General features: G+C 38.1%; 1 protein-coding gene across 1 annotated transcript; it reads left to right on the top strand.

The window, feature by feature from the left end:
* The first annotated feature begins 75,322 nt into the window (after window positions 1–75,322).
* Window positions 75,323–135,999, top strand: IL7 (interleukin 7). The gene is made up of 6 exons (XM_055546337.1): window positions 75,323–75,645; window positions 81,912–82,045; window positions 126,427–126,507; window positions 127,548–127,679; window positions 131,189–131,242; window positions 134,974–135,999. Exons 1-6 carry the CDS (start codon window positions 75,636–75,638, stop codon window positions 135,091–135,093), a joined length of 531 nt encoding a protein of 176 aa, XP_055402312.1. The 5' UTR covers window positions 75,323–75,635; the 3' UTR covers window positions 135,094–135,999.
* Window positions 136,000–144,179: the final 8,180 nt, after the last annotated feature.

Genomic DNA, 144,179 nt, shown 5'->3' with positions numbered 1-144,179 from the left:
AAGGCAAATAATACTACAATCATAGTGCATGTCTCTTCAATAAGAGTAGGCTTTTTTCAATACTGGCTTTTAGAATATGTGATTGAATGAGCTATCAAAAATGAGTTAAATTTTTATTACTAAATCTAATCCCTGATTGGGACCAAGATCTGCTTCATTTTGTCAATTGATGGCCTGAATGTTAGGTACAGGTCAAATGTCCATGATCATTCTGTAGGTCATTCAACTACCTACAGCCACAGTGAGTCATACAGCTTGACAGAACAGATGGAGATATGTTATGGTGATTCTGCTTCTGTAGCCAGATGAAACTATCAGAGAGATTTTTCAGCCAGACATCTGTAATCATTACCCTAAGTCTGAATAAATCAATAAATCTCTGTTCAGTGCTAGTAAATAATATAGATGATAAAGTAGAAGATGAAGAAGAGCAAAGAATAACTGCCATTTCAATTTTTAAATGCATTTTGAGGACTGATCATACAAGAATGGTTGTTGAAGATACAGAGATAACTGGCATACCAGACAAATGGTTTTAATAAACTTTAGAAATATAATGCAATTGAGCCCTGTTCCCACATCCATTGAATTCTGGTCCTCAGGATAATCACTTTGAACATGTTTACAATATTCTCCTCCATTGCTCTCTTTCAAAACTGTTCTGAAATATCTCTTTTGGTAGAGATATTTCAGAACAGTTTTGAAATATCTCTTTTGGTAGAGATATGTATTTTCCGTATGACAGAATGACTTGCTTGTGATGGGTCCCAATTTTTTCATTGTCTTTGGTAAATGGATTATTAGCATATACAAATACTAGCAAAATGGTTAAGAGAGTTGAATCTGAATTAAAAATGCTTGGAGTTAAATCCCAGTCCAACCAATTTCTACCTGTAAGATCTTGAACAAGTTACTTAACCCATCTATACATAGATTTCCTTTTCTCTAACTCTACACATAATTTATTGAGAGGTTGTGAAGATTAAATGATTGAACATATATGTCTGGATATATGTATATATCATAGGTATGTATATATGACAGACTAAGTAGTTGCTATTATTATTATATAATTAGAGAATATCCTTCTTTTGATTTTTTTGGTAAGAAGTTTTCTTTGAAATTATTTATCTTTCACTTTGTAAATAATGCCTTTAACCATGCCAAGTATATTTTCAAAATACTCTAAGATTTATTAGAAATAAACTTGATATAACCATTACAACAACAATTTTGACATAGTAATCTCAGTATGATGAATAGTATTATGTGTTAATTTTTCCAAAATTTTTAGAATAATTTTGAAATGGCTTTAATCTTTATATAAATTTAGGAGAAAATATTTATATGATATTTAATCTTTCTACACATGTTCATAGCCTGTATCTCCATTTTCAAGCCTTCTTTTAAATGATACTCACCAGTATTTTGTCAGAGAAGGCAATGGTACCCCACTCCAGTACTCTTGCCTGGAAAATCCCATGGATGGAGGAGCCTGGTAGGCTGCAGTCCATGGGGTTGCTAAGAGTCAGACATGACTGAGCGACTTTACTTTCACTTTTCACTTTCATGCATTGGAGAAGGAAATAGCAACCCACTCCAGTGTTCTTGCCTGGAGAATCCCAGGGACGGGGGAGCCTGGTGGGCTGCCATCTATGGGGTCACACAGAGTCAGACATGACTGAGGTGATTTAGCAGCAGCAGTATTTTGTACTTTAATTCATATTGTTACTTTTAGGCATTTTACATTTTTGATTTGATTTACTATGAATGGAATTATATTTTTCCATTATATTTTCCAACAGGTAATTGCTGATATCTTAGGTTTGTTTTCCCCAAAGCAGATGCTAAGTCAAGGATTCACATGCAATTAACTTTTTGAGTGTTTCCATGGAAAATTAGCAAGATAGTGAAAGGAAGGAGGCTAGGGAAAGGGTAAAAGCCCAGCAAAGATACAGTCTCAGATCAAATTCTGCATAAAGCAAGTTCAAGTTGATCCCACAGGGAGCAGTGATGTGTAAACTAAAACCCAAGGCACAGAAGCTAATGGCTTTCATATGCCCAAACATGTCAGTGTACGGTTACTGGGCACACGCAAGGAAATATAAATTCCCTGACATTCCTTGATGTTCATTCAAGCAATGTAAGGCACAAATAGCCTTAAGGCAGTTACACAAAAATAAGGACCATAACTGCTGGTTTTTGGAAACAAAAGAGCATAAGACTATGGCACATAGAACAGTAAAAAGTGATCTGGAAAGATCTTGGCAAAGCACCAAATGGTTTGCTTTGATCCCAGCATTACACTTCTCTGATCTACTCCCACCACACAATTCAGTTCAGTCCATCCTATAATAGATTCTTCAAAATGATGGCTGGTCACAATTTCTGAGTAAAAAGAACTTAGGGAAAAAATCCGTATCTGGAACAGTAGCTATAATCGCAGTTATGCCTGATTAAGCTAAAATAATGCAGTCATTTCCAAAGACCCATCACCTCCTGTACAAGCCAACAGGAAGAGATAAATGGGAGTGTGAACATATCAACACCCTGCATCTTTGAAACATTTCATGGTGGCACTCATGTCTGCAATTCTCTGCAGGGATGCAGTGTTGCTTTCAGTTAAATATCCTGGTGGGGAGGCAAAGTTCAGAAGCTTCCATTTGCCCTTCCTGCCCTAACAGCCTTCACTTCCTGGATCAGAAGACCACTGCAGAGATCCTGTCAAATGCCAAGTGTGTCTGCCAGAGGTCAATTACACATTTAGGAACTGGAGAAATAACTGCAGGATGAGGCCATGGACCTTTGGGGCACTTAGTGATTCAAACTTGGAACATAACTTCAATTATTACCTGATTATCATAAGTTCCATACGAAATATCTAAACTCTTGGGGATTCAGAGTTTAAATATTTCATTATTTCCAGTGCACAATTACTCTAGTAATTGGCCTCACATCTCTTTTGACAAGACTGAAGGAAAGATAAATGGTAGATCCCAATGGCAGGGTTTCAGTGGACCCCAAAGACTCCTTCAATCTTGGTCTGTGAACTACCTTCAGTCAGGAATTAAGAAAGAAGACATGATTTTCCTTTGCAGTTACTCAAATCATGAATTTGGCACACTGCTTGACATGTTTCCCTGAAAGATCCCCTGATTAATGGAATGGCAAACCGCTCCAATATTCTTGCCTGGAGAATTCCATGCCCCTGGTGCACTACAGTCCATGGAGTAGCAGAGTCGGATATGACAGAGCGACTAACACTTTCACTTCGGAATTTTTATTGTTCTACATCAAGTAATGTTTTGCTAGTCTGCACATTTACCTTATTTTTAGAAGATGAGATTTATTATCACCTACAAAATATTTCTGTGGATTAAAACTTCGGTTTAAAAGTACACTTAGTCTCTCGCAGTTAAATATTGCATTATTCTCATGAGGAACTCAGATCAATGACAGCATCTTCCAACATTATACCTGGTCCATCAAAGATATTCCTGTATTTTAAAGATATAAATGTTCCTCTCACCAATGTAATTTCTCAGTAATCTAGTGAAGGGAGTGCCCTTTCAGAAAAAGCAATATGGGAAGGACCAGTTAGTTGCACATGATAAATCCATTCCAACTTGCCTATTTCCTTAAGCCCTTGGATTCTTTCCTCTATACCAAGGAAGTTCTGATATCTCAACCTCATTGAGTAACCACTGAGTGACCACTGAGTCAAAATTTTTACTCAACCAACCAGGTAAAATGCTAGAGACCTTTCCACCTGCCGCAACCAACACATTACATTCAGATTCACTGGTAGATGCAGCCATATCAATAAATTTGATTTTGTCCATGCACAAGCATTTTGCGATTCATTTTGACATATGAGATATTTTCTCCCAGGTTACTGTGAGCATAACTGCTTGGAGCATGCTAAGAACTGACCGTAGTTACAATATACTTGAGGCAAATCTTAAGGAGAAAAGATGTATTTCTTATAAGATAACTGTACCAGGAAAAGTAATTAAAGAACCTTAATAAAAGAAGACTAATCAAAAACATAGAAGGGAAGGCTTCTTCCAAGGCATTATTTACAGAAGTTCAGAAAAGGAACTTCAGAGTGTTCAGATATTCAACATTCTTAACATTATCCAAGTCTTCCCAAATGTTCTATTCCAAATCTCAGCAACTTTTCCTTCCCAAGTGATGCCTTGACTTTATATAAGAGATTTGATGAGGCTCTAAATTTATTTTATGTAACCCATACAATTAAGTTTTGTTTCTGATTTTCCAGAGAGATTATCATAGAACTTTAGGAATGAGAGATGTTGTTTAGAACCATCATAGAAGTTCCGTGACTCTCTGAATATGAGTTGGCTGAGAGTCATATAATTCAAGCGAGTTTAAGGATCTGAGATATAATTTTCATTCTGAAAGTCTCATTGCCCCCTGAGGAGCAGTCATCTCACTCCACATATTTTTGGTCATCATCAGAGTCATAACAGTTAGATGTGGCTACTTCCATTTTCCAAACATGTACTTTCTCTTTTACTAAAGTATAGTTGATGTACAATATTATATGTTACAGGTATACAATATAATGATTCACAATTTTTAAAGAGTGTACTCTATAGTTCCTATCAAATACTGACTATATTCCCATGTTCTACAATATATCCTTACAGCTTATTTTCTAGGTAATAAGTTTGTACGTTGCAATTCCCTACCCCAATACTGTACCTCCTTCCTTCCCTGTCCACAATGGTATCACTAGTTTTTTCTCTATGTCTGTCAGTTTGCTTCATTTTTGTTTTATTCTCTTTTTGCTATTGTTGTTGTCTAGTTGCTATGTCATGTCTGACTCTTTTGCATCTCCATGGACTGTAGCCTGCCAGACTCCTCTGTCCATGGAATTTTCTAGGTAAGAATACTGGAGTGGATTGCCAATTTCCTTCTCCAGGGGAATCTTCCCAATCCAGCAATCAAACCCATGTCTCCTGTATTGGCAGGCAGATTATTTACCACTGAGCCACCAGGGAATCTAAAAAATACAACAAGCTAGTGACTCATATATTCACTAGGTAATTTTTAAGATTCCACATATGAGCTATATCATACACTATTTGTCTTTCTTTGTTTGACTTATATCACTTACCATATCCTCCAAGTGAGGTATCCTCACTTACCATAATAATATCCTCCAAGTCCATCCATGTTGTAAAGGGCAAAATTTATTATTTGTAGCTGAGTAGTATTCCTGTGTGTGTGTGTGTGTGTGTGTGTGTGTGTGTATGCCACATCTCCATCTATTCATCTGTCGATGTACACTTAGATTGCTTCCATATCTTGGCAATTGTAAACAATGCTGCTAAGAACATTCAGATCAGATCAGATCAGTCACTCAGTCGTGTCCGACTCTTTGCAACCCCATGAATCGCAGCACACCAGGCCTCCCTGTCCATCACCAACTCCCGGAGTTCACACAAACTCACGTCCATCAAGTCAGTGATGCCATCCAGTCATCTCATCCACTGTCGTCCCCTTCTCCTCCTGCCCCCAATCCCTCCCAGCATCAGAGTCTTTTCCGATGAGTCAGCTCTTTGCATGAGGTGGCCAAAGTACTGGAATTTCAGCTTTAACATCATTCCTTCCAAAGAAATCCCAGGGCTGATCTCCTTCAGAATGGATTGGTTGGATCTCCTTGCAGTCCAAGGGACTCTCAAGAGTCTTCTCCAACACCACAGTTCAAAAGCATCAATTCTTCGGCGCTCAGCCTTCTTCACAGTCCAACTCTCACATCCATATATGACCACAGGAAAAACCATAGCCTTGACTAGACGAAACTTTCTTGGCAAAGGAATGACTCTGCTTTTGAATATGCTTTCTAGGTTAGTCATAACTTTCCTGCCAAGGAGTGAGCGTCTTTTAATTTCATGGCTGTGGTCACCATCTGTAGTGATTTTGGAGCCCAGAAAAATAAAGTCTGACACTGTTTTTGCTGTTTCCCCATCTATTTCCCATGAAGTGATGGGATGGGATACCATGATCTTCGTTTTCTGGATGTTGAGCTTTAAGCCCACTTTTTCACTCTCCACTTTCACTTTCATCAAGAGGCTTTTGAGTTCCTCTTCACTTTCTGCCTTAAGGGTGGTGTCATCTGCATATCTGAGGTTATTGATATTTCTCCTGGCAATCTTGATTCCAGCTTGTGTTTCTTCCAGTCCAGCGTTTCTCATGATGTACTCTGCATATAAATTAAATAAACAGAGTGACAATATACAGCCTTGACAAACTCCTTTTCCTATTTGGAACCAGTCTGTTGTTCCATGTCCAGTTCTAACTGTTGCTTCCTGACCCGCATACAAATTTCTCAAGAGGCAGGTCAGGTGGTCTGGTATTCCCATCTCTTTCAGAATTTTCCACAGTTTATTGGGATCCACACAGTCAAAGGCTTTGGCATAGTCAATAAAGCAGAAATAGATGTTTTTCTGGAACTCTCTTGCTGTTTCCATGATCCAGCGGATGTTGGCAATTTGATCTCTGGTTCCTCTGCCTTTTCTAAAACCAGCTTCAACATCAGGAAGTTCACAGTTCACATATTGCTGAAGCCTGGCTTGGAGAATTTTGAGCATTACTTTACTAAGCGTGTGAGATGAGTGCAATTGTATGGTAGTTTGAGCATTCTTTGGCATTGCCTTTCTTTGGGATTGGAATGAAACTGACCTTTTCCAGTCCTGTGGCCACTGCTGAGTGTTCCAAATTTGCTGGCATGCAGCATGCTGGCATGCAAATTTGCTGAGTGCAGCACTTTCACAGCATCATCTTTCAGGATTTGGAATAGCTCAACTGGAATTCCATCACCTCCACTAGCTTTGTTCGTAGTGATGCTTTCTAAGGCCCACTTGACTTCACATTCCAGGATGCCTGGCTCTAGGTCAGTGATCACACCATCGTGATAATCGGGGTTGTGAAGCTCTTTTTTGTACAGTTCTTCTGTGTATTCTTGCCACCTCTTCTTAATATCTTTTGCTTCTGTTAGGTCCATACCATTTCTGTCCTTTATCGAGCCCATCTTTGCATGAATTGTTCCTTTGGTATCTCTGATTTTCTTAAAGAGCTCTCTAGTCTTTCCCTTTCTGTTGTTTTCCTCTATTTCTTTGCATTGATGGCTGAAGAAGGCTTTCTTATCTCTTCTTGCTATTCTTTGGAACTCTGCATTCAGATGTTTATATCTTTCCTTTTCTCCTTTGCTTTTCACTTCTCTTCTTTTCACAGCTATTTGTAAGGCCTCCCCAGACAGCCATTTTGCTTTTTTGCATTTCTTTTCCATGGGGATGGTCTTGATCCCTGTCTCCTGTACAATGTCACGAACCTCATTAGGATGCATTTATTTTCCCTTTTCTCCACTTCCTCACCAACACTTATTATCTGTGTTCTTTATGATGACAGGCATTCTGACAGGTGTGAAGTGATATTTTATTATGGTTTTTATTTGAATTTTGCTAATGATTGACAATATTGAACATCTTTTCATGTGCCTGGTAGCCATCTGCATTTCCACTTTGCAAAAATGTCTATTTTGCTCTTCTGCCTGTTTTTTAATTGGGTTGTTTATTTTTTTATGTTGATTGCTATCAGCTATTTATATATGTTTGCTATTAACCCTTTATTGGTCACATCATTTGCAAATATTTTCTCCCGTTCAGTAAGTTGTCCATTTATTTGTAAAGATCCCTTTACCTTTGGTGATCTCTTAAGAAACTGATGCATTTAAGTATTGATATCATTTTCCTTTTACCTGCCTAAGATTCAGGTTTGCTTCTTGAATATAGAGATTCGTGTAGTCAATTACAGAAAATCTTAAGCTTTATCTCTTTAAATAGATTTTTTTCCTTCATTGGTTCAATTCTCTTCTAAAATTCCTAATAGTGTGAGTAAACATTTCATGACAAGTATGTTCAATTATATTTTTCATTGCAAATTTTTTGTGTCCTTCTAAAATGTTTATTCTTTTTATTATTTGTGCTTCTTTCTCATATTTTCTATGTTGCAGTTGTTCTCATTCACTCTGCCTAATTTCCTTGTGTACTACTTTTAATTGCAAATTTATATTCAGTGGACTTTTTCTGTGGAATTTTCATCTTGCCTGGGATAAGTCATCCCTCTTTGGAAGACACGTATCTTTTCTCACAGCATATGTAAACTATCTTATTTCATGCTGTTTATTTTTTCCATTTTTATGTTTTATTTGGGTTTCCCAAGTGACTCAGCTGGTAAAGAACCCACTTGCCAATGAAAGCGGGAGACACAAAAGATATGAGTTCGATCCCTGGATCAGGAAGATGCCCTGGAGAAGGAAATAGCAACCCACTCCAGCATTCTTGCCTGGAAAATTCCATGGACAGAGAAGCCTGGTGAGTTACATTCCATGGGGTCGCAAAAAGTTGGACATGACTGAGCATGCATACATGTTTATTATTTGTCTTTCACTATGCACATTATGTTTTGCTGCTTTTCAATCAACTTAAATTCAATTCTCAGCTTGTGGTTCCCTTAGACACATGAGAAGTGTAAATTTAAACTCCAAACTAATGTGGCTGCCCATTTGCAATGGAGACCTTTTGTTCATGGTTTGTCTTCTTTCTTTGTTCATGAGACATGTTTCTAGATTGTTGTTTTTATTTTTTTCATCTAATCTTTTACTAATAATTACTTTAGCCCTTTTGATTCTCAGCTTTCTTCAGGAGCTTCACTTCCAAACTCCTTCTCCATACGTAGGTCCAAGTCCTGGTCTCCTGGGAGAGCTTCTAGCTTTTCTGGAACTCTTCTGCAGGAAAGTTGTAGATTTCAGTTTTATTTTCTAATCACTTTTCTCTCTCTCTTTTTTTTTTTAACCTCAAGGGATTCACTTCCATTACAGTGAATACATTAAAAAATGATTTGCTATATTTTATCCACATAGTAATGCATGTTTCTAGTGAAACTTTTCAGGGTATGTATTATGCATTATTGCCAAAATTACAAATCCTGAAATTTTCATTTTAAAACTTCATCTTTGATCTGAGACCTCCTTAAAAATAATTTTTAATTTCCACATATTTGTGAATATTTTTGCTTAATTTTGAGATTTATTGAAGGGTTATTCTGAAATATGACCCAACTGAGGAATTTACTGATGTTTCCTGTGTGGTCTAGTATATCCTTGATTTGATAAATGTAAGGGAAATGAAAATGTTGAAATATTTTTAAAGGAAGAAAAGTCAATTATCAATTTAATAATTAAATCCACTAAATAGGCTGTTTAATGTCTTTACTTTATGTCTTATCACTTGTCAAAAATTGAAAGTAGTCATGTTCAAAACCATTGCACTGTCTTATTTCCTTCCCATTTCCTCTAGCAGTTTCTACTCTGTATATGTTAATATACTGTTATTTTCTGCATAGATTTTGATTCTTCTGTATTTCAGTGTGAATAGTAGCCTTTATCTTCCTTCCATTTACTGGTTTTGTTTTGTAATTATGCCTCAGTGGATATTCATAATCTCATGCCTAATAAATAATAGAATTTGTTTGCTGAATATGCCTTTGTCTATCTTTTTATTGTTTATTTTCTCATACTTTGTTTTGGGTTTTTTTTTGTATGTACATGTTTAGATATTTTGGAGTGTGTTTTAATGGTGAGCTTAACCTTTTTTTCATTTACGATTGTGTATAAAATATTTAGTCACATGAGTATCACTGTGATTCATGCTCTGTTTATTTTCTGCTTTCTTTCTGTTTCCTTTTCACTGGTCTTTCTACACATAGATATTTTCTTTGCTTAGTTTCTATAATAATTTATAAGCCACTCTTTTTATTTTTCTACTGATTACTTAAAATTTAACATTTGAAAAGTGTACTGTAATATATACATTTAAATTTTCTACATCAGTACAGAAGTGCCATTCACTGACTTCCTGTTATGAAAGATAAGAAACCTAGCAGGCTTTACTTCCATGCCTCTTGCCATCAACCTCATTCCACTGCCCAGTTTTAATAAAAGATAATCTGGATTCAGTGGTTTGATTTGTTATTAATGTTTGCTATGTATCTTCCCTTAATTTTTTAATATTTACTTGAAATTTTACAGCTGTTGATAAAAAGAAGCAATGTTCAAATAGTTTCAGTGCTTACTGGTTGACATTTTATACCACAACTTCCTCATTTTTGTGATCTCTGAATTAATCTCTTGTTTGACTGGTGAATTTCTTTCTTTTTTTCTTGAAGTGAATGTTGGCAGCCTATTTTCTGAGAGTTTGCATACGAGAAAAGAACTTTCTGTTGCCAAAGCACATGACCAATAATCTGGCTGAGTACAGGATTTTTCATTGCAAACACTACCCCTCAAAAAAAACTATTACTCCATTTTTTCCCTAGGCATTTAGCAATGGAGGACTAATTCTTATATCCTGATGTGTGTGCTTTTTTTTTTTTTTCTCTCTCTTTTAAAAATATATATTAGGTCAGAGATCCAGTTGTCCTTGGAGAAAAAGTGAGGTTATCAACTCTCTGCATAAGTCAAACAGGGCCTCTGCCTCTCAACAGTTTTTCCCTGTTGCCTTTGCCTGACAGGATACAACTTATCATTTGCCCACCTTCTCACACCAGACAGATGGCTTGGCCACACTGAGGTCCTTCGATGTCAGGAACCAACCTCCATGTTGTAAACTCTCTGCTTGGTTGGAATTATTCATTCCAGGAACAAATCCTACAAATCTCTAATTCTACTGATGGATCCCAAAACCACATGTTTGAAAAAGAGAAAAGCAATTCAAGTATAACTGCTATGAGTGTACTTCACCTCCATCATTCACCTGCTGATTTAGCTAGTAAAAATTATTTTATTTCCTAGCCTCATTTTTTCATATTCATGTATATTTCTCAATCCAATCGTTGCTCTTCATAAGAAGATGTATATGGCCCAGCCTCTTAATTCTCAATATCAGCACAAAACAAAAACTCCTTGGCATAAAAGTAAATTGTACATATCCATGAAATACATAGTAAATGGCCCTGCTTTGACTTTTGCTGAGCTGAACTTGATTACCTATGCCTTCTGCTTTTGTGAAGGTTATTAAAGGAAATCATCTTGACATTTGGTGAAATAGTGTACATTACATGGTACAGTAAGGCTGTCATCTATAAGTTCAGCCTTAACCTAAGTTTTCCCTAAGAAGGGACATTTCTCATTTTGTTTTCAAGGTATATCCTCATCTCTAAACGTAGGCTATTGTCTTGTAGCTCAGTTTCAGTAACTGCGTTCTGCCCTAGTAAAGCTGTATCTTTTCTATTAAGTCTTTGTGCTGCCTTGACCTCATTGGTTTGCCTAGTTATTAAAGTGCTGCCCCAAGCTCCAGTCTTTGTGATTGAACAAGGTCTATCTGGCATTAGCTAAACTGCTCTGACATAGACTCTTCCTACACGAGAGTTCTCAGTCTAGTATTCTCTTTGCATTTCTTGGCCATTGCCACACCTTCTTCAGAACCTTCTAATTTCCTTCCAATCGCATACTTTAGAGGCTTTCCAAAAAAATCTCCACACCTCAGTGGGCCCATGTGACCCTAAGAACCTACGTTCCTAAATTCAATCTGTCCTACCATTCCACAAGCCCACAGTTCAGCACAATACTTCTTTTTCCTGGAAAATATTTTGGTGCTGAAATATTAAAACTAAATGAAAAGAAGAAAATTTGCACAGGAAGAAATTTTTTCAAAAATTCTATCCAAATATTTTTTTCTTTTAACCCCAAACAGCAGAAGCTACCATTTGTTAGGCACATAGTTAGTTCCGATTTTTTTCTTTTTCTTTTTAAGTTTATTTATTTATTTTAATTGGAGGGTAGTTTCTTCACAATATTGTGGTGGGTTTTGCCATACATCCACCTTACCTACCTCCTGAGAAATTTGTATGCAGGTCAAGAAGCAACAGTTAGAATCCAACATGGAACAATGGACTGGTTCCAAATTGGGAAAGGAGTATATCGAGGTTGTATATTGTCACCTTGCTTATTTAACTTCTATGCATCATGCAAAATGCCAGGCTGGATGAAGCAAAAGCTAGAATCAAGACTGCCAGGAGAAATATCAACAAACTCAGATATGCAGATGACATCACTCTTATGGCAGAAAGTGAAGAAGAACCAAGGAGTCTCTTGATGAAAGTGAAAGAAGAGAGTGGAAAAGCTGGCTTGAAACTCAGTATTCAAAAAACCAAGATCATGGCATTCAGTCCCATCACTTCATGGCAAATAGATGGGGAAACAATGGAAACAGTGACAAACTTTATTTTCCTGGGCTCCAAGATCACTGTAGATGGTGACTGCAGCCATGAAATTAAAAGACTTTTGCTCCTTGGAAGAAAAGCTGTGAAAAACCTAGACAGTATATTAAAAAGCAGAGACATTACTTTACCGACAAAGGTCCATCTAATCAAAGCTGTGGTTTTTCCAGTAGTCATGTATGGATGTGAGAGTTGGACCATAAAGAAATATGAGTGCTGAAGAATTGATGCTTTTGAACTACGATGCTGGAGAAGATTCTGAGAGTCCCTTGGACTGCGAGGAGATCAAAGCAGTCCATCCTAAATGAAATCAGTCCTGAATATTCATTGGAAGGACTGATGCTGAAGCTGAAGCTCCAATCATTTGGCCACCTGATGCAAAGAACTGACTCCTTGGAAAAGACCCTGATGCTGGGAAAGACTGAAGGCAGGAGGAAAAGGGGACAACAGAGGATGAGATAGTTGGATGGCATCACTGACTCGGTGGACATGAGTTTGAGCAAGCTCCAGGAGTTGGTGATGGAAAGGGAAGCCTGGCAGTGCTGCAGTCCATTGGGTTGCAACGAGTTGGACACGACTGAGTGACTGAACTGAACTGAACTGACATGAATCACCCACTCTCTTTTGAAAATATAGAGTGAATAGTTCTAATTTGAATCAGATAAATCAAAGAACAAAACAATCTAAATATTTTAATAAATGAGTATTTCATTTCTGTGATACTCATTTTATCTCCTTGAATCTTTACGCAAGTTTTTGAGTTTTGCTGATGACTTTGCACACAGTTATTTTTATTTATCATGAGAATTTATTGCATGCCTATTATAGCCATAACTTTTCCCAAGCATTTCACATGTACTACCTCACTCCATCTCTTCTCAGATCTCTGAGACAAGATCATCATCACCATTCCATAGATGAGAAAACTGAAACACACAGCTCCCAAAGGCATCTTATGTCAAGTGAACTAATACAAACATTCTGGATGGAAAAGGAAAAGGAGACCAAATCATTAGTATAATAATGTTGACCTAGTGCATAGTGATGCTATGAAAAAATACATACGTGTTTTACTTAAACAAATGCAACTGCCAGACACTTTTCTATTATTAAATAAATATCCATAATTAACAAATATCAACTCAATTAACCCTCAGAACAATATGATAAGTACTGTTATTATCTCCATTTTATAGATGTAAAAACTGAGATAAAAAGAAATTATAGCATGTTTGAGATAACTCAGTAAGTGGCGAAGCAAAATTTCAGATCCTAGCAGTCAGGCTTCGCTGTTCCTGTACATCACCATTCTGCTGAAATTAAAGACAAGACAGCATAGGCAAGTCTGTACAGAGCAATAACCAGTAATGCAATACTTCATAATGCTTTCCATACATTTGAGATTTTTGACTTTGGCATATAGCTTATTTTATTGAAAATAACAATGCTTTATGTGTCTTTGCTCAGGTTTTTAGAAAGAAGAGGATGAAAACCAATGACTGGCAAGGGGAGTTAAAATAAATGTTCATGGGATTTCTCCCTTGGGAAAGATATTTTCTAAGAATGCATTATTCATTGGGGGAGATTATAACATCTGAGCAAAACATATTCATAGAATTATTAAATTTGAAATACAAGGTGTAAAAAGAATACTATCCAGAAGTATTTTTCTGCAGAAAAATTTTATCACCCTAGCTTCCAACCTTCATCTCATGCATATTTAGCATTAGTGAAGAGCTCTTCATTTTTAAAGAAGTAAAATAAACTCCATTTCATGTGATGCACTAGTAAGGTGGCACCAGAATATACATTTGGAAATTTATCCTTTTCATCTTTCTACATTTTTGTAACTCCTTGCTTCTCCTTGGGAATTTGTTTCTTTAAACACTTTATTGGTTGGTGTCTGCCCCCTGTGGTAAGCCAAGGAGGCAGCAGCCATAATACATGGGTTATGTGTATTTCAGTTCAGGTTGTGAAGTTGTGAAGTTGCTCAGTCATGTCCGACTCTTTGCGACCCCATAGACTGTAGCCTACCAGGCTCCTCTGTCCATGGGATTTTCCAGACAATAGTACTGGAATGGATTGCCATTTTCTTCTCCAGGGGATCAGTTCAGGTTACAGAATGTGTATCATTGGGGACCCCAGTATTTCAGCATAAAATCAATCCTGACACTTTGGGCTTTGTAAGGTGGGGCAAGGCCAGTGGAGGATGAGGGGAGGGGAACATAGCACTCAGGATGCCCCAAGCTTCTGAAGGAGCTAGAATATTGCAGGGTCTGACAGTGACAGATTTCCTAGGCTCCTGTGACTCTGGCTGTAGAAATGCTGGTTCAGCCTTATGGGATAATCACCATGGGCCTCAGAGCTTAGTACTTTCTTGGGTACTTGGGAGACCTTGTGTGTTTAATATTTCACTTGATTTTCACAAACAGTTTTCCAACTACATAGTTCAGCTGCAGAGCTACCCTGAAATCAAATACAATAAATTTTTTTGTCCAAAATGCTAACATTGAGGCAGTGCCTTTGTTAAATCTTGTTATTGATATAGTGATTGCATTTGCAAGCATCCTGGAGGAATCTGCCTGCAATGCAGGAGACCCTGGTTCGATTCCTTGGTCAGGAAGATCCACTGGAGAAGGGATAGGCTACCCATTTCAGTATTCTTGGACTTTCCTTGTGGCTCAGCTGGTAAGGAATCCACCTGCAATGTGGGAGACCTGGCTTAGATCCCTGGGTTGGGAAGATCCCCTGGAGAAGGGAAAGGCTACCTACTCCAATATTCTGGCCTGGAGAATTCTATGGACTGTATGTCCACGGGGTCACAAAGAATCGGACACGACTGAGTGACTTTCACTTCACTGGAGAGAGTAAGAGGTTAAAGGTGAGGAAGGAAGAATATATCAATGCTGAATCTGAATGAATATATTTCACCACTATTCTGGGTTTGTAATTTATTTTTTTAACTTTTTGTTTTATATTGAAGTATATTTGATTAGTAATGTTGTGTTAGTTTCAGTTGTACAGCAAAGTGATTCAGCTATACATGTATATGTATCTATTATTTTTCAAATTCTTTTCCCATTTATGTTGTTAGGTAATATTAGGTAATTAATTAGGTGATATGGAACAGAGTTCCATATGCTATACAGCAGGTCCTTGTTGGTTATCCATTTTAAATACAGCAGGAATTAATTTTTTATAGAGACAATATTCTAGTTATGGTGGTGAAATACCATTGACTTCCACTCAGAAATGTGAATTAAAATATTTGATTCTCAGGGAGAATAAGATGGCAGAGGAGTAGGTGGACATGGAGTACGTCTCTCTCCACGGACACATCAGGAAAACATCTTCAGATGCAGAGTGCATGCAGAACACCATCTGAGAGCAGACAGGAGTAACTGACCAGTGGAAAAGAATATATAGAACCACTCAAAACTCAGTAGAAGGAAGGAACTAGAGGGAAAAACAGAAGTTTTGGTAGGACTGGACCTGCCCTCAGCTAGTGGGGGAACTGAAGCAGGGGTCCAATCCCCACATCGGGGCAATGGTCTGAGTCAGAGGAAGAACATTTAAGGCTGAGAGTGAAACAACTGATCTGTGACAGCTAAATGGAATGAGAATCAGACAGTCCTTGCCACAGCCATACATACCCTAGGCAGGGACGCAGGTCCTCTGGAAGGCACAGCGGCTGGGAGCTGGAGTTTAGGGATTGTGGAGCAATCCCAGAGCGAGGGCTGCTGTTGACTCTGGAGAGACAGATCGAGGGGATGTGAGGGAGGAGATTGTGGTGGGAAATGCCTGTGAAGGAAAGCCAGGCAGCTATGGAAGCAAGGCGATACTGCTGAGTCACGCATGGGGGTGGAGCCATCACCAAAGCCTTCTTTCCACAGGCCAGCATCGGGAGCTAAACAATAGGCTGGCCCATCAAACCTCTGACGCACTGAACTACAGGGTAGAACCCCACCCAGGGTGCCCCTTTAAGGGCCTGACGCTCTGATCTACAGAGCAGCACCCCAACCAGGGGTCCCCTCTATGTGCCTAACATGTGGAACAACAGAGAAGGACCCAGGCAAGGGAGCCCTCTAAGTGCCTAAACAGGCAGAGCTACAGAGAAAGACTAACCAAAGAGGCCTTCTGAATGCCAGCTACAAGAGGTTTGAAAAAACACTCTGATAGGGCCATAACTCCTGCGGCAGAGACAGTCCATGTCCCTGCACATTTGGCACCGTCAGGGTCTCCACAAGCCAAGCAGCTGTGCCACCTACACACTCAAAACTCTCACTGGGGAAGAGCTGCCACAGGCGAAAAAAGTCTTGCGCCTATGAGCACAGGGTCGCTTTGGTCTTGTCTGACTCTTTGTGGCCCTGTAGACTGCAACCTGCCAGCCTTCTCTGTCAGGGACAGGGAATCTCCAAGCATGAATACTGGAGCATATTGGCCAATACTGGTTGCCATACCCTTCAGTTCAGTTCAGTCGCTCAGTCGTGTCCAACTCTTTGCAACCCCATGAATCACAGCACACCAGGCCTCCCTGTCCATCACCAACTCCCAGAGTTCACTGAGACTCACGTCCATCAAGTCAGTGATACCATCCAGCCATCTCATCCTCTGTCGTCCCCTTCTCCTCCTGCCCCCAATCCCTCCCAGCATCAGAGTCTTTTCCAATGAGTCAACTCTTCGCATGAGGTGGCCAAAGTACTGGAGTTTCAGCTTTAGCATCATTCCTTCCAAAGAAATCCCAGGGCTGATCTCCTTCAGAATGGACTGGTTGGATCTCCTTGCAGTCCAAGGGACTCTCAAGAGTCTTCTCCAACACCACAGTTCAAAAGCATCAATTCTTCGGCCCTCAGCCTTCTTCACAGTCCAACTCTCACATCCACTAGAGCACTATATTTCCTGCTGCCCTAGCCGCCAACTCCCCTGAGTACCTGGTGCGGCCAGAACCCCTGCAACCCAAGCAGCTGCACCACCTCCACACCTGGCCCTCACAGGGGCAAACCCAAGTCCTCCAAGGCAGCCTCAGGGGAAAACCCCAGTGGACAACCCACATACAGAGGTGGAAGTAAAACCACAATTGAAACCCAGGGGCAGTGTGGCTAAGGAAGAAGACCCAAAACTTTCCCACAAGCTGTACAAGCTGCAGATTAAATCCACACAATCAACTAGGCAGACTCTGTGTCTATGGAATATATAAAAGGTCGCTGAGAGCTTCCACAAAAGAAAAGGCACTAGTTCTGATAGCTGTGGACATTGGAAGCAAGAACACACAGGAGTAGGACCAGATTAGACTCTGAGCTGCCCCCACAGCAGGTCCAGAGATCAGCACAGTGTTGGAGGACATCCTAGGGAGGTGAGGTGGACTGTGACTCCAGTGAGAAAAAGGACTCTGACATCAGTGACTCAAGAAAAACATTTATTATTCTTATGTTTTGACTTGTTCTATAGATTTTTTCTTTCTCTCTCTCTCTCTTTTTTTTTTTTTTACTTTTCCCCCCTCTCTGCTGTAGTTGTCAATTTTACTGGCACTATGAAATCTAATTAAGCTTTTGAGCATTTTTTTCCCCTCAGTCACATTTTTTATTGTTGTTAAAAATCTCTGCCTTTACATTGGGCCTTTGCAGTTCTGTGGAGTTTTCCTTTTTTTTTTCTTTTTTCTTTCCTCTTTTTTTAATTTTAATTTTTTAAACCTATTAATACTTTTTCTACATTTATTCCTTTGTTTGCTTTTCCTACTGTTCTTTTCCCCTTGTAGTTAATCTTTAATGTATATACATCTTCTTTATCTAGTTCTATTTAACTTTCCATATCTATTCTTTATTTCTTTTCTTTCTTTCCTTTCCTCTTAACATATTTGTTAGTTTTATTTTCATTGTTTTATTTCCCAATTGGCACCTTGCTTTAGTTTTGTTTTCCTGTTTGTGCTTTAGTTAGTTTTGTTCTGGGAGATACAACTTTTGGCTTCCTTTGTTTGCCATGTCAATCTATTGTACTTTATTTTTGTTGGACTGCTTTGATTTTGCTTATGGGAGTATATGTATGTGTGTATTCAGTCACGCTTTTTTATTGTTGTTATAAAACTGCTACTACGTTGGGGTTTTGCAGTTCTGTGGAGTTTTCCTTCTTTTTTTTCCATTTTTCTTTCTTTTTCCATTTTTTTATTCTTTTCTTTTTTTTATAATTTTAATTTTTAACTTTTTAAGCATATTACATTTTTTCTACATTTATTCTTTGTTTGCCTTTCCTCCTGTTCTTTCCCCCTTGCAGTTAATCTTTAATGTATATAAATCTTCTTCATCTACCTCTATTTAATTTTCCATATCTATGCTTTCTTTCTTTTCCTCTTAACATATATGTTAGATTTGTTTTCATTACTTTATTCACCACTTAGCACCTTGCTTTAGTTTTGTTTTCCAGTTTGTGCTTTAGTTAGTTTTGTTCTTAACTGGTAAATATAATTTTTTATTTCCTTTGTTTGCCACATCAATATACTGTATTTTTGTTGGGTTGTTTTGACTTTGCTCATGGTTGTATATGTATATGTGTATATTCCATTATTTTAATTATTAATTGCCTGATTTTGTAACTGTCATTTGTCTGGAGTTCATCTTTGGTTTCTCATTTTTGGATATTTCTATTAATCTCACTTAATGCCATAACAAACCACTTGTGGAATCTTCATTCCTGACCAGAGATCAAGCCCTTAGCCTTTGGAGTGGGAGCACTGACTCCAAGACCCTAGAATACCAGAGAACTAACCCTAGGGAGTATCAAATAGTGAGAACTCACACAAAAGAAACCACTTAAATACAAGATGCGGCATCACCCAACCATCAGTAGCACCCTGTGCAGGACAACCCATCTAAACAGCAAGCAAAACAAACATACAAACCCAATCATCAGTAGACAGGATTACCATCCCACTCAGCCTTGCCAGTCAGAGGAAAAACAAACAAACAAAAACTCAGCACAAATCTCACCTTATATGAAGCTTACAGAAACCACTGGACCAAACTTAGGAGGGCAGAAATCAAAAGGAAAAAAAGAATTCAACCTTGAAGCCTGGAAAAAGGAGACCTCAAACACAATAAGTTAAAAAATAATAATAATGAAAAGGCAGAAATGCTACACAAATGAAGGAACAAACTAGAAACACAGAAGTCCAAATAAATGAAGAGGAAATAGGCAAATTACCTGAAAAAGAATTCAGAATAATGATAATAATGATCAAAAACCTTGAAAACAAAATGGAGAAAATGCAAAAATCAATTAACAAAGACCTGGGAGAAGGCAATGGCAACCCACTCCAGTACTCTTGCATGGAAAATCCCATGGGCTGAGGGCCCTGGTAGGCTGCAGTCCATGGGGTTGCTAAGAGTCAGACACGACTGAGAGACTTCACTTTCACTTTTCACTTTCATGCATTGGAGAAGGAAATGGCAACCCACTCCAGTGTTCTTGCCTGGAGAATCCCAGGGATGGGGGAGCCTGGTGGGCTGCCGTCTATGGGGTCACACAGAGTTGGACATGACTGAAGCGACTTAGCAGCAGCAGGAGAATTAAAGAACAAACTTACAGAGACAAACAACACAATTACTGAAATTAAAAATACTCTAGAAGGAATCAATAGCAGAATATCTGAAGCAGAATAATGAATCAGTGAGCTGGAAGATAAAATGGTGGAAATAACTTCTGAAGATCAAAATAAAGTAAAAAGAATGAAAAGAACTGAGGATAGTCTCAGAGACCTCTGGGACATTAGCAAACACACCAACATTCGAATTATAGGGGTCCCAGAAGAAGAAGAGAAAAACAAACGGTATGAGAAAATTTTTGACTAGATTATAGTTGAAAATTTCCCCAACATGGAAAAGGAAATAGTCAATCAAGTGCAAGAGGCACAAAGAGTCCCACACAGGATAAAACCAAGGAGAAACACACCGAGACACATACTAATCAAACTAACAAAGACTAAACACAAAGTAAGAATATTAAAAGCAGCAAGGGAGAAGCAACAAGTAGCATACAAGGGAAACCGCATATGTTTAACAGTTGATCTTTCAGCAGAAACTCCTCAGGCCAGAAGGGAATGGCAGGATATATTTAAAATACTGAAAGGGAAAAATCTACAGCCAAGATTGCTGTATGTGGCAAGGAAATCACTCAAAATTGATGGAGAAATCAAAAGCTTTTCAGACAAGCAAACGTTAAGAGAAGTCAGTACCACCAAACCAGCCTTACAACAAATGTTAAAGGGACTTATACAGGCAAGAAATACAAAAGATCTACAAAATCAACCCCAAACAATTAAGAAAATGGCAATAGGAACATATATATTAATACTTAAAGTGTAAATGGATTAAATGCTTCAACCAAAAGGCACAGACTGGCTGAATGGATACAAAAGCAAGACCCATATATATGCTGTTTACAAGAAACTCACTTCATACCTAAAGACACATATAGACTAAAAGTTAGAGGATGGTAAAATATATTCCCTGCAAATGGGAAGCAAAAGAAAGCTGGAGTAGCAATCCTCATATCAGATAAAGTAGACTTTAAAATAAAGAAGATTACAAGAGATAAGGAAGGACACCACATAACTACATTGATCAAGGGATCAATCCAAGAGGAAGACTTCACAATTGTAAATATCTATGAACCCAAGAAAGGAGCACCTCAATACATAAGACAAACACTAGCAGACATAAAAGGAGAAATTGACAATAACGCAATCATAGTAGGAGACTTTAACACCCCACTGACACCAATGGACAGATCATCAAAGGAGAAAATTAATAAAGAAACACAAGTCTTAAATGATGCATGAGATGAGATGGATCTCATTGATATCTTCAGGACATTCCATCCAAATGCAGAAGAGTACACCTTTTTCTCAAGTGCACATGGAACATTCTCCAGGATAGAAGCACATCTTGGGTCACAAATCAAGCCTCAGGAAATTTAAGAAAATTGAAATCTTATCAAGCATCTTCTCCAACAACAACACTATGAGACTAGATATCAATTAGGTGAAAAAAAACTGTAAGAAACACAAGCACATGGAGATTAAACAACAGATTTCTAAATAACCAACCAGTTACTGAAGAAATCAAAAGGGAAATAAAAAACTTTCTAGAAACAAATGACAATGAAAACACAACAAATCAAAACCTACGGGATGCAGCAAAAGCAGTTCTAAGAGGGAAGTTTACAGTAATACAATCCTACCTCAAGAAACAAGAAAAACATTGAATAGACAATCTAACTTTACACCTAAAACAACTGGAAAAAAGATGAACAAAGGAAAAAAAATTAGTAGAAGAAAAGAAATCATAAAGATTTGAGCAGAAATAAATGAAAAAGAAATGAAAGAAACAATAGTAAAGATTAATAAAACTAAAAGCTAGTTCTTTGAGAAGATAAACAAAATTGACAAACGTTTACCCAGACTCATCAAGAAAAAAAAAAGAGAGAGAGAAGAATCAAATCAACAAAATTAGAAATGAAAAAGGAAAGGTTACAACAGACAATGCAGAAATACAAAGGATTATAAGAGACTATTATGAACAACTATGGAAAGTAAGATCATGGCATCCGGTCCCATCACTTCATGGCAAACAGATGGGGAAACAGTGGAAACAGTGACTGACTGCATTTTTCTGGGCTCCAAAATCACTGCAGATGGCGATTGCAGCAATGAAATTAAAAGACGCTTACTCCTTGGAAGAAAAGTTATGACCAACCTAGACAGCATATTAAAAAGTAGAGACATTACTTTGCCAACAAAGGTCAGTCTAGTCAAAGCTATGGTTTTTCCAATGGTCATGTATGGATGTGAGAGTTGGACTATAGAGAAAGCTGAGCACCAAAGAACTGATGCTTTTGAACTGTAGTGTTGGAGAAGACTCTTGAGAGTCCCTTGGACTGCAAGGAGATCCAACCAGTCCATCCTAAAGTAGATCAGTCATGGGTATTCATTGGAATGACTGATGTTGAAGCTGAAACCAATAATCTGGCCACCTGATGGGAAGAGCTGACTCATTTGAAAAGACCCTGATGCTGGGAAGGATTGGGGGCAGGAGGAGAAGGGGACAACAGAGGATGAGATGGTTGGATGGCACCATCGACTTGATGGACATGGGTTTAAGTGGACTCTGGGAGTTGGTGTTGGACAAAGAGGCCTGGTGTGCTGCAGTTCCTGAGGTCTCAAAGAGTCAGACACGACTGAGTGACTGAACTGAACTGAACTGAACTGATGAACAACTATATGGCAATAAGATTGATACCCTGAAAGAAATGGACAGATTCCTAGAAAAGTTCAATCTTTCAAGACTGAGCCAGGAAGAAATAGAAATTATGAACAATCCAATTACAAGCAGTGAAATTGAAGCTGTGATCAAAAATCTCCCCAAAAAACAAAAACCCAGGACCAGATGGTTTCACAGGAGAATTCTGTCAAACGTTTAGAGAAAAGTTAATGTCCATCCTTCTAAAGCTCTTTCAAAAAATTGCAGAGGAAGGAACACTTCCCAACTCATTCTACGAGGCCACCATCACTCTGATACCAAGCCAGAGAAAGACAACACACACAAAAAAGAAAACTACAGGCCAATATCACTGATGAACATAGATGCAGAAATCCTCAATAAAATTTTAGCAAACAGAATTCAGCAACACATCAAAAAGCTCATACACCATGATCATGTTGGGTCTATTCAAGGGATGCAAGGATTCTTTAATATATGCAAATCAATCAATATGATACACCATATTAATAAATTGAAAGATAAAAAACATATGATCATCTCAATAGATGCAGAAAAAGCCTTTGACAAAATTCAGCACCCATTTATGATTAAAACTCTTCAAAAAGTGGGCATAGAAGGAACCTACCTCAACATAGTAAAGGCCATATATGATAAGCCTATAGCAAGCATTATTCTCAATGTTGAAAACCTAAAAGTATTCCCCCTAAGATCAGGAACAAGACCAGGGTGTCCCTTTTCACCACTATTATTCAACATAGTTCTGGAAGTCCTAGCTACAGAAATCAGAGAAGAAAAAGAAATAAAAGGAATCCAGATAGGAAAAGAAGGAGTAAAACTCTCACTGTTTGCAGATGACATGACACTGTACATAGAAAACCCTAAAGATAATATCAGAAAATTACTAGAGCTAATCAGTGAATTTAGCAAAGTTGAAGAATACAAAATCAATGCACAGAAGTCACTTGCATTTCTATATACTAACAATGAAAAATCAGAAAGAGAAATTAAGTAATCAATCCCATTCACCATTGCAACAAAAAGAATTAAATATCTAGAAATAAAGTTATCTAAGGAGACAAAAGAACTGTACACAGAAAATTATAAGACACTAATGAAAGAAATAAAAGATGACATAAACAGATGGAGAGCTAGTTCATGTTACTGTGTAGGAAGAATCAATACTGTGAAAATGACTCTACTACCAAATGCAATCTACAGATTCAATGCAATCCCTATCAAATTATCAATGGCATTTTTCACAGAACTAGAACAAAACATTTCACAATTCATATGGAAACACAAAAGACCCCAAATATCCAAAGCAGTCTTGAGAATGGAGTTGGAAGAATCACCCTTCCTGACTTCAGATTATACTAGAGAGCTACAGTCATCAAGACAGTATGGTACTGGCACAAAAACAGAAATATAGACCAATGGACCAAGATAGAAAGTCAAGAAATAAATCCATGCACCTATGGGTACCTTATTTTTGACAAAGGAGGCAAGAATATACAATGGGGCAAAGACAGCCTCTTCAATGAATGGTTCTGGCAGAACTGGACAGCTACATGTAAAAGAATGAAATTAGAGCACTTCCTAATACTATACACAAAGATAAACTCAAAATGGATTAAAGACCTAAATGTAAGACAAAAAACTATCAAACTCTTAGAGGAAAACAGGCAAAATACTCGATGACAAGATCCTCTACAACTCACCTCTTGGAGTAACAGAAATAAAAACAAAAGTAAACAAGTGGAACTTGATTAAACTTAAAAACGTTGGCACAGCAAAGGAAACTAAAAGCAAGGTGAAAAGACAATCCTCAGAATGGGAGAAAACAATAGCAAATGAAACAAGTGACAAAGGATTAATTTCCAAAATACGCAGGCAGCGAAATGGCAACCCACTCTAGCATTCTTGCCTGGAGAATCCCAGGGACGGGGGAGCCTGGCTGCCGTCTATGGGATCGCGTGGAGTCGGACATGACTGAAGCGATTTAGCAGCATCAGCATACAACTCAATGCTAGAAAAATAAACAACCCAATCAAAAAGTGGGGGAAAGACCTAAACAGACTTTTCTCCAAAGTCATATGACTAACAAACACATGAAAAGATGCTCAACATTGCTCTTTATTAGAGAAATGCAAATCAAAGCTACAATGAGATATTACCTCACACCTGTCAGAATGGCCATCATCAAAAAATCTATAAACAATAAATACTGGAGAGGGTGTGGAGAAAAAGGAACACTCTTGCACTGTTGGTGGGAATGTAAATTGATACAGCCACTATGGAAGATGGTATGGAGATTCCTTAAAACCACCATATGACCCAGAAATCCCACTCTTAGGCATATACCCTGAGGAAACCAAAATTGAAAAAACACACATGTATCCCATTGTTCACTGCAGCACTATTTACAATAGCTGATATGGAAGCAACCTATATGTCCATCATCAAATGGATGGATAAAGAAATTGTGGTACATATACACAATGGAATATTACTCAGCCATAAAAAGGAACACATTTGAGTCAGTTCTGATGAGGTGGATGAACCTGGAACCTATTATACAGAGTGAAGAAAGTCAGAAAGAGAAAGAAAAGTATCATATTCTAACACATATGTATGGAATCTAGAAGAATGATACTGAAGAACTTATTTACAGGGCAGCAATAGAGAAACAGACATAGAGAACAGACTTATGGACGTGGGGAGAAGGGAGGAGAGGGTGAGATGTATGGAAAGAGTAACATGGAAACTTACATTACCATATGTAAAATAGATAGCCCACGAGAATTTGCTGTATGGCTTAGGAAACTCAAACAGGGGCTCTGTATCAACCTAGAGGGTTGGGATGGGGAGGGATATGGGAGGGAGGTTCAAAGGAGAGGGGATATATGTATACCTATGGCTGATTCATGTTGAGGTTTGACAGAAAACAGCAGAATTCTGTAAAGCAATTATCCTTCAATAAAAAATAATAAATTAAAAAAAATTGATTCTAATTAAGCATCACTGGCAGAAGCAGGCCAGCTTGCAGCCTTGTGAAGAAGTGAAAGGCAATATACCAACCAATGCAGCTAAGAGTCCTGGATGCAACCCCAGGTCTCTCACTCATCTTCTCCATGGCTTGAGGCAAGTTCCTTAATTTCTGTGCAATTGCAGTGGCCATATAATAGGGCTAATGGAGTTACTGTGTGTGAAAACTTGCAGAAGTTTTAAAGTTGGGTACAGAGACAACAGATAAATGCCAGGGTGCTCCCAGGAAGTGTCCCTCCTAAGAATTGTCCTACTCTAAGACACTTGGCAAGCAGCAGGGAAATGTGACTCAGAGGCCTGATATTTGAAAGGGAGGTTTTTCTGGGAGATACAAGATCCTTCATCCCTGGAGAGCCAGTGTGGTAGGTTTGGTCTGCCTGCAGGAAACTGTTGGATAATTCCCTCTCCCATTCCACACTCGCATAGTATTTGTGGCGGGGGGTGGGGGGAGTGGGGAAATACTTATAAAACTTGATTCTTCTAGGGAAAATATCCATAGCCTCTTATTTAATAACTATTAGTTAAACTAATGTGGAATCTCTAGTAGAATGAGGTTTTAGGCTTTTAATGAACCAAAGACTGAATAAGTGAGCCCACATGCCATAAAAAATAGCTGTTTGAGTTGTTTATTTTCAACCATAAAATCCATAAAATTTGCTACTTATTTATTTTACTCTCATTGCCTTTTAGAATCCATAGATTTGGGGACTCCCTCTGGTGGTTAAATAAAATATTATTTTTATATCAATAAAGTTAAACAAACAAACAAAAAGAAAAAAGGTAACATCTATGTAAAATAACTTCCTGGAGAATATGAAAATTGTTTGATTTTTAAGATATGACACCCATCAAGCTATGGTGATGATGATGATGATGCTGATGACAATGAATGATTTTACTCAATTCTGACTTGGGTTGATTGCCACAATCATAGATAAAAACAATCTGGCAAAAACAAGCAGAAAAGGCAAAGCAAATTATAAAATTTTTTAAATACATGTAGTCCACAAATGACCAAAATTCTTGAAAACAATACAGACAATGAAAAAAACAATAAAACATCTTGAGGTTCACAAACAATACCCCAAATTCCAAAGTGCTTCAATATCAATAATGCAGAACAACAACAATACAAAAACAAATAACACTTTCACTGCTATAGCCAAAATATTGTCACTACGACTTTATTATTTTGTCCAAATTTTTTTCTGTTTATTCACTCAGAGCAAAATTATAATTGCTTTACTAATGAAGTCATCCTTTGAATGTCTATTTGATAGATGGATGTATTTCTCCCTCCTTCTTTACCAGTCCTCATAAAAGAACAGGATTTGTTTATCTGCTTTTCCTTAGCTCCTTTCCACTGATCCAGGACAGAGGACTATTACTGTTATCAATCTCCTTTAATATAGTGTGGTAGCTCAGCTAAAAATTCCCTTCTGCTGAAGTTATGCTGCTGCTGCTGCTAAGTCACTTCAGTCATGTCCAACTGTGAGACCCACTAGATGGCAGCCCATCAGACTCCCCCATCCCTGAGATTCTCCAGGCAAGAATACTGGAGTGGGTTGCCATTTCCTTCTCCAATGCATGAAAGTGAAAAGTGAAAGTGAAGTCGTTCAGTCCTGTCTGACTCTTTAGCAACCCCATGGACTGTAGCCCACCAGGCTCCTCCGTCCACGGGATTTTCCAGGCAAGAGTACTGGAGTGGGGTACCATTGCCTTCTCTGGCTGAAGTTATAGGGAGCACCAATTTCTGCCATTGTCAAGGTTCTTTATCAAATACATTTTCTTGGATAATGACATAAATAGCACTTAACATGGTTGCATGTGGGTGTTCTAGAAGTAAAAAATGAAAGTGAGACAGTGGGTCTTATTTCTGGAAGATCTTCCAGGAATATGAAGAACCCTACCTCTTCCCAATCATCTCAGTCTTCACCAAATTCTTCATGCTTATTTTTTTCCAGTGGCATCTTAAGGGACACCATAAAGAGAAAAAATTAGATCAATCTCCTCCTCTTCTGTACCTGACTGAAATGAATTTTTATTATTGTACTTTAGGAACTAAAATTTTTTTTCATAGAGAAATTATCTCAAATATAGAAAAATAAACTGATTTTTTTTTCTAGTTTATAAGATCAGCTTTAAAAAATTGAGCTTTTTTAGAAACCATCAAGCAAACACTCTTATCTGAGTAAACCTTATTTGCCCCTCATCCTGAATTCATATATAGTCATATAAGTATAGTCAAAGCTATGGTTTTTCTACTAGTCATGTATGGATGTGAGAGTTGGGCCATAGAGAAAGCTGAGTGCTGAAGAATTAATGTTTTTGCACTATGGTGTTGGAGAAGACTCTTGAGAGTCCCTTGGACTGCAAGGAGATCAAACCAGTCCATCCTAAAGGAAATCAGTCCTTAATATTCATTGGAAGGACTGATGCTGAAGCTGAAGCTCCAATACTTTGGCCACCTGATGCAAAGAACTGACTTATTGGAAAACACCCTGATGCTGGGAAAGATTGAAGGCAGGAGGAGAAGGGGATGACAGAGGATGAGACGGTTTGATGGCATCACCGACTCGATAGACATGAGTTTGAGCAAGCTCCGGGAGTTGGTTATGGACAGGGAAGCCTGGAATACTGAAGTCCATAGGGTCGCAAAGAGTTGGACATGACTGAGCAACTGAACTGAACTGAAGTATATCTATTTACACATCCAACTTTATGTGGCCCAGGTCATTTCTAGGGCAAAATAGTGAAAGGAAAATAAGGAAAATCTGTCTCACCAGGTCATATTACCCCAGATTCTTCCTCCCCTGGAGAAATCTACTAATCTATTTAATATAAATGAGCAATATGAGAAGAATATTAAGAGATATTCATAAATTTGAGCTAAAGAGAGACTGTTGGTGGGAATGCAAACTAGTACAGCCACTATAGAGAACAGTGTGGAGATTCCTTAAAAAACTGGAAATAGAACTGCCATACAACCCAGCAATCCCACTGCTGGGCATACACACCAAGGAAACCAGAACTGAAAGAGACACGTGTACCCCAATGTTCATCGCAGCACTGTTTATAATAGCCAGGACATGGAAGCAACCTAGATGTCCATCAGCAGATGAATGGATAAGAAAGCTGTGGTACATATACACAATGGAGGATTACTCAGCCATTAAAAAGAATACATTTGAATCAGTTCTAATGAGGTGGATGAAACTGGAGCCTATTATACAGAGTGAAGTAAGCCAGAAAGAAAAACACCAATACAGTATACTAACGCATATATATGGAATTTAGAAAGATGGTGACGACAACCCTGTATGCAAGACAGCAAAAGAGACACAGATGTATAGAACAGACTTTTGGACTCTGTGGGAGAGGGAGTGGGGGGATGATTTGGGAGAATGGCATTAAAACATGTATAATATCATATATGAAATGAATCGCCAGTCCAGGTTCGATGCAGGATACAGGAAGCTTGGGGCTGGTGCACTGGGATGACCCAGAGGGTTGGTATGGGGAGGGAGGTGGGAGGGGGGTTCAGGATGGGGAACACGTGTACACCCGTGGCAGATGCATGTTGATATATGGCAAAACCAATACAATATTGTAAATTAAAATAAATAAATAATAATAAAAAAAGACAAATAAAATAAATAAATAAATAAAGAGAGACTGAGAACCACTCCTAAGATGGAAAGTTGCAAACTTATAAGGAGGCAGCCACAGGTAGCAAGGACTACCCTCCAAATGGACATTTTCATCCCTTCTCTCAGCCTCTAACTATAGTGTTACATTCCCAAGTATGATGCCCCAGGATGCTTCTAGAGCAATGTTCTGAGGGAGGAAAAATACATTCAAAATCAACTAAGTTAGAAAACGCTCCATATTATATGATTGGAGTGAAGATGAGGAAGGAAGGGAAGGGGAGGAAGAAATGTTCGGTAAGTAAAATATATATAATATAAATCATTTTTTAAAGAATCTGAAAAAAATAAAAAAGGTGAGAGAGAACAAAAAGGAGGAAAAGAGTCTAGGAGAAATACAACCTATTTGCCTATATATGACTGTGGTTGAAGTGAGTAGACACAGGAAGTATCACAACCAGAGTATGAAAGCATGATGTTCCCCACTGTTAACACCAACCTATAAACATTGCATGAACTAGCATCCTACAGACCGTACTTTGGGGGAAGCTTTACAGCAGAATTCATAAAAATGTCATGCATGTGTGCTAAGTCACTTTAGTCATGTATGACTCTATGCAACCCTATGGACTGTAGACCACCAGGCTTATCTGTCCGTGGTATTCTCCAAGCAAAAATAATGGATTGGGTTGCCATTCCCTTCTCCAGGGTATCTTCCCAACCCAGGGATCAAACCCGTGGCTCTTATGTCTCCTGCATTGGCAGGCTGGTTCTTTGCCACTAATGCCACCTAGGAAGCCCCCAAAGTGTCATAGCTAAGTGAAAAACCAATAAGAGGATTGATTTATATGTATAAAGATTTTCCCCAAAGTTTTACAATCCAGGTTCTTGTGCCCAATTTATAATTCTTACAGGCCTTCAAAATGCCCTCTTGATAGAAGAGTCACTAGATCTTAACCCTGGATGCATCTTATAATCACTCAAGGAGCTTTAAAAACAGTCTGGTCTTACCCCTAGATTACTGGGTGATCCAACTAATAATGTTCGAAGGTGACTAATACATACAGAAGTACTCAGATAGTCAAGTTGTAAACCCAGTATTAACAGTCAAAGGACACCTCGTTTCCTCTTGGTTACAGCTCCTTGGTTTTCTTCCCATCTTTCCTTTTCTTTTCCAACTTTGTTATTGAGGAAGCATCACCATTTCTCTCCTTCACTAAGAGCTGATTCCAAAGGTTAAGAGTAGTGGTGACAAGAGAAATGAAAACAAGGAGAAATAGGAGGAACCCAGCTGCCCTTCTGGACTAACCTCCTCCACACACTGTCAAGGTTCTAAGCCTACAGGGGAGTCCTCCTATAATTCTTAAATGGAGCCTCAGTTTCTTGATCAGTCCTGAAAATAAGCAGAATCAGGTATACCAGTGATCTGTTTCTTCACCCTGAAATATCCTGGAAAGAGCCTAATGTACACAGGTATAGACTCTGCCCTTCAATATGACTAGGTCTTGTTCTTCAATATACTTTTCTATAGGAGCCCTATCATGACTTCTGGGTTGTGGATTGTAAACAGTGATGCCAGGAAGCATTTTCCAGGGCATAGCCTTGGTGTTTGATCGTCCCAATCACGGCACCCAACTCTCTCCTGAAATGTTGATTCCTTCTCTAGTGTGGCTTGCTCTTCTACCTAATTCTCTTGCTTTCCCTCTAGGACTTGAAGTCTTTCCTAGACCTCTGGCCATTCCTCTGAGTCATGGGACCTTGTGCAGTTCTTTTCAAGCCCTTCTTTTTTTGTGCCTGAACCAAGGCTTGACTCTCTAGGAGAGGCACATGCCACCCGGGCTCCAACTTTCCATCCGCAATGTGAATCACAGTTGCCATGCCCCACCCTTAGGACTGCAGAGCTTGGTATGCACACCTGCAGAGTTAGAACTGGGAGAGATTCATCACTATCTGACTGCCTTCCAAGAATCAGCCCCAATAGCAAGGTGAGTGTCCCCAAACCTGGTTCTGACTCACTTTGCAGCTTCCAGCTAAACCTCAGGAGGCATAATGCCTTTTAGGATATACTTGTATCCAAGCTTATAACTTTACTCTACAACAAAAGCATCGATAACATGTGAAACAAAACATTCTGCAATGTAAAACCCCACGCACATTATGTCTTAACATCAATTAGCTTACATTTTCGTTAATAGAGCAAGGCCTTCCTGGTGGCTCAGTGGTAAAGAATCCACCTGCCCATTCAGGAAATGCCAGTTCAATCCCTGATCTGGGGAGATCCCCTGGAGAAGGAAATGGCACCCCATTCCAGTATTCTTGCCTGGGAAATCCCATGGACAGAGGAGCCTGGGGGCTACATACAGTCCAAGGGGTCACAAAGAGTCAGACATTACTTAGCAACTGAACAACAACATCAGATACATTATGTATTAATTACGATCTGTGAGTCTTCCTCATGAGTATCATGAAGAGGGTTGTTTCTATGAACAACATGCACTGAATTCTAAAGCACCCACTGGCATATTGGTTCCCCAGATATCTAGTTAAACTACAAAATCAGTATCTCTTGGTAGATATAGGTAAAATGTGCTTTGTTGGCAACATGGTTACCAAAAGGAATCTTGAATAACAAGATCTCTTTATTACTGGTTTTTTTTTTTACTGTATCTAAAAGAATATGTGCCGATCAAGATAATACAGGGTAATTCAGTGTGGAGACCTGGCATGTAAAGGTCTATGTGGCTCTATCTGCAAGAGGGTGTGCCCTAGTGAAATCTGCCCAAAAGGGGTTGTGCTATGTCACAGTTTTATATACTGCAGCACCAATATGCAGGCACAATGAATTTTTCTTGATCTTGGATGCCCTTAGGTTAGCAGAAGGGCAGAACCAGTCTGCCCTTAATCATAAAATCTGCTGCATTGCAACCAAGTAGAAAAGTCACTGTGCCCTTTCCCTTTAAATGCTAAGGCTGACTTATCCTCAGTGAATATGTGTATTCAATATCTATTTTCCAATAAGTTTTTATTTCATCTGCTCTGACCGTTAGTTCTAGTCAGCTTATAACGCCTCCCCTCTAGGAAATTCTTTAGGAAATTCAAAAGAAAAATCTAGGATGGCAAAGTGATGTGGTTTCTGTTAAGATCATTTTAGGCACATAAAAATTCTTAAAATATTCCTACTTCACTCACAGCAAAACTGGGTTAGCCAAGCATGTGCCTTCATCCCAGGTTGTTCATAGGAATATTTGCATAAGCTTTAAACTTTCTCGTGAAACATGCTTCTTTCAAGAGCTCTTAAACTCAGTTACTACCATGTGATTCATTGTCTACTACCCAGCCTCATGTGATTATGTCTCAGCAACATTTCAAGCCACTGCATCATGCATTTTGGGAATGTTCCTAATTTACCAAAATGATGAATGTCCACTATTCCCAGGACGGGGTTCTTTTGCTTCAGTTAACAATCTTTATGTGCTATCCCCATGTGCCACGTAGCAAGCACAGAGACAATCCATCCCCAAAGCAATTTCCCAAAGATGAGCTAGACACCTTCCCTTTTTCTCCCACTTAATAAATTATGTCATAAATCAAATGAATGACACTGATGTTATTTTAAGTATAACCTGAAACAGTATATTTTGTCTTTAAAAAGGAAACTGCATAATATTACAAACTTGGAAATATTAAGAACTAGCAACATATTTCACAGTGAAGCGCAACACATTACAACATTACAACACATTACAGCAGCACGTTTGAAAAGAACTGGTCCATAGACTTCATTGTTGGACAGTCAGATTTTTATAGCACTTTGCATGCATTGCTTCACTCAGTTTTCACAATATTCCTATAAAGTGGGAGATGAACATATATTTCCTTCATATTAAAACTTCCATATATATATATGGCATATAAAAATTCTCCTTAAAATATTCCTACTTCACTCACAGCAAAATTGTGGTATATAAATATATATATATATTTATATATATGAGAGCCTGAGCCAAGTAAGCAGTTCTGTGTTGCATATCAGGGGCATTTAAGTATTTGCTGCATGAACAGAGGGAAGCGGGGAGCAGTGAAGGAGGGAGAATGAAGAGTGTTTTATGATTCAATTTGCAAGGCTCAGATATGCAAAGAACACTTCCTTTATTCTTAACTTCTTCACCTACAGTTAGGAAATGATGTTGCTATACCAATATTTCACATAATTTGTTCTACAAATTTGTTTTTCCTTTTTGATGATTTATGGGAAAAAAAGGACTGAATTTAAATAAGTTGTAGGAAAACATCGTATATTATGTCTGTCTTATATGCTCACAATTTTCTTTTCATGTGTTAAAGGGACTAAAAGTCCCTTAGTAAAGAATCGCGTTTAATTTTGTTTCACTTGTGTTATTAACATTTATTTGATCATGAAAACCTATTCTCCTGTAACTCCTATTAACATGTGTAGAACTGGGTTCTGAGGAACACATTTTCAGAACTACTGCAATAAGGAGTTAACTGTCTCATAGTTCAAATAATCAAGTGCCTTAGAGATGCTTTGCTCACTATTATTTGAAAGAAATGACAGTGTCTGATGGAGCCCCCTTATAAAGGCCTCTACTTGGAAACTGACAAAGATAACTAAAAAGAAATAAAACATGAGAAAGAAAGTGCTTATCAGTTCTGAAACTAGTAAATACTGCCAATGACAGAATTTCACAAACTTTTGGCAGGAATTACCAGCAAATACAGTAAATTTTAATCAGTGTGAAGAAAAGCATCAAAGGTTGATGAGCAACTTCCCTTCCTGAAAATGTGGTTTCCAGAGAAATCACTATATATTCTGGCAGTTCTCACTAATAGAAAGTAAATGGAGAACAGGGCTGGAACCAGAGGAGACCTTGAAAGAAGCAGCTTTCAGCCCTAGAATGCCCCTGCCCCGAGGCTAAGCAAATTCAGAAAAATGAACAGCCACTCTTTAGCATAGCATGTTGCGTGATTGACTGAACGATGACATCCTTCTTTTGTTGTTCTGTCGCCCAGTCGTGTCCGACTCTGCGACCCCATGAACTGCAGCACGAGAGGCTTTCCCGTCCTTTACCGTCTCCCGGAGTTTGCCCAAGTTCATGAGCACTGCATCAGAGACGCTGTCCAGCCCCATCTCATCCTCTGACTCCCTCTTCTCTTTCTGCCCTCGATCTTTCCCAGCATCAGGGACTTTTCCAATGAGTCGTCTCTTTGAAGAGACGCTTTTCTTAAAAGTAGCATATTTCTCCAGCAAGTTGGTGGGGAAAGAATTCTCATCGTCCAGAGACTCTAGAAGCAAGGGTGAATGATTTTTACAGATGCAAATGTGGTTATGCAAAAGAACACTAAAACAAATGTGACCTCACCAAACTAAAAGCCCTTAGGCCATGTAACTTTTCTCCAAGCTGATTTCTTACCTCTCTCTTAGTTTTCTTGGGCTGCTGGAACAAAATACTATAGACTGAGTAGCTTCAATAACACACATTTATTTTCTCAGAGTCTGAAAGCTGGAAATCCAAGATAGGGGTGGCTGGCAGAGTGGGTATCACAAATGTTCCTGGTCATGGATGGTCACGTTCTCACTGTGTGCTCATATGACCTTTCCTTGGTGTGTATGCTTTCTCCTTCTTTTCTCCTCCTAAGGGCATTAATTTCTTCTTGAGGGTCTTACCCTCAGGACCACATGGAAACCTAATCACCTTCCCCAAACCCACCTCCAAATACCACCACACTGAGAGTTCAACATATGAATTCTGAGGTAATACAAGTATTCAGTCCATAACACTTGCCTAGTAAACACAGGTGATCAGTCAAATGCCAAAAAAGTACTTCTTCATACCCTTAATGCAAAACATACACAAAATCCATCCAAACCTGCCGCCACCTATCTACACACACTGGAACACACACAACACACTAGAAATGAAGTCTTCTGCTTTCTTACCCCACCACATATAGAGAGCAAAACATTCAGAAATAGTTTTCTAACAAAAGAGCACAGTCTTGCCACAGAAATCAGAACAGTCTTATCAAGCATCTGAATCCAGTTGCCAACATACAGAAAATGCACAAAATAAATTAAAAAAAATGATGATTTGTGAAAAACCATTTAAGTCCAATTCCCTGGGACATTCAAGGTATTTATTATGAGGGAATGAATGGGAAAGAAAGAGAATGTGTAGATTAAAAAAGAAAACACGTGAAAGTAAAATAAAGTTTTAAAAAGTAGGGATACATTATTGGGTGATAAAATCATAAAGAAAAGCAAGGAAGTACTAACTATAAAAGTCAGAATAGTGGGTAATTTGAAAGGAGAAGAGCCATGAGTAAGATGGGAAAATAAAATAAGTCCTGGAATGTAATGTACAGGATGGTGATTAGAGGTAATAATACTGTACAATATATTTAAAAATTACTAAGAGTAGATCCTAAAAGTTCTCATCACAAGAATTTAAAATATGTACCTCTGTGAAGTGACGGATGTTAGCTAAATTCATGGTAGTTATTTTGCAGTATATACATCAATGCACTATATCAAATCAATCTTTTGTATACCTAAAACTAATATGATACATCAGTTATATCTCAACAAAAAATAAAATTCAAAAAGAAGATAAGAAAATGAAGGGGTTCCTGGAATGGATACTAAAATTCTATTTTTTGATCTGAGTAATGGTTATAAGACTATTAATTTTTTCAGATATGTAAGACAAGTTATTGAGATCTATATTGCACAATGCCAATAGCCACTATCCTATTGTTTACTTAAACCTTGCTAAGAGAGTAGCTCTTACATTAAGTACTCTTATCACAGATAAATAAATATACTAATAATAAAAAAGGAAGTAGGAAGAAGCTTTGAGAGGTCTTGCATATGTTTATGGCCTTGAAGGTGATGATAGTTACATGGATGCCTACCTATCCCCAAACTCAGTAAATTGTACACATTAATTATGTACAGATTTTTATATGTCAACAATACCTTAATAAAGTGGTTTTTAAAATTATTCAGCTTTTAATAATTCATTAATCTCTAAATTCCGTTTTTTGCTTTCTTTGTGGTTTATTTTACAAGAAAATATTTTTTAAATGTGGCAGAAAGCACTGCGTGCAAAACATAAATGAAGTATGTTCTTTGCCAACAGAATTACTCCAGAAAAGAGAAGAATTTTTAAAGAGGAACTGTGGCTTTAAGAGAATTTTAAACATAGGAAATAATATAAACTATTGTTTGCAGTAATTCCTCTCCTTTTCAAGTTCCCAGAGATGGTATTAAATTTATATAAAGTATTCAACACCATAAGTTTGAAAATCTATTTGAAAGAAATTTTTCCTGGGAAATAAGTGAAGTAAATTGTCTGAAAATAAGTCAACAGCTGAATAAGGCACTGACGAAGCTGTTCGTCACAGCAAAGAATGTGCTACAATAGAATTCTTTCAGAGTTCAAGGAAGAGTTTACTTCTAGGAGCACAAAGAAAGAAAGCTTCACAATCTTATGTAAAGTTAATTTAACTCTGAAACAAAATCTATTAAAAACAGCAATGATATAATCATAACTACAAACAACATGCATCCTCAGTCTTGTCAGACTCTTTGCAACCCTCTAGACTGTAGCCCATCAGGCTCTTCTGTCCATGGGATTTTCCAGGCAAGAATACTGGAACAGGCTGCCCTTTCCTCCTCCAGTGGATCTTCCTGAGCCAGGGATTGAACCCTTGTCTCTGCTTTAGCAGGCGGATTCTTCGCCCACTGCACCATCAGGGAAGCCCAATAAAAATATAGACACATGTCAATAAAAATTTAACAGCAAAAATTGTTAATAAAATGTTAATATTTGTAACATTATTGATTGTAATTCTACTATTATATGACCAACTGATATTCTCTCAAAAAAATAAATGAAGGAAAAAATGCTCTGTAATCATAATAGGTACCCAAGTCATTAAACAAATGTTTTACATTTTTAAACTTCTAAATAAAGATCTTTAACATGATTTTTAAAAGATAGATGGCAAGAGGAGAAGGGGGTGACAGAGGACAAGATGCTTGGATGGCATCACTGACTCAATGGACAGGAGTTTGAGCAAGCTCCAGGAGATAGTGAAGGACAGGGAGGCCTGGCGTGCTGCAGTCCATGGGGTCGCAAAGAGCTGGACATGACTGAGTGAACAACAACAACAGCAAAAAAACCTAACAGAACTTTTTACTCTCAACATTACCCTAATATTGTTTTAAAAATAACAAAGGAATTGTTAAAAGTGCCTTCTAAGAATATGAAATATAAACAATTGAAAGAAGACCTGACAGAGTAAGGGCTCAAAATTTGTTAAATAGTTTTTTGTTCAGATAAAAATAATTCTACATGAAGAAAAGAAAATATTAACTAAAAATAAGAAAGTTTCACAAAGGTATCCAGTTACAAAATTAATATTTTTAAAAGTATCTTTCCTATATGAGTAATTAAAGAGAATAAGTATATTCCAATCACAATAGCTATTGTTATTTGAAAGCCTTCAGTTTAATTCAGTTCAGTTGCTCAGTCGTGTCCAACTCTTTGTGACCCTATGGACTGCAGCACGCCAGACTTCCCTGTCCATCACCAACTCCCAGAGCTTATTCAAACTCATGTTGATTGAGTCTGTGATGCCATCCAACCATCTCATCCTCTGATGTCCCCTTCTCCTCCTGCCATCAATCTTTCCTACCATCAGGGTCTTTCAAGTGAGTCAGTTATTTGCATCAGGTGGCCAAAGTATTGGAGTTTCAGCTTCAGCATCAGTCCTTCCAATGAATATCAGGACTGATTTCGAAAGCCTTACAGACATCAAAAGTTAATAGTGAGAGATGGGATTACCTGTGCTTTTATTTTCAACTTTGTTAGTTTTCTGTACTGCTTTTTAAAAAGACATGTATTAGTTTTACTACTGAAAAAATAAAGATCCATTTTCTTTAAAAATAAATAGGGGGGTTGGGGCGAGAATGGATACATGTGTATGTATGGCTGAGTCTCTTCAGCATTCACCTGAAACTATCACATATTAAATGGCTATACCCCGGTACAAAATGTTTTTGATGTTAAAGAAAATAAAAATAAAAAATTTTTAGGTGGAAAAATAGAATACATTAACAAATTCTGCATTTGTATTTTGATAGGTTATGTATTTAAAAGGAGTCTTTATTAAAGACTCACTTTGTAGGTTTGTTTTTTAGTACTAGCAGAGTTTTTAGAAAGTATCTAACTCAAGTTCTCATTTTCAAATAGGAAATTTAGGGCCTCATAGTTTACAAGGTTTGCTTCAGGTTGCTAGTCAATGACAAAGATAGGATTAAAATCCAAGACTTCTGGTTTCAAGTCCATATTTACTTTTCTTTTGCCTAATTTCTCTTATTCATTTCACTCACATTATATTAAGAATAAAGTCTTAGCTATTAATGGTCTTTGTTGAATTTGATTACATTTTATAATATTAATAAAACACTTTTTTCAGTTCACACTGATACTTTAAGCTTGGAGCCAAAATTTATCAATGGCAATTTAGGATTCAGTCTAGCTTGATATAAAAAATCCTTGCAGGTATGTTTTCTCATTTGACATTGACCATTCTGCAACAACCATATTTATTTTCTGCTGCTTATAAAATCTAAAAATGGGAAAATGTTCTCTCTTCCAGTGGCTTCTCTGCCCCTTGCTCTTCTTTACACTCATCTAAGAACAGAAACAGATAAAGGTAACATATCCATTCACAAAAATACATGTCCTCCTTAACCACTTGTGAAACTCTTTAAACAGAATGAAAGGATTTGTGGTCAGATATTGTCTTAGTACCAACATGGTTATACTGATCTGCAAACTTGATTCAGAAACAGATCCTTCTTGGAAATCTAGTCTTAAATCCTAGCTTAACCAAACATGGTTAATATTAATTATTCATAAAACAGTGGAAAAATTTACAAGTTGCAAACAATTTGCCCCTAGGACCATAACTCAGTCACAAAAGTGTGAACAGTATGGTTTAGACTAGGAAAGGAAGATTAATTATATCTCTACTGATGTGAGGCTTCCCTGGTGGTGCAGATGGTAAAAAAAATCTGCCTGTAATTCTGTAATGCTTTATCCCATTCTCAGTCTGTATTTGACTTATTTCAGGGTTCTCCCATGTGTGCATCTCTTAGCCAAGATGGATTCTAGTGAAGAGGTCTAAAGGGAGGTTGACATCACTTAGGACTTCCCTGGTAGCTCAGATGGTAAAAACATCTGCCTATAATGCAGAGACCTGAGTTTGACCCCTGGGTTGGAAGATCCCCTGGAGAAGGGAATGGCTACCCACTCCAGTATTCTTGCCTGGAGAATCCCATGGACAGAGGAGCCTGGTGGCTGCAGTCCATGGGGTTGCAAAGAGTCAGACATGAATGAACAAGTAACACTTTCACTTTCTTTCACTATTGATTCAAAGAGCCAGCTCATCGAAAAAGTCCCCGATGCTGGGAAAGATTGAAGACAGGAGGAGATGGTTGGATGGCATCACTGACTCAACGGACAAGAGTTTGAGGAAACTCTGGGAGATGGTGAAGGACAGGGAAGCCTGCATGTTGTAGTCCATTGGATCACAAAGTCAGACATGACTCTCTGAACAATGACAACTCATCAGGAAGCAGAGGCAGAAGAGGACAGATGCTAGGGGTCAAGCAAGTTTTGACTAACTTTACAGTCCTGAATCACCCTTTGCAATAATGGCGAGGACATCTCCCACCCACCTGTACTTGTACACTCTGATTATCTAATCCACTCTTCTACATGACTTCTTTCATAAGTGTCTCCCTTCATATACACGCCAGACACCTCTTCTGTCATCACTCTCAACTGTGCTTCCTTCTTTGCTGTAAAGACTGAAACCATCAGAATGCACCCTCACAGCCTCCAACTATATTTGCCCATAGTAAAAGTGAAAGTCGCTCAGTCATGTGACTCTTTGCAGCCCCATGGACTATACAGCCTATGAAATTCTCCAGGCCAGAATACTGGAGTGGGTAGCCTTTCCCTTCTCCAGGGAATCTTCCCAACCCAGGGACTGAACCCAGGTCTCTTGCATTATGGGTGGATTCTTTACCAACTGAGTCACAGGGGAAGCCCAAAAATACTGGAGTGAGTAGCCTAGCCCTTCTCCAGTAGATCTTCCCAACCCAGGAATTGAACTGAGGTATCCTGCATTGCAGGTGGATTCTTTACCAAGTGAGCTATCAGGGAAGCCCTCTTAGTTAGGCGCTAGCTCACATTCAACCTAGCTATTCAAGGCTACAGCTCCTCAAATATCTCTTCTACCTGCATCATCAATTTCCTACTCAATGCCATTTCCATTAGTGTTCAAGCACTTTGTTATTTCTTCTGTACTAAGTTAAAACACACACATACACACACACACACACAAACGTCTCTCTTGACCTCATCTCTCTATTCAGATGCCACAACACTGCTCTGCTCCCTGTGTATTGCTATCCAGTCTCTGTTCCTTTCCTTCTCCAACCTTTCCCACTCCACTGAACCAACATGAGTGACCTTCATGTTACTCAATCCCTGATCAAGTCTCAAATTTCACCTTATTTGATTAACTAGAAACATTTAAAATAGTTCTTTACTTTCAAGACATTCTTGAAAAAGATACCCTTGTACAGTGTTGGTGGGACTGTAAACTGATGCAAGCATTATGGAGAACAGTATGGAGGTTCCTCAAAAAACTACACACAGAGTTGCCATATAAATCAGGCACCTCTCACACCTGGGCATATCTCTAGGCAACATTGTAATTTGAAAACATTCGTGCACTCCTATGTTCATAGCATCACTACTTACAATAGTCAAGATATGGAAGCAAACTAACTGTCTATCAATAGATGAACGGATAAAGAAGATATGATGTATATACTCAACCATGAAAAAGAAAGAAATAATGCCATTTTGCAGTTACATGGATGGACCTAGAGATTACCATACTAAGCAAAGTAAGAAAGAGAAAGACAATACCATAGTATATCACTCATGTGTGGAATCTAAAATATGACACAAATGAACTTATGTACCAAACAGAAACAGACAGACATAGAGGGCAAACTTGTAACCAAAAGAGGGGTTTGGGGCAATGTAAGATTGGGAATTTGGGACTGACAGATGCAAACTATTATATAGAGTAGATAAACAAAGTCCTACTGTGTAGCACAGGGAGCTATATTTAATATCCTATAACAAACCATCATGGAAAGAATATACATACATATGTGCATGCTGCTGCTAAGTCACTTCAGTCGTGTCTGACTCTGTGCGACCCCATAGACGGCAGCCCACCAGGCTCCGTTCTCCCTGGGATTCTCCAGGCAAGAACACTGGAGTGGGTTGCCATTTCCTCCTCCAATGCATGAACGTAAAAAGTGAAAGTGAAGTCTCTCAGTCATGTCCGACTCTAAGCGACCCCATGGACTGCAGCCTACCAAGCTTCTCCGTCCATGGGATTTTCCAGGCATGAGTACTTGAGTGGGGTGCCATTGCCTTCTCCACATATGTGTATGTATGTATGTATGCATATATATATATGTAATTGAATCATTTTGCTGTACATCAGAGACTAAACACAACATTGCAAATCACCTAAACTAAAAAAAAAAAAAAAAGTGCTCCTGATTTTCTTCCCCCCTCACTCCTGCTCTGTTTCCTTCACAGCCTTTCCTCATCTCCTAGCCCTTTTAAGTTGTAAGAGTCTCATACTCAGTCCTTTAACCTCATTGCCTTGGGGACTTTATCTTCACTCACAGATTTCAATATTATTCTGTCATGGATAGCACACAAATTTGTATCTGAAGCTCACAATTTCCCCCTGAACTACATGTTCATAAGTCTAAAGTGACCTTTACAATTTAGATTAGCATATCCAAAACAGAGCCTTTCTTCTTTTCTAAATGCTGCTCCTTCTTCCCACCTTAGAATGGAATTACCACTTATTCAGGTATTCATATCAAAATCCTTAGGTTTGTCTTTCTTCTCTTTGCTTCACACCCTACATCCAATTTGTTAACAGATTTTGATGACTAACCTCCAGATTATACATAGGACCTAACCTCTCCCTAATACTCTCACTGTTGTCACCCTGGACTGTCACTAACTTCTTGCACCTGGATTGTCACAACATCTTCCAAACTGGCTCTCCTGCTTTCATCTTAACCCATTTCGGTCTGTTTTTCAATAAGACAACAGAGTACTGTTTTAAAACGTAAGTCATATCAGCAAAAGCTAGGTTCTTAATACTGCCTACAAAGCCCTACACCTCTGATTCCATCATTGCCTCTCTGACCTCCTCGTTGCTTCACCTTGCTCCTTCTGCTTTAGCTACAATGGGTTCATGGTGTTCCTGGAAGAAATGAGGAACACTTTCACTTCAGGGCCTTAGCACTTGCTGTTCTCACGACAGACATATACAACCTGTTAACAAATCCTGATAACTCTACCTTCAGATTAACTCTAGAATCTGATCTTAACACAAAAATGTTCTCACATTGTCCCCTCTAAATAGGATGCAGTCTGCTCAGAATCAGATCTACCTTCATTGCAACCCCGAATCCTTTAGATATTCCCTAACTCTATTTTCTTTATCATTTTCATTGTGCATAGAGTATTCTTACCATGCCCATGCAACTTAATTATTTATTATATTTTATTGTCTATTCCCCCTCTCCAGAATGGAAGTTCAGTAAGGGCAGGATATATACTGTTTTGCTTATTGCTTTATCCCTATTACTTTTCCCCTATTGTTCAGAACTACCTCAGACACATAGTCAGAACTACATCTGGCACCTAGTAAACCAATAAAGTTCCCTGATGTTCCCTGGTAGAGCAGGTGGTAAGCAGTCTGCTTCAATGTGGGAGACCTGGTTTGATCCTTGGGTTGGGAAGGTCCCCTAGAGAAGGAAATGGCAACCCACTCCAGTATTCTTGCCTAGAAAATCCCATGGACCGAAGAGCCTAGTGGGCTACATTCCATGGGGTCACAAAGAGTTGGACATGACTGAGTGACTAACAACAAATCAATAAACAATTAAATGAGTGAATGAATGAATCTAATTGAGTAGTTCATTACCAGGATAGAATTTACAAGAAGGATTTGTGCTGTCAGAATACTCTGTTACTAATATATAAAAAAAAATAACATTTTACATTTGCTTGGCATTTCATTTACTGTTTACATAAAGCTTTATTCCATAGGTCTTTCTACTCTTACAGTTGGCAAAATTTTTTTCCAAAAAAAATTGATACCTAATTTAAGGCTGATATAATCAATTTGATATTTCCAAATAGCTGAAACCCAAGTTTGGTTTGTAATATCTCAGGATTCAGGAGCTGTGATATTTCCATCCTGATTACCCCATATTCTCAGATTGTTAACTGACTCCATTCCTTCCTTTTGATTCTCATGGTATATTTATTTAAATTTAAATTAAATTAAATTTATCTAATAAAACATGTAACTCAAGATATTATAATTCAGTCTCTCAGCCCATCTGCTCTGTGACCCCTGGTACAGATAACTTGCCTGGTGATGCACTTGGAGGTGGCAAGTATAAATTGCCCCAAGTTGACTTACCACACAACACTGGAAGTATTTAGACCATCTGCTGACTGTGGAGAGACATGTTGCAACTAAATTTTTATGTTAAGACCAGCATCAGTTTGAGAGAAAGGATGATAATCCTTTCTGATTTGTGGAATACACAAACCTGCCTTCAGAGACCTCAAACTGGAGAAGTTAGACCACATTATTGAAAGAATTGATCTGTAGCTTGAGAAGCTTAGAAATGTGATCTGCCAAGATATGGAAGACCTATGTTAACTGCACAAGAACATTACTGATGCATATGTTTAGTTTTGTTTTCACCTTTTCAACCAGTTAAAATGCAAGAGATTAAAAAAAAATACAATAACTATAAAACAAAAGGGGGCTTCCCAGGTGGCTCAGTAGTAAAAAATCAACCTGCCAAGCAGGAGGAGTGAGTTTAGTCCCTTGGTTGGGAAGATCCCATGAGGAAGGAAATGGCAATCCACTCCAGTATCCTTGTCTGGGAAACCCTGTGGACAGAGCAGTCTGGCAGTTCATGGAGACACAAAAGAGTTGCACATGACTGAGCAACTAAATAATCAAGCAACATAAAGCAAATGCCAATATTTTTTGGGTTCTTTCTAATATTAAACCTGGGCTTCCCTGATACCTCAGTTGGTAAAGAATTTGCCTGCAATGCAGGAGACCCCGGTTTGATTCGTGAGTCAGGAAGATCCACTGGAGAAGGGATAGGCTACCCACTCCAATATTCCTGGGCTTCCTTTGTGGCTCAGCTGGTTAAGAATCTGCCCACAATGTGGGAGACCTGAGTTTGATCCCTGTGTTGGGAAGATTCCCTGGAGAAGGGAAAGGCTATCAAAATACCAGTTCTATGGTAAGTTCCAATTTCTATTTCCTGGGGAATTATAATGGACAGGAGTATTTTAATATGATAGTGTGGGACCTGATGTTTCTACAAATGCAGAAAACTGGTAATGTTGCTGCTATCGTGAGCTCTCTGTGTTGGTGGTACTAAAAAGGTTTGCCTTCCTCTTTTCCTAGAGCCATTGTAGACCAGAGCTACCAAAAAGTCTTTGCAATGTGTCAGGCTAAGACATGGTGGGGAATCCATCTTATGAAATATGAAGGCCAACTACTAAAGCAAAAGACTTTAGACCAACCAGGAAATAACTTGCCTCTGGCTTGGCTGCATCTGATTAGGTTCTCTCTCTCTTTCTGTCTCTCTTACACACACACACACCACCTTTATCTTATCACCATCACTAAGACACATTTCTGATTACGGTTTGTAGAGTCTCAGTCTTGTAAGCTCCTCTAGATCTCATGGTCCCTATCAGATCTTTGTGTTAAGGGAGGAACATCTACATGTACTTGGTTAGAGACCTGGGTATTACTCCATCCTAGTCTAAATCTTAGGACATGTGGCATGTAGCTGAAAAAAAAGTAGATAATTTTTCACTATCTATACCATGCTTATCTCTAAGCATAGTGAAAGTCCCCACAATTGTAAATTACCAGACTGCTTCACTTATACAACTGAGAAAAAAAAAAAAAGGTGTTTCCCATTAGTCTGGCAAAATGCTTCACAGTGCTCAGTTTATATTTTACTATGGTTTAAAAGGCTGAATCAATAAGTGAAAAAATTAAGTGCTCACTACAGAAGCACCAAGGGAGAGAGCTGCTTCCTGTTCTAATTCCAGAGTGCTTGAATCACTGGATCAGGCATTTCCCCTCATGACTGGAAACATCTCTGCTTCCTTCCCATCCTCTGATGTGCTCTGCACCCGTGCAGCAGACAGGGCTTCAGCGAAGTGCTAAAGGGCCAAGTCATCCTGAATGTGCTGAATGGGCATTCGATGTCATGAGGATGTTGTTTACGAAATAATTCAAAAGCACACCACCAAATTGTCTTTTTGATTCAGAAAAAAGAGTAAAGTAAGTTTCAAGATGGTTGTATTTATTCAAAGCTATACCCCTACTCAATGCTGTGCATCAAAAAAAATCACAGTAAATTATAAAATTCATTTTTTAAAAAAAAGGAAGAAGTAAACTAGAGAAATGGGTAAAGGCAGTCAGAAGGTACAAACTGGGGATGTAACATACAGCTTGGTGACTATAGAAAAACAGACTAACAGTACTGTTTTGTATATTCAAAGGTTTCTAAGAGAGTAGATCTTAAAAGTTCTCATTAAGAGATGAAAACTAAAATTTGAAAAAAATACACACATTCCAATGTTTATTTCAGTTCTATGTACATTAGCCAAGACATGGAAACAACCTAAGTGTCCATCAGCAGATGAATAAAGATGTCATATACAATGGAATATTACTCAGCCATAAAAGAAAGTGAAATAATCCCACTTGCAGCACAATGGATGGGCCTAGAGATTATCACACGAAGTGAAGTAAGTCAGACAAAGAAAGACAAAGATATCACTTACATGTGGAATCTAAAAAAGTGATACAAAGGGACTTATGTACAATGCAAAAAGTGACTCATAGACATAGAAAACAAACTTATGACTACCAAAGGGGAAAAGTATGAGAGGAATAAATTAGGAGTCTGAAACTTAACAGATACACACTACTATATATAAAATAAATAAACAATAAATATGCTGCATAGCATAGGAAACTATATCTGATATCTTGTAATAACCTATGGTGGAAAAGAATCTGAAAAACAATATAAATAGTATTTAAATACATATATATATATAAAAACAGAATCACTTTGCTGTACACCTGAAACTAACACAATATTACAAATCAACCCTCCTTCAATTAAAAAAAAAATGTTCTCACCACAAGAAAACAATTTGAAACTTCATGTGATGATGAACATTAGCTAAATTTATTGTGATAATTACTTTACAAATCAGTTCACCTAAAACTAATATACTATTATATGTCAATTATATCTCAATTAAAAATAAATATAATTGGAGAAAATCAACCCATCAAATTTCAGATAGCCTTTCTTATCCTAAAATGGGGAAAATTTTTTCAAAGATTTGTAGATTACATATTATTTTAAAACTTTGGAACATGAAAATACATCATAAAGTCAAAAGGCAATTAATAACCTGGAAAATTATTTCAGCACACATGACATAAAAAGATCAATGTCTATGTTAATGTATAACATATAAAGATGTCTTCTAAATCAGTGTGAATAGCCTAAATAGGCAACGGACATGGAGAGGAATTTTACCAAAGAAGAACTAATAAATACTAGGTTATGATATGGTACTTTATTAAGCCCCAAATCTCTGGCACTTAGTACAAGAAAACTGATTTCTCATTCTTGGGACAAGTTTATCACAGATTGGAGGGGAACTCTGTTTCACACCACCACCAACATTTAGGAATCTAGCCTGATGAAGGTCCACCAATTCACAGCTGTTTCATTTGAAACCATGCCCTTCTTAGCTAATGAAGAAATGTGAGAAGAAGGAAGAGAATCACATGTAACCTCTTCTCTGCTTTGACCCAGAAGTAACACAGGTCACTTCTGCTCCCAACTTCCTTACCTGGTACAAGTCATATACCTTTCCAATTCCTCTCAATTTGGCAGAAATTTTTAAAAGAAACAGAAGGAAGGAAGGGAAGAAGAAAGGAAGGAAGAAAGGAGGTACAGAGGAAGGGAAGGAGGGAGGGAAAGAGGGAGGGGAGGAGGGAGGAAGGAACAAAAAAGAAAGAAACGATCTGTGTTGATCAAGATATTTCTTGTCAAAAGAGCAGTGTGAGAAAGGGGAACCAGACATGAAAGTGTATGGCATATTTGGAATTCTGCAAGGTCTTTAGATGAGAGAGAAAAGACAGTAAGGAACAGATTGGGAGGTAAAGAGAGGCTGCCTAATAAAGGACCTTACAGAATTTCAACTTCACTCTGAAGATAATTAGGATTACTGAAGATTTTAAAGCAGAAAGTGTTAATATCAAATGCACATTTTGAAAAATTTATCTGGTTACTGCAAAAAAAAAAAAGAAGGTGGAAAAACTGGAGACTGAGATCAGGGAAGACACGGTAGCAGGACTAATAAAAGTATAAACTAAGAACAGCCACTCTGTAACACATTCAGGATGTCTATCAGCTTAACTGATGTTCCCATTCAATTTCATACAGAACCTAAGCATTATCAGATCAGATCAGATCAGTTGCTCAGTCGTGTCTGACTCTTTGCGACCCCATGAACGCAGCACGCCAGGCCTCGCTGTCCATCACCAACTCCCGGAGTTCACTCAGACTCACGTCCATCGAGTCAGTGATGCCATCCAGCCATCTCATCCTCTGTCATCCCCTTCTCTCCTGCCCCCAATCCCTCCCAGCATCAGACTCTTTTCCAATGAGTCAACTCTTCGCATGAGGTGGCCAAAGTACTGGAGTTTCAGCTTTAGCATCAGTCCTTCCAAAGAAATCCCAGGGCTGATCTCCTTCAGAATGGACTGGTTGGATTTCCTTGCAGTCCAAGGGACTCTCAAGAGTCTTCTCCAACACCACAGTTCAAAAGCATCAATTCTTCGGCGCTCAGCCTTCTCCACAGTCCAACTCTCACATCCATACATGACCACAGGAAAAACCATAGCCCGACTAGACAGACCTTTGTTGGCAAAGTAATGTCTCTGACTTTGAATATGCTATCTAGGTTGGACATAACTTTCCTTCCAAGGAGTAAGCGTCTTTTAATTTCATGGCTGCAGTCACCATCTGCAGTGATTTTGGAGCCCAGAAAAATAAAGTCTGACACTGTTTCCACTATTTCCCATCTATTTCCCATGAAGTGGTGGGACTGGATGCCATGATCTTCGTTTTCTGAGTGTTGAGCTTTAAGCCCACTTTTTCACTCTCCACTTTCACTTTCATCAAGAGGCTTTTGAGTTACTCTTCACTTTCTGCCTTAAGGGTGGTGTCATCTGCATATCTGAGGTTATTGATATTTCTCCTGGCAATCTTGATTCCAGCTTGTGTTTCTTCCAGTCCAGCGTTTCTCATAATGTACTCTGCATATAAGTTAAATAAGCAGGGTGACAATATACAGCCTTGAAAAACTCCTTTTCCTATTTGGAACCAGTCTGTTGTTCCATGTCCAGTTCTAACTCTTGCTTCCTGACCTGCATACAAATTTCTCAAGAGGCAGGTCAGGTGGTCTGGTATTCCCATCTCTTTCAGAATTTTCCACAGTTTATTGTGATCCACACAGCCAAAGGCTTTGGCATAGTCAATAAAGCAGAAATAGATGTTTTTCTGGAACTCTCTTGCTTTTTCCATGATCCAGCTGATGTTGGCAATTTGATCTCTGGTTCCTCTGCCTTTTCTAAAACCAGCTTCAACATCAGGAAGTTCACAGTTCACATATTGCTGAAGCCTGGCTTGGAGAATTTTGAGCATTACTTTACTAGCGTGTGAGATGAGTGCAATTGTGCGGTAGTTTGAGCATTCTTTGGCATTGCCTTTCTTTGGGATTAGAATGAAAACTGACCTTTTCCAGTCTTGTGGCCACTGCTGAGTTTTCCAAATTTGCTGGCATATTGAGTGCAGCACTTTCACAGCATCATCTTGCAGGATTTGGAATAGCTCAATTGGAATTCCATCACCTCCACTAGCTTTGTTCGTAGTGATGTTTTCTAAGGTCCACTTGACTTCACATTCCAGGGTGTCTGGCTCTAGACACATTGAGTGATCACACCATAGTGATTATCTGGGTCGTGAAGATCTTTTTTGTACAGTTCTTCTGTGTATTTCTTGCCACCTCTTCTTAATATCTTCCGCTTCTGTTAGGTCCATACCATTTCTGTCCTTTATCGAGCCCATCTTTGCATGAAATGCTCCTTTGGTATCTCTGGTTTTCTTGAAGAGATCCCTAGTCTTTCCCATTCTGTTGTTTTCCTCTATTTCTTTGCATTGATCACTGAGGAAGGCTTTCTTATCTCTTCTTGCTATTCTTTTGAACTCTGCATTCAGATGTTTATATCTTTCCTTTTCTCCTTTGCTTTTCGCTTCTCTTCTTTCACAGGTATTTGTAAGGCCTCCCCAGACAGCCATTTTGCTTTTTTGCATTTCTTTTCCATAGGGATGGTCTTGATCCCTGTCTCCTGTACAATGTCACGAACCTCATTCCATAGTTCATCAGGCACTCTATCTATCAGATCTAGGCCCTTAAATCTATTTCTCACTTCCACTGTATCATCATAAGGGATTTGATTTAGGTCATACCTGAATGGTCTAGTGGTTTTCCCTACTTTCTTCAATTTAAGTCTGAATTTGGCAATAAGGAGTTCATTATCGGAGCCACAGTCAGCTCCTGGTCTTGTTTTTGCTGACTGTATAGAGCTTCTCCATCTTTGGCTGCAAAAAATATAATCAATCTGATTTCGGTGTTGACCATCTGGTGATGTCCATGTATAGAGTCTTCTCTTGTGTTGTTGGAAGAGGGTGTTTGTTATGACCAGTGCATTTTCTTGGCAAAACTCTATTAGTCTTTGCCCTGCTTCATTCCGTATTCCAAGGCCAAATTTGCCTGTTACTTCAGGTGTTTGCATTCCAGTCCCCTATAATGAAAAGGACATCTTTTTGGGGTGTTAGTTCTAAAAGGTCTTGTAGGTCTTCATAGAACTGTTCAACTTCAGCTTCTTCAGCGTTACTGGTTGGGGCATAGACTTGGATTACTGTGATATTGAATGGTTTGCCTTGGAAATGAACAGAGATCATTCTGTCGTTTTTGAGATTGCATCCAAGTACTGCATTTCAGACTCTTTTGTTGACCATGATGGCTACTCCATTTCTTCTGAGGGATTCCTGCCTGCAGTAGTAGATATAATGGTCATCTGAGTTAAATTCACCTGTTCCAGTCCATTTCAGTTGGCTGATTCCTAGAATGTCGACATTCACTCTTGCCATCTCTTGTTTGACCACTTCCAATTTGCCTTGATTCATGGACCTGACATTCCAGGTTCCTATGCAATATTGCTCTTTACAGCATCGGACCTTGCTTCTATCACCAGTCACATCCACAGCTGGGCATTGTTTTTGCTTTGGCTCCATCCCTTCATTCTTTCTGGAGTTATTTCTCCATTGATCTCCAGTAGCATATTGGGCACCTACTGACCTGGGGAGTTTCTCTTTCAGTATCCTATCATTTTGCCTTTTCATACTGTTCATGGGGTTCTCAAGGCAAGAATACTGAAGTGGTTTGCCATTCCCTTCTCCAGTGGACCACATTCTGTCAAATCTCTCCACCATGACCCGCCCATCTTGGGTTGCCCCACGGGCATGGCAACCAAACTACAGGATTTAAAGTTCATACTGCAGCTGGTACAAGAAGCTGCAAAACCCTTTCCCCAACTATTCATACCACCAAGATCTTATCCTTGTGACATTTTTGAATCCTGTGCTCTCTTTCCAGTTGTGGAAATGAGATGGGTTCTAACAAGCTGCAGACTCCAGTAAAGCCAGCTTCCTTCGACAGTATGCTTTTTCTCTTTCCAAAACCCAGAGGCTACATGCAAACCTTTTTTTTATTCCTCTTCTAATTTCACAAAGGGAGGAAGATTTTTAGTGTCATCTTCTTGCAGTAACCTTTTTTTCCCTTCTATGTGGCTTGTTCATTCTTTCTCTTTATAGAGTTACTTCAAAGCCCCTTTAATATCTTTTGCCTTTCTTTCTCTATCATCTCTTCAATTGATTCAATATTGTCACTCGAGAGTAAATCATAGGAGTGAAGGGCACAGATTGAAGCCAGACGGCTGGAATTCAAATGCTAGTGCCACTATCTAATTAATCTATGACCTTGAGCTGGCTACTTAGTAGCTCAGTTTCTTTTAAAATGAAATAATAATAATAATGCCTATTTGTGGGGGAAAAGTTGCATGAATGGCTCCAGTTCTTTACTGGATTCCTACACTTAGCACTTTGACTTTGTAGTTCTTCTCATGAAGAGGCAGAGCTTGTCCCCACCTTTTGAGCCTGGACCAGTGTTTGATTTCCTTTATCAATAGAATGATAGAATGCAATTGCATGAAGTGTAAGCTTAGATTTCAGGAAAGATTAGGTGCTTTCACTCTTTCCCTTGAAATCTTGGTGTGACCATGGGAATACTCCCAGGCTAGCCTTTTGGTTCTTATAGTCAAAGCTATGGTTTTACCAGTAGTCATGTACAGATGTGAGAGTTGGATCATAAAGAAGGCTGAGCACCAAAAAATTGATGCTTTTGAACTGTGGTGTTGGAGAAGACTCTTGAGAGTCCCTTGAACAGCAAGGGGATCAAATCAGTCAATTCTAAAGGAAATCAACCCTGAATATCCACTGGAAGGACTGTTGCTGAAGCCAAAGCTCCAGTACATTGGCTACCTGATGCAAAGGGCCAACTTATTGGAAAAGACCTTGATGCTGGGAAAGATTGAGGGCAAAAGGAGAAGGGGGCAGCAGATGATGTGATGGTTAGATAACATCACTGACTCAATGGACATGAATTTGAGCAAACTCTGGCACATAGTGGAGGACAGGTAAGCCTGACATGCCACAGGCCATGGGGTCACAAAGAGTCAGACATGACTAGTGACTGAACAACAACAGCTTTTTGAAAAATCAGCGACCACATAGAAAACACCAGGTTGTCTTATCCAAGGTCATCTTAGACCCTGACAGTTGACTGCAAACCAATGAGCGACCAAAGTCATGATCACTCCATAGCAAATAGATGGGGAATCAGTGGAAACAGTGACAGACTTTATTTTTTGGCACTCCAAAATCACTGCAGATGGTGACTGGAGCCATGAAATTAAAAGGCGCTTGCTCCTTGGAAGAAAAGTTATGACAATATATTAAAAAGCAGACATTACTTTGCCAACAAAGGTCTGTCTAGTCAAAGCTATGGTTTTTCCAGTAGTCATGTATGGACTTGAGAGTTGGACTATAAAGAAAGCTGAGTGCTGAAGAACTGATGCTTTTGAACTGTAGTGTTGAAGAAGACTCTTGAGAGTCCCTTGGACTGCAAGGAGATCCAACCAGTCCATTCTGAAGGAGATCAGCCCTGGGATTTCTTCGGAAGGAATGATGCTAAAGCTGAAACTCCAGTACTTTGGCCACCTCATGCGAAGAGTTGACTCATTGGAAAAGACTCTGATGCTGGGAGGGTTTGGAGGGAGGAGGAGAAGGGGATGACAGAGGATGAGTTGGTTGGATGGTATCACCGACTCAGTGGACATGAATTTGAGTGAACTCTGGGAGTTGGTGACAGACAGGGAGGCCTGGCGTGCACAGTCCATGGGGTCTCAAAGAGCTGGACATGACTGAGCGACTGAACTGAACTGACTGAAGATCAGCAGAAACAGAGACTTGTAAAAAATTATACATGGCTATTGTTGTAAATTGTTTTACATTTTTTAAGGTTTTGAGTGGTTTGTCATTTTGTCATATAGCATTATTGTTGCAATAGATAACTGATACAGTATCACAGCATTGAGGTTTAAATGAGTTAAAAGATGTCAAGTACCTAAAACAATGATTGACATTTATTAAGTGTTTTGTAAATGTTGATTCTATTATTATCTGTAGTAGTTTGGACTTCCCTGGTGGCTCAGATGGTAAAGCATCTGCCCGTAATGCAGGAGGTCTCCTGCAACCCAGGTCTGGGTTCGATCCTTGGGTTGGGAAGATACCCTGGAGAAAAGAATGGCAATCCACTCCAGTACTCTTGCCTGGAAAATCCCATGAACAGAGGACTCCGGTAGGCTACAGTCCTACCAGACTGTAGGTCTGGTAGGGGTCGCAAAGTATAGAGCACGACTGAGTGACTGAGTGACTTCACTTTCTTTCTTTCTTTAATGATAGTAGTAGTAGAGAATTGGGATTTGGATTGGAAATACAGAACTAAAAACAATAATGAAAGTAGCTACAGAAAACATGACAACAGATGAGGCTCACAGAAACCATTTAAAAACCCAATTTAATTTGCTTTTTAAAACTTGGCAGATTGAAAGGTACATTTATTTTGCTATGTCTAGAAGCATTCCAAAAATTGAAATTAAAAAATTGTAAAATTACATAAAGACAATGAGAACAAAAGGTTAGCAGTTGAAAAAAGTTACATCAATTAGAAGAGAAGAGGTTCTCCTTAGCAAAAATCCATTCATCAGATTCTATACATGGAAGGCAGTAGTAAGAAGTGTGACTGACAATGAGGCATTGGAGATATCTAGGCAACTTAGCCTGATTTCAGTCCCACAGCCCTACCAAACAAAGACAAACTACTACTACTTCCACCCACCCCCACAGCCCCTTCATAGGAGTCTAAAGATAATTTTCTTGGAAAACAGGACCAGAGGGACTAAACTGTGGAAGAGTAAGCAAAGGAGAAGGAGGAACTATGGTAAAGAGAAGAGATAAGGAGGTTAAGGAAAAATCTGCATGCATGCTTAAGATATCCAGACCCCTCCTTTCTGCCCTGACATTAGTAGATAGCTTTATGCCAATCACCGTCTTCTAAGAGATAATGAAGACTTCTCAGCTTTAGCAAGATACACAGTGAATAGGAAAAAAAAAAAAACCTCAAGTGGAAATAAAGCAAGTGAAAAATGGACATTGAAATCTCTCTCTCTCTGTCTTGCAACATAAAAGAAAATATTGCAACCACAAATCAAACATTGTCTTCTATACAAAAAAGGGAAGAATCAGAGAATAAGAACTCAAAACTTGGTGCTCTAATTAACCACTCACTGCTTTAAAATATGACACCAAATAGGGGTACCCTTATTGTAAACAGTCACTGTAAGTAACACAACATTTGATAGACTTAGATAAACAAGCTTTTCATCACTTGGATGGTCGGAGAAATCTCAAACTTTGAACTCAGATTAAGATGATCGCCGACTGGAAGTGCCTTCAGTTACCTGACAAAAGAAAGCAAAAGTCCTTTCTAGAGGATGACATCCATCATTCCAGACTTCAAATTATTCTTACAAATGAGCTTTCTAAAACAATGTCTAGCACACAAGGTAATGTGCCATCACCAGGCACACAAAGAAACAAGACTCCATGAGTGAAAACAAACAGAAGAGATAGAAACATAGCCACAAATTCTTGATATACTACCTTTATGATCAGTAGCTGGAGCTATAAGAAGACTACAAGGTATATATGCTTATGCTATTCAATAAAAAATAAAAGATCAAGCTTGATTATTTCAGCAGGCACTATAAACTATAAAAAGTGACACAGCACACTAAAAAAGAGCCAAATAAAAAGTCAAGAACAGAAGAACACAATGAAAACAATTTCTATGGGATTTTTCTTTTGTTTACATATCATTAAAGAAAGAACTAGTAACCTGGAAGAAAGATTTGTGGAAACTAAACATTTAAAGCACTGAAGGACAAAAGGATGAAAAATATGGAGGAAATGGTAAGAGATTTTGTAAGTACAGTGATAAAGTATTACACCTCAGAAACAGAACATAAACAATGTGGCAGAGAAAATATTTGAAGAAATAATAGGTGAGATTTTCTAGAACTGATAAAAGATAGCAAACTACATTCAAGAAGCTCCAAAAATCTTAAATAAGATAAATAAAAAGGAATCCATATCCAGACGCACCATAGTAAAACTTTATAAAAATTAATATCAGTAAGACAAATTTTTAAAGAGCCAGAGAGAAAGTGATAGATAAATTTCAAAATAGCAACATATTCTATCACCTAGAAATGGCAACCCACTCCAATGTTCTTGCCTTGAGAATCCCAGGGACAGGGGAGCCTGGTGGGCTGCCGTCTATGGGGTCGCACAGAGTTGGACACAACTGAAGCAACTTAGCAGCAGCAGCAATTCTATGTGCTGAATAAGTTTTACAATTATATCTTCCATAAGCAGATCTCTAAAACAGACCTTAATACCACCTGTGAGTTAGACCATTCCACTGTTGGATAGCTCTAAATGTTAAAAAGTGCTTTCTTTTACTAAGCCATTATCTCACAACTCATGCCAAATGGTGTACTGATATATGATACATTTAACATTTTTATCTTGCTGTCTTCTGTGGCAGAAACATCTCACCATAGCTGGTTTTAGGCAACCAATGGGACATCACTGCATTTCACTGAATGTCATCAACTTTCCCAGGCCAGTAGAGCGAAAGCCAGCGCATTCTTGATTGTACTCCTGATTATGTCTTTTCTTGTCAATGTTCAGTTCAGTTCAGTCGCTCAGTCGTGTCCGACTCTTCACGACCCCATGAACCGCAGCATGCCACACCTCCCTGTCCATCACCAACTCCCGGAGTTCACTCAGACTCAGTCCATCGAGTCAGTGATGCCATCCAGCCATCTCATCCTCTGTCGTCCCCTTCTCCTCCTGCCCCCAATCCCTCCCAGCATCAGAGTCTTTTCCAATGAGTCAAGTCTTCTCATGAGGTGGCCAAAGTACTGGAGTTTCAGCTTCAGCATCATTCCCTCCAAAGACATCCCAGGGCTGATCTCCTTCAGAATGGACTGGTTAAATATCCCTAATTCTTTAGTTATTTACAATTATCTGTGGAGTATTCAATGAATAGATATTAAGAACCTACTATTTTCCAGAAATGTTCTAGGAACTAAGTTTATGTCAGTGAACCAAAAAATAAATAAATAAAATCTTTATGAAGCTTATGTTACAGTGGAGAGAAAAAGACAATGAACAAACAAGTAAATATGCAATCTGTCAAATGTTGCTAAATGACATGGAGAAAAATATATGGGGATAAGGTAGGGGAAATTGCTATTTTATAAGGGGAAAAGCTTCATTGATAAAAGGCCTTTGCATATTTCTTCTCTGCTCTCACTCTTTGCCATAGTATTATTGATTAATAAGAGAGGTAAACAGTTGGCCTGAAGAAGGCTGAATTTATGAAAACTGTAAGATGAGCTTACATAGGATATACCAAAATTGCAAGTCAAGTTTTCAAAAGAACCGAGTCGTAGTACTAGTAGTAGTAGTGTTAGTCACTCAGTTGTGTCCGACTCTTTGTGACCCCGTGGACTGTAGCCCACCAGGCTCCTCTGTCCATGGAATTCTCCAGGCAAGAATACTGGAGTGGGTTGCCATTCCCTTTTCTAGGGGACCTTCCAGACCCAGGGATCAAATCTGGGTCTTCTGCATCACAGGCAGATTCTTTACCATCTGAGCTACAGGAAAGCTCAAGAAGAACTGAGCCAACACTTAAAAACTGGGAGGGTCCAGCTAATATGCAAATTTTAAGCCTTGACCACAAGACTAGAAAACCAGGCAATGCTGATTCTGCATTCTGGCCCCGTCTGGACAAGGCCTGAGCTCTGCAATGAATCATCACCCTCCCCAGCAGGCTGTCTGCACATTACCTACCTGGCCTCTGTAGCCATGTAAACTTGTGATCTGGCCAAAATTAATAATTGCGTTTTTAAGAATTCCATAATTCCTTGATTCCTTCTATGATTTATCTTTTCACTGTTTTTGAAAACAAAACCCATAATCACAACAGAAATATTTTTTAAAGAATATACTAGAGGCTCTGCAATAGACACTAAAAGGCTTTCCCAAATACATCTTGAAGAATGACTGCATGAATAAAATGAAATAGGTGAATAAATTCATAAGGTTGCCACTTTGAAGGGGAAAAAAATCAAAGTAAAACTTCCAGTGTTAAATGTTCATAATATCTTATATTAGTAATCAAGGCACATAGTATTATACACACACCCTTATTGTTCAATATGTTAGTATTTCAACATAACTTGATTTTAGAACACAGTTTCTTCTTATGATCACTTTATCATACCTGAATAATATCATATCATTTTTGAAACATAATGAAATTTAAGTGGCATTTCATACTTTGAAAGTATTTAATAAATATTGGAAAATGTAGGAGGTTACACCAAATTAATTAAAAGTATGTTTTCATCAATGAATTTACTATTAAATGTTATCAAATTATTGCCCATGCAATTCAGATAGAATATCTTTTTCCAATTCACAATTCCAAAAGGCAAACACACTTTAAAATCAACATGAAAACCAATACCTACACTAGTTTATAAATCATATTTCATGGACTTAGCTTTTGCAATATCACCTGTCATCTGCCAAGACACATGCAAACTAAATTCTATTTACAATGCTGCCTAGAAACCACCTTTAGTCATCATAATCATTGCTATAATCAAATGATTCCCATAAACCAAATGTCACAAATGAAAATGAGTGATTCTGGAATAATTTTATTTTCAATTTAATAATATATGTAAATGGAATGCTTTAAATAAATATTTGATGTAAGAAACTATTTAACATTTATCTCAATTCTCCTTCCCTCCATTTTGCTATATCCTTATATCTATTTCTCAGTTATAAAACACACACAATAACACACAATACACAAGGCATTAAACCCATCTGGAGGCCATTTTTTAATAAGAAATATTTTATATTTATAATGCTGTTCTATCAAGATTATTCGAAGTTTGAGTACATTAAACTCCTTAGGGTAAGAATTCTTCCTTGCACTGCATTTTTAATATGCCAAATATGCTAGATAACATGGATGATATCAGATATGTATGATGAAATCATAACAGTGAATTTATTGTTCGAATATATGACTAAGTTGAATGTGTCTAAAAGGTGAAGTCTGTCGGTATCTAGAATTCTGAAGAGCAAGATATTCTAATTAATCTAAACCCTAATTATCAGCAGATAAGTAAACTGTTGTTCAGTCACTAAATCGTGTCCAACTCTTTTGAGATCCCATGGACTGTAGCCTGCCAGGCTCCTCTGTATATGTGATTTCCCAGGCAAGAATACTGGAGTGGGCTGCCATTTCCTTCTCCAGGGGATCTTCCTGACCCAGGGGTTGAATCTGCATTTCTTGCATTGGCAGGTGGATTCTTTATCACTGAGCCACCAAGGAAGCCCCGTTGAGTAAACATCTAGCATGATGGTTGGATGGCATCATCGACCCAATGAACAGGAGTTTGAGCAAATTCTAAGAGGTAGTGAAGGATAGGGGAGCCTGGCGTGCTGCAATTAATGGGGTCACTAAGAGTCAGACACGACTCAGTGACTGAACAACAATGATAATTGCATCTAGGTCTAAGATGATATTGACTATATGTTTACTGAGTGTGATGGTCAGGGACTGTGCTAACATTGAGAATAGAATCACAAACAAGATAGATGTCTGTCTTCAGGAAATTGTAAGTCTAGAGTGTAACACAAGCAGCAGTAGAATTAGTCATGCATTCATTCAACAAGCTTAAATCAAACACCTAATGTAAAACAGTCCCTGTGCTGGACGCAAAAGACACTGTAAGAAAAGAGAAGTCTTTGCCTTCAAGGATCTCACATGGTAGGGATAAAATTATTGAAACAAGTACAGTATAGCTGATGAACATCTGATAAAATAAGGACCTAGACCACACAAGTGACACTAAGTAGAACATCCCACTGGAAATAAAACCTGAGCTTAACTTGAAGAGTGAAGTAGGGAAGCACTTTAGGCTGAAGAACAGTTTGTGCAGAGGTTGGGGAGCCTGGAAGTCTGAATGATTTGAGGGTTCAAGAGGCCAGGTGGGGCATCAAAGTGATTAGATGGCAAGAGGGTGGCACTAAATCATGAAGGAGCTTGAGTTCTGTGCAGTGTCTGTGAACACTTCTCTAAGGAAATAGGAACCACTGAAAACCTTTAAGCATGGATTGACTGAAGCAGTTTTGTCAAAAAACATCTTTCAGGGAGTTTTATAATTGAGGGGACATGGAAAAAGAGCCTAAATAAAAGCAGCAGGAAAGGATGAAAGAGGACAGTTACAAGCAAGCACATAGCATCGAATAGGATTTAGCAATTAATTTTTATCAATCCTACATTTCCTCCAACATGGAGGATAAAAAGTACAATTAAAGTATATATTCTAGACGGATATAGGGTGGGAGGAATGAACTAGAAAATCAGTATGTGTTTGTATATGTTGAGTTTGAGCTATCTTTGAGAAACTCAGAGATGCACCATAGCCTATTGGATAACAGGGTTGGATTTTAAAGCCATATAGAACCCACCTGCCAGTGCAGGAGATGTGAGAGACACAGATTCAGTCTCTCGGTTGGGAAGATCCCCTGGAGGAGGACATGGCAACCCACTCCAGTATTCTTGCCAGGAGAATCCCAAGGACAGATGGAGCCTGGCAGGCTATAGTCCCACAGGGGCACAAAGAATTGGACATGACTGAAGCAACTTAGCACACATGCACACAGGACTAGGCTGGAGATGTAAGGTGAGCAATGAGCATAAAACAGTGGTTAACACCATCCAAGAGGAGGAGGTGACTCGGGAAATGAGAGGAGAGGGGCCAAGAACAAAGCCCTGAAGAAGATAAATGTGTCAACAGACAAGCAGAGGAAGTGAATACAAAGGATGAGAAGGGAAGATTGTAGGTCTATAAGATGAGAATTAGGAGAATGATGTTAGTGGAAACATTGGACGGGATAAAAACCCAAGAAAGAGTAATTAAGGGCCCAGTGCTTCTGAGATGTCAAGCAAACTAAGAGGTGAAAATACCAGAAGTGCTTTTTTATGACTCTGTCCAAACGAAGTAGCCAGCAGCAGAGGTTTTGTTGACAGAATTATGAATCATTTACATATAATGCATCTATTGAAAACCAAAAAAAAACCACAACAACTGTATTTCTGACATGGGGAAAATATTTACCCACTGGGTGAAGAAGACAAGGGGTAGAAGAGGAAAAAGAGAATTTGTCACTCTGTACTACACTTTCTAAACCACTAAATTTTAGAATACCCTTGAAAACAACTGAAACTATCATAAGCTAAACTGATCAAAATAAACATAAAACAGACTGATTTAAATGACTTTGGAATACAGCATTTTGATGTTACATATATATTTAGAGAGATGCATTCAAGGAACAGAAAGAACTTGAGTATGGTCTAAAATCCCCTTAGAATTTATGTTACTTAGGTGCCCAGTCACGTTTGGATGCGTAACTGGCTGCCGCAGCCTAACTAAGCTGATACAGAAAACTCCTCACCACAGATGTTTTATCAATGGTGCTGCATAGAAGGAGAAGTTTTGAAACTACTGTAAAAATAAGACCGATAACTGGAAGCAGGAGGCTTAAGTCCAAACCCTGACTCCAAGGAACTCCTGACTCCAGGGAACATTAATTGACAGGAGCTCATCAAATGCCTCCATGCCTACACTGAAACCAAGCACCACACAAGGGCCAACAAGTTCCAGGGCAAGACATACTAAGCAAATTCTCCAGCAACACAGGAACACAGCCCTGAGCTCCAAGATACAGGCTGTCCAAAGTCACCCCAAAACCATAGACATCTCATAACTCATTACTGGACACTTCATTGCACTCCAGAGAGAAGAAATACAGCTCCACCCACCAGAACATCGACACAAGCTTCCCTAACCAAGAAACCTTGACAAGCCACCTGTACAAACCCACACACAGCGAGGAAACGCCACAATAAAGAGAACTTCACAAACTGCCAGAATACAGAAAGGACACCCCAAATTCAGCAATTTAAACAAGATGAAGAGACAGAGGAATACCCAGCAGATAAAGGAACAGGATAAATGCCCACCAAACCAAACCAAAGAGGAAGAGATAGGGAATCTACCTGATAAAGAATTCCAAATAATGATAGTGAAATTGATCCAAAATCTTGAAATCAATATGGAATCACAGATAAATAGCCTGGAGGCAAGGATTGAGAAGATGCAAGAAAGGTTTAACAAGGACCTCGAAGAAATAAAAAAGAGTCAATATATAATGAATAATGCAATAAATGAAATCAAAAACATTCTGGAAGCAACAAATAGTAGACTAACAGAGGCAGAAGATAGGATTAGTGAGTTAGAAGATAGAATGGCAGAAATAAATGAATCAGAAAGGATAAAAGAAAAACGAATTAAAAGAAATGAGGACAATCTCAGAGACCTCCAGGACAATATTAAATGCTACAACATTCGAATCATAGGGGTCCCAGAAGAAGAAGACAAAAAGAAAGACCATGAGAAAATACTTGAGGAGATAATAGTTGAAAACTTCCCTAAAATGGGGAAGGAAATAATCACTCAAGTCCAAGAAACCCAGAGAGTCCCAAACAGGATAAACCCAAGGCGAAACACCCCAAGACACATATTAATCAAATTAACAAAGATCAAACACAAAGAACAAATATTAAAAACAGCAAGGGAAAAACAACAAATAACACACAAGGGAATCCCATAAGGATAACAGCTGATCTTTCAATAGAAACTCTTCAAGCCAGGAGGGAATGACAAGACATACCTAAAGTGATGAAAGAAAATAACCTACAGCCCAGATTATTGTACCCAGCAAGGATCTCATTCAAATATGAAGGAGAAATCAAAAGCTTTACAAACAAGCAAAAGCTGAGAGAATTCTGCACCACCAAACCAGCTCTCCAACAAATACTAAAGGATATTCTCTAGACAGGAAACACAAAAACAGTGTATAAATTCAAACCCAAAACAATAAAGTAAATGGCAACGGGATCATACTTATCAATAATTACCTTAAACATAAATGGGTTGAATGCCCCAACCAAAAGACAAAGACTGGATGAATGGATAAAAAAACAAGACCCCTACATATGCTGTCTACAAGAGACCCACCTCAAAACAGGGGACACATACAGACTGAAAGTGAAGGGCTGGAAAAAGATTTTCCATGCAAATAGGGACCAAAAGAAAGCAGGAGTAGCAATACTCATATCAGATAAAATAGACTTTAAAACAAAGGCTGTGAAAAGAGACAAAGAAGGTCACTACATAATGATCAAAGGATCAATCCAAGAAGAAGATATAACAATTATAAATATATATGCACCCAACACGGGAGCACCACAATATGTAAGACAGATGCTAACAGGTATGAAAGGGAAAATTAACAATAACACAATAATAGTGGGAGACTTTAATATCCCACGCACAACTATGGATAGATCAACTAAACAGAAAATTAACAAGGAAACACAAACTTTAAATGATACAATAGACCAGTTAGACCTAATTGATATCTATAGGACATTTCTTCCCAGAACAATGAATTTCACCTTTTTCTCAAGCGCACATAGAACCTTCTCCAGGATAGATCACATGTTGGGCCATAAATCTAGCCTTGGTAAATTCAAAAAAATTGAAATCATTCCAAGCATCTTTTCTGACCACAATGCAGTAAGATTAGATCTCAATTACAGGAGAAAAACTATTAAAAATTCCAACATATGGAAGATGAACAACACGCTGCTGAATAACCAACAAATCACAGAAGAAATCAAGAAAGAAATCAAAAGTTGCATAGAAATGAATGAAAATGAAAACACAACAACCCAAAACCTGTGGGACACTATAAAAGCAGTCCTAAGGGGAAAGTTCATAGCAATACAGGCATACCTCAAGAAACAAGAAAAAAGTCAAATAAATAACTTAACCCTACACCTAAAGCAACTAGAAAAGGAAGAAATGAAGAACCCCAGGGTTAGTAGAAGGAAAGAAATTTTAAAAATTAGGGCAGAAATATATGCAAAAGAAACAAAAGAGACCATAGCAAAAATCAACAAAGCCAAAAGCTGGTTCTTTGAAAGGATAAATAAAATTGACAAACCATTAGCCAGACTCATCAAGAAACAAAGGGAGAAAAATCAAATCAATAAAATTAGAACTGAAAATGGAGAGATCACAACAGACAGCACAGAAATACAAAGGATCATAAGAGACTATAATCAACAATTATATGCCAATAAAATGGACAACGTGGAAGAAATGGACAGATTCTTAGGAAAGTACAACTTCCCAAAACTGGACCAGGAAGAAATAGAAAATCTTAACAGACCCATCACAAGCACAGAAATTGAAACTGTAATCAAAAATCTTCCAGCAAACAAAAGCCCAGGTCCAGATGGCTTCACAGCTGAATTCTACCAAAAATTTAGAGAAGAGTTAACACCTATCCTGCTCAAAGTCTTCCAGAAAATTGCAGAGGAAGGTAAACTTCCAAATTCATTCTTTGAGGCCACCATCACCCTAATACCAAAACCCGACAAAGATGCCACAAAAAAAGAAAACTATAGGCCAATATCACTGATGAACATAGATGCAAAAATCCTTAACAAAATTCTAGCAATCAGAATCCAACAACACATTAAAAAGATCATACACCATGACCAAGTGGGCTTTATCCCAGGGATGCAAGGATTCTTCAATATCTGCAAATCAATCAATGTAATACACCACATTAACAAATTGAAAAATAAAAACCATATGATTATCTCAATAGATGCAGAGAAAGCCTTTGACAAAATTCAACATCCATTTATGATAAAAACTCTCCAGAAAGCAGGAATAGAAGGAACATACCTCAGCATAATAAAAGCTATATATGACAAACCCACAGCAAACATTATCCTCAATGGTGAAAAATTGAAAGCATTTCCTCTAAAGTCAGGAACAAGACAAGGGTGCCCACTTTCACCATTAGTATTCAACATAGTTTTGGAAGTTTTGGCCACAGCAGTCAGAGCAGAAAAAGAAATAAAAGGAATCCAAATTGGAAAAGAAGTAAAACTCTCACTGTTTGCAGATGACATGATCCTCTACATAGAAAACCCTAAAGACTCCACCAGAAAATTACTAGAACTAATCAATGACTATAGTAAAGTTGCAGGATATAAAATCAACACACAGAAATCCCTTGCATTCCTATACACGAATAGTGAAAAAATAGAAAGAGAAATTAAGGAAACAATTCCATTCACCATTGCAACGGAAAGAATAAAATACTTAGGAATATATCTACCTAAAGAATCTAAAGACCTATATATAGAAAACTATAAAACACTGGTGAAAGAAATCAAAGAGGACACTAATAGATGGAGAAATATACCATGTTCATGGATTGGAAGAATCAATGTAGTGAAAATGAGTATACTACCCAAAGCAATTTATAGATTCAATGCAATCCCTATCAACCTACCAACGGTATTCTTCACAGAGCTAGAACAAATAATTTCACAATTTGTATGGAAATACAAAAAACCTCGAATAGCCAAAGCTATCTTGAGAAAGAAGAATGGAACTGGAGGAATCAACCTACCTGACTTCAGGCTCTACTACAAAGCCACAGACATCAAGACAGTATGGTACTGACACAAAGACAGAAATATAGATCAATGGAACAAAATAGAAAGCCCAGAGATAAATCCACGCACATATGGACACCTTATCTTTGACAAAGGAGGCAAAAATATACAATGGATTAAAAACAATCTCTTTAACAAGTGGTGCTGGGAAAACTGGTCAACCACTTGTAATAGAATGAAACTAGAGCACTTTCTAACACCATACACAAAAATAAACTCAAAATGGATTAAAGATCTAAACGTAAGACCAGAAACTATAAAACTCCTAGAGGAGAACGTAGGCAAAACATTCTCCGACATACATCACAGCAGGATCCTCTATGACCCACCTCCCAGAATATTGGAAATAAAAGCAAAAATAAACAAATGGGACCTAATTAAACTTAAAAGCTTCTGCACATCAAAGGAAACTATTAGCAAGGTGAAAAGACAGCCTTCAGAATGGGAGAAGATAATAGCAAATGAAGCAACTGACAAACAACTAATCTCAAAAATATACAAGCAACTCCTACAGCTCAATTCCAGAAAAATAAATGACCCAATCAAAAAATGGGCCAAAGAACTAAATAGACATTTCTCCAAAGAATACATACAGCTGGCTAACAAACACATGAAAAGATGCTCAACATCACTCATTATCAGAGAAATGCAAATCAAAACCACTATGAGGTACCATTTCATGCCAGTCAGAATGGCTGCGATCCAAAAGTCTACAAGCAATAAATGCTGGAGAGGGTGTGGAGAAAAGGAAACCCTCTAACACTGTTAGTGGGAATGCAAACTAGTACAGCCACTATGGAGAACAGTGTGAAGATTCCTTAAAAAACTGGAAATAGAACTGCCTTATGATCCAGCAATCCCACTGCTGGGCATACACACTGAGGAAACCAGAAGGGAAAGAGACACGTGTACCCCAATGTTCATCGCAGCACTGTTTATAATAGCCAGGACATGGAAGCAACCTAGATGTCCATCAGCAGATGAATGGATAAGAAATCGATGGTACATATACACAATGGAGTATTACTCCGCCATTAAAAAGAATAAATTTGAATCAGTTCTAATAAGGTGGATGAAACTGGAGCCTATTATACAGAGTGAAGTAAGCCAGAAAGAAAAGCAGCAATACAGTATACTAACGCATATATATGGAATTTAGAAAGATGGTAACAATAACCCTGTATACGAGACAGCGAAAGAGACACAGATGTATAGAACAGTCTTTTGGACTCTGTGGCAGAGGGAGAGGGTGGGATGATTTGGGAGAAAAGATAAAAAAAAAAAAAAAGGATTTATGTTACTTAATGTAATATTAGATTCAATATTTGCAACTATATACTTCGTGTATATTGTTTAAAAATTAGCCATTAAGTTAATTTCTTCAGTGGAAGAGAAAAGTGATAACATTCTAAATTTAAAAATTAAGTTTAAAAAATTGAACTATTAAAATTTCATTAGAAAGAGAACACTAATTTATAAATTTTCCAGCTATGACCACCAAAGAGGCCTAGAAATAATGAGCACTTCTAGTGTTCAGATTGTGGTTTCTAATATAATCTACTGAAAGAAACAAGAACTCCAATGTAATGAATGTTGTGGGGTCAGTTTTAGAAATTTGAATATCTAGGTATTAGATTAAAATTACTGAAATATAAAAGTAGAAACAGATGACTGAAGACAAAGCATGCTGTAGAGCAATATGTATGACCTCATTCTGGTTAAAAATATAAACAGCAGGATTGACACAAATGTGATGGTTAGCTGGAGTTTTGATTTTCTAAAATGTTTCTTATCTCCATTTAGGATGTGGAGGAAAGGGAATCCTCTTGCCCTGTTGGTGGGAATGTAAACTGATACACCCACTGTAGAGAACAGGCAACTTTCACTTTCAGTTTCTTTCACTATAGAGAACAGTATGAAGATTCCTTAAAAAGCTGGGAATAAATCTATCATATGAACCAGCAATTGCACTACTGGGCATATATCCTGAGAAAACCACAATTCAAAAAGACACATGCAACATGCGCCCCAGTGTTCACTGCAGCACTATTCACAATAGCCAGGACGTGGAAGCAGCCTAGATGTCCACTGACAGACGAACAGCTAAAGAAAGTTGTGGTACATACATACATACAATGAAATATTACTCAGCCATAAAAAGGAACAAGTATGGGTCAGTCTGAACTGAGGTGGATGAACCTAGAACCAGTTATATACAGTGAAGTAAGAAAGAGAAAAATATCATTTATTAACACATAAATATGGAATTTAGAAAAATGGTACTGATGAACCTATTTTTAGGGAAGGAGTAAAGATGCAGACATAGAAGATGGACCTGTATATATATATATATATATATATATATATATATATATATGTATTTATATATAGTTATGTCTGATTGGCACTGTTGTACATAAGAAACCTAGGCAACATTGTAAAGCATTTATCCTTCAATTAACAATAAATAATTTTAAAATGTTTATACTTTGCATGCTCTGTTTTTATAATTTTTTTAAAAGGCAATTTAAGAAGTAACACCATCAACAAGGACTAGCCAACCAGTTCACTGATGACTGGGATGTGGTAGCCAGAAATCAGGTTGCAGTAGTAGAAAATGACCAGGAGTCAGGTACATAAAAAAGGAAGGAGAAAGGAGAATAATTAGAAGCAGTCAGCTTGAAATCTCCAGGTGTTCTCTCTGCCACAGGACTTTGTGTTGGCTTTCCTCTCCCCAGAGGATTCTTCTTACAGCCATCCATGTGATTCACTCAATCACCTTTCAGTTTTTGTTCTAATGTCAGGTTCGCACTGAAGCCCACTGAAAATCATAGCACCCTTCCCGACTCACACTCCCCTCCACGTACACAAAGTCTCTATCTTGATCCTACCCTTTTTCCATAGACCTTAATAAATTTCTAACATTTAATATAATTTTTACTTTTTTATTGTTTATCTCCTCCACTAGAATGTAAGCTCAACAGAAACTATTTTTGTCTGTTTTGTGCACTGATATATTCCAAGCATCAAGAATAGTGTATGGCATATTACTTGATAATTGTGTGTTGAATTTTTTTTAAATGGGGTTATTTAGGGTGGAGAGAGATTTCAATACATTTATGTGCTGACCTTCACTATTTCTAGGAAGATATAATGATACCTTCGAACAATGCAGTGAAGTATTATGTATTCTTTGAGTAATATAGCCTATGAAATGGTAGCTATAGGCTTTGATTTCCTTGTTTGTTTTACTATGTTACTAATTCTCTCTAATGTTTAACAGGTTTTCTAACCATGTCTTCCTCATTAGACTTTTTTTGACCAACACTTTTCATTTGATTTGTCTTAAGTAATATATTATTTTTATTACCAGTGAAATGTGATACATTATATTTCTTGCTATTTCCCTCCTTTCAAAGTGATATTCTGTCATTTTCATTCTCTGAGCTTTCTAAACTTTTATTCAGGTTAGAAAACTAAGGCTCCTTATATTCTAATTCCAAACTAACCCATTTTATAACTTTTTTGTTCTAAAGTAAGCTTTATGAAATTAGGACTGTTTGCCAAATACAAACATGTATTAAGTTATTTCAAGTCATTTAAGTTTTCAATAGATATAGTTTCACTTTGTAGGGCATGCTTTATGCAGCTGGCCTACAATGAGACCTAATAAAAAAAAATAGGACAAAAAAATGGATATCGTGTTTACCTGTACTAATACACTGTTCATTTAAGAATCAACCTCCGAAACTAGCAGTGTTTGCAGGCATTCTCCAGTAACACCCAGATTTAAATCAGTGACTTTAAAGCAAAATCCAAAAACAATCAAAACAAAACAAAACTGAGGATTTTCAATAGCCACAAAGATCACTATCAGAAGGAAAAAAAGAGTAGATTTTCAAAGAAATTTTGGGAAGTTGAATCTAGAAAAGTGCTAGGAGATAGGCAGTAGGTCAAATTCATACTTTGCTGGTGTTGTTATTGCTATAGTTGCTTTGTATTAATCTTGATCCACCATCTTATGATTTTAGTTTTCTCCAGGTCTTTTGAGGGCCTTAAGAAATACTTGTTTCAAATTTGTCCTATATTTGACTTTATACAATTCCTTCTTTTCTTTCTCCTACTAAATATTTATCAAATATTAAACTGTTAAAGGGGCTTCCCAGGTGGCCCTAGTGGTAAAACACCTGCCCGTTAATGCAGAAGATGTAAGAGACTCGGGTTCAATCCCTGGGTTGGGATGATCCCCTGGAGGAGGGCATAACAACACACTCCAGTATTGTTGCCTGGAGAATCCCATGAATAGAGCAACCTGGCAGGATAGAGTCCATAGGGTCACAAAGAGTCAGACACGTGACTTAGCGCACACAGGCAAACTGTCAAAGGAAATCAGTAAACCTTATGGCAAATCTGTTCTATCCAGTAGATTTCTATGGCCGTTCTCTTTCAGTGCTTTTCCCATTGTATAGGTACAGCTAATTCAATATACCATATCCGTAAATGGAATTAACTGGACCTCTGATTGCCAACAACACATCTATTAGTGTACAAACAGATTGGTTAATGCAAACTACATATGCTACAGCTGCTCTTTCTGAAAGGTAATTTGGCAGCATTTTTTTTTATCGGAATATAATTGCTTTACAATCTTGTGTTAGTTTCTTCTGTACAATGAAGTGAACCAGCTATAGTATACATATATCCTCTCTCTTTTGAACCTCTCTCCCACCCCACCCCCATCTCACCCATCTAGGTCACCACGGAGCACTGAACTGAGCTTCCTGTCCTTTACAGAAGGTCCCATGAGCTATCTATCTTACACATGGTAGTGTCTATATGTCAATCCTAGTCTCCCAATTCATTTCACCCTCCCCTCCTCCTCTACCCACCGCATCCATGGATCTGTTCGCTATATCTGCATCTCTGGTTCTGCCTTGGAAATAGGTTCATCTGTGCCATTTTTCTAGATTCCACAGACTAGCCAGTACTCAGTCCAGAAGTAGACAAGTGAGTATCATAGGGAACATTTCAATAAGGAACATAAAATTAGGCATAGTGGATTATAGTAGATTCTAATTGTTTAGAATTACAGAATTTAAGGAATGAGATGAAAGAGGAGTGAGTGTAAGAAAAAAATTACTCTGATATCTTGGGTTTCTTGGTTCCATCCTTTTCTACTTCTTCAGAAAAACCTAATTTTAACCATTAATATATAAATATGTTGTAGTACCTCTCATATATGAAAACTAGCACTTCCATTGTGCTTTACATGCCTTTCAACCCATTATCAGATTCCTTTTATCTTCACCAGACATCCTAAAAAATTGTCCCCTCTCACTTTATTTGCTTCTTCCCTTACATCCCACAAACCAGAATATTATGTCTCACTACACTGCTCTTCTCAAACTGTTGTCATGAGGACCACAGACTTCTCTTCTACTCTGTCCAATTCAGTGGACATGCTTTTCAATCCTCATCATCTCTTTGTGACATTTGGAAATACTGATAATTAATCTGTTTTGAAATTCTCTCTGACTCCTGGGATGCTAAGCCAACATCTCTCTTACTTCATGCTCTATTGTTTGTCAGTTTGCTGTTTGGCACCCAGTTCTCCACCTACCCTTAATTCCCACATCTCCAGTTTCCTCCTGGCACTGACTGACTCTTTCCTTTCTTTGAAATTGCAGGTTGGATGATTTCATTCATTTTCATGGTTCAAGCAATTATTCACATGCTGATACGCATATTTCCAGCAGTTCCTGACATTTTGAAGTGGCCATTTTGATTAAGCCTTCAGAAGAATCCTTTTCATTTTCATTCTTGAAATGCTTGAAACTGGTAATCTCATCTTATCCCTAGGTTGCATCCCACAAAATAAAATAGGTTTCATTATTGAGCTCAAATCAGTCATATAGTGCTTAAACATTACAGTTTCTAGAAAACAACAGAATTCCCAAATACCTTTATCAAGCTAAGAAAATTAGACAAAAATAGCCCTGGCTCAGTTGAATATGATATGAAGATCAAACACACACAAATTATGAATATAATTGAAAAATTAAAATGTTAGCAAATTGAATTTAGCATTATGGTAAATTTGTGGTTTATTCAGGAGCAACTGGAGAAGGAAATGGCAACCCACTCCAGTATTCTTGCATAGAGAATCCTGTGGATACAGGAGCCTGGTGGGCTGCTGTCTATAGGGTCACATAGAGTCGGACTCAACTGAAGCAACTGAGCATGCATGCATGCATTGGAGAAGGAAATGGCAACCCACTCCAGTGTTCTTGCCTGAAGAATCCCAGGGACGGGGGAGCCTGATGGGCTGCCGTCTATGGGGTCGCACAGAGTCAGACACGACTGAAGTGACTTAGCAGCAACAGCAGGAGCAACAAGAAAAAACATGACCATGTAAATAAATTCTAAATAGTCATTTGATATAACTGAAAATTCATTGTCAAGCTCAGGCTTGAAAATCAAGCAGATCTGCTTTAGAATTAAAGTTTATTCACTTAAAGCTATTTTTCCATTGAATGGGTGTGTTGTTATTCATCATTCAGTCGTGTCCAACTCTTTGAGAGCCCATGATCTATATAGCCCACCAGGCTCCTCCCTCTGTGCATGGAATTCTCCAGGCAAGAAGACTGGCGTGGGTAACCATTCCCTTCTCCAGGGGATCTTCCTGACTCAGGGATTGAACCCAGGTCTCCTGGACTGCAGGCAGATTCTTTACCATATGAGCCACCAGGTAAACTAATCTATTTTGGATCCTAGTTTCACTAATTTTTAAAACAGGCCTAGACTTCCTTAAAACTCTAGTTTGAAATACATCTCAAATTTTCCTTTTCATAATACTTTTAAATTAATCTTAAATTCTACATTTTAAATTAATGTTAAATTCTACATTTAACATCTGTTTTCTCCACTAAGCTGAAATCACCTTGATGACCTGTGTTGCTGTCCACAGTGTGTAGCTTAATATGTGTGAGTATGCATGACCAGTTACAGAATTTGTGGGGCCCAATGCAAAGTGAAAATGAGAGTTCCTTTGTCCAAAAATAATTAAGAATTTCAAGACAGTGACTGCAGAGCATTAAACCAAATCTATAGCCCTTCTAAGCACAGGTCCCATGTGTTCTACACGAACACATGCCCATAAATCTGTTTTGTGTGTGTGTGTGTGTTTGAAATATGTTGAATATTATGCCTGGAAAATTAAGCTACAGGAACTTCAGAAAATACTGATAGAATGATAGCTAGCATTCAGATCTCAGACTATAAAAAATGGTCATATTATGTTGGGTAAAAATAGTTCAGATAATTATCAAGAAAAGATTTTCAGATTACCGATAATGAACTATTTAGACTGAAGATTGTGGAACATTTAAAAAGACATTCATTAACATCAAACAATTCTCTCTTTAAGCTGACATTCATATGGTTTTATTTCCATTTTTTCAAGTACATTGTATTAATCATTCTGAGAATGTTGTCTTCTTTCTTAATATTTATTGGTTATAACTCATAAACTTTATATACTATTTTGTTTCCATATTGGCTTTTCTGCACTGTTGGGTCTATAAGTGGACTTGATGGTAACCACCCAGCTTTTCTAATCACAAACATTGGCATATAAAAATTCATGACATTTCTTTTATCCTTATCTATCTGTCTAATAAAAAATAATGTTCATTTTATCAAAATATCAACTACAAATTTAAGAATACATTTTGGAATTTTGTCCCAAATGGTACTAATTCTGCCATAGACAGAAAAAGAATAACTTGAAGTTAGAAAGTGCCCATTTGCATATAATAATAAAAATGCCCAATGATTTACGAATATTTTTTTCAGAGAGATTCTTCACATTTAGGGTCAGAGTCTGGTGAGGAATTTACATCTCCTCTCAGAGCTCTGAATAATTTTCCCTCATGCTTCCCAAGAGTTCACTTATGCACAAGCTCTTGTTCAACCAAGTTTTACAGGGATTGCATGAAAAAGGAAGACGGATTTCCTGCTGAGCAAGTTATTGATGGATGCTCTTTTATCTGTCCCGGAAAAGTTAAAAAAATAAAAACTGCAGGCTATATGCAGTTACATGCCTCAATTCTGCTGTCAGGGATTTTAAATAAATCAATAACCAACATAGTCATGTTTAATTACAAAATTCATTTTTACTTTTCACTCCAGCCTCCTGTTTCTCCACTCCCCATCTCCACCCTAAGTTCCAGTCAGATGGAAATACGTGACACCCCCCCAACCCCCGCCACATTCTGCCTCCTGTTCTTGTTCGTTTCCCTTGTTGTCTTCCCCTTTCCTCCTATTTTCCTCCTGTCTTCACAAACTGTCTCTTCCACACATGTTCTCATTCATGCATCTCACTCAATTGTCCTCTCTCATTCTTTCACTTTCTGCATTGCTGTGTACTAGATACTTTCTTTTTCTTTTCACATGACATATTGGAATCCCAGTTCCCAGACCAGGGATCGAACCCACAACCCCTGTATTGGAAGGGAGGAGTCTTAACCAGTGGACCACCAGGGAAGTCCTAGATGCTCATCTAAGTGGAAGTCAGCTTGGCTGGACACAGGGAGGAAAAAAGTCATGGGTACCAGAGAGCCAGGGAGGGCAGCAGGAGCCCAGATCACTCAGGGCCATGAAAGCCCCATGTACAGCGGGAAGTGGTCAGGGGGTGGTCACAGAAAATGGCAAATGTAAATCAATATCCTGCTGCTATGAAGAGAATGAAGAGGTTGTGGGCAAGAATAGAAACTGGAAGGTCCCTAGACAGCAGGGTTTTAATGGTTAACCTTAGGCAATTCACAGAATAGATTTGCAATTTATTTTAGAGGTATTGCTGACAGGACTTGCCTATGGACTGGATGTGAGAAGTGAGGCTAAAAGAGGAATAGAAATCCAAGTTTCAGCCTTAAGCAACACTGCTTCACCCTCTATTTCATTTTTTTTTTCTCTCTGCTTTCTTTTCCTTTTTTCTTTGTTCACACTATCAAAGAATCTGAAATGCTCACATCATCAAGTTAATTGACCTGCTTGGGTCTCAATTGAGAACTCACAAATTCCAGGAACTTGTCCTGAGGTCCCCACACTGGAGCAAAGCCATACCCACACTACATGTGACTCTGTTTCTGTCCTGGCATCAATTTCTACATTGTTCACAGGACTTCTAACCCAAGGATCCCAAGTGTGGACTCTAGAGCTGATTTACAGTAGGTTTGTGTTCCACATTTGTTACTAACCAGGGGAGTGAATTCGGGCATATACTTAAGGAAGTCTTAGTTCCCACAAAATTATCTACCACAGAGGCAATTTTGCCTGAGATGACATATATAAAAGGATTAGCACAATACTAGTACAGAACAAATGCTAGGTAAATGATAGCCATAATATTATTATCACTGTTATTTCTTTACATCACCCACCTTCATTTAAGCAGGGTTTCTGCAGAATATCAGAAACCGAACCAAGACAGAAAATATCTAAATAATTCAGGTTTAGAAGAAAAAAAAAGATAAACTTTTGTTTATCTTATAAACTTATCTTTATCTAATAAGCTTCTGTAAACACACAGTCACAATGGATAATTTGATTTATTAGCCAATTCAGACAAACGCACAAGGGAGACATTGTTAGGAGCTATTATCGGTCTCCACTTTCTCCACCTAATTTGGGCTTTAATTTCTAGGTCCAAAGATAGCTCTTACCAGAGGAGACTGACCCACCGCTTTATTTTCCTTTGAGATCTCACCTGAGCAGGTGCATGTACAAAAGACAGAGAGGAAAGAGACCAAGAGAGGTTAGAGAGGCCGAGGGAGTGGCCCGTGGCCCTCTTAATCATTCATCATTCTTTACTTCCTTTTTTTTTTTTTTAAACAAGAGGACTTGGCATCGTCCACCACCACATCCGCGGCAAGAGCTGCTACGCCTCCTCCCTGGTTCCCGCTTGCAATAGCCCAGCTCTCGCCCCACACATTTGCGGCTTCTGTGGACTCATTAGCAACCGATGCTTTTAGATCCTAGTCGCCTAATTTTGCCAAGGCGGCTAGAGGTCATTTGGGAAGTCTTTTGCCTCAAATCGCCCGGAATCAGAAGACCAACTCATTCCTCCTGCGGTGCTTTGGAAATCCGCGCGCTCCTCTGGTCTTGGTCCAGGCGCACAGGAAGCGCTCGGGGAGGACGCAGGTGACCAGGAGAAGGGAGGCGGGGGGTGCTGTGAAGGCGCCCCAGTGATTAACTTGGAGATCGAACCTGCAGACCAAGCGCAAAGTAGAAACTGAAAGTACACTGCCGGCTGATCCTACGGAAGTTATGGGAAAGGCAAAGCGCAGAGCCGGGCCCTGGTGTGTGCCGCCCCCCTTGGGATGGATGAAACAGCAGGCTCGGCGTGGGTAGGAGGAACCAGCGACAGAGACTGCCCTACCCGGCACGGACTCCCGGTAACTCCGCGGAAGACCAGGGTCCTGGGAGTGACTATGGGCGGTGAGAGCGTGCTCCTGCTGCAGTTGCGGTCATCATGACCACGCCCGCTCCCGCAGACCATGTTCCATGGTAAGCGCTCCTCTCTCGGGCGCAGAAATTCGCGCGCCCGGCACTCCCGGGGACTCGGACGCGCTGCGGGGCCCCGCGCCCAGGCACGTCCGGGAACAGCCTGGCCTTGCACTTTGGACCTGCGGAGAGCCCGGGCTCTGCCCCGGGGCAGCCGGCGACCGCGCCCGAGTACCCTGGCCCATTGCCACTTGCACCTGGCAAGCTGCGTGGGAGCCTCGGTCCCCGACGCCGGCCCTCTGTCCCCGAGACCCGGCGCTGCAGCCTCCGCGCCGTTCAGCGGTGGCAGCCTGCGCCCAGGACCCGGGGTAACAATGCGCTCCGTCCTTCTCCCGGAGCCAGCGCCGCCCGCTGTCAACCGAGCGCCCAACCCACCCACCCCGGGCGCCTGGTCGCGCCGAGATACTCACCGGCGCCCCGGGATCTGCGAGGATGTGGGCTCTTACAGCTCCAAATCCTTAGAGAAGTGAAAGCGAAGCTCCCACGGGACACGCTTTTAAACCCCAAAGGGACAGGTCTCCGGAAAACCCCGTTTTCACCCACTTACTGAGGCTGGGAGTTTCCGACTGGGGCTGTACCCGGTGTCTTTTGCTGGGAAACCAAGTGCTCTGGGCTGGCACTGAGAAGGGACACTTTGGGTTTTGTTTTGTTTGTTCTAAATGGGTGCTCCTTGACGGAGGCAGAATTAACAGGCATAATTCTACATTTTAGACCCTTGCTGAGACCGAGTAGATTTTACATGTGTGGAATACGAATTTAAAATGGGCAAGGACAGAGTTGAAGCGATGGCGTTAGCAGCCATACGGCTAGTATAGAGTCCAAAAGTTGGCTAGGGGAAAAAAAACAAACAAAACAAAAAAAGATGTGCTGGGGGGATTGGGGGGAAGGGAAATGTACTTAGGGAGGGATCGCCTGAGGAAAATTCTGCTGTTTTACAGTAAATACTTCCTCTATCAAAAGGAGACGAATGGGGAGGGGGCCAGAATAGACAGGAGGTTGTTGTCCTGTTTGATGCCTTTCCTGGCTGCACCTTTAGATTAGAAGAGCTTTTTGCCCACTCACAGGTATTCAAGCATCAAAAAGTGACATAGTCCAGAAGTACCTGATCAGTAACAAAATAAAGGAGTAGGGTTTAGAGTATAGAGAATTCTTAATGGGCCTCCTCTAGAAGTTTAATATAGAATTAGAAATTAGATATATTCCTGTTTTCCTTACAATGCCCACCGAGCTTCTGCACTTACTTCTTTCTGGATGGCTCCCAGCTCTTATCCTCCCATCACCTCTGATCTAGAGCAGAGAGGTAAAGCAAGAGGAGGAAGCTAAGGTGTCCATTACTGACAAGGAGGAAGCTAAGGTGTCCATTACTCTATTTCCTGAATATCTACACTAATCATGTAGCATAAGTTATCAGCAACCAAAATATTAGAATTCTAAACTCCTAATAATAATTACTCTGAGTAGCTATCTGCAGTTTGTTCCAATAGATTTCATTAGAGGTTTCATTACTTTTTATCCTTTCCCTTTGACACTTCTTTTGGAAGTTGAAGTAGTTGAGGACCTCCTATGTGGTCCTTGATGATTGTGCTCTCTCGTTTTGATAATTTAATTATTTGAGGACCCAAAAATGGAATAATGGTACAAATGGAGAACTGAGGAAGATTAGAAAGCCTGAAGAAGTTTAAAGAGAATTACACAGGGCATCATAACAATACTGAAATACCTTAGACAAAAATGGAAGAGGTTACTTTGTAGGACCACATTACATGTTGATTTCTCTGTGATGTGAGCTATTCTTTTTCTGGCTGCACCTGTGACACATAACCTAATGTAATAAAACCAAACAGTCAATGTCTTTTTCCCCTTAAATAGGATTATGTGGTGTAATGTTTCAGAGCTTGGCCAAGGAAGCACCACAGTGAGTTTCATGTGGAGAAAGATGGGGTTTTTGCACATTTCCCTTGAGGACACACACGCAGTTATTTTTATAGGAAGCAGTGTAGCTCAGTGGCTGAAAGCTTAGTTTCTAGACTTTTCAACCTGACAATCTTGGATTTGAATCCTGACTCTTATAAAACTCATTTTATCTGGGGAAAAATTTGGGCCCCAGATTCTCCATCTGCCAAAATGTTTAGTAATTGATAGTACTTACCTCAAGAAATGGTTATGGGATTAAATGAAATACTGTATATAGTATTATAGGATGGCTTCAGAAATGTCTATCTGCTGTTTATCATAGGACTTATGGATAGAATTTATAATCTAATCAATATGTTTGTGGCAAATATTAGAATTCTTTGTGTGAACATAAAATTGATTTTAGAACCTTTAAAAGCTGGTTTTCATATATGATTATTTCCTACTTTTTATTTATTCACTCGTTTATGCCAATTGCTCATACTAAAGCCAAATCTTATATATTCAGATAATGTCTTTCATGAAAATAGGTCTATGTAATGTGTACAGTAGACAGTCCATACACACTGATTGGTCTTAAACAGTAATGAAAGATTGGATTTGAAGGATTGTAGAAACTAATTTGTTTACGTTCACTTTGACCCCATAACTTAAGCATCTGAGGATTGAATGTATTATTTGGCTTAATATAAAAACCACAAGACTTTTTTAGACAGCCATCATTCTGGTTTAACCAAATTCCCTACTGAAAACAAATTCTCCAGTTTCAATCCCTTCAGGAAATCTAAAGAAAATTCCACAAGCCCAAGCTTGCCTTGCATTATTCTTTACGGTTTATCTTTTTTTGTAACCTAAGGGAAAGGTCAAGGTGGGGGGGGGATAGGGTTGGTAGTCTATGCATAATCTAAACGTAAAAGCAGAGTCCTTTCCTATTGTGACAACAATGTCAAAAGCAGGCTCAAACTAGGCAATATTAATATGTTACTCTCTATGTGGTATGGAGAAAAGACTTCAGTTGAAGGCAAGTCATTAATGAGAAATCTAGGAACCTCTGAGACCTGGGTTTGAAGCACTGCAATGTATTTGCAACATTGTCCATCAGGGGATTTCAAGTTTAAAGAGTTACTGTATTTGGATGGCTAGGTAGATTCTTAGAATTAAGGTGCTTACGAGTTGAAAGGGATATCAAGGGATCAGTTAGTCTGAGGTTTTCATTTTACAAATTAGGGAAGTGAAGATTTTGAGATGCTCTGTTCTTTAAGTGGTCTCAAGATTAACCCATTTCCACACCAAGACAAAGCCTCCAAATCTCCCTCTGTACTTTGTGTTGCCCGAGGCTATCTGGAGCTGAGCTGCTGGTGGTGATTTAATTCCTAAGTCATGTCTGACTCTTTTGTGGCCCCGTGAACTGTAGCCTGCCAGGCTCCTCTGTCCATGGGATTTCCCAGGCAAGCATAATGGAATGAGTTGACATTTTCTTCTCCAGGGGATCTTCCCAACCCAGGAATTGAACCCATGTCTCTTGCATTGCAGATTCTTTACTGCCAAGCCACCAGGGAAGCCCAGGGCTGACCTATTTAACAAGTTAAGTCGCTCAGTCGTGTCTGACTCTCTATGACCCCGTGGACTGTAGCCCACCAGGCTCCTCCATCCATGGGATTCTCCAGGCAAGAATACTGGAGTGGGTTGCCATTTCCTTCTCCAGGGGATCTTCCCAACCCGGGGATTGAACCCAGGTCTCCCACATTGCGAGCAGACGCTTTAACCTCTGAGCCACCAGGAAAGCCCATTTAACAACAATAGTGGCAGCCAAAGACACTCTACAGATAAGGCAAATATTGTTTTAGAATTGCACAAAAAAGACTTAATTCCCCACTAAGTCATCATTTGAAAGCATTGATAAAATACCATCCAATGACCAAATGGATCAATGTGAATTTTGGGAGCACTCATTACTGAAATTTGGAATGAAGAGGGCACAATAAGTAGTGCTCAGAAAAAATAAAACTGCCTCCTAAATCGAAGTGTAAAATGTGGACCTTTGAAATAACATTTATGTACAATAGTAAAAATGTCTCCTTTTCATTCTAATGTTTAATTATTTTGTTTTTATTCCTTTAAAGCTCATTTCAAGTTATATGGTGTATAAACTTTCCTTATCCTCTATTCCTCCTGAAGTATCCCTGCCAGACACCTTTAAGATGACAGAGAAAAGAAAAAGTTTGGCTCTGCACTATCTATACAAACCTAATTACAAAGTTAGGATGCTAAATAATTAGCAATTGATCATTGTTTGAGAATCTTCAGGTGAGAGAGACAATAGTAGAAGAGAGGTGGAGATAGATAATAGAACCTGGAGGTAGTTTTCATTTAGATCAAAATGATGACATGTTATTAAAAGATTATGGGTAGGCTTCCCTGGTGGCTCAGTGGTAAAGAATCCGCCTACTGATGCAGGAGACATGAGTTCAATTCCTGATCTGGGAAGATCCCACATGTCCCAGGGCAACTAAGCCCGTACACCACAACTATTGAAGCTGTGCTCCAGAGCCTGGGGACCACAACTCCTAAAGCCTGTGTGCCCTAGAGCTGGTGCTCTTCAACAAGAGAAGTCATGGTGATGAGAAACCCGTGCTCCGCAACTAGAGAAAAGCCCACACAACAAGGAAAACCCAGCACAACCAAAAATAAATAAATAAATAAGATTATTTTTTAGAAAGATTATGGGCATTTATGATCAAATCCTGGTGAAGCAATTGGCTCAGGTTAGAATCCAGACCTGGCACCTACTATTTATGTTTAACAAAAAGATTAACTACCTGGTAGGACCCTTTGGATCTTTAGAGACAGTAAGTATAAGGCACTGAACAGTGCTTGGTACATGACAGGTACTCAGTTAAAGGTAACTAGCATCATCATCCGGAGAAGGCAATGGCAACCCACTCCAGTACTCTTGCCTGGAAAATCCCAGGGACGGGGGAGCCTGGTGGGCTGCCGTCTATGGGGTCGCACAGAGTCGGACATGACTGAAGCGACTTAGCAGTAGCAGCAGCAGCATCATTAATCTCCTAAGTGAATTTTTGCTCATCATGCGTACAGAAACTTAGTGTCAGAGCTTTGAGTAGATCTTGCTTCTCATTTTGTTTTTCTTACCTTGTTAAATGTCAGTATGAAGATTTGATGTGAGATTCATGTTTGTTCCTCTATCTGCTATCCAGTCTACATTCTCTATTGTAAATATATGGGTCACTAACAGCACACAATTTAATGGGGAGAGTTACTCACTTTTGTATGACAGATAATGATGTAATAGATTATAATGTTATCGGGAAGTTTATGATATATTAGACAGTCTTTAGTTCCTTGGGTTCCAAGCAGCATTGTTTGTAATCTTAATTAGGAATAGGCATACATGTGAAATGTCTTGCACTCAATGAGAATAGTAAAAGTTCACTGGTGAAAGTCACAGGAAATACATTGTCATCAACACTCAATAGTTTACAGAAAGATTCAAACAAGACACTCTGGCAAGCTTGTGAAGAAATAAAATAAGTCCCCATAAAACCAGATTTTAATCCCTCAGGGAATCCCTAGCTTTCTATCAGTGTATTACTATTGCCAAAAGTGATGTCATTTATAATTTCATCCCTTTTGATTAAAAAATGCCCCTAAATAAGAAGACATTTAAAAACAGATATAAATAATTAGTTAACAGGGTATGAATTTATTTATTGTTTTCCTAACATGTCAAGAAGCTAAACAGGGCTGTGTTTGAAGAGAATGTGAGTCTCTGGGCATTTAGAAATAGAAGATACTGAAAAGATAAGGGGTCTTATAATATAAATGTCCACTTTGTACCAGTTCTAGGAAAGGTAAGCCTTCTAAGGTCCATTATTAAAAGGAAAGAATATAATCATAGTGCCATACTGTGGAGATAAACTTCCTACGATGTTGCCTCCAGGAAACAGCTGGACACTTGATCGGCCACCAAGTTTTACATAAATATACAGTCACGTGCCATAGATCATAAACTTTCAAGAATTTCTCATTTTTAACCCATAGTTTACCTGTTTTTCTGTCGATGGAGCAAAGAGACTTTGCTGTCATCACACCTGTTCTGCACTATCCCAGAGTTATATCTGAATTCAAATGAAAGAAACCTAGACTCCAAAATATTGTCTTACTTTGGCTGTTACATAATAATGAACTTTGGAGTTTTTCCCTACACTCTGCAGAAGCAAGATACATTTAAAAAATTCTTAGAAATTAGTGGTCAGGCCAATTGAAACACTGCCATCAGATGATATAATATGACTTAAAACATTTGGCTGATTCTTACTTACTGTTGAATTCAGTTTCTTTTAGGTATATCTTTGGAATTCCTCCCCTGATCCTTGTTCTGTTGCCAGTAGCATCATCTGATTGTGATATTAGCGGTAAAGACGGTGGAGCATATCAGAATGTTCTAATGGTCAACATCGATGACTTGGTATGTGTTCGTTTTCCTCGCATTTTAACTCATTGGCAAAATTTTATATGTACTGTTGGTATGCAGTTTTATATTTTAGTATTTACTTATATTCTTTGAAAGAGAGTGAAATAACTAAAAAATAAAAGTGAATGGGGGCTAACAGTATTATTTTTTTTTTAGAGTTGTCATCATTATATCCTTTAAAAAGAATTCTTTCCTAGACTCCAGACTCATCAATCCTAGTTCCCTTCACTACCAAAATTTTTCTGAACATAATTTAGCATAACTCTCTGCATCTCCTTATCTTCCATTGACAGTCCATATAAAAGCATTATACTGTGGCTTCCCTGGTAGCTCAGACGGTAAAACATCTGTCTGCAATGCTGGAGACCCAGGTTCGATCCGTGGGTCAGGAAGATCCCCTGGAGAAGGAAATGGTAACCCACTCTGGTAGTCTTGCCTGGAAAATCCCATGGACAGAGGAGCCTGGTAGTCTACAGTCCATGGGGTTGCAAAGAGTCGGACATGATTGACAGTCCATATAAAAGCATTGTATTTGAAGAAGGAAAATAACAGAATATATAGTTTAAAATTTATTGTGAAGGGATTTCCCTGGAAGTCCAGTGGTAAGACTCCATGCTTCCACTACAGGGGAATGTGTTTGATCCCTGGTCAGGGAACTAAAATCGAAAAATTATCATGAAGAGAAAGAGTATAGTTATTTTATTTTATCTGAATGTGTGTATTGGCATATACTTAAGTATTTTATATATATATATAATTTGCTGTGGTATTTTTTACTTACTTTGGACATTTTTTGTTAACAGCTATTATTCTTTAGGGTAGTTTTAGGTTTACAGAAAAGTTGAGGAGAATGTAGAGAATTCCCACATACCCACCCTCCCTCTGTACAATTTCCCCTGTAATTAACATCTTGCATTTGTGTGGTACATTAGTTACAATCGATGAACCAATATTGATACATTGTTATTAACTAAATCCCATAGTTGACATTAGTGTTTGTTTCTTGTGTTGCACAGTTATATGGTTTTTGACAAATGGGTAATGTCCTGTATCCACCCTGACAGTATCATGCAAATAGTTTCACCATCCTTAAAAATTCCCTGTGCTCCACTGATTCATACTTCCCTCCCTCCTCTTAACCCATGGCAACCACAGATCTGTTTATGGTCTCTGCGGTTAGCCTCTCAAAAATGTCATATAGTTAGAATCATGCAGTTTGTAGCTTTTTTAGACTGGATTCTTTGATTTAGCAATGTGTATTTAAGGTTCTTCCCTGCCTTTTTGTGGCTTGATAGCTCATTTCATTTTATTGTTGAATAAAATTCCATCAAATGGATGTACTACAGTTTGTTTCTCCATTCACTGATTGAAGGATATGTCTTGGTTGCTTCTAATTTTTGACAATTATGAATCAGTTCAGTTCAGTTCAGTTCAGTTGCTCAGTTGTGTCCTACTCTTTGCGACCCCTTGAATCGCAGCACGCCAGGCCTCCCTGTCCATCACCAGCTCCCGGAGTTCACTCAGACGCACGTCCATCAAGTCAGTGATGCCATCCAGCCATCTCATCCTCTGTCATCCCCTTCTCCTCCTGCCCCCAATCCCTCCCAGCATCAGAGTCTTTTCCAATGAGTCAACTCTTCGCATGAGGTGGCCAAAGTACTGGAGTTTCAGCTTTAGCATCATTCCTTCCAAAGAAATCCCAGGGCTGATCTCCTTCGGAATGGACTGGTTGGATCTTCTTGCAGTCCAAGGGACTCTCAAGAGACTTCTCCAACACCACAGTTCAAAAGCATCAATTCTTCAGTGCTCAGCCTTCTTCACAGTCCAACTCTCATATCCATAAATGACCACTGGAAAAACCATAGCCTTGACTAGACAGACCTTTGTTGGCAAAGTAATGTCTCTGCTTTTGAATATGCTATCTAGGTTGGTCATAACTTTCCTTCCAAGGAGTAAGTGTCTTTTAATTTCATGGCTGCAGTCACCATCTGCAGTGATTTTCGAGCCCAGAAAAATAAAGTCTGACACTGTTTCCACTGTTTCCCCATCTATTTCCCATGAAGTGATGGGACCAGATGCCATGATCTTCATTTTCTGAATGTTGAGCTTTAGCCAACTTTTTCACTCTCCACTTTCACCTTCATCAAGAGGCTTTTTAGTTCCTCTTCACTTTCTGCCATAAGGGTGGTGTCATCTGCATATCTGAGGTTATTGATATTTCTCCTGGCAATCTTGATTCCAGCTTGTGTTTCTTCCAGTCCAGCGTTTCACATGATGTACTATGCATAGAAGTTAAATAAGCAGGGTGACAATATACAGCCTTGACGAACTCCTTTTCCTATTTGGAACCAGTCTGTTGTTCCATGTCCAGTTCTAACTCTTGCTTCCTGACCTGCATACAAATTTCTCAAGACGCAGATCAGGTGGTCTGGTATGCCCATCTCTTTCAGAATTTTCCACAGTTCATTGTGATCCACACAGTCAAAGGCTATGGCATAGTCAATAAAGCAGAAATCGATGTTTTTCTGGAACTCTCTTGCTTTTTCCATGATCCAGCTGATGTTGGCAATTTGATCTCTGGTTCCTCTGCCTTTTCTAAAACCAGCTTGAACATCAGGAAGTTTACAGTTCACATATTGCTAAAGCCTGGCTTGGAGAATTTTGAGCATTACTTTACTAGCATGTGAGATGAGTGCAATTGTGCTGTAGTTTGAGCATTCTTTGGCATTGCCTTTCTTTGGGATTGGAATGAAAACTGACCTTTTCCAGTCCTGTGGCCACTGCTGAGTGTTCCAAATTTGCTGGCATATTGAGTGCAGCACTTTCACAGCATCATCTTTCAGGATTTGGAATAGCTCAACTGGAATTCCATCACCTCCACTAGCTTTGTTCGTAGTGATGCTTTCTAAGGCCCACTTGACTTCACATTCCAGGATGTCTGGCTGTAGGTCAATGATCACACCATCATAATTATCTGGGTCATGAAGATCTTTTTTGTACAGTTCTTCTGTGTATTCTTGCCATCTCTTCTTAATATCTTCTGCTTCTGTTAGGTCCATACCATTTCTGTCCTTTATGGAGCATAAAGCCTCTACAAACATTCGTGTGCAGGGTTTTGTGTGGACATACATTTTCAACTCATTTGGATAAATTCCTAGGAGAATGATTGGTGGATCATATGGTAAGATTATGTTTAGCTTTGTATTAAACTGCCATGCTGTCTTCCAAAGTGACTGTACCATTTTGCATTCTCAACAGCAATGAATGAGAGCTCCTGTTGCCTTACATTCTTGCCAGCATTTGCTGTTGTCAGTGTTTTAAATTCTAGCCATTCTAATAGATGTTTCATTGTACCTCATTGTACTTTTGATTAGCAGTTCCCTAATGTCATATGATGTTGAACATGCTTCACATACTATTGCCATCTGCATATCTTCATTGGTGAGGTATCAGAACTCACATCCTACCTGACATCCTAACTATACTGAATCTTACTATCCATGATCATGGAATATCCTTCTATTTATTATTTCTTTTATTAGAGTTTTGTGCTTTTCCTCATACCAATCTTGTTCATATTTTGTTAGAACTATACTTAAGCACAGGATATTGTATTTTGGGTAGTTTTGTAAATAGTGTTGTGTTTTGAATTTCAAGTTCCAATTATTTATTGCAGGTATATAGGAGAGCAAGTGACTTTTATATATAACCTTGTATCCTCAAATCTTGCTAGAACTGCTTTTAGTTCCAGGAGGTGGTATTGGTATTGTTGCTATTCTTTAGGATTTTCAACATAGACAAATGATTCATTGACCAAAATTATTTTTTTACAGTTTAAGAGCCATATTAATGTAATAGGATATGTTGATTTAACAGTAATCAGTACTTGAAACCCCAAATGACAAAGCAAACTCTCTCACACATTCATAAGATAGAAATAATTGTCTAATCTTTCCCTTCCTTCCACTCACTCTTTCTCTGCATACTCATACTGAAGGGGCACAGCTCCTTGGGAAATCAGTGTCTTACCTCTTGGGGTGATACAGGAAACTCAAGATGCTATATAACTGCATGCTGTACCACTTCAATATATAGAACTGCTGATGAAAAATGCACACTACATGGTAATTGCCCAGTTTTTCATTTCATGAATTGAGGGCATTTTCTGCATTAAATTATGCTACCAAATTAATATTTTGAGTCAAGAAATGGATTTTACTCTTTACTAACTTTTAAAAACATTATTTATTTATTCATTTTAATTTTTGGTCGTGCTGGATCTTCATTGCTGCCTGTAGGCTTTCTCCAGTTGCAATGAGCAGGGGCTGCTCTCTAGTTGCAGTGCAAGGGCTTCTCATTACAATGGCTTCTCTCATTGCTGAGCACAGGTTCTAGGGCATGGGGGTTTCAATAACTGCGGTGCAGGGACTTAGTGGAATTTCCTGGATCAGAGAGATTGAACCCGTGTCCCCTGCATTGGTGCGTCATTCTTAACCACTGGACACCCCAGGAGAGTCCCTTTACTTAATCACCTTCATTTCCCAAAGGAAAAATCTGAGGCTCAGGGTCACCCTGTTACGTGGCAGAGCCAGAATCTGAGCTTCTGCTGTTTACCAACACACTCTCCTGCCTTCCAGTAGCAATCACTGTGTCATTATATGCATTCAGCCAACATTTATGTGGAGCCTGTTATGTGCCAGTTGTGAAAACCCTGTTGTGTGGTGAGGAGGTGGGGGTGTGGGGGTAGATGCAAAAATAGACCAGATACAGTCCTGTCTTTTAAGGACTTTACATTTGGTGATGGTTAAGTCTTGGTGTGAAGAATGCAAGTTGCAGCTTGAAAAGGAGTGGCTGCCATACTCTCATTTTAAACAAACTGGTTGTGAGTCAGATTTGGAAACAAAGAAATATAAACTGTGTGCTAGGAAAACTTCAATAGATCAGCTTGACACCAGGAGAGAAACCATACTGTGGGTTAATGTGCTGATCGCCAGACCTTTTAGAGTGTACACCATTTAGTAAAACTGTCTTAAGCCTGCACTTCCAGTATACATTTACTTACCTGTTATAGCATTTGCATAGTAATTGTATACATGTTAGTAATGATATATTCCAAACAATAAAAATTTACAAAAGATTAAGAAAAACTGTAGATAGAATTCCTAAAACTTTTCCTTCCATGCTTGCAGTGGATTCTCCATTGTAGACTCTACTTTGAAAAGACCTCTAACATAGTGGAAGACACAAGTGTATATATAACAAGATTGTGAGTTATCTTGATGTGATGTTATTTAGACATAACCAAAAGTCAACAGTGATTTGGTCATAAAATAACATTTAATTTCAGTGCAACTTTTGAGAATTTACTGTGTACAATGTAAGTCATTAGAAAATAAGATAGTCCTTGTTCTTCTATAATTTATGAGGATAAGGTAAACACATGTTACTGTAATAGAAAGTAATGAGTAGTGCATTACAAAGTGGTTTCATACACATCATTTGAGCTTCATAATATCTCTATGACATGATAATAATAATAATCAGTTCAGTTCAGTTGCTCAGTCGTGTCCAACTCTTTGTATCCCATGGACTGCAGAATGCCAGGCTTCCCTGTCCATCACCAACTGCCGGAGCCTGCTCAAACTCATGTTCATCGAGTTGGTGATGCCACCCAATCATCTTATCCTCTGTTAGTTATAATAATAATAACACAAATTCAGGGTTTACTATGTGCCAGCACTGCTCTGACCACTTTCCATGTAATAATTATATAATTCTAATATAATAATTAGATAATTCCATGTAATGAGGAAAGTGAGACCTGAACCACATAGCTGGCAAGTGGCAAAGCTTGAATTCAAATCCAAACAGTCTAGTTCCAGAAAAAGTCCTCATTATGATGAGGCAAAGCAGGCAATAGCCTGTTTTTTTGTTTTTTGATTTTTGTTTTTTTTTTTTTTGGTGGGGCTGGGGGTAGGGGAAACACATGATAGACAGTTACGGTAATAACATAAATGAAAGAAGGGTGTCAGGAACACTGAGAGGGTAACTGATCTGGTTGTATTGTAGGGAAGGGTGAAGCGGAGCTGGACAGACATTTTGAATACATCTGGATGTTAAAATCATCCAGAGGACATCAATAAAGTAGAACTGAGTTGTGGAAGTAAGAAAATAGAAATGATGGAAGCCATGACATAGAATCCATATAAGGTTCAGGTTAAGGGCGAGACTCATTTTTCTACTTAGCTCAGAAGGAATGGAAAGTTCATAATAAATAATAAAGGTCCTATTTCTATATGGTCTACTAAGTAAGGAATTTAGATTCCTAAAACTAGGTTGTCTAAGTTAAATAGAATCAGCACTTTAAGCTTCTTAATATATATTCAGTTCAGTTCAGTTCAGTCACACAGTTGTGTCCAACTCTTTGTGACCCCATGAATCCCAGCACGCCAGGCCTCCCTCTCCATCACCAACACCCGGAGTTCACTCAGACGCACGTCCATCAAGTCAGTGATGCCATCCAGCCATCTCATCCTCTGTTGTCCCCTTCTCCTCCTGCCCCCAATCCCTCCCAGCATCAGAGTCTTTTCCAATGAGTCAACTCTTCGCATGAGGTGGCCAAAGTACTGGAGTTTCAGCTTTAGCATCATTCCTTCCTAAGAAATCCCAGGGCTGATCTCCTTCAGAATGGACTGGTTGGATCTCCTTGCAGTCCAAGGGACTCTCAAGAGTCTTCTCCAACACCACAGTTCAAAAGCATCAATTCTTCGGCGCTCAGCCTTCTTCACAGTCCAACTCTCACATCCATACATGACCACTGGAAAAACCATAGCCTTGACTAGACAGACCTTTGTTGGCAAAGTAATGTCTCTGCTTTTGAATATGCTATCTAGGTTGGTCATAACTTTCCTTCCAAGGAGTAAGTGTCTTTTAATTTCATGGCTGCAGTCACCGTCTGCAGTGATTTTGGAGCCCAAAAAAATAGAGTCTGACACTGTTTCCACTGTTTCCTCATCTATTTCCCATGAAGTGATGGGACCAGATGCCATGATCTTCATTTTCTGAATGTTGAGCTTTAGCCAACTTTTTCACTCTCCACTTTCACTTTCATCAAGAGGCTTTTGAGTTCCTCTTCACTTTCTGCCATAAGGGTGGTGTCATCTGCATATCTGAGGTTATCGATATTTCTCCCGGCCATCTTGATTCCAGCTTGTGTTTCTTCCAGTCCAGCGTTTCTCATGATGTACTCTGCATATAAGTTAAATAAGCAGGGTGACAATATACAGCCTTGACGAACTCCTTTTCCTATTTGGAACCAGTCTGTTGTTCCATGTCCAGTTCTAACTCTTGCTTCCTGACCTGCATACAAATTTCTCAAGAGGCAGGTCAGATGGTCTGGTATTCCCATCTCTTGAAGAATTCTCCACAGTTTATTGTGATTCACACAGTCAAAGGCTATGGCATAGTCAATAAAGCAGAAATAGATGTTTTTCTGGAACTCTCTTGCTTTTTCCATGATCCAGCTGATGTTGGCAATTTGATCTCTGGTTCCTCTGCCTTTTCTAAAACCAGCTTGAACATCAGGAAGTTTACAGTTCACATATTGCTGAAGCCTGGCTTGGAGAATTTTGAGCATTACTTTACTAGCGTGTGAGATGAGTGCAATTGTGCTGTAGTTTGAGCATTCTTTGGCATTGCCTTTCTTTGGGATTGGAATGAAAACTGACCTTTTCCAGTCCTGTGGCCACTGCTGAGTTTTCCAAATTTGCTGCCATGTTGAGTGCAGCACTTTCACAGCATCATCTTTCAGGATTTGAAATAGCTCCACTGGAATTCCATCACCTCCACTAGCTTTGTTTGTAGTGATGTTTTCTAAGGTCCACTTGACTTCACATTCCAGGATGTCTGGCTCTAGACACATTGAGTGATCACACCATAGTGATTATCTGGGTCATGAAGATCTTTTTTGTACAGTTCTTCTGTGTATTTCTTGCCACCTCTTCTTAATATCTTCTGCTTCTGTTAGGTCCACACCATTTCTGTCCTTTAGCGAGCCCATCTTTGCCTGAAATGTTCCCTTGGTATCTCTAATTTTCTTGAAGAGATCTTTAGTCTTTCCCATTCTGTTGTTTTCCTCTATTTCTTTGCATTGATTGCTGAGGAATGCTTTCTTATCTCTTCTTGCTATTCTTTGGAACTCTGCATTCAGATGCTTATATCTTTCCTTTTCTCCTTTGCTTTTCACTCCTCTTCTTTTCACAGCTATTTGTAAGGCCTCCCCAGACAGCCATTTTGCTTTTTTGCATTTCTTTTCCATAGGGATGGTCTTGATCCCTGTCTCCTGTACAATGTCACGAACCTCATTCCATAGTTCATCAGGCACTCTATCTATCAGATCTAGGCCCTTAAATCTATTTCTCACTTCCACTCTATAATCATAAGGGATTTGATTTAGGTCATATCTGAATGGCCTAGTGGTTTTCCCTACTTTCTTCAATTTAAGTCTGAATTTGGCAATAAGGAGTTCATGATCTGAGCCACAGTCAGCTCCTGGTCTTGTTTTTGCTTACTGTATAGAGCTTCTCCATTTTTGGCTGCAAAGAATATAATCAATCTGATTTCAGTGTTGACCATCTGGTGATGTCCATGTGTAGAGTCTTCTCTTGTGTTGTTGGAAGAGGGTGTTTGCTATGACCAGTGCATTTTCTTGGCAAAACTCTATTAGTCTTTGCACTGCTTCATTCTGTATTCCAAGGCCAAACTTGCCTTTTATTCCAGGTGTTTCTTGACTTCCTACTTTTGCTTTCCAGTCCCCTATAATGAAAAGGACATCTTTTTTGGGGTGTTAGTTCTAAAAGGTCTTGTAGGTCTTCATAGAACTGTTCAACTTCAGCATTACTGGTTGGGGCATAGACTTGGATTACTGTGATATTGAATGGTTTGCCTTGGAAATGAACAGAGATCATTCTGTCGTTTTTGAGATTGCATCCAAGTACTGCATTTTGGACTCTTTTGTTGACCGTGTTGGCTACTCCATTTCTTCTGAGGGATTCCTGCCTGCAGTAGTAGATATAATGGTCATCTGATTTAAATTCACCCATTCCAGTCCATTTTAGTTCGCTGATTCCTAGAATGTCGACATTCACTCTTGCCATCTCTTGTTTGACCACTTCCAATTTGCCTTGACTCATGGACCTGACATTCCAGGTTCCTATGCAATATTGCTCTTTACAGCATCGGACCTTGCTTCTATCACCAGTCACATCCACAGCTGGGCATTGTTTTTGCTTTGGCTCCATCCCTTCATGCTTTCTGGAGTTTTTTCTCCACTGATCTCCAATAGCATATTGGGCACCTACTGACCTGGGGAGTTCTTCTTTCAGTATCCTATCATTTTGCCTTTTCATACTGTTCATGGGGTTCTCAAGGCAAGAATACTGAAGTGGTTTGCCATTCCCTTCTCCAGTGGACCACATTCTGTCAGATCTCTCCACCATGACCCACCCATCTTGGGTTGCCCTACGGGCATGGCTTAGTTTCATTGAGTTAGACAAGGCTGTGGTCCTAGTGTGATTAGATTGACTAGTTTTCTGTGAGTATGGTTTCAGTGTGTTTGCCCTTTGATGCCCTCTTGCAACACCTACCGTCTTACTTGGGTTTCTCTTACCTTGGGCGTGGGATATCTCTTCATGGCTGCTCCAGCAAAGCGCGGCCACTGCTCCTTATCTTGGACGAGGGGTCTCTCCTCACTGCTGCCCTTCCTGACCTTCAACGTGGGCTAGCTCCTCTAGGCCCTCCTGGGCCCGCGCAGCCACCGCTCATCTGGGTGGGGTAGCTCCTTCCAGCCGCCGTCCCTGGCCTCGGACGTGGGGTAGCTCCTCACCCGGCCGTTCCTGTGCCGTTGCAGCCTGGCACTCTCGGCCGCTGCTGCCCCTGACCTCAGACGTGGGGTAATTCCTCTTGGCCACCGCCCTTCGGGCATGTATTAGGTAATACATATTACCTAATTCTTTTCCAGAAAGGGCGCATGAATTTACAGTTCTTACAGCAATATATGAGGTCATCATTTTTGTCAGCATTGAGTATTTTTATTTTTGATAATATCTAGCAGGGCAATAGAAAAACAACTTGTTTTGATTTACATTTCTTTGATTGCTTGTGACATTGACTGTTTTTTTTTTACATGTATTCATCATTTATGTTTTTATTTTGCACTGAGATAAAATACAAAGTACTGTTAAAGTGCACAATTTAGTCACTTTACGTATAGTCTCAGGGTGTGCAGTCCTCACCATTATTTACTTCCAGAACATTTCATCACCTCAAAGAATGATAAAACCATTAGCAATAGCTTTCCATTCCTCATCACTAGACTCTGGTAGCTACTAATTTACTTTCTGTTTCTATGGATCTGCCTTTTCTCCATGAGTCATACAAATGGAATCATACAATATGGAGCCTTTTGTATTGGACTTCACTTAGTGTAATGTTTTCAAGCTTAGCCCATACTATAGCATGAATCAGTACTTCATTTCTTCTTATAGATTAATAATCTGTTGAATGGATATACTGTATTTCTGTTTATCCATTCATCAGTTGAATGGATAATTTTTTTCCACTGTTTGGTTATTATGAGTAATGTTTCTTCAAATCTTGGTTATACAAGCTTTTGTGGAATACTCTTTGTTATATACCTACAAATGGAATTTCTGGGTCATATGGTTAACGCTGTGTTTAACTTTTCGAAGAAATGCCAAACTATTTCTCAAGTGGCTGCACCGTTTTATACTCACGTCAGCAGTATTTGAGGATTCCAATTCTCCTTGCTGACGTTTTTACTATAGTCATCCTAATGCTTGTGAAGTGGTTGTCGTTGTTCCTTTGATCTATATTTCACTGATGGCTAATGACGTCAAGCATCTTTTCAGTATTGACCATGCTTCTTGGCCATTTGTGTATCTTCCTTGAAGAAATTTTTTTCAAATGTTTTGCTCACTTTTAATTGAGTTGTGTTTTGTTTGGCTGTGAGAGTTTTTAAAATATATTCTGGACACTAGATGTTATCAGATGTGCAATTTGCAAATATTTTCTCCCATTCTTTGCATTTATTTTCCTTTCTTTATGGTGTCTTTTATAGCACAAAAGTTTATCTTGATGAAATTCAACTTATTTACTCTTTCTTTTTTGGTAATGCCTTTGGTAGCATAGTTAAGAAACTAGTACCTAATCCAAGATCACAAAGATTTACATTTATATTTTTTCTAAGAACTTTATAGCTCATATTTAGGTCTTCAATCTATTTTTAGTTAATTTTGTATATGATATGAGCTAGGGAGTCCAATTTTATTTTTTTCCAGTTGTTCTTCACCTTTTGTTGAAAAGACTCTTTTCCCCCATTGAACTGTCTTAGCACCTTTATTGAAAATCAGTTGTACTAAAATGTATAGGTATATTTTAAAATTTTAATTCCATCCCATTGCTTATATGCCCATCTTTATGTCAATACCACACAGTCTTGATGGCTGTAGCACAGTAGTTAGTTTTAAAATTGTAAGTGTGAGTCTCCAACTATGTTCCTTTTTAAGATTGTTTTGGCTCTTATGGATCCTCATCACTTATTTAAGTCTGTTGTTGATATTTATTCTACTTTTTTAGGGATTCTTTTGTTTCAAAGCTTTAGAATTTAAATGTAGTACAAAACTCTGGTGATGCCATCCCTCTGTGCAATAATTATACAGCATAACTCCACACACCTGTAATCGTGGCCATGTCAGTGGTATGGACAGAAGAGATGACAATGGACAGGATGGAGACTGGTTTAAGAATATCTTCTTCTTTATAGCCCTCAAGATCCTTTGCCATTTTCCTATTGGCTATCATTCAGTAAGAGATCATTATATAAGTATGATAACTTTATGACTATCATATTTGTTGAAAACATTTCCCAGTTTACATTTACTTTTTATCTTGTTTTTTTTTTTTGATATACAGATTTTATTTTATGTAGCCACATCTATAAAAATAGGATTACCTATAAATTAGGATACAATATGGGCACCAAAATGGAAGCTGCCATTTCACATTTTAAGGAGAGAAGACAATCAAGTCTTCATGGAACACATGACTTTTTTTCTCCTGATTTTTTTTAAAGACAACTTTTTAGAGCAGCTTTAGGTTTACAACAAAATTGAGAGGAAGGTACATTTTTCTTATGTACCCAATCCTCCGACCTATATATATAGCCTCCCTTATTATCAACACCATTCACTTTTTATGAAATACATCTTTTATGAAGGATGTACCTACATTGACTCATCACAATTGCCCAAAGTCCACAATTTCCCTCCGGGTTCACACTTGTGTTGTACATTCTATGGATGTGGAGGAAGCATAATGGCATATATCCATCATTGTAATAACATACAGAGTGTTTTCACTTTTCTAAAAGTCCTTTATGCACTGCCTATTTATCCTTCTTCCCCCACCAACCTCTGGCAACCACTCATCTTTATATTGTTTCCTTTGCTTTGCCATTTTGAGCTCTATGCCTTCTTTCCCAATCTGTATACCTTTTATTTCCTTGCCTTATTGCATTAACAAGGACTTATTGAATAAGCAGGGACTTTCAGTACAATTTTGAAAAGAAGTGGTATGACGGGCCATCCTTGCTTTTTACCTGATCCTTGTGGGAAAACTTCGAATTCCTCACTGCTAAGACATTACTGTTGTTGTTTAGTCACTAAGTCATGTCTGACTCTCGCAACCCCATGGACTGTAGCTCACCAGATTCCTCTGGCCATGGGGTTTTCCAGGCAAGGATACTGGAGTGGGTTGCCATTTCCTTTTCCAGGGGATCTTCACCACCCAGGGATCAAACCTGCATATCTTGCATTGCAGGTGGATTCTTTAATCTGCTGAGCCACCAGGGAAACAAGCAAGCCATTAGCTGTAGTATTTTTGTGTAGTCTTTATCAAGGTGAGGAAGTTCCCTCTTTTCCTAGTATATTGAGAGTTTTTTCCTCATGAATGGGTATTAGATTTTGTCAAATGCTTTTTTTGCATCAAGTGATAAGATCATGTGATAAAAAAAAAAACTGTACTGATGTGGTAGATTAAATTAATTGATTTTCCACTGTTGAATCAGCCTTGTCTGCTTGGAATAAACCCCTCTTGGTTGTGGTATATAAATCTGTTATTTACTAGATTTGATATGCTAATATTTTGATGAGGATTTTTGCATCTGTGTTGATAGGAGAATCTGGCCTGTAGTTTTCTTTTCTTTTTTTTTCCCTTTTTCTTGTCTTTTTCTGGTTCTGGTGTTAAAGTAATGGTATTCTCATAGACTGACTTAGGATGTGTTCCCTCGCCTCTGTCCTCTAAGAGATTGTAGAGAATTGGTCTAATTTCTTTCTTAAGTGTTTGCTAGAATTTATCAGTAAACCCATCTGGACTTGGTGCTTCCTGGCTTGGAATGTTATTAATTACTGATTCAGTTTCTTCAGTAGACATAGGCCTATTCAGATCATCTATTTCTTCTTGTGTTTTGGTCATACATAATTCTTTTTCTGTTTTATATTATTTTTTAGAACTTCTTATTTTGAATTGGGGTATAGCCAATTAACCATGTTGCGACAGTTTCAGGTGAAGAGCAAGGGGACTCAACCATACATATACATGTATCCATTCTCCCCCAAACCCCTCCTCTCCCATCCGGGCTGGCACATAACATTGAGCAGAGTTTCTTGTGCTATACAATAGGTCCTTTTTGGTTATCCATTTTAAAAATATCAGGGCCACATATAATTCTTGAATGTTAAAACACATGTAGGTTTTACCAAAAGGAATAGAACAGGCTTGGGGGGCTCCTCTACGGAGGGGATGGATCACCTCGCAAACGAATATAATTAAGAAACCAATTGCATGGTGTCGTTAGATTGTAGGATGCAAGACAAGAACCAAATCCTCAGAGAAAGCCTGGACCAGTGAGTGCTGGGTTCATTATACAAAGGAGTTTGGACCTCTTTTTTAAGCATCCTGAAGTCATTGGGGAATTTGGAGGGGAATAAAAGACACTGAATATAAGCACCACAAGAATAGAAATCTTTGTCCTTTGTATTCACGGCTATTCCCTGAAGGCCTAAAACTCTCAATAAATATTTGATGAATGAATGGAGAATGAAATAACATCATCAGATTTATATCTTATAATTTTTTTCTGGCAATGTAGATAATTTGTAGGTTAGCATGGAAAGCAAGGAGAGAGTGTGGAACAACTTCAGAGAACTTTAGATAAAATTGCTGATGGTTGTGGAGCAACACAGTGATTCATAACTTTAAGGTACTTGAGGTGAACTGAGAGGATTTTTAAAACACAGATTGCTGGACCTACTCCCAGAGACTTTTTAAGGAATTTTGATCTGGGAATTCCACTGGATAACTTCATTATGTCCTTGCCTCATATGGAAAGAATTTATAAACTTAAAGGAAAAATTAGAATAGTACCCTGATATTAGTCTTGTACCTAAATTTTATTGCCTCAGATCTCGAAAGGCATATTTCTCTCTGTGGGTATCAGCTCCTATGAAGTTTGTTTCTTTTTCAGTGTTTAATTCAACCACAGTAACAAAAAAAAAAATAAATAAACAACAACACATCATAAATTACATTAGCCATTATTTTAAGCTTCCCTGGTGGCTCAGATGGTGAAGAATCTGCCTGCAATGCAGGAGAAATACATTCGATCCCTGGGGTCAGGAAGATCCCCTGGAGAAGGAAATGGCAACCCACTCCAGTATTCTTGCCTGGAGAATCCCATGGACAGAGGAGCCTGGTGGGCGACAGTCCATGGGGTCGCAAAGAGTCAGACATGATTGAGCAACTAACCCTTCATTCCTCATTTTATTTTAGCATCCATGATTAAGCATCTATCTTATGGATAAATCAAGCAATCTTCTGCAGCAAGAAAAAATATCCTTTCATTGATAGCCTTGAATAGACTGCTTTTCAGTGAATTTGCATTGCAGTGCAGTTCAAGGGACACTGAGTGAAGGATCAGAAGACCTAAATGTGTTACTGGCTTTATTATTAGCAAGCGCTGTGATCTTGGAGGTCTTCCCTGATAGCTCAGTAGGTACCGAATCCGCCTGCAATTCAGCAGACCCCGGTTCAATCTTGGATACCTCATTTAACCACTTTGGTACTTTCCAATCCCCTACAAACTATGAACGCTGAATTATCTCTGGGGTCCATCATAGTGCCCCAACTTTTTGAAACAGGGAACAAAAACCACATTTTAGTTTCTTCTTTCTTTTCCTCCCTTACTTTATTACTGGCCTGAACAATTGATTGTTTTCCTCCTTTTATAAACACGTATCAATCCTCTACTATGTGGAATGTTCTGTGTCAAACATTATACCTCTAAATTAATAATATTAGTAATAATTAATAAGCTATCTGTCTCTAATCTACATATAATCAAGGACGGGAGTGAAATGTATTCAGCAACTTATAAAGCAATAAATAAACCATATTGGAGAAGAAAAGATGATCCTTTCCCCATTGACTAGTCCTAGTACTCTTGTAAAAAACCAATCAGTTGATCACATATGTGTGGCTTACATTTCATTCATAGATACATATATACGCTGGGCCAGTACCAGACTTTTATTACCATTGCTTTGGAGTAAGTTTTGAAAGCAGAAAGTGTGAATCCTTCTGGTTTGTCTTTCTTCTAGACTGTTTTGACTGTTCAGTCCCTTGCAATTCCATATGAATTTTAGAATCAGCTCATTAATTTCTGAGAAGTAGTCAGTTGGGATTCTGCTAGGGACTTTGCTGCACCTATAAATCAATTTGATAGTATTGTCTCTTTAACAATACATAATGATGCCTCTGACCCATGAATATGGGATGTTTTCCCATTTATTTAGATCTTTAATTTCTTTTAACAATGTTTTGTAGTTTTGAGGCTGTAAGTTTTAAACCTATTTTGTTAAAAATTATTTCTCAGTAATTTATGTATCTTTGATGCTATTGTAAATGAAATTGTTCTCTTAATTTTATTTAAAAATTGTCTGTGAGCCTTAACTATGCTTCTTGTAAGTATAACTAAGTTTTTGTCTTAGTTCCCCATATAACACTATAGGCATCGATAGCTTAAGGACAGTTTAAGTTTGATTCATCTTTGCATTGCACAGAATGCCCAGCAAAAGTATCTTTCACATTGTAGTTTTTCATATAAATAATAATATGAATTGTAATAATATATTGGGTTGACCAAAAAGTTCAGATTTTTCATAAGATGTTACAGAAAAACCCAAATGAACTTTTTGGCCAATCTTATATAATACATAACTTATGAACTGTAAATCAACACCATAAATTAATGGAAACTCAGAACTTGTTTCAAATATGCTAAGAAGTATTTTTTCTTGACCACCTGTTTGTTTAAAAATTTCTTATGAATCAAATGTCAAGTACTTTTCTGATATCCAGTATAAAGCTAGTCTTTTACATTATACAGCATTATTTTATCCATTAAAATTGTTTTGCCTAAACATGACTCATATGATTGAATGATGTGACTCTTAGTCACCAGAACAGCATCTGGTTAAAAATATAAAGGCTGCTAAATATGGCCAAATACTTTCTAGGAATGATTCAGTCTAATTGCAGCCATATAAAGGATTGTCCTTTAAATTATTAAATTATATAATCTAATGACTAACAATTGGCTTTTATCAGTTCTAATATCTTTAACACTGTCTCTGTCTCTATTCCAGGGGCCCTCACAGATTTAAATTTCATAGATAACTCTCAAATATACCCTCAAGTCTACACCTGTCTCATGAACTTTAGAATCATTCAATTCAAACACCATAGAAATCTCCACCAGGATATATTGTGACACAATGGAAGACTAATTATCATTACTTTTAGCCTGCTCCTCCTTCTACATTCTCTGTCTTAGGGAACAGCATTTGCTCAATTATTTAGTCATCAAAGTCTGGAATCACTCTTAAGACCTTTTCTCCTTCATCTCATCCATCATTAAATCCTAGAGAGTAGTATATCTCCTTAACACCTGTAAAAGTCAAGTCAGTCACTCTATGATTTCCACTATCTTAGTCTTAGTTCAGGGCTTCCCTGGTGGCTCATATAGTAAAGGATCCACCTGCAATATGGGAGACCTGGATTAAATCCCTGGGTTGGGAAGATCCTCTGGAGGAGGGCATGGCAACCCACTCTAGTATTCTGGCCTCGAGAATCCCCAAGGAGACAGGAGCTACAGTCCATGGGGTTGCAAAGAGTCAGACAGGACTGAATGACTAAGCAGAGCACAGTCTTAGTTCATGCAGTCATCAAACTTCCCTCGCACTACTTCTACAGCATTTGGGTAGGCCCCTGGCTCATCTCACCACCTTTTGCGTGCATCCATCTTCTTCACTGCCATTTGAGTTATCTTTCCAAAATTCAAATCTCTCTCCTTTTCAAAAACCTTAATTTTTAAGTCTCACTCCCCTAATACCTATCCTACAATTGATTGGTTTGCTAACAGAAGTAGCTAAGAAAATAAATGATCAAATTCTAGTCAAATATTACTTTAGAAATAGTCCACATAGATTATGTTTGCTTGTAAGTCATTTCAGTTGTGTGTGACTCTCTGCAACCCCATGGACAGTAGCCCACCAGGCTCCTCTGTCCATGGGACTCTCCAGGCAAGAATACTGGAGTGGGTTGTCATTCCCTTCTCCAGGGGATCTTCCAACCCAGGGGTCAAACTCGCATCTCTGGTGTCTCCTGCATTGGCAGTCGGGTTCTTTACCATTAGCACCACCTGGGAAGCCCACATTATGTTTAAATAACTATAATTAACAGAGAAGCTATTTAAATTGAGTAAAGTAAAAATTAAAGTAGTTATTAATTGAGTTATTCTAGAAGATAAAAAAAAATTTCCTGTGTATATAATTTAGCGGCAGGACTGAATCTGTTACAATCTAACAGGAAAAGTAAACTTTTAAGAGGTAAGTCTTTTTTGTTTTATTAATGACTTTTTAAAGTTGTAAAGATGAAATAAAAATACACCAATTAGGGAGGGACAGTTAGAAGTTTGGAGTTGACATGTATATACTGCTATATTTAAAATGCAAAACCAGCAAGGACCTACAGCATAGCACAGGGAACTCTGCTCAATATTATGTAACAACCTAAATGGGAAGAGAATTTGAAAAACCATAGATACATGTGTGTGTGTGTGTGTGTGTGTGTGTGTGTGTGTTAGTCACTTAGTTGTGTCTAATTCTGTGACCCCATGGACTGTAGCCCACCAGGCTCCTCTGTTCATGGAATTCTCCAGGCAAGAAAACCGGAGTGGGTTGCCATTTCCTTCTCCAGGAGATCTTCCTCACCCAGGAATCGAACCTAGGTTTCCTGCATTGCAGGTAGATTCTTTACCAGCTGAGTGATAGGGAAGTATAGATACATGTATATGTATAACTGAATCACTTTGCTGTACATCAGAAATCAACTATACTCCAATATGAAATAAAAGTAAAATAAAATACATCAATTAAAAGACTCTCTGAGTAGATAGGAAAAAAAAAATGCAACCCAACTATATGTTGTCTACAAGAAACCCACTTTAAATGGGTAAAGACACAGATTAAAAATGAAAAGATGGAGAATGATATATCAACACTAATCAAAAGAAAGCTGAAGCAGCTATATTAATTTCAGACAAAGCAGATTTCAGAGCAAGGAAGATTCTCAGGAATAAACAGGGCATTACATAATAATAAAGGGATCAGTTTTCCAAGATAACATTTTGATTCTTAATGTGATTGTGCCTAACAGCTGCATTGAAATCTTGGGAGCAAAAACTGATAAAATGCAAGAAAAAAATAGATAAATCCACCATTATAACTGGAGATTTCAACACCTCTCTAGCACTAACTGACAGATTCAGCAAGCAGAAAATCAGTAAGAATGTAACTGAACTAAAAGCATAGTAAATTAACCAGACCTAATTGATGTTTGTAAAATATTAATAATTCATTCAACAACAACACAATACACATTAAATGGAAGCTAACGTGGGATTTTCAATAGGGTTGAAGACATTTTGAGTCAAAAAATATACCTTAACAAGTTTTTAAAAAATATAAATGATGAAAACTATGCTCTCAAACCAAAATGTAATTAAACTGAAAATAAATAACAGAAACAGAGATGGAAAGTCCCCAAGTATTCAGAGATTAAGAAATATACTTTTAGATAGCACATGAATCAAAGAAGAGATCGCAAGAGAAATTTTAAAATATTTTAATCTTAATGAAAAGAAAATCCAGATTAACAAAATGTGTGGACACAGTGAAAACAACGCCTAGAGCATTGAACACTAATATAGAAAGAATAAAGATATAAGATAATCCTCTAGCTTTCATATTAGAAAAATAGAAAAGAGAGAACAAACACAAATAGCATATATCACATATGTGGAATTTTTGAAAAGGGTACAAATGAACTTATTTACAAAACAGAAATAGAATCATGGATGCAGAAAACAAACTATGGCTATCAGGAGATGGGGTGGGGGGATAAACTGAGAGATTGGGACTGAAATATACTCACTACTACATATAAAATAGATAACTAATAAGAACCTGCTGTATAGCACAGGCTGCTGCTGCTGCTGAGTCGCTTCAGTCATGTCCGACTCTGTGCGACCCCATAGACGGCAGCCCACCAGGCTCTCCCATCCCTGGGATTCTCCAGGCAAGAACAACTTGAGTGGGTTGCCATTTCCTTCTCCAATGCATGAAAGTGAAAAGTGAAGAAGAAGTCGCTTAGTCGTGTCCAACTCTTAGCGACCCCATGGACTGCAGCCTACCAGGCTCCTCCGTCCATGGGATTTTCCAGGCAAGAGTAGTGGAGTGGGGTGCCATTGCCTTCTCCGCTATAGCACAGGGAACTCTACTCAATACTCTGTAATGGCCTATGTGAGAAAAGAATATTAAAAAAAGAGCAATGTATATATATATATATATGTATAATTGATTCACTTTGCTGTATACCTGAAACTAACACAACATTGTAAATCAACTATACTGCAAAAATTTATTTTTATTTAGAAAAAATAAATTAATCAGAAGAAAAGAATTAAAATTTAGAGAAAAATTGAAAACAAAAAATTAATAGAGAAAAAACGATGAAACTGATATCTGGCTCTTTGAAATGAATAAAATTAGTAAACCACTCTCTAGTCAGGCTAACTAAAAAAATAAGAAAGAAGATGCAAATTACTAATGTTAGAAATAAGAAGGATCATTACTACTAATTCCATAGCTATTAAAAGAATAATAAAGGAACATTACTGTGCTGATTAATTTTATGGGTCAAATTGGCTAGGCTCTGGTACCCACCTGCTTGGTCAAGCAGCAGTCGAGATGTTGCTGTGAAGGTATAGTTTAGGTGATATTAACATTTAAATCAATAGACTATGAAGAAGACAGGTTAAGTTACCTTCATGGTGCAGATGATCTCATTTGTTATGGACCGAATGCCTATATTATTCCCCAAATTCATATATTGAAGCCCTGAACTAAACTGTGATGGTACTAGGTGGGGACTTCAGGAGGTAATTTTACCTGAGGTCATGAGAGTAGACTATTCATGATGGGATTAGTTCTCTTAGAAGAAGAAGAGGGCTTCTCAGGTGGCGCAGTGGTAAGAATCCGCCTAGCCAATGCAGGAGATGCAAGAGACACGGGTTCAATCCATGAGTCAGGAAGATCCCCCCCCGGAGAAGGAAATGGCAACCCACTGCAGTATTCTTTCCTGGGAGACTCCCATGGACAAAGGAGCCTGAGGGGCTACTGTCCGTGGAGTTGCAAAAGAGTCAGGCAAGACTGAGCTATTGAGCACACACACACAAGGAAAGAAACACCAGAGCTTTCTCTCTCCCACATGTGAGGACACAGTGAGAAGATTGTCCTCTGAAAGCCAGAAAGGTTGTCACTGGGAACCAAATTTACTGGCACCTTGATCTTAAGATGCTCCAGCCTCCAGAACTGTGAGAAATAAATATCTGTTGTTTAAGCCACCTATTCTGTGATATTTTAATATAGCAACCTGAGCAGAGTAAGACATCATTCAGTCTGTTGAAAGCTGTAAGGGTAAAAACTGTGTTCTCCATGTAAGAAGGAATTCTGCTTTCAGGCTGCCTTCAGATTCAAGACTGAAACATCAGCTTCCCTGGACCATCAGCCTACGGACCTATCCTGCAGATTTTAAATTTCCCAGTTCCCACAATCACATGAGCCCATTACTTAAAAAAAAAAAAAAAAAATATATATATATATATGTATACACACACACATATATATGTATAAATGTATATATGCATACACATATATGTGCATATATAAATATATTTAAATATCATATATAAGTATATATACATATATGTAATATATGTATAATACATATAATAACATATATGTGTATAGATATACGTGTGTGTGTGTGTGTGTGTATATACACCCCCTATTGGTTCTCTTTTTCTGGAGAATCTTGCCTAATACAAATATGAACAATTTTATGTCCACAAATTTGATAATTTAAATGAATGAAGCTTAAAAGACATAAGTAACCAAAACTCACACATGAAGAAATAGATGATATGAATAGGTCTATTTTCTCTATGAAAGTAATTGAATCAACAAGTAACAACTTTCCAAAACAAAATTCCAGGCCCAGATGGTTTCACTGGTGAATTCTACCAAATACTTAAGGAAGAAAGTATATGAGTTCTGTACCAAGTCTTGCAAAAGTAGAAATAGAGAGACTGTTCAATAACTCATTCTATGTGGCCATCATCACCCTAAAACCAAAACCTGATGGTGGTGTAACATGATAGGAAAGCTCCAGATGACTATTTCTATGAACATAGGTGGGGAAAAAACCTCAACAAAATTTTAGCAAATTAATTTCAACAATGCAATAATTATGCAACATGATTAGTTGGAATTTATTTCAACTATGTATGTAAGATTGGTTTAATATTTGAAAATCAATTAATTTTCATCAATAACATCAACAGGCTAAAAACAATCAAATCAATAAATGCAGAAAAAGGATTTCACAAACTCTAACAGGGATTCATTATAAACACTTTCAGCAAACTAGGAATCAGTTCAGTTCAGTCGCTCAGTCGTGTCCGACTCTTTGCGACCCCATGAATCGCAGGATGCCAGGCCACCCTGTCCATCACCAACTCCTGGAGTTCATTCAGACTCACGTCCATCAAGTCAGTGATGCCATCCAGCCATCTCATCCTCTGTTGTCCCCTTCTCCTCCTGCCCCCAATCCCTCCCAGGATCAGAGTCTTTTCCAAATCAGTCAACTCTTCGCATGAGGTGGCCAAAGTACTGGAGTTTCAGCTTTAGCATCATTCCTTCCAAAGAATACCCAGGACTGATCTCCTTTAGAATGGATTGGTTGGATCTCCTTGCAGTCCAAGGGACTCTCAAGAGTCTTCTCCAACACCACAGTTCAAAAGCATCAATTCTTTGGCGCTCAGCCTTCTTCATAGTCCAACTCTCACATCCATACATGACCATGGGAAAAACCATAGCCTTGACTACATGAACCTTTGTTGGCAAAGTAATGTCTCTGCTTTTGAATATGCTATCTAGGTTGGTCATACCTTTCCTTCCAAGGAGTAAGCATCTTTTAATTTCATGGCTGCAGTCACCATCTGCAGTGATTTTGGAGCCCAGAAAAATAAAGTCTGACACTGTTTCCACTGTTTCCCCATCTATTTCCCATGAAGTGATGGGACCGGATGCCATGATCTTTGTTTTCTGAATGTTGAGCTTTAAGCCAACTTTTTCACTCTCCTTTCACTTTCATCAAGAGGCTTTTTAGTTCCTCTTCACTTTCTGCCATAAGGGTGGTGTCATCTGCATATCTGAGGTTATTGATATTTCTCCCGGCAATCTTGATTCCAGCTTGTGTTTCTTCCAGTCCAGCATTTCTCATGATGTACTCTGCATAGAAGTTAAATAAGCAGGGTGACAATATACAGCCTTGACATACTCCTTTTCCTATTTGGAACCAGTCTGTTGTTCCATGTCTAGTTCTAACTGTTGCTTTCTGACCTGCGCACAGATTTCTCAAGAGGCAGGTCAGGTGGTCTGGTATTCCCATGTCTTTCAGAATTTCCCACAGTTTATTGTGATCCACACAGTCAAAGGCTTTGGCATAGTCAATATAGAGAGCAATTTATACAACCAATAAAGTTTATTTACAAAAATCCTACAGCTAACACCACACATATTTGTAAGAAACTAGATGCTTTAAGTCTAGAACCAGTTAATGTTCACCTCTCTTATTCAACATCATTTGAGAAATCTACCTAATTCAATAAAAAGAGAAAAAAAAGTAACACATATACAGAAGGAAAAAAGGAGTTTTGTTTCTAGAGGACATGACTGTATTAATAAAAAAATTCAAAGGAATCAACAAAAGAACTCATGAAACTATTAAGCAATTATATGAAAGGTAAGGTTACAAGGTACAAGGTTAATTACAAAAGTCTATTGCTTTTTATATACCAGTAATGAACAATTGGCATTTGAAATAAAAAACACACCACCACCTACATTAGCATGAAAATGAAGTAATCAGGTAAAAATAAGTACAATAATGAAATAGGTACTCTGTGTATATATATATATACATATACATATATTCTTGTATATATATATGTGAAAAACAATAAAACTCTGATGAAAGAAATAAAAAAGAATTAGATAGAGAGATATTCCATATTTATCAATAGGAAGACTTACTATTGTTAAGATATTAATCCTTCCCAACTGTCATGCTAAAGTTCAAGAGGTTTTATTTATTTATAGTGCCAAAAATGAACCAACCAAGGTGTCCTTCGACAGGTAAATGGATAAACAAATGTGGTATATTCATTCAGTGGAATATAATCAGTGATAAAAAGAAATGAACTATGAAGCCACAAAAGGATAGGGAGGAATTTCAAATGAATATTGTGCAAAAAAAAAAAATCCAGTGTTAAAGGACTACATACTGGTGACTCCAACTATATGACATTCTAGAAATGACAAAACTATGGAGATAATAAAAAGACAGGGATCGGGGAGGGAGGGAGAGAAGAAGGAATAGACGGTGCACAGCATAGTTTTAGAACAGAGAAAATTCAATATGATATTTCAATGGTAGATATATCACATACATTTTTGTCTTTTGGCCCACAGAACTTTACCATACAAGAGTGAACCCAAATGGAAATGATGAACTTAAGTCAATAATAATGTAACAATATTGATTCAAGGGCTGTAACAAAACTGCCACTAATGCAAGACATCATTAGGAAACTAGATCAAGAGGGAGGGATATATGTGAACTTCGTCCTTTTTTTCTAGTTTTCTTGAAAACCTGAAATTGTTTTTAAAAGGAAAGTTTATTTTTAGATAAACAAGGTCCTATAGCACATGGAACTATATTGAATATCCTGTAATAAACCATAATGGAAAAGAATATGAAAAAAATATATATATATATGAGTCACTTCGCTGTACAGCAGAAACTGACACAACACTGTAAGTCAACAAAAATTTTTTAAAACAGTGAAGTTTATTTTTACAAAAGATGCAAAATAAAATAACTAAAAATAAGCCTAGTATTACTTATTTTATGGTGACCTAAATTCTAGAAATCCAATGTGTATTTTTATGCATGACTGGTTGCTAAAGAGGAAATAATTACATTTCCATAGATAGTTTCCTGGGAAGAATAAGATTAAACCCAACCTCCTATTTTTTTAAGGTTTCATGATATTCTTTATCAAAGAGTGAGGTTTTTCTTGACTGATATCCACTGATAAGGTGAATTCATCATGAGAAAAAGGAATACTGACTGGTCAGGAATGCTTACTGGTCACCTGGGCTCAACATCAGGTTCAAGATGTTTGTTGGGGAAAGTTTACTTTGGAAAAGAGTGTATGGATTGGCATCACTTGCAGATTCAAGTACCCTGACATTGCAGATCTCTTTGGAGATAATGCTGGGCATATAAATATGCATTAGATATTGATAAACTTGGGACCCAGGCTTGACAACTAGAGCTTATACAAATATCCAGAGCATCAAGAACATTAGACTATGTTGCACTGGTTTTCTCTGTTGATACCTTTGAGCTGCAACAGAAATAAAAACAAACAGAAAAAAATCTGTGGATGGTTCAGATAACCCTGTTTTCTCTATATGGCATTTGAAAAGAAACCTAGTTTGTTCACACTGAATAAACTCATGTGTGTGTGTGTGTGTGTGTGTGTGTTACTCACTCAGTCATATCTGACTCTTTGCAATCCCAAGGACTGTAGCCCACCAAGGTCCTCTATGGAATTCTCCAGGCAAGAAAACTGGAGTGGGTAGCCATTCCCTTCTCCAGGGGATCTTTCCAATCCAGGGATCAAACCTAGGTCTCCTACATTGCAGGCAGATTCTTTACTGGCTGAACCACCAAGGAAGCCTGAATAAACTGTATTCTCAGACAATTCAGTAGACTGAAAAGAGATTTCTAGAAATTTAGCAGGTAGAGATAAAACTACATTAACTGGAAAAATTTAAAAGATAGGAGATCATGAGTGCTCTCTATCTGCTGAAGTAGGTCATACCTATTTTGATGGCACATCATACTCTTAAAAACTACTGTGATCTCATTATGCAAAGAGTAGTACACAACTAAGCGACTGAACAATGATCTCATGACAACAAAGAAATAATATAACATAGATTCTGAACTTCATAATGGACTTTACCATAATTTTAATAATTACACATGCTAAGTCACTTCAGTTGTATGCGACTCTATGGACTGCAGCCCGCCAGGCTCCTCTGTCCATGTGATTTCCCAGGCAAGAACACTGGAGTGGATTGCTGTGCCTTCCTTCAGGGGATCTTCCTGACTTAGGGATTGAACCCATGTCTCTTACATCTCCTGCATTGGTGGGTGAGTTCTTTACCACTAGCGCCACATGGGAAGCCCCACAATACCGTCTAAAGGTATCTGTATTGCTGTTATCCATAAATTAAAACATACTAGTAGTGTAAGATGACAGGTGGAAGCACATTAAAACGAGCTAAAACTGGGTGCCTAAAACCTTACAAAAGTATAAAATAGAGAATCAAACTAAGTAAAGGCACTTCTTTATGCAAAAATGTCATTAAAAGCTGGCAGCCTGCAAATGAGAAAAAACTTTCAAGGACCTACTTGATGAATAACATCTAAAACAACAGCCCCTCCCCCAAATAATAATATTGGTGGTATTGTGAATTGAGTGGTGGCACCACAAATGATATGCACAGCTAGGACCTGTGAATGTGACCTGATGCAGAAAAAAGGCCTGTGCAGATGTATATAATTAATTTAAGACTCTCTAGATGAGATAGCCATGGACTAGGTGGGTCCTAAATCCAAAGCATCCTTGGAAGGGAAGAAAGAGAGTAAGAAACAAAGAGGAAAATGCCATGTAAGAAAGAGGCAGAAATCAAAGTTAGACAGTTACAAGCTGAGGAACACCAGCAGCCTCCAAAAGCTTGGAGAGAGGCATGGAACTCTGTCAACACTTTGATTTCAAACTTCGGCTTCCAGAACTGTGAAAGAATACATTTCTCATCTTAAGCCATCCAGTTTGTGGTCATTTGTTATGGCAGCCATAGAAAACTTCTACAGATGGTCACAAAAATGGACAAAATTTTGAAAAAGATCTCAGTACTCCACATTGCAGAGAGGCAAATAACCCCTAAATATTATGGTCTCCATCAAAAGCAAAACACTTCACTCTTAATTGGAAAGAAATCTTGAAGACCAAGTGACTACTCTCTCACTAAAAAAAGCAAATCATCAAACCCCACAGTGGACTCAAAAAATAGTTAATAGGGAACACAGTCCTTGCTCACCAATACAACTGACCATAATTTTGCCATCTTCCATTTCCCTGCCACACTACCATCTCCACACACCCTTATAAATCCACCCTGGGTTTTTAGGTTTCATAAGAACAGATAAAACGGACAATATCATGTCTTCTCCCAATTAGAAGTGCTAAGAAAAGACAGTATTCTCTGGTAGGTGAGAAGGGCATCATGAGATATGGAGTTGAATAAATATCAGCACAGAGTTGGCTACTGTAAATTTCAGATAAAAACAACATGGCAACCATATAGAAATACCATAGACAGTAATAAAGCAATGTATGGATAAATGTTCCTATAAAAGATAAACTGCAAATGGAAAAGTAAATTAACCTATGATAGGGGAAAGTTTTCCTCCAAGTGACTGAAAAAAATAGAATTTCATATACTACAAAAAACTGATATAAAATGACTTTCAGTACATTATATCCTGGTAGTGGGATTGAACTTTAAGACAAAAGAAGAATTCAAGAGTTCAGGTACACTATGGCTGATTCATGTTGATATTTGGCAGAGACCAACAAAATTCTGTAAAGCAATTATCCTAAAATAAAAAAGAATAAAGAGTTCAGGTATAAATGGTACCTCATCCAGGGGAAGGATGGGAATCAGAGTGGCTTCAAATTTTACACATCTAAAGGCAAAAGCTACCGGAATAATAGCTACAAAATTCTGAAGGAAATAAAATGTGACTTGAAGCATCTTATATCTAGCCAAGATATTTTTTTACTCAAGTTGATATACTCACATGTGTGCTTAGTCACTCAGTCATGTCCAACTCTTTGCAATCTATGGACTTTAGCCAGCCAGGATCCTCTGTCCATGGGATTTCCCAGGCAAGAATACTGGAGTGGGTCACCATTTCCTTCTCCAGGGGATTTTCTCAACCCAGGGATCAAACTCATGTCTTCTGCATTGCAAATGGATTCTTTACCATCTGAGCTACAGATAGCATCACTGACTCAATGGACATGAATTTGAGCAAATTCTGGGAGATAGTGAAGGACAAGGAAGTCTGGAGTACTGTGGTGCATGGGGTTGCAAAGAGTCAGGCATGTCTTAGTGATTGAACAACAATGACAACAAAGATATTGTTTAAGTGTAAAGTGCACAGGTAGAAATTATGCATCCTTGTCAAAATGAACAGGGCAGAGCACTCATAAGCCTTTCCTTAAAAAAGAAGAAAATAATTTTTTTTTTTTTTTTTTTGCTAAGTCACTTCAGTCGTGTCAGACTCTGTGTGACCCCATAGACAGCAGCTCACCAGGCTTCCCCATCCCTGGGATTCTCCAGGCAAGAACACTGGAGTGGGTTGCCATTTCCTTCTCCAATGCATGAAAGTGAAAAGTGAAAGTGAAGTCGCTCAGTCATGTTCGACCCTCAGCGACCCCATGGACTGTAGCCTTCCAGGCTCCTCCATCCATGGGATTTTCCAGGCAAGAGTACTGGAGTGGGGTGCCATTGCCTTCTCCAGAGAAAATAATTACTAGCCACAAAATCCACCCAACCAAAATAACAGAAAGATGAATTGATGAGCATAAAATTCACTCCTTGCTAGAATTAGAGTAGCCTCTCCTATTCCTGCAATGCATTATATACTTTCATTATCTTCATGCCACTTTTATTAATGACTGTATTCCCAGCATCTATAGAATATTACCTAGCATAGAGTATGTCCCTCAAAATGACTGAATAAGTGAATTTACATACGTTACTATATTTATATAAAAAACCTGAAATGTCATTTTTAAACTTTAGTATAAAGATATAAATATACATGAGTGACATTGCGAAATTTATTATATGACTTATAGTTTTTTACCATATTGGCTATACTCATGACTCTCTACCATTCTTGGTTCATGTGCTGCCAATACAAGCACACGTAACTTACCTAATGTCTTGCTTATTGTTGCTTGACTACACAGTGTTTACAGCGATACTCTCAGAATAAAGTACTCCCCTTGTGATTTTGCATAATAATTTGGTCCAACATGCTTGGTTGTATTGCTTTGCTGGACACTTTTCTTCAGTAAATCTCTATCTTGTTCTATCTGTGACCATCTCACTTCAGCTCACCAGAATCTTTAAATATATTCAGTCTAATACTTGGCTCATATTCTCTTATTCATAAAATCCTATGGGCCCTATAGTTGGACAACTATACATAAAGGTCAGGCAAGTGGTAAGGCAGTTAGAGAATGGAGTCTATACGCACTGGTAATTAGAATTTTATATTTGGCACATTTGTTAATTGCTGATTGCCATGCTTAGGAGATCCTATGTAACTGTTACTGCATATTAACCTTAAGACTGATAATTAAAATCTTGTAAGATGATCATTGTGCATACATTGGCAGATTTGCAATGAGGTTTTCTGGATCTCTGGAAAAATCTTAACTTCTGTTCCTTAATAGTTCAGTTAAATATTTATTAAGCATCTGCTTATTATAGTCTGCCAATTCAAAGATGTGTGATATGCACTCTGAGAATTCTGCTGCTAGGTTGCTTCAGTCGTGTCCGACTCTGTGCGACCCCCTAGACGGCAGCCCACGAGGCTTCCCCGTCCCTGGGATTCTCCAGGCAAGAACACTGGAGTGGGTTGCCATTTCCTTCTCCAATGCATGAAAGTGAAAAGTGAAAGTGAAGTCGCTCAGTCGTGTCCGACTCTTAGCAACGCCACGGACTGCAGCCTTCCAGGCTCCTCAGTCCATGGGATTTTCCAGGCAAGAGTACTGGAGTGGGGTGCCATTGCCTTCTCTCTTCTAGTGACTAGTAAAGGGAGAATTACAGTTTTAAGATTACTTTGAAAAATGGATAGGTCTTAAGAAAGTAAGATTGGAGTCCAGGGTTTTAATACAATTTGATATGAATTTATAAAATGTCTGCTGGTGATTAGATGCAACCTGTTTTTTTTTTCAGTTATACATGTATATACACTCCTTTTCAGGTTCTTTTCCGTTATAGGTTAGTACAAGATACCGAGTATAGTTCGCTGTGCTATACAGTCAGTCCTTGTTGGTTATCTATTTTGTATATAGTAGGAGAAGGCAATGGCACCCCACTCCAGTACTCTTGCCTGGAAAATCCCATGGACTGAGGAGCCTGGTAGGCTGCAGTCCACGGGGTCGCTAAGAGTTGGCACGACTGAGCGACTTCACTTTCACTTTTCACTTTCATGCATTGGAGAAGGAAATGGCAACCCGCTCCAGTGTTCTTGCCTGGAGAATCCCAGGGATGGCGGAGCCTGGTGGGCTTCCGTCTATGGGGTCACACAGAGTCAGACACGACTGAAGTGACTTAGCAGCAGCAGTGTGTATATATTAATCCCAAACTCTTAATTTATCACTCCCCATCTCCCTCCTTACCCTTTGGTAACCATAAGTTTGTTTTCTATATCTGTGAATATATTTATGTTTTTAAATAAGTTCATTTGTATCATTTTTTAGATTCTACATATAAGTAATATCAATTATTTGTCTTTGACTTATTTCACTTCATGAGATGATCTCTAGGTCCATCCATGTTCCTGCAAGTGACATTATTTCATTCGTTTTTTATGACTCAGTGATATTCTATTGTATATATGTACCACATCTTTTTAATGCACTCATCTGTTGATGGACATTTGGGTTGCTTCCCTGTCCTGGAATAATGCTGCTATGAACACTAGGCTGCGTATATCTTTTTGAATTAGAGTTTTCTCCAGATACATGCCCAGGAGTGGGATTGCTGGATCCTACAGCAACTCTAGAAGCCTTCATACTGCTCTCCATAGTGACTATACCAGTTTACTTTGCCACCACAGTGTAAACGTGTTCCTTTTTCTCCACACTCTCTTCAGCATTTATTACTTTTAGACTTTTTAAAGATGGCCATTCTGACTGGTATGAGGTGATACCTCCTTATGGTTTTGATTTGCATGTTAATTAGTGAAATTGACCATCTTTTCATGTGCCTGTTGGTCATCTGTATGACTTCTTTAGAGAAAATGTTTATTTAGGTCTTCTACCCATTTTTTATTGTTTTTTTATATTAAGCTGTATGAGCTGTTTGTATATTTTGGAAATTAATTTCTTGTTAATCTATTAGATATTGAACATGAGTATAAAAAAAAAGTCCACAAGACTAAGTTCCAGTCCTATAAGTTAACAGTTTTGAAAGACAAACTCTTAAAGAATTACAACACAACAGGATAGTGCTGATAATTGAAGATAGAATACATAGAGACAGTAACTTATTAAATATGGGGGCTAGGAAGTCACATTTAGCAGCCAACAGCCTATGCGGCTTGAGCATTGGTTGAGATGTGTGTATAAGGTTTGGAAGTTAGGCTGTGATCAGATCTTGGACAGTCTAGCATGGCAACCCGAGGAATGTGAACCTGACTTTCTAGGACTAGGTAATAAGGAGCCATTGATAACTTTTTAAACTCCATAACAGTAGAATTGGGCTTCCCAGGTGGCACTAGTGGTAAAGAACCTGCCTGCCAATGTAGGATACATACGAGATGCAGGTTCAATACCTGGGTCTGGAAGAACCCCTGGAGAAAGGCATGGCAATCCACTCCAGTATTCTTTCCTGGAGAATCCCCATGGACAGAGGAGTCTGGTGGGCTACAGTCCTTAGGTTGCAAATAGTTGGACATGACTGAAGCGACTTAGCATGCACAACAGTAGAATTAGGTCTGGGATTTAGAAAGGTAACTCATATGGCTCATGAAACAAGCATTCAGAAAGATGAGTTATTTCTGAATTCAGAGTTTATATATGACTCATGTTCTCTGAAATTTTGGTAATATGTGATAAGTGTAATTGTCATTCTTCAATCAGTAAATTTTGATTACATGAAGATACAATGGAAAACTTAAAGACTAGTTAACTGTAGCTCTTGCACTGGAAACAAGTAAACAAAAAGTAGTAAATACTAAGTGGATGGAGTTCTTAGATGAACATTTCCAAAAGGAGTAGTGGGACTGAAATGGCTCCCAGCAGCTGGAGAGAAAAAGAGACTATAAATTGCTTGATTTATGAAGGTGAAATTCTATTAAAATTTAAACATATACATGATGACTCTGCATTAATTTTTATTTATGTATGAAACTTTTTTTTTTTTTTTACAAATGAATCCTATAAAAAACTCCAATGAGGCCCTGAGTCTTGACTTAATATTATGCATCATCTCCTGCTTATTTCCAAGTGGTCCTCAAGTCATCCTGTGGAACCCTAGGATTACACGGAATATGGTGTGTAAAAACCACTGCTCAAGTTCAACAAACTCATATTACAGATGAGGAAATTCAAGGAGAAGCTACCTTATGTCAGCATAGTGCTGTATTAATAGGGCCACTGAACTGAAATGAAAATGTTAGGGTCGGAGTCCCAGCTTTGCCACTTTGACTATGAGACTTGGACAAATCAGTTGACTGCTGTTTTGCCTCACTTTTCTATTATAATTCATAAGGTTAGAAATTTGGCTTACATAATCTCTGTAAGTTTATTACTGCTGGAAAATTATTTAAGGCCAATAGTGGAAATACTAAGATGTAGTTATCCACATCTCAGTTTCAGTGTTCATTCCATGGTACTGAAGTAGGACTGCAGTCTATTTAGAAGACACAGAGAATGGATGCCCTATATGAAACTTTTATATATCTCTCATAATAAGAGTTCCTACATATCCAGAGTGATATGCACAACCTCTGGATCCATGGCGCTGCACCAACTATAGACGAATATGCTGCCAGGTTTCAGTAACTATTATGTATTTCTATTTGACATGAACAATGATATTTACTGAAATCTGCCAACTGCTGAATCATACCATTCCTGGAACACTGTTTCGTATCCCCAAGCTTACAAAGCCACAACTTGATTAACATAACTGAATAAAACATCAAGTTATGTATCTAAGGTGTGTTTTAACACTAGAAAGGCATCCCATAAATCGAACATATATATTCACTTCCAGAAAAGGCATACAATGTATAGACAATTTTACACAAGAATGGGTTTAAAACTAGGATTTATTCATTATCCTTTTGTGATATCCTCCTTTGTTCTGTATACATAACACTAAGTGTTTCTAATGAATTCTGCTGGCTGATTTTCAATTTTTTTTTATTGAAGTATAGTTGATTTACAGTGTTGTATTAGTTTCTGGTATATAGCAAAGTGATTTCATTATATATATATGTGTGTGTACATGCATGCGTGCGTGTGTGCTCAGTCATGTTTGACTCTTTTCTAACTTTTCTGCATGAAAAGTATATTGAGGGTAGTTTTATGATATTATTTTGACACTCCATATTTGATAATATAGTCATTTTCAATATTGTTTTTGAACTGGTGATTTTTGCTTTTATTCTTGGATTGCTCTCTACAGAATGACTGTCCATATTGTTAAAGCATTTAACTCTGTATTTCTGCTTTTATGTACTATGCTAGTCACTCAGTCGTGTCCAAATATTTGCAACCCTGTGGACTATAGCCCACCAGGCTCCTCTGTCCATGGGGTTTCCCAGGAAAGAATACTGGAGTGGGTTGCCACTTTCCTTCTTCAGGAGATCTTCCAGACCAAGGGATTGAACCTGAGTGTCCTGCATTGCAGGCAGATTCTCTACTGTCTGAGCCACCAGAGAACCTCCTGGAGACATACAATATGAAACATTATTTCATGAATATAAGTTAAATAAGAAGCAAAGTGACAATAAATTTCATTAGAATTGCTTTGCTTTGGCTACTCTTGGTCTTAGGAAGGACTGGAATGAACATAATTATATTTTGGTAACCTCAGAGCTTTGATTAATTAACTTTTGGTTGTTAATTAGTAGCACTATATATTCAACTTAGAATTTTAGCATAAAATTTAGTACAAAACACTTTATCTGCTAAATTACTGTATTACGTATCTTCCCTTTCTTGAATATCAGAGCTTAATTAGTTGTGGTCATGTATGGATGTGAGAGTTGAACTGTGAACAAGCTGAGCACCGAAGAATTGATGCTTTTGAACTGTGGTGTTGGAGAAGACTCTTGAGAGTCCCTTGGACTGCAAGAAGACCCAACCAGTCCATTCTGAAGATCAGCCCTAGGATTTCTTTGGAAGGACTGATGCTTAAGCTGAAACTTCATTACTTTGGCCACCTCATGTGAAGAGTTGACTCACTGGAAAAGACTCTGATGCTGGGAGGGACTAGGGGCAGGAGGAGAAGGGGACAACAGAGGATGAGATGGCTGGATGGCATCACTGACTCGATGGACGTGAGTCTGAGTGAACTCCAGGAGTTGGTGATGGACAGGGAGGCCTGGCGTGCTGCGATTCATGGGGTTGCAAAGAGTTGGACAGGACTGAGCGACTGAACTGAACAAAAAATAAACACTAAAGCCAACAACATACCAAAATTACAAAACAGGTGAAAAGGAGCATAAAATAGTAATAAATATCTGTATTATTTTAATCTCTGAACTTTAAACTAATTATATAAAAAGTATGTTATATAAGAGATGCACCGGAAACAAAACATAGAGAAAGTTTTTAAAAATTCCTAATATAAAATGTAGAAACTGATCATTAAAAGACAAACAATTTAAGAAAATGGCTAAGAAGAGGCTGTTCATAGAAAAGGAGATGCAAATTGCCAATTAACATAAAATGATGCTCATCCTCTAGTAGTCATGGGAAATGCAAATTTAAGCTATAATGAGGCACAAATTTTCACATATCAGGATTGGTTAAAGGCTTATGACATCTGGTGCTGGCAAAAATGTGACAAAATGGACACATTTGCTGGTGGAAGTGTGAATCATTTGTACTGAACATAATGATTTCTAAATGGATATACTATTCCCTTCAGCAAGTTTCAATTATGGAAACTAATTCTATAAAAATGCAAAAATTAATATAAAAGGAGATAATATATATATGGGCTTCCCTAGTGGCTTAGTGGTGAAGAATCTTCCTGCCCACGCAGGAGATGCAGGTTCAATCCCTGGGTTGGGAAGATCCCCTGGAGAAGGAAATGGCAACCCACTCCAGTATTCTTGCCTGGAAAATCCCATGGACAGAGGAGCCTGGCAGGCTGCAGTGCATGGGGTCGCAAAAGAGTTGGACACAACTTAGCAACTAAATAACAACAATATACACATACAAATACACAAAGATGTCTATTGCAGCATTGTTTGTTGGAACAAATATTGACTTTTTTCATCAATGAGAGAAGTGTTGAATAAACCTCAGAATACACTTAATGTAGATTATGCAGTTATTTAAAAAAGATATATTTAACTTAGAATGATGATCATAAAGATCATAATATAAAGTGAAAATAATACAGAACAGATTGAAGAGTAATATATATTTTATGATCCTATATTTTAAATGGTAGAGGAACATGCTTTCATAAACCCTATATATCATTTATACATGTGAATTTTGAATGCGCATTACACATATGCGTAGTTTTTTTGAGCCAGAAGCATTGAAACATATATATTACCATATGTAAAATTCAACAGCCAGTGGAAACTGGCTGTGTGATACAGGGGGCTCAAATCCAGTGCCCTGTGATAACTTAGATGAGTGGGAGGGGATAGGAGGTGGGAGAGAGGTTCAGGAGTGAGGGGACATACATATACCTATTCATGCTGCCTATTCACGTTGATATATGGCAGAAAACAGCATAATATTGTAAAACAGTTATCTTCCAATTAAAAGTAATTTAAAAAATATTCTTATCAAACTTAATATGAATCATCTTGGGGAGGTGATTCTAGTGGGGGCAGTGGAGAAAAATTGGAAAGTTTTTCATTATACATTTTAGTATTGTTTGAATAATGACATGTAAGCAATATAGATGACATAAAAATATTTTTATGTTCAAAATAATTTAAGAAGCCAACAGATGGGAAAGCTATATCATGCCAACCAAAATCAAAATACCATAATACAAGTAGGGTGAGAAAAAACTTTATTGCCCAAACTGGAAGACTTTTAAGAATGCAAGGGGGAGCTAACCAAACAAGCTGTCATTCTGGTATAAAGCAGAATGATCCCATAAAACTGAGAATTCAATCTTGGGAATGTAATCTACAGCATAGTGACCATAGTTATTAATACTGTATATATATTTTGAAAATTGCTAACAGAGTAAATTTCAAGAGTTCTCATCATAGGAGAAAACATTTTAACTATATGTAGTGATGGATATTCAGAGAAAGCAATGGCACCCCACTCCAGTACTCTTGCCTGGAAAATCCCATGGACGGAGGAGCCTGGTAGGCCGCAGTCCATGGGGTCGCGAAGACTCGGACACGACTGAGCGACTTCACTTTCACTTTTCACTTTCATGCATTGGAGAAGGAATGGCAACCCACTCCAGTGTTCTTGCCTGGAGAATCCCAGGGATGGCGGAGCCTGGTGGGCTGCCGTCTATGGGGTCGCACAGTCGGACACAACTGAAGCGACTTAGCAGCAGCAGTGATGGATGTTAAACTTACTGAACTAGACTTATAGTGGTAATCGTTTTGCAGTATACACAAATATCTAATTATTGAATGCTTAAATCTAATGTTATATGTCAGTTATGACTCAGTTTTTAAAATGTCTGTGGTTTAATAGAGCTAAGGCAGGAATCTATGGTTTCAGTGTATACTGGGCCACCTTATGGGATCCTAGGTGGCAAGAGAATGTTACACTCCTGTCTTGGTATTCACCTTGTCTGGCTAAAATAACCTCTGGCTGGAATGCTGATATTAAATGATATTTTAAAACATTTAAATTCTTAAGAAATCAGATACTGTGCATGCAAGACTAATCACAGATGCAGCCATTAAATGACAGCATGTTAATTTTCTGTTGGTACCCCACTTGTCTATGTAAACAAGTCCCTATAAAATGTTTATTTTCCCAATTTTGTTTTCAAAGATAAGTGTTTGTGTGTGCATGTGTTTGTAGTATATAAAAAGTATATTATGGTATGGATATGGACAGTGCTGCTATCATGTATATTATTTTATATATATTATATACTTCATATATATAATATATACTTTATCACACACCTATCCATATATGTGGATATGAGTAGTGCTACTATAATAATTAAAATCAGGGGAAATATACATATGTATATATATATGTATGTGTTTGTGTTTTGAAGTTTTAAATTTAGTGAAGTACAGATTATCAGTTATATCCTTCAAGAATCATGCCTTTGGAATTTTATATAAAAAGTCAAAGCTTTACCCAAGATCACCTAGATTTCCCCTATGTTATCTTCTAGGATTTATTGTTATGTATTTTAGATTTAGGACTGTGATCCATTTTGAGTTATTCTGTGAAGAGTATAAGGTCTGTTTAAATTGTTTTGCATGTGGATATCCAGTTCCAGCACCCTTGAAGGGACTTTGTTCCATTGTATTTTCTTTGTTCCTTTATCAAAGATCAGGTGACTGAGTTTGTGGGTTTATTTTGGGCTCTCTGTTGTGTTGCAAATACATCTATTTGTCTATTCTTTTGCCACTGTCACACAATCCTGATTGCTATAGTTTTTCAGTCAGGTTTTTGCTATAGTTTTTGAGTCAGTTCTATGACTTAATCTTCTCTTTCCAAATTGAGTTGTCTATTCTAGATCGTTTGCCCCTCCATATAAGTTTTAGAATCAGTTTGTTGATATTCACATAATAACTTGCTGAGATTGAGTTTATGATAAATCCATAGGTCAAGCTGGGATAACAAACATCTTGACAAGGTTGTCTTCCAATCCATGAACATGGTTGATTTTTCCATTTATTTAAGTCTCCTTTGATCTTTCACCAGAGTTGTGTAGTTTTCTTCATAAAGATCTTGTATATATTTTGTTAGATTTATACCTAAGTACTGTAAACACTATTGTGTTTTTAACTGCAAATTACATTTGTTCATTGCTGGTATGGAGGAAAACTATTAACTTTTGTCTTACTTTGTATACTGCAACTTCACATAATCATTTATTAGTTCCAGGAGGGTTGTTGTTTTTGTTTTTTTTTCCTGTTGATTCCTTAGGATTGTCCAAGTAAATTAAGATGTCATATAGTAAAAAGGACAGTTATATTTCATCCTTCCTACTTTGTAAATCTTTTATTTCGTTTTTGTTTCTTATCAAATCATCTAAGATTTTTGATATAGTGTTGATAAGCAATGATGAGAGGGACATCTTTTCCTTGTTTCTAGTTATAGGAAAGTTCTGAGTTTCTCACCATTAAGTATATATTAGCAATAGGATTTTGTAGATGCTTTTTTATCAAGTTAAGGAAGCTTCCCCCTAGTCCTCACTTATAAAAACTGAGGTTTTTATAAATGAATGGGTGTTGAATTTTTCAATTGTTTTTTCCTGCTATTTATAATTTGATCATTTTTCTTTTTTACCCTGTTAAAGGGATGGATTACATTCATTGATTTTTTGACTGTTGAACCAGTCTTGCATGTATGGGTAAATATCACTTGGTTATGGTGTATAATTATTGTATACATTGTCAGATTTAATTTCCTATATTTTGTTGAGGATTTTTGAGTCTATTTTCATAAGATATATTGATGTGTGATTTTCTATTCTTGTCTTGTCTTCATTTGATTTTGGTATTAGGGCAAGCCTGGTCTCATAGAACAAAATAAGAAGTATTCACTCTGCTTCTGTCTTCTGAAAGATATAGAAAATAGCTATGATTTCCTCCTTAAATGTTTGATAGAAATAATCAGCAAACCCATCGGGGCCTGGTGCTTTAGTTTTGTAAGGTTATTGATGGCTGAACTGCTTTGTTATTGCTGTTCTGTCACTCAGCTGTGTCCAGCTCTTTGTAACCCCATGGACTGCAGCACACCAGGCTCCCCTGTTCTTCACTTTTTCCCGGAGTTTGCTCAAACTCATGTCCATTCATTCAACTATGCCATCCAACCATCTCATCCTGGGCTGGCCCCTTCTCCTATTGCCCTCAATCTTTCCCAATATCAGGGTCTTTTCCAATGAGTCGGCTCTTTGTATCAGGTGCCCAAAGTATTGGAGCTTCAGCCTCAGCATCAGTCTTTCCAATTAATATTCAGGGTTGATTTCCTTTAGGATTTGATCTCCTTGTGGTTCAAGGGACTCTCAAGTCTTCTCTAGAACCACAGTTCAAAAACATCAATTCTTCAGTGCTCAGCCTTCTTTATGGTCCAATTCTCACATCCATACAGGACTACTGGAAAAACCATATATGGACCTTTGTCAGCAAGGTGATATCTGCTTTTTAATACGTTGTCTAGGTTTGTCATAGGTTTTCTTTAAGAAGCAAGTATCTTTTAATTTCATGGCTGCAGTCACCATGTCTAGTGATTTTGGAGCCCAAGAAAATAGTCTGCCAGTTTCCAAATTTTTCCCATCTATTTGCCATGAAGGATGGGACCAGATGCCAGGATCTTCATTTTTTTAATGTTTAGTTTCAAGCCAGCTTTAAAGTGGGGAGATGGGAAGGGAAGCATTTTATAGTCCGCCAATTAAGTCTCAGTCTTTTGATGTGTCTGTGCTCCTGAACTGTAAACTCGACCAACTTATGTGAGAAAGGATGTGGAGCAAGGACTGATATTGAGTATTTCTCTTACCCCAGATAGGTTAGACTCATAAAAATTACAGCAGGTTAGGTTTTGTTTTTCTAATTTCGTTTTGCTTTTTTTATGGGCATAGATTTTGTACAAGACAACTTACTTGACCTCTTGGTTGGCATTGTACATTATGAATCACCACCGTCTTAAAACTATCTATTCCCCTATTTTCCCAACTTTTTGGCTTCTCTGTGTATGCTCTTGGATCTCTGAATGTCAACTTAATCTATTTAAAAGCAAACATTTTACTCACACCATCTCTTCTACTATCTACCTATCTCAGTGAATGGCAACACAGCATATTCTGTTGCACACACCAGGGACCAAGGAATCATCCCTGGTCTGTCAGTCTCCATTAACTTTAATTCTCAAATCATGTTTTAATTTTCTTTATATATATTTCTCAAGTCAATTTAACTATCACTACATTCTTTCCTACCACCGAGTCCAATAAACTATTATTTCAAGCACTGACTATAATAGCCTCCTATTACCTTCTTGAACACTTCCAAACCATTTATCATGCAGGTATTAACATGATCCTTCAAAAAAGTATTTATCCATTAATTATTAATTTGAGGATCAAGGCAAGGCTCCTTAACATGTTCTTAAGTCCCTGCATAATCTGGTGTCCTCTAGATTTTGTTTCATATGGAACCAGTGATTTCTCTTGCTTTCTCAGCCATATACTAGCTTTCCTACTCTTTCATCCAGCAGCATATTTGCCATTGTTCCATCTCATTTACCTGAAGCCGTAAATGCTGTTTTCTATATCTTTTCACCTCCTCTATTTCCTTTTTCTCTAGTTTACTCATGCTTCAGATCTCAGGTGATGTGTTCCTTTCTTAGGGAAGTCTTCACTGAAGTTCCTAAATAAAATTCTTTATAGGCTTTCATGGTAGCATATACTTTTTATTTACAATTATCAACTTGAGATTTGATTGCGGTTATTGGATTGATGTCTGTCTTTAACACCAGAAGGTAAATTTCTTAAAGGAAGGAACCATCTGTAATCTTGATCACAGTTCTATCCCCATTTACTATAAGGTACATGGTAGATGTTCAACAAGTAGTTGATTGAAGAATAAATGAATGATTTTTCATTTAAGCTAGGAATTAACTACCAATTCTTACTATAATCTGATAAACTACCTGACTAATGGTAAAATTTGTAACATTTGAAATAGGATTCCAAGAACAATATAGACCTTTTCAAATTTCATACAGATTACAAATTTCATTTAAAAGAAGTTTCACTTTTCAAAGGGTCCTCCAAATGAATCTTTTTATGTCATAAGATTTTGGACCATGAGTGGGTTGTAATAGTGATAATCAGAAATGAAAGAATATTTCTGTAGGGACACCAAGTTCATTTTCAAAAAGCAGTTAGCCATAAGACTTAATCTTTCTTTTCTATGTCAAAACCCCAATCCTTAATCCCATATCTACAAAATAGAAGAATAGAAAGGAGGGAGCCATCAGTTATGTGGCTGCTGATGAGAATCATTTATAAACTGTAAATAGACAGTAGTTCACTTAGAGCACACGTGACCATGAGTGTCCAATTAGAACAAGCACATCAAAGGCATGTTGGCAAAAACCACACGAAAGTGAATCTTGGAAAAAAAAATCAAGGAAAATATATAAAAGAAAAATTGAAATAGAAATTAATTTTGTAAGAAGTTAGTGTTTTTGAAGAAGGGACTGCTATGAATGCAATAGAAAATTTTCCAAGATAGAATAAAACTCTGCTGCAATGAAAGAAGATGTAATTCTACAAATGGAAAGGACATTAGGTATTTTAGGAACAACGTAGATAACATAATTTTTTTACTGGAGAATACTGAGTTCAGAGTCAAGGTGATCCTGGATTGTCTCTTACCTTTCATTTTCATAATAAATATGACTATTCAAATATGTCAAGATCCCTTTAATAAACTACTACTGATAAAGTAATTCTGCTATTTTCTAAATCAAAAGATGATGTATAAGCTTCTTTCCAACTCTATGATTCTATAAATCTTAGTCTGAACCATCTTTTTCATAGGGCTTAAATGAAAACAATTGCAGAAAGCAACTGTAGTTGTTACTCACTTATGTTTATGTTAAATTTATTCATAAAATGCAAACTAAAGTTAACTATTCAGTTATAATTGCAACTTCTTTAGGAGTCAGCCTTTTATGTCAACCTTTTAAGTAACAGTTTTATCTACTGAAGCACACATTTGGCAAACAAATCACCTGGTACAACATTACCTTTCTGTATCTGCCAAAAATGAGTCTTGTTTAATACCTGGAGCAGTGGCTTAACCAATATGGCTTTTCAAATATTCATGTCTCATGCAATTTATTAAAATGCTCCAAGAAATAGGCACTATTCCATATTATAATTTTTGGTAAATTGAAAAATGTCATACAGATTGGCTTCATATTTTTTAACCCTTTTTTTTTTTTTTTTTTTGGAGGCATTGCATGGCAAAAACAAGGCTTTCCCAGGTGGTTCAGTGGTAAAAAATCCACATGCCAATGCAGGAGACGTAGGTTCAATCCCTAGGTCACAAGATCCCCTGGAGAAGGAGATGGCAACCCACTCCAGTATTCTTGCCTGGGAAATCCTATGGATAGAGGGCCCTGGCAGGCTACAGTCCATGGGATCGTGAAAGAGTCGGAGGTGACTTAGCAATTAAACAACAACAATAACATGGCAAAAACAAAATGCATGTCTTATCAGAGAAAAATGTATGAATGATTTATTGTCCTTCTTGAGGTTAAATATAAGTCAATAAGAAAGTGAGAGAACGTTAGAGAACATTAATTCTCCACTATCTTTTCAGGAATGTGTATTAATATAGTGGAAACATGAGCATCAGTTCAGTTCATTTGCTCAGTCGTGTCCAACTCTTCGCGACCCCATGAATCTCAGCATGCCAGGCCTCCCTGTCCATCACCAACTCCCGGAGTTTACTCAGACGCACGTCCATCAAGTCAGTGATGCCATCCAGCCATCTCATCCTCTGTCGTCCCCTTCTCCTCCTGCCCCCAATCCCTCCCAGCATCAGAGTCTTTTCCAATGAGTCAACTCTTCACATGAGGTGGCCAAAGTACTGGAGTTTCAGCTTTAGCATCATTCCTTTCAAAGAACACCCAGGGCTGATCTCCTTCAGAATGGACTGGTTGGATCTCCTTGCAGTCCAAGGGACTCTCAAGAGTCTTCTCCAACACCACAGTTCAAAAGCATCAATTCTTTGGCGCTCAGCCTTCTTCACAGTCCAACTCTCACATCCATACATGACCACAAGAAAAACCATTAGCCTTGACTAGACAGATCTTTGTTGGCATAGTAATGTCTCTGCTTTTGAATATGCTATCTAGGTTGGTCATAACTTTCCTTCCAAGGAGTAAGCATCTTTTAATTTCATGGCTGCAATCACCTTCTACAGTGACATGAGCATAGTTATAGAAAAATGTATCTATTTGCACTTGAGATATTTTCAGTATGACTAGGATGGTTGGTGCTAACAAATCTTGTTTATATAAGCATACTTTTACAAACATAAGAAATGATGTACAAGTGTCAAAGGATGCAGCATCTGCCCTTTATATCAAATGGCACAAGAAAATGCAACTTTGTTTTCCCATTAAGCTTGACAGAGAGCCTTGCACACTGACCTGTAGGAAGTGCTGAAGGGTTAAATGAATGATTACATGTTCAGGCTGTATAATTCTTACAGGTAAAACAGATAATATATACATTTAAATTCAGGATAAAGCCAGAGACTGTTTATGCTTTTCACAGGTGAGAAGACTAATGCATATTTTTCTGAGAGGCAGATGAAGATTATAAGCCCATGATTAAATCCTGCCATTACCCCACTTTTTGTCTGTTTCTTTGATGACAACACATAGGCTAAGATTGCTTGATAGAAGCTTTGATTATCATGGAATTGCTAGTTTGCTGGACAGAGCTAGTCCAATCCTGTGCATAAAGAATCTGAATCCTTAGGAAATTCTAATATGTCAACTGTATTCTGGATTCAGGTAATCCCCACCTTCAAAAGATAAGAAATTCCTTAGATAAGAAAAATGAGAATGTGCCAGTCTGCCTTCCCACTCCTACATGACAATACACACATTCAATCTCACTTTTTCACAGCAAAATTCTACCTCAAACATCCCCAACTGGTTTGTTTAAAATGCTGTAGAATGAATTTCAACTTTACTCTCTCAAGTAAATCATTCTTAATTCCCTTTGTCGCTGTTTGTGTCAGGAAACTGGACCAAATAACTGCTTAAATGAATCTCAACTTCGTGATTTCAAAATTTATAGTGTTTCCTATATAGTGAAAGACTCTTTCGACCCTGTGGACTGCAGCCTGGCGGCCCCTGTCCATGGAATCCTCCAGGCAAGAATACTGGAGTGGGTTGCCATTCCCTTCTCCCATATAGTACAACTCCTATATAGTAGAACTACTAAAATACATACTTTCATTACCCCCTTCCAAGAACCAGTTTCTCTCATTTCTTGAGTTAAACTATGGAGTCTAGGGAAGCTCTTTTTAAGGGTTTGTGTATATATTTGTTTATTCTTCAATTATAGAAAACTATTCTTCCTGCCTAGTCAGCTGAGCCAGGATGTTTTCCTAAAAATGCACATATAAATACCAAATATTATAACATTGTTATTTTTATAATTACAACATACTAGAAAGGTCCCCAGTTTAACCATATTATTTTATATTATTTATTACAGGACAACATGATAAACTTTGATAGCAATTGCCTGAATAACGAACCTAACTTTTTTAAAAAACATTCATGTGATGATAATAAGGTAATGATAATTATTTGGAGTTTATGTGTCATTTGAACTTGATATCATAGAAGTTTATATTTCTTGTATCTGTTTATTATATTGATTATTAATGACATAGTCTTTTGGTTCTAACCTGACAATTGCCATTGATATATTGTTATACTGTGGTCTTTTATACTTTTATTTTACAAATTGCCCTATGCTTATTTGATAAATATTCCTTTCAATTTTAGCATTTCATTTTCACCTTGAAAACAGTAGAACTGCTGAATTCAAAGATACACATCTCAGTTCTGAAACATTTATTCAGGGAAATGCTTGTCAGAATGATTGCTTGCATACACACACACATAATTAATGGGCATAATTTAGTTGTATGCATTTTTAAATTTTTTCTTTCAATATTTTCTTATCTTCAAATCATTACCTCCTCTATTTGGTATAATGTTACAATTTACAGAATTTTGAATAAAAGTTTGCGTCATCTCTTTCTTCAGAAACTAGCGTGCTATTCAAGTCTTTCTGAAACTCACAATAACTGAGTTAACCTTATGGCATTTGAGTGTATCCATAAATTCCTTAAAAAAACTCCTTACATTAAGCATCTGAAACACTTGTTTTAGGAAAATAGGCCCTTTATTATTGCCAGTTATTCATCCATATCTCCAAAGGGGCAAAGATAATAATAAAAATCACACATACCTTTTCTTATTGCTGCTTTCAGAAGCACTCTCCTTTAGTTATCTTGTTTAAAACTGAATAAACTTGTTATGTGCTCACTCATAAGTGATAAGATCATACATAACAAAGAAAAGAGAGTTTAAAAAGTCACATAATCATTAAACTGAGTTCTAGGCACTTTAGGCTGTCACCTGGAAACTAAACAGTTTCAGTTTAGTTGATCATCAGTCATGTGATTAACTGGAATAGAAGAAAAGTGGGGTGGAGGTGGGGCATTATTTAGCAATACAGTTCTGGCTTTAGGCTCTTTAGAAAAGCTTATTACTTCTTAATATTTTATTTGAACCACAGCCCTTCTGATGTTTTTTATATAATAGGAAGCTTCATTTTTGAATCGTGCTGCTCGAAAGTTGAAGCAATTCCTTAAAATGAATATCAGTGACGATTTCAAGCTTCACCTATCAACAGTTTCACAGGGCACATTAACACTGCTGAACTGCACCAGCAAGGTAAGCTGAGGACTATTTACTTTGAACCAAAATATAAACTCCTCCTGTGATAGGATACTATTATTCTCTGATGATCATAAGCATTAGCAGAGAAATCTAAGTGCTTATAAGAAAACTAAAATGCATTTACTCAATTCTAGAAGAGGAAAATTTCAACTTGTAACATACCTATTCCTCTTTTGGCTAGGGCAAAGAAATCATTTATAAAAGGGGACTAAAAAAAGAGCAACACTGAAAATCAACTATACTTCAATTAAAAAAGGAAAACAAATAAATGAAAGAAAATAATAAATAATATTGCCATGGGCTTCCTTCATAGTTCAGTTGGTAAAGAATCTGCCTTCAATTCAGGAGATCCCAGTTCAATTCCTGGGCTGGGAAGATCCACTAGAGAAGGGATAGGCTACCCACTCCAGTATTCTGGCCTGGAGAATTCCATGGACTGCATAATTCATTGGGTCGCAAAGATCAGACACAACTGAGCGGCTTTCACGTCACATTGCCATAGTAACTTTCAAGGAGGCTAGGGTGATAAGTTGGATGAGGATGGTAAATTTTTATTTCTAAAATATCTTAATTTTAATCCATTTATGTACATATTTGTAAGAACTCAGAACCTATAAAAATTAATCAAATATTTAACAAATATCTTTTTATATAAACTTTGAGTGCATTTATGTCCAACAATTTTCAGTTTTTTTGCCTCAATAATTTTGATAAGTACAGGGCTAATTTTTTCTACTTCTCTACTAGCAGTTATGAAATATAACCAATAAAACAAAATTTGGAAGACATTATCTTGGGACTAAGACAACAATTTCTTCACCTGCAAAGTGGTGAAAAATATAGTATCTACATTATAGGATGCTGAAAAGGTTAAGTGTTCAATGATACAATGCATATAGCATGCATGCATGCGAGCTCAGTCATGTCCAGCTCTTTGCAACCCCATGCACTGTTGCCTGCCAGGCTCCTCTATCCATGGGATTATCCTCTCAACAATACTGGAGTGGGTTGCCATTTCCTCCTCTAAGGGGTCTTCCTGACCCGGGGATCAAACCTGTACCCCCTGCATTGCAGGTGGATTCTTTACCACTGAGCCATCTGGGAAGCCTGCTTAGTACTAAAAAGCTTCAATGAATTATTATTATTATTATTATTATTATTATTACTTTACCCTCTAAGAATTTTACCAGCTGCCATACAAAGCCAAAATATTTCTTATATATTAAAAAAAATTTACCACTTTTATGATAGAAAAAGGATTGTTTTAAAAAAATGTTAATACTAGTAGTTGCCCATAGAAGGTAAAATGGCAAGACTGTCCTTGAGCCCTAGAGACAGTGATGAAAATACATGTTGGATCTTAGTAAGTTGGACTACTTCATTTATCCTTATGGTTATTTATTTCATGCAAGCCAGCCTCCTCCTGGTGGTGTTTTTATCAAGCTTATTTCCAATCTTGTCCCCTTACTCATGTTAATTTCTTATATAGAATTTCTTCTGCTCTGTATTCTACACATTTGATCTCTCCTGTTCTATCTATTGGAGAAGGAAACGGCAACCCACTCCAGTATTCATGCCTGGAAAATCCCATGGACCAAGGAGCCTGGTGGACTACAATCCATGGGGTCGCAGAGTCGGACACGACTGAGCGACTTGTGTGTGTGTTTGTGTGTTCTATCTATACATCCTTCAAGGCAAAGTTTAAGATTCATGAAGAGCTTATATTTCAGCTCTTAATCCTTATTTATAATGATTTAAAGTACAGTCAGTGGGAGAAGGAGAGGGAAGGACTAACTGAGAAAGTAGCATTGATATATATATACACTATCATGTGTAAAACTGGTAATTAGTGGAAAGCTTTGATACAACACAGGGAGCCCAAGTCTGGCAGTCTGTGATGACTTAGAAGGGTGGGATGGGAAGGGATAGGGAGGCTTCTGAGGGAGGGAATTATGACTGATTCATGTTGTTTGGCAGAAACTGATACAACACTGTAAAGCAATTATTCTATACTTAAAAAACAAAAAAATGAGGAGGATGACATAAAAAATAAAAAGTACAGTCAGCCTGTCATATCCATTGGTTCTGCATTCTCTTATTCAACCAACTGTGGATCAAAAATATTCAAAAAAAATTCCATAAACTTCCAAAAAGCAAAACTTGAGCCACATTTACAACTATTTATGCAACATCTACATTGTGTTTACAACTACTTACACAGCATTTACATTGTACTAGGTATTAAGTAATCTAGAGATGATTTAAAGTCTACAGGAGGAAGTGCCTGGTTATATGCAAATTAATTGCTATTTTATATAAGGAACTTGAGCATTTGTCCTTGGATTTTGGTATCCACCCGGGTCCCAGAACCAATCCCCCTACAAATACAGAAGTATTACTGTACTATCTTATGCAGGAATAGGAAGTTCACTTCATGTTGCTTACAAATACAATTGCTTAGTAATGCCTTATGTTGAGTATAAGTTTCAAGTCAGGGCTTAACTGAAAAGACTGCAGAGCAAACTAGCAATATCACCTCTTGGAACAGGAAGGGTTAAAGGTCATAAGTATGCTCTATGTTTGCAATTCTTTCTCCTGAGGAACTTTGCATGGATCACCATGTTCCAAAATCAACTAATTTTAGAGAGAGAAATAACATGAAAATTTAAATCTTAATATTAAAATGGTTACAAAATTAACTGATACAATTCACCTTTTTCTTGTAATGAGAAGACAAGATGTTAAAGATGGTTAACCACATTGAATTTTCTTCATGAGTCAGGCATACTACAAGCTTTTTACTGTTGTGTATTTCATCTTGCTTCTGATGGGTCAAGTTTAATAAAATTTATGGTTAGGATTTAACAACTTAGTGCAATATCATTTTCATGTTTTGTCTGTTTTCTAGTTTTGTCTGAAATTCTAGTTTTGTCTGTTAGTATACCCTTCCATGTTTGTTTTTCAGATCTCACAGCAATTAACACAGTGCTGGACACATCTGCTGGAGAAGGCAATGGCACCCCACTCCAGTACTCTTGCCTGGAAAATCCCATGGACCGAGGAGCCTGGTGGGCTGCAGTCCATGCGGTCGCTAAGAGTCGGACAAGACTGAGCGACTTCACTTTCACTTTCCACTTTCATGCACTGGAGAAGGAAATGGCAACCCACTCCAGTGTTCTTGCCTGGAGAATCCCAGGGATGGAGGAGCCTGGTGGGCTTCCGTCTATGGGGTCGCACAGAGTTGGACACGATTGAAGCGACGTAGCAGCAGCAGGACACATCTACAAAATAGTCTAGGTTATTTGGAGGACTAACCTTTCTTGTTTCTCCCTTTTCCCTGATATTTGATAATATTTCTAAATGAAATTAATATTCTGCCATACTAACAATTTAGATTCTCAAGTAGATTAGATGAGCTGAATGTAATATGAAATTTAGCAGTTATAATAATGGAAGGAGTAATAAAGGATTAATAATATTATAAATATGACTTTGTTTTTAAGGGTAAAGGAAGAAAACCACCTTCCCTGAGTGAAGCTCAACCCACTAAGAATTTGGTAAGAGTTATTGCACCCTCCAGATGTTTGCCTTCAACAGCCTGAAATAACTACAGCATCCTGATAAAGCTCAGCCCTGTTAATGAAACAACAAAGCAGAAGTCCTCATACATGACAAGCTTTCAAAATAAATGGATCACAAGGGCTGTAAGGCTAGGCCTTTCCCCAAAGCAGCGCTCTGTAACCTTTGGGTGGTGGGCTGGAGCCAGTGTGCACCTCTCTTCCCAACTCCGTGTTCTATAATGTCATTTTAGTAGTTTGGTACTCCAGGTATGTAGTACCTGCATACTACCTACATACTACTACATACTACAGGCATGAGGGGGCTTCTTAGGTGATGTTAGTGGTAAAGAACCCGCCTGCCAACGCAGGAGACATGAAACGCAGGTTCCATCCCTGGGTCAGGAGGATCCCCTGGAAAAGGGCATGGCAGCCCACTCTAGTGTTCTTGTCTGAAGAATCCCATGGACAGAGGAGCCTGGCAGGCCACAGCCTCTGAGGTTGCAAGAGTCGGACACAACTGAGTAACTGAGCACATGCGCATGCATGGGCTGGAGACCATGCAAATTGGCAGAGGCCAATGTGAAGGCAAACATCTCTTCTATCAGCTTTTTGCTCAACAATTTCTGAATGTTTCTCTTTGAATTGTTTCCTTTCATATGGTTGGTTTTGAAAATAGTCATTATAATATTGGTAAAAGGAGAAGTGAGATACCACTTAGAAATTGGACCTCTTTAAACTGCATTTTTAAAAACCACTATTTTAAAATTAAAGAAGCTAGGGAAAATGTCAGAGCATTGATTTTTTTAAAAAAGATAATTAAAACCTCAATAAGTAATAGGCAAAGGACATGACCAAACTATATAAAAGAAAATAAACTAGAAAACAAGATACAAATAAAAAAAGTGAGCTTAGTGAAGAAATACATATTAAAAACGAGGACCCTTTTTAAATCCATTTTACTCATATAGATTATACAATATATTAGTGTTGTTGTTTTGTTGCTAAGTTGTCTGCCAGTCTCCTCTGTCCATGGGATCTCCCAGGCAAGAATCCTGGAGTGGGTTGCCATTTCTTTCTGCAGGGGATCTTCTTGACCCAGAACTGAACTCATGTCTCCTGCATCGGCAGGCAGATTCTTTATACTGAGCCACCAGGGAAGCCCATACACTATATACTGTATATGTGTAATAGTACATGAATACTCTATATGTACACACATCTATTAGATTGTTGCACAAAATTATATAGCAATATGCAAAATATTCGGAGAAGGCGATGGCACCCCACTCCAGTACTCTTGCCTGGAAAATCCCATGGACGGAGGGGCCTGGTGGGCTGCAGTCCATGGGGTCACTAGGAGTCGGACACGACTGAGCGACTTCACTTTCACTTTTCACTTTCATGCATTGGAGAAGGAAATGGCAACCCACTCCAGTGTTCTTGCCTGAAGAATCCCAGAGACAGGGGAGCCTGGTGGGCTGCTATCTATGGTGTCACACAGAGTTGGACACAACTGAAGCCACTTAGCAGCAGCATGCAAAATATTTATGAATGAAAAAGAATATTTCACAAAATGTGACAATGATATATTAACTAGAATGAGGCATGGAAAAATGCACACACCTGCTTCATGACAGTGATAAGATTCTTTTTTCACATTTCCATTATTATGTTATTTGACCACTCTGTGTGTGTTAGTCATCAGTCATGTCTGACACTTTGTGACTCCATGGACTGTAGCCCCACTAGGCTCCTATGTCCATGGAATTTTCCAGGCAAGGATACTGGAGTGGGTTGCCATTCCCTTCTCCAGGAGATCTTCCCAGCCCAGGATAGGAGTATGGAAATCTCTTACTCCTCTTAGAGAAGCAGAGTGAGTCTGCACACCCTGGGACTCAGGAAACCTTAGGTATTCCAACTTGAAGTAGAATAGTTGAAATGAATACCTGAATAGTATCAATATACTGAGTGCTTCTGGCTAAGGGAATTTGGAGAGAAAGTTTAGAAAAAGGAGATAACACATGTGTTCCTGAAATGACAGACATAAAATCATGTTTGTCTTTTTAATGAATGTTTAGCCTTGGTCTATGTAGAAAAGTCATGAAATGTTCATGTCTATGTTTTTCAAGTCTGCTAGTCACATAAATTTCAGTTTATATGTTTTAAAGATGTTTTGGCACATGACTTTTTTACTTTACTTCCTCACACCCCTCCCTCTCTGTTCTGTAAAGGAATCTGGCATCCAAACCCTGAGACATTAGTTAATTCTGAGACATTAATTCACTTCTCAGGCATCCAGAGTCCACATCTCAGGGACTAACAAAAATATAACTGAGGATACGCAGAGCTACTCTCTTTTATGTTTATTACATCTGAGGTGTCTCTTTCTCCACTTCCTGTAGGTTGTACAGGTAGCCCTTTTGAAGATTTTTGACAGAGCCATCTTCTTGGTCTTCTGACTTTCAAAATAGTCATATTCCTTGCCTCAAAAAAAATGTTCTAGGATCCTCAATACAAAGAATATTAGAAATCCTCCTTCATATTTACCTTTGAAATCTGTCCTCTAATCTTTTAAATGAATTATTTTAAGAGTATGTGTTAGTGTTACTAAATATATAATTGAAAGAAATCTGAATGTGACCAAACTAAAAGTAGGACAAACAAGCTCAAGACCCAATCTATTACATTTACTTGATTGTGTGACCATGGCAGATTACTTACCCTCTTTGCATCTCAGTTTCCTCAAATGTGAAAGGTGAAATCATCAATTTTATAGCTACTAAGTAGATAAAATGAAATAATATATGTATAGCACTGAGCACAGTACCTGACCTAGCAAACACCTAATAATCAGTTGTTATTGAAATGAAGAAATTGCCCTGTAGTAATTCACTTCTCAGGCATCCAGAGCCCACATCTCTGGGACTCATGAAAATATAACTGAGGATATGCACAGCTACTCTCTTCTATGTCTATTACATCTGAGGTGTCTCTTTCTCCACTTTCTGTAGGTTGTACAGTTAGCCCATTTGAAGATTTTTGACAGAGTAGGAAAGCTAGCTTATAAGGCAGGCATCTTCCATTCTCTAGTGAAGACTAGCGAACAAACTTAATTGGGATATATATATATATTAATAAGGATATGTCCTTACTAATCTTTGCCAAAATAAACTGAATATTTTCAGTATTACTTCTTCCATAAAAATATTTTTCCATTGTAAAAAAAAACTCAGTTGAATAATGTACAGATCTTTCTCACAAAAGTTTAAACAGTACTCTTATGTCCACTTATGTTGCATTGGTAAAAATGGTGGCCACCTGACAGCTCTTTAATCCTAAATTTTAAATCATAACAACCTTGTATATCCTACACATCAATGATTACAGCTAGGAACCATAATTTTTAAAAAATGTCATTCAATGTTCTTTTTTAAAGATTCTTTTGACGTGGGCCATTTTTTAAATTAGCTACAATAATGCTTTTATGTTTTGGTTTTTTGGCCACAAGGCTTATAGGATCTTAGCTCCCTAACCAGGGCTCAAACCTGCACACCCTATACTAGAAGGCAAAGTCTTAACCACTGGGACTACCAGGGAAGTCCCAAGATTCTTTTTAATTACAAAATTGTTAGTATAACCTAGTATAGTGGAAACTAAGATTGAATGTTTTGCAATGTGTATTTTTACTAAAATGTGAACTAAAAACTTTTTTTTATATATTTCTCTAGGAAGAGAATAAATCTTCAAAGGAACAGAAAAAACAGAATGACCTGTGTTTCCTAAAGATACTACTACAAAAGATAAAAACTTGTTGGAATAAAATTTTGAGGGGCATTAAAGAACATTGAAAATATGGAGTAGCAATATAAAACCTTGAGCTTTATTTGTATCCTCCAAGAATCTATCTGTTCATGCGATTTTCGAGGGCAGAATGCCTCCTGGAAGTTACTGAATGCATCCTGGTTAAAACAGATTACAGCAGCTGAGAAATCCTTACTGTAGTACCAGAAGATGGACCTAAACAATGGAAACAAAATCCTGCAATCAACAAAACTATTTCACATGTATGAGGACATATATTAATTGGTATTAATTCTGAACCGTTTAAGACAATCCATGTAAGGTATTAGTTGCAATAATGCTTTTTAAATGTGTTTAAAATTTTCAGAAGATATATAAAAGATATATAAATTCTGTGAAGTATATAAAGGTTATGAGGGTTAAAAATTAACATTTCATTATTACCAAAATATATAGTTTTATGCCCATTATGCATCAGTATACTGCAATGAGAGTGTCTGTGCTGGAAATGTTTCAGAGTTAACAGTGAGATATGGATAAGGCCCATGAGAATGAGTCATGTAAAGAAGCAGTAGCATAAAGGAGTCCAAGGTAACTGAAAGATATTAAGAGGTGTAGTTAAACATGAATGTATAATACAGTGCCTTTGATAAATGATATTACAGATGTTTTAAAATTAAAGTAAAGAATAGTTTCACAAAACAGAAAGTCACCTGCTCTAAGGATGCTAAACCATAGCACTGGGTTACTTTTGTCATTTATGTGTAATAAAATTTGTCTACATGAGTTTGCAATTTGGGAAGTATATTTTTAAGAGAATAATATATGTTGGCCTTTTAATTAATGGGATGTGTATATTTAATTTTGACACAATATCTATATATAAAAATATTTTCATACAGTATTACAATTGCTTACTTTGGATAACATTTTTCCTTTGATAATAAATGACCTATGTATTAACACTGTCAGATTCATTTAATTAATCCCAACAGGATTTTTTTTTTTTTTTTTTTGGTCATGCCATGTGGCTTATGGGCTCTTAGTTCCCCCATGAGGGACTGAACCTGGGCCCCCTGCAGTGGAAGTGCAGAGTCCAAACCACTGGGTCACCAGGGGTGTCCTTCAAAAGAATTTTTTAAACCCAAGACTTTTAATGCTGCACCATTATTTGATTGTTCACTTCCATTGAAATATAATCTTTAATCTCTTAAATATCAAGAATGTACATGAGACTGGGACCCCCATGCTAAGTAAGAATAGGAACACTACTTTACTGCCTGTTTTTGTCAGGGCCTGAAAACTTGCTTATGAGGCAGGCAGGCTTCCATTCTTAAAAGTGAAGACTACTGGCAAATCCTTCTAAGCTTAGATTTGCCAATAGCCTTCACTTACAAAGGGAATTGAAAGCACTATTCTAGGCAGGCCAAGTGTTCTAAAATAGCCACTGTGGTCTCATCATCACCTGCTTCAGAGCTGACTGACTTATTTAATCTACAGACAATGCTCCGGTGCCATCCTCAATGTGTGGAGGGAAGACCTTCCTCTCAGTTCACGTCTGTCTCTCAGCTTCTCTTTCTGTTTCTCTTCTCTTTCTGTTGTGTCCCCAACCCACACAGAGTTTCCTCCTCACTGGTGCAGATGGTTGTATAGAGTTGTACACATAGTTGTACAGATTCACTGATTATCTCAGTAATGAGGCGGTGGTGAGTCAAGGGGTTTTCTCTTTGGTTTTTTATTAATTCCAGAAAAGGGAGTTTACTAACACTTTTTGGGAGCAACTGTTTCTTCACCAAGCTTTTCCTTCAGACAGACTTTTCAAAGAAGGCTATGCTTCCTTCCACCACAAAACAGGTCAACTTTGCGGCACACCTCCACCCTGACGAACTGGCGCTGTTGGCAAACCATTGGCTATGAAGAGAGGATGTTTTAAGTTTCTAAAGGGAAACTCTTAAAAGTGTTCTTGAAAGTGTTTCCATGAAGGCTGTCTATAATGTTCCTAACAGGGTTGAGATTGTGACAAAATAAGGAGCGATTATTTAAAAATACTTCATTAAAAATTTTTTAAATTTTCCTTTTTAACTACTTTCATTTTTTTTAATTTTATTTTTAAACTTTACATAATTGTATTAGTTTTGCCAAATATCAAAATGAATCCACCACAGGTATACATGTGTTCCCCATCCTGAACCCTCCTCCCTCCTCCCTCCCCATACCATCCCTCTGGGTCGTCCCAGTGCACCAGCCCCAAGCATCCAGTATCCTGCATCGAACCTGGACTGGCAACTCGTTTCATACATGATATTTTACATGTTTCAATGCCATTCTCCCAAATCTTCCCACCCTCTCCCTCTCCCACAGAGTCCATAAGACTGTTCTATACATCAGTTCTCTTTTGCTGTCTCGTACACAGGGTTATTGTTACTATCTTTCTAAATTCCATATATATGCGTTAGTATACTGTATTGGTGTTTTTCTTTCTGGCTTACTTCACTCTGTATAATAGGCTCCAGTTTCATCCACCTCATTAGAACTGATTCAAATGTATTCTTTTTAATGGCTGAGTAATACTCCATTGTGTATATGTACCATCGATCTCTTATCCATTCATCTGCTGATGGACATCTAGGTTGCTTCCATGTCCTGGCTATTATAAACAGTGCTGCGATGAACACTGGGGTACACGTGTCTCTTTCCCTTCTGGTTTCCTCAGTGTGTATGCCCAGCAGTGGGATTGCTGGATCATAAGGCAGTTCTATTTCCAGTTTTTTAAGGAATCTCCACACTGTTCTCCATAGTGGCTGTACTAGTTTGCATTCCCACCAACAGTGGAAGAGGGTTCCCTTTTCTCCACACCCTCTCCAGCATTTATTACTTGTAGACTTTTGGATCGCAGCCATTCTGACTGGTGTGAAGTGGTACCTCATAGTGGTTTTGATTTGCATTTCTCTGATAATGAGTGATGTTGAGCATCTTTTCATGTGTTTGTTAGCCATCTGTATGTCTTCTTTGGAGAAATGTCTATTTAGATCTTTGGCCCATTTTTTGATTGGGTCATTTATTTTTCTGGAGTTGAGCTGTAGGAGTTGCTTATATATTCTCGAGATTAGTTGTTTGTCAGTTGCTTCATTTGCTATTATCTTCTCCCATTCTGAAGGCTGTCTTTTCACCTTGCTAATAGTTTCCTTTGATGTGCAGAAGCTTTTAAGGTTAATTAGGTCTCATTTGTTTATTTTTGCTTTTATTTCCAATATTCTGGGAGGTGGGTCATAGAGGATCCTGCTGTGATGTATGCATTTGTTTATGATAGAATTGAATTGTAGAGAAAACTCACACCCCAAAATTCTTATTCAGCATAGCATGTAAAATTCATGGAAAAAACCACCAGGCTTTTATGATTGTATTTCTCTCATTTCCTAGCTACTAGCAAGGTAAGTAAAGACATGGCAGGTTGGTTAGTAATGATCTTGGATACTACATTTTTTATTATTTCTATCCCCTAGTTAGATTTGTCTTATTTCAATGGACACTGTCTTTCAGATATGTATGTGGATGCCTTAAATCAGCACTTTTTAAAGACTGTCACAAGAAACCCTCTATAGATTCTAAAAAAAAACAAAACAAAAACAAAACCTTAGTTCTGAGATCAGATAATTTTTTCTTGGAGATTCACAATTCACATATTAAAAGCTCTGTAAACTCATAAAGTTTTTTTAAAAAGTTTAACATCAAGATACCATTTCCAAAATTGACTACAGAACACTTTAATGTAAAAACCACTAACCTAGCACACTTGGAGGAATATTGCTTTATACAAAGAGATTCAGTTAAGAGTCTTTTAAAACAAGCTCTAAAGGAATTTGCTGAAGTAAGAGATATTCCTTTCAGGATTAACATAGTTCTATCACACCTAGAAGTGTTTCTTTTCTTTAAGCCATCCTTTCATTTAGTCAGTTTAAGAAGGACATTTCATCAAATCTACTGTAAATTTTTCTGTGGAAACACACATCCTCTATTCTAATTCAGATGGTCTTTATGGTACTCTATCCATGAAAACTTTATGCTTTTAGTCATTATGGTCTTACTCCTTAGGAAGTTCTTCCAAATTCTATCAGCTGTAAATAAAAATCATGTTTTCCATGAAGGTAAAAATTTCTAAAATCTCACTTTTTTTAAATTCTTCATTTACCTTCAGCACAGTCCCAGTAGCTAAAATTCCACCAGGCTTTACTTTTTGTGGTATTATGAAAAAATAGGTATAATGTATTTGCTTTTGTAAACTATCTATTGCTCCATTTCCATCATCACAAAATTTGGACACATATTTCTACTGTCACTTAAAATCTTTGCACTAGATTAATACTAATAGTAATTAACACATTTCTACATAAAACATTTCACTTCAGTTTTCAAATTTGCTACTTTGAAGGCTATACAGTGGAATATTTCTCAGTCATAAAACGGAACAAATTTGAGTCAGTTGAACTGAGGTGGACAAACCCAGACCCTGTTACACAGAGTGAAGTAAGTCCCAAAGAGAAAAACAAGTATTGTGTATTAATGCATATATATGGAATCTAGAAAAATGGTACTGATGACCCCATTTGCAGGGCAGGAATAGTGTCGCAGTTGTAGAGATAGGACTTGAGGACACAGAGGGGAAAGGAGAGGGTGGCATGGGTTGAGAAAACAGCACTGAAATTTATACATCACCATATGTAAAGTGGGCTTTCCTTGTGGCTGGGCTTCCCTTGTGGCTCAGCTGGTAAAGAATCTGCCTGCAATGCAGGAGACCTGGGATCGATCCCTCGGTAGGGAAGATCCCCTGGAGAAGGGAAAGGCTACCCACTCCAGTATTCTGGCCTGGCGAATTCCATGGACTGTATAGTTCATGGGGTCACAAAGACTGGACACGACTGAGCAACTTTCACTTTGACCTTCATATGTAAAATAGCTAGCTAGTGGGAAGTTACTGTGTAACTCAGGGAGCTCAGCCTGGTGCTCTGTGATGATTTAGAGAGGGTGTGCTGGGGGTGGGTTGGGAGGGAGGCTTAAGAGGAGGGGATATATGTATACTTATGGCTGATTCACACTGTTGTACAGCAGAAACCTACACAAAACAATTATCCTCCAATTAAAAAAAATGTTTTAAATGAAGGCTATTACAAATATAATCAAATACTTTTTCTAAATATGTCAGCCATTCCCTGACATATCCACACCTGCTGTAAGGGAGTCTGTACCAGCCATGTCTTCTGCTAAGTGTTCTTAGCCGTGTGAAGTCATGCCTCTCAACCCAACCAATGGGGCCCTCTAGGGCATCTGCCCAAAGTACAATTAATTGAGAGACTAACGATCTGTGATAAATGTCACACAGCTTGAGAAAATGAACTAGTTCAGGTGCCCTGTTTCAAAAGTTTGAGCCACAATCTCAAATAAATTTACCCAAAGTAAGACTGAAATAGCATGTTTTAAGGTTTTATTAAGTTGAGCACTGGCAAATTGAAGGAATGGGGGAACAAACAGGTACACAGTAGTGAGTGAAGGAGATACACAATTAGAGAATGGACAGATGAGTAACAGAGGCATAGAGCCTGGCAGAGGGACAAACCCTTACAGCTTCCTCAGGACCTTAAGACGTTCCAGTTCTAATCCACATGCATCTTTTATTAATCCTCCATCCTTCTTTTCATGGCGTCTTAGAAGGATCTCTTGTCTGTTATACTTGAAGGTTATATTGAGATGATTTTACATTGATGAATGAGAAAATAAGAATGAAAGTAAGTTTATGAATATCAGGTACTATATTAGGAAGGGAAACTTAATGACTAGACCATCCAGGTATGACTTAAATCAAATCCCTTATAATTATACAGTGGAAGTAACAAACAGATTCAAGGGATTATATCTGATAGAGTCCCTGGAAAACTATGGACAGAGGTTCATGACATTGTACAGGAGGCAGTGATCAAGACCATTCCCAAGAAAAAGAAATGCGAAAAGGCAAAATGGTTGTCAGAGGAGGCCTTACAAATAGCTGAGAAAAGAACAGAAGCAAAAGGCAAAGGAGAAAAGGAAATATATACCCATTTGAATGCAGAGTTCCAAAGAATAGCAAGGAGAAAAAAGAAAGCCTTACTCAGTGATTAGTGCAAAAATATAGAGGAAAACAATAGAATGGGAAAGACTAGAGATCTCTTCAAGAAAATCAGAGATACCAAGGGAACATTTCATGCAAAGATGGGCACAATTATGGACAGAAATGGTATGGACTTAACAGAAGCAGAAGATATTAAGAAGAGGTGGCAAGAATACACAGAAGAACTATACAAAAAAGATCTTCATGACCCAGATAAACACAATGGTGTGATCACTCACCTAGAGCCAGACAACACCAGACAACCTGGAATGCGAAATCAAGTGGGCCCTAGGAAGCATCATTATGAACAGAGCCAGTGGAGGTGATGGAATTCCAGTTGAGCTGTTTCAAATCCTAAAAGATGATGCTGTGAAAGTGCTGCACTCAATATGCCAGCAAATCTGGAAAACTCAGCAGTGGCTGCAGGACTGGAAAAGGTCAGTTTTCATTCCAATCCCAAAGAAAGGCAATGCCAAAGAATGCTCAAACTACCACACAATTGCACTCATCTCACACGCTAGCAAAGTAATGCTCAAAATTCTCCAAGCCAGGCTTCAACAGTACGTGAACTGTGAACTTCAGATTTCAAGCTGGATTTAGAAAAGGCAGAGGAACCAGAGATCAAATTGCCAATATCCGTTGGATGAAGAAAAAAAAAAAAAGCATCTACTTCTGCGCTATTGACTACACAAAAGCCTTTGACTGTTGGGATCACAACAAGCTGTGGAAAATTCTTAAAGAGATGGGAATACCAGACCACCTGACCTGCCTCCTCAGAAATCTGTTTGCAGGTCAGGAAGCAACAGTTAGAACTGGACATGGAACAACAGACTGGCTCCAAATCAGGAAAGGAGTACATCAAGGCTGCATATTATCACCCTGCTTATTTAACTTATATGCACAGTACATCATGAGAAATGCCAGGCCAGATGAAGCACAAGCTGGATTTAAGACTGCCGGGAGAAATATGCAGATGACACCACCCTTATGGCAGAAAAGTGAAGAACTAAAGAGCCTCTTGATGAAAGTGAAAGAGGAGAGTGAAAAAGTTGGCTTAAAACTCAACATTCAGAAAACTAGGATCATAGCATCCAGTCCCATCACTTCATGGCAAATAGATTAGGAAAAAATGGAAACAGTGACAGACTTTATTTTTGGGGGCTCCAAAATCAGTGCAGATGGTGACTGCAGACATGAAATTAAAAGACAGTTGTTCCTTAGAAGAAAAGCTATGATCAGTCTAGACAGCATATGAAAAAGCAGAGACATTACTTTGATAACAAAGATTCATCTAGTCAAAGCTATGGTTTTTTCAGTAGTCATGTATGGATGTGAGAGCTGGACTATAAAGCAAGCTGAGAGCCAAAGAATTGATACTTTTGAACTGTAGTGTTGGAGAAGAATCTTGAGAGTCCCTTGGACTGCAAGGAGATTCAACCAATTTATCCTAAAGGAAATCAGTCCTGAATATTCATTGGAGGGACTGATGTTGAAGCTGAAACTCCAATACTTTGCCACCTGATGCAAAGAACTGACTCACCAGAAAAGACCCTGATGCTGGGAAAGATTGAAGGTGGAGTGAGATGGGGACGACAGAGGATAAGATGGTTGGATGGCATCACCGACTCTATGGACATGAGTTTGAGTGAGCTAGGCGAGTTGGTGATGGACAAGGAAGCCTGGCGTGCTGAAGTCCATGGGGTCACCAAGAGTCTAAGAAGACTGAGTGACTGAACTGTACTGAAACTTAATGACTAAGCTTTGCCTCCCCAAGTAGGAGAAAATAGTTGAGTCAATAAGGAAATCAAGCTTCAACTTTATAGGGAAGTCTTGCAAAATGAGGAAACTGCTCCTTCTGTGTTATACTCAGGTGGGGTTGGAAAGTTTCTGTTTGTTTCAACTGTAACTTGTATCAGGTAACTCTTTCCTGAAAGTGAAATGTTGCTGCTGCTGCTAAGTCACTTCAGTCGTGTCGGACTCTGCGACCCCATAGACAGCAGCCCACCAGGCTTCCCATCCCTGGGATTCTCCAGGCAAGAACACTAAGTGAACTTAAAAAAAGTTTATGTGACATTTTAGGGTAGAATGTGTAACAACTTTACCTTTTATTTCTAATTAACTTAAGGGCTGTGTGTGCCTGCTGTTGCTTCAGTCTTGTTTGACTCTTTGCAACTCTATGGACTGTAGCCCACCAGGCTCTTATGTCCCTGGGATTCTCCAGGCAAGACTACTGGAGTGGATTGCCATGCCCTTCACCAGGGGATCTTCCCGACCCAGGGATCGAACTCACATCTGCCTGTGTCTCCTGCCCTGCAGGTGGATTCTTTACCCACTGAGCCCTCGGGAAAACCCACAGAACACATATTCAGAGCCAAAGAACACACATTCAGATTATATGTTTAAGCCAGATCACATCACTCCCTATTCCTATAAGTAAGCCAAAACCATTTTAGTGGCCTCCACAGCATGAGGAGGCCACTAAACATAAAACATAAAACTAAAATCTGGGAATTTTAAGTTTCTAATCTGTTCTTTGCTCACACCATTCCTTAGTTACAGGGGTCCTACCTTACAGCCTTTGTCCTTTATCTTCTGAATGAAATCTCTTTTCTCTGCTGTCCACCTACATGCTTCAAGATATTAAATACTCATAACACAGAGCACTTAAACCCAGTAAACAATTTCAACAAAGTAAACAAAAAGAATAACCAATAAGGGCTCAGCCCTCTGTATGTTGTATGCTCAAATGTCACTCTCTCATGCCATTATCCCTGAAACCCTATTTAAAACTGCGACCCACTTCCACTCTCCAACCAGTCTCATTCTAACCACTTCTTCCCCACTTTTTCTCCATAACACTCATCACATTCTAATGTAAAATATTGATTTATCTTCTTTATTGTCAATCTTCATCCACTAGAATGTGAACTTCAAAAGGGCAGGGGCTTTTGACTGGTTGGTTCACTGCCCCTAGATCAGTGCCTGGTACATAAA

Source organism: Bubalus kerabau, chromosome 14 (genome assembly GCF_029407905.1).
Source record: "Bubalus kerabau isolate K-KA32 ecotype Philippines breed swamp buffalo chromosome 14, PCC_UOA_SB_1v2, whole genome shotgun sequence".
NCBI classification, from domain to species: Eukaryota; Metazoa; Chordata; class Mammalia; order Artiodactyla; family Bovidae; genus Bubalus; species Bubalus kerabau.
The sequence above is the reverse complement of the archived record's forward strand: the minus strand, read 5'-3'. Positions and strand labels throughout refer to the sequence as shown.

What these genes read in the sequence shown, in the direction of transcription:
- IL7 (XM_055546337.1), top strand. An exon ending in ATTCATGTGATGATAATAAG is followed by an intron (nt 126,508 to 127,547) that starts GTAATGATAATT and finishes TTTATATAATAG; the next exon opens with GAAGCTTCATTTTTGAATCG. An exon ending in CTCAACCCACTAAGAATTTG is followed by an intron (nt 131,243 to 134,973) that starts GTAAGAGTTATT and finishes ATATTTCTCTAG; the next exon opens with GAAGAGAATAAATCTTCAAA.